Source organism: Eutrigla gurnardus (genome assembly GCF_963514095.1).
Source record: "Eutrigla gurnardus genome assembly, chromosome: 3".
In the NCBI taxonomy this organism is placed as follows: Eukaryota; Metazoa; Chordata; class Actinopteri; order Perciformes; family Triglidae; genus Eutrigla; species Eutrigla gurnardus.
In genome coordinates, this window is record NC_139917.1 from 16,982,945 (window position 1) to 17,104,840 (window position 121,896).

At 43.3% G+C, this 121,896-nt stretch overlaps 6 protein-coding genes across 9 annotated transcripts; 2 read left to right on the plus strand and 4 right to left on the minus strand.

The window, feature by feature from the left end:
• Positions 1-10,138: 10,138 nt before the first annotated feature.
• Positions 10,139-11,611, minus strand: tmem186 (transmembrane protein 186). Its single transcript, XM_084006108.1, has 2 exons — positions 11,481-11,611; positions 10,139-11,061 (listed from the first exon to the last, which is right to left on the minus strand). The coding sequence occupies exons 1-2, from the start codon at positions 11,481-11,483 to the stop codon at positions 10,405-10,407; spliced, it is 660 nt and encodes a 219-aa protein (XP_083862234.1). The 5' UTR covers positions 11,484-11,611; the 3' UTR covers positions 10,139-10,404.
• A 307-nt stretch (positions 11,612-11,918) lies between these two features.
• On the plus strand, positions 11,919-16,819 carry gde1 (glycerophosphodiester phosphodiesterase 1). Its single transcript, XM_084006104.1, has 6 exons — positions 11,919-12,483; positions 12,858-13,033; positions 13,612-13,717; positions 14,242-14,334; positions 15,035-15,246; positions 15,354-16,819. The coding sequence occupies exons 1-6, from the start codon at positions 12,214-12,216 to the stop codon at positions 15,499-15,501; spliced, it is 1,005 nt and encodes a 334-aa protein (XP_083862230.1). The 5' UTR covers positions 11,919-12,213; the 3' UTR covers positions 15,502-16,819.
• Positions 16,820-18,337: 1,518 nt separating this feature from the next.
• On the plus strand, positions 18,338-24,088 carry mcrip2 (MAPK regulated corepressor interacting protein 2). Its single transcript, XM_084006109.1, has 5 exons — positions 18,338-18,949; positions 19,092-19,161; positions 20,020-20,153; positions 22,074-22,181; positions 23,293-24,088. Exons 1-5 carry the CDS (start codon positions 18,895-18,897, stop codon positions 23,361-23,363), a joined length of 438 nt encoding a protein of 145 aa, XP_083862235.1. The 5' UTR covers positions 18,338-18,894; the 3' UTR covers positions 23,364-24,088.
• Positions 24,089-24,369: 281 nt separating this feature from the next.
• On the minus strand, positions 24,370-34,386 carry slx4 (SLX4 structure-specific endonuclease subunit homolog). Its single transcript, XM_084006110.1, has 14 exons — positions 34,214-34,386; positions 33,454-33,937; positions 32,701-32,908; positions 32,332-32,550; positions 31,814-32,052; positions 31,347-31,642; positions 30,949-31,189; positions 30,142-30,338; positions 29,774-29,920; positions 29,198-29,367; positions 26,527-28,937; positions 26,196-26,295; positions 25,686-26,012; positions 24,370-25,187 (listed from the first exon to the last, which is right to left on the minus strand). The coding sequence occupies exons 2-14, from the start codon at positions 33,896-33,898 to the stop codon at positions 24,809-24,811; spliced, it is 5,379 nt and encodes a 1,792-aa protein (XP_083862236.1). The 5' UTR covers positions 33,899-33,937; positions 34,214-34,386; the 3' UTR covers positions 24,370-24,808.
• A 1,444-nt stretch (positions 34,387-35,830) lies between these two features.
• On the minus strand, positions 35,831-83,085 carry crebbpa (CREB binding lysine acetyltransferase a). 3 transcript variants are annotated; one of them, XM_084005009.1, is made up of 31 exons: positions 82,196-83,085; positions 68,509-69,209; positions 61,422-61,601; positions 58,926-59,178; positions 56,718-56,831; positions 53,737-53,982; positions 53,323-53,422; positions 53,003-53,140; positions 52,729-52,846; positions 52,410-52,581; positions 51,985-52,047; positions 50,380-50,501; positions 49,564-49,776; positions 48,935-49,240; positions 48,430-48,609; positions 46,827-47,001; positions 46,068-46,186; positions 45,660-45,899; positions 45,322-45,410; positions 44,437-44,517; positions 43,869-43,925; positions 43,509-43,586; positions 43,336-43,403; positions 42,815-42,965; positions 41,774-41,920; positions 41,554-41,667; positions 41,227-41,392; positions 40,743-40,910; positions 40,205-40,366; positions 39,692-39,973; positions 35,831-39,407 (listed from the first exon to the last, which is right to left on the minus strand). In XM_084005009.1, exons 1-31 carry the CDS (start codon positions 82,281-82,283, stop codon positions 37,119-37,121), a joined length of 7,380 nt encoding a protein of 2,459 aa, XP_083861135.1. In that variant the 5' UTR covers positions 82,284-83,085; the 3' UTR covers positions 35,831-37,118. The 3 variants fall into 3 exon arrangements, with proteins under 3 accessions (XP_083861135.1, XP_083861134.1, XP_083861136.1); XM_084005008.1 differs by having other exon boundaries at positions 58,926-59,181; XM_084005010.1 differs by lacking the exon at positions 48,935-49,240 and having other exon boundaries at positions 58,926-59,181.
• A 305-nt stretch (positions 83,086-83,390) lies between these two features.
• LOC311010499 (adenylate cyclase 9) lies at positions 83,391-119,684 on the minus strand. 2 transcript variants are annotated; one of them, XM_084005012.1, is made up of 12 exons: positions 118,508-119,684; positions 115,579-118,099; positions 99,031-99,206; positions 98,627-98,734; positions 97,658-97,932; positions 96,962-97,064; positions 94,093-94,310; positions 92,977-93,136; positions 91,211-91,353; positions 90,769-90,798; positions 89,272-89,551; positions 83,391-89,061 (listed from the first exon to the last, which is right to left on the minus strand). In XM_084005012.1, the coding sequence occupies exons 2-12, from the start codon at positions 117,467-117,469 to the stop codon at positions 88,027-88,029; spliced, it is 4,419 nt and encodes a 1,472-aa protein (XP_083861138.1). In that variant the 5' UTR covers positions 117,470-118,099; positions 118,508-119,684; the 3' UTR covers positions 83,391-88,026. The 2 variants fall into 2 exon arrangements, with proteins under 2 accessions (XP_083861138.1, XP_083861137.1); XM_084005011.1 differs by lacking the exon at positions 118,508-119,684 and having other exon boundaries at positions 115,579-118,296.
• Between the last annotated feature and the right edge of the window lie 2,212 nt (positions 119,685-121,896).

Below are 121,896 nucleotides of genomic sequence, written 5' to 3' on the forward strand. Positions count from 1 at the left end.
TACATTTGGAGTTCTATTTTTCACCAAGTTACAAAGACAAAAGATTAACATTTATATTGGTTATATGACAGATTGGTGTGCATTTAGACATCACAGACCAGTAACAGGAAACTATGTTACCGGGTTTTGCAAGTACCTCAAGTACTTCTACAACAACGCAGTAAAACACTGCAGCGATTTAAAGCCAAATACGGTGCTTCCCGTGTGAAAACTCCAAAATGTGTTTCATCTGTATGCAGCACAGATGCAGACTAAATCCGTTGGTTGTAATTGCAATAAAAAAAAAAACACACACAGGAATAATGTTCAGGTCCTTCAGGGGCCTTACACTAATAATGCTGGCATGGTATTGCATACATTGTTAGCATTCTCACTGTATTTAATTGTCTATTCTACAGCAGAACGGACCAGTCTCACTGTAGATACATTCGGTATACTGCCACTCATAAACTAGTTGAAACAATGGGGCTGCTGATAATGGTGTGATTGAGCTATAAACCTGTCAACCATTGATGTACACCGAAACGCTGACTTCCTGTGTTGCTCATTGTGCTGTATTCAAGGTATGCACCTCGAAACCTCGAGGGACAGCGCTACAATAACTGACCAGATTACATCACTCAGCACCCAGAGGGCACACACCACCCCCTGCTTCACCCCACACTCGGACCCTCCCGCTACCTCCCTCCCTCCCTCATCCAGTGTGGCATTGTTCAGTATTGATGAGATCGACTTTGAGGAAATCCCCCGCGGCGTTTAAAGTGGAGACCGTCAGTCTGGCGAGTGTTGCCAAGGTAAACACAGTTAACCGGGCCAATCAGTCTCTGACACCTGTCTAAATGGGGGATCAGGCTTGTTCTCACCTATCAGCAATCAGGAATGTAAAACGGGACTGGGAATGGCACTGGAAACACTGGGCACATAATGTTGGGAGCAGAGCAGTCCTCCTCCCTCCATCCTGTATGAGCCTGTGAGGCTGAGACGTGTTCCTCTTTTCAGCAGGAACCCCCCACTGGGAGAGGCATCGCTTTCAAAGCATTCAAATGTGCAGCGTGGTCCACAAGGCTTTTCTCTATAGGTCGGGTGTGAGAACGGCTTCAGTGTGTGTGTTTTTTTCAGGGAGGGAAATAATACGACATGGATTCTGTCCATTTGGGGGAAATTTAGCCCTGTGTGTCAAGTGGGTGCAAATGTTGTACATATTAACCCATGAACTTTGCTGTGAGGGTGTTAACGCAATGTATGGAATACAGGTCCACTTTAGAGCCCTTAATTATCCATATAAGGACACATGGGGCATATATCCAATGCAGGGTTATGTGGGAATACTGAATCAGCCAGACACAAAAATAGAACATTTTAGTTTGTGGATTCCCTGGTGAAAGAATGCTGCGCTGTTAAAACAAAAAAATGTACAGAAATGTTGGGTTCAATTCAAACAATGTGAGTATTTGGGCTCGGCGAATCCAACTAGAAGACATTTCACCCCAGAACACAATGGATGTTGTGGTGTGGATTATCCATTGTCTATTGTCAGATACCCAGAGCCTCACCCTGTGTTACCCCACAACACATCCCCTCCACCGTTACTGGGAAAGAAAACATTGGTGAACTAGCGAATCTACGTCTTTTTGTCTTCAGGAGGATCCCACTAGTGAGATCTTTGTCTGGTCTTGGCCTGTGTCGCCAGGGCGGCGGGAATCAATGCTCTATAAAAACAATTGATGAAAAAGAAAATGAAGCGTGTCCAAGAACACGGCTTCCCAAAGTGGTGGGGCTTATAATCCGCATCACGGTCCTCCTTTTTTTTGTTTTAAAAAGAAAAGACGATCCTTTCTTTCTCACTTTTCATTGGCTCTGCAGACTAATTGGTACATTTCAGTTGAATTAGGAAATAAAAATAAAGTAACAATGACTAACTCACCAAAGAATTTGATGAGCTCCAAGCAGCACAGTTTTAGATAACTGATACCTAGCTTGTTTAGGTTTTGAGTTTCATATTTAAGTTTCATTTACGTGTTTTGTACTTCTGAACAAAAATCCAAAGTTTCTTTGATTTTGGTACGGTTTAACAAACTGGTCTCACACCCAACTCATCAAATACGGATGGATGATCAAGGTCAGTGATTTATACTATATCACAGCAATTCAGTACAATTCTTGTGTTTCCCCTCAATCCAACTGCCAAAGAAACATACCGTGTTTTGCATAGCCTAACCTGTGCAAATTAAATCTGAGTTATTGTGTGTGTGCGGGAACATCTGTAAGAAAGCTGCAATTATCCAAGCGCCCCAGAAAAAAAAGAGCTGCATGTATTTTGTGTTAGCAGGGATCAGTTGGATTTCCTGTCTTTTGTGGCTTTGAGCCAAGCGTTTTCACTTACAAAGTAAAACTTCCCATCATATGTTTTCTAATCAGACTTTAGATTTGCCCCATCTCCATGTGTTTTAGATTTCCTTGGATTTATAGTGGATGAAATATATGAAGGGGATCAGTGATTGGCTGAGGATGAAAAAAAAGTCTATATGCTACATCGCAGAGCTCCGCAGAGGATCCTCCTCATAACTAGAATTTTCTGGGTTACAAAAAAGGAAAAATTATGTTCAGAGATGAAAGAAGCACACTGCTTTGTCTTATACTTATTATACTTATTTGGCTCTATATTCCAAATCTGTTTAGCTTTGACAATGGTCGGTAAAAACGGCACAAAATTGTTGTTCCATGCTTTCACGAGTGTGTTCAAAGCAGCACAAAATAACTAAAGATGCATGCCAACAGTGAAACTCCACTGCTTTCTATGAGTCAAGCTGCAGAGCTTTGTCGGCAGCATAGTTCAGTGATGTCTAATTGAAACATACAGTAAACGCATGACTGTTCCCTTCCCTTGCCTCATTACATTGTTGCATAGGTTCTCTCCATCCTGCCCTCCCATCCACCTGCACATTCTAACGAGGTGATCACAGCGCTCAAATACCAGACTGTGATCACATCGCATGCCTGCTCCATGTGTCCACTTTCCTCTCTTTGTTACACAAACAGCCTCGCGCGCACACATGGAGGCCCGGGCAGTTTCCTGCAGGCCAACGTAGGAAAGTGTGTTTCTAATTATAAACCCGGTGCATGGTTCAGCACACTCTCCGCAGGCCACCACAGCCGACAGGATTTATGGTAGCTAGGTCCGGGCTCCCACCACTGAAACCCACCAGAGAAGCTGTTCTTTTTCCGCGGCTATAAATCACAACAGTATGGCCGGTAGTTGCCAGTCTATCACAAACCAATGCAATGTATCCTGCAGTGGGTGAGAAAACACCCGTGTCTATAAATGTGGGACTTGCCTTTATGTCTTTATTCCTGTGGGCTTTGCAAAATATAAAACTTTATCTGTTGCTTCTGGCTGCTCCTGTCCAGACCATGCCAAAGTCCTGCAGGTGCAGAGAGTCCAGCAATGTCATTCAGTAGCCTCATAATAAATGATTCATGCTGATCAGCTGTTGATTTCTGCCATGGACATGCTTAACAAGGTGGACTGTGAAGTGCATTTTCTTTTTATGACAATCATTTTTAAGCCAAAATAAGGAATCCATCACTTGTTATGAGCAGTTGCAATTGAGTGTGCATGTGCATGTGTGTGTGTGTGTGTGTGTGTGCGCTGAGTAAAAAACTAAAGGGGAGACAGTTAGCTTGGCTTATACGGCTAGAAGCAACGAGAAGCAGCTAGCGTGGCCCACTCCATTCAAGAATATAGCCTACTAGCATAGAAATTATAAAGTGTATCTAATCTGTTTAATCCCTTCAGAACAAAAAAAAAGATAATGAAAGAAAGGAAGAAAATGACAAGTTGTGCTTTATACAGTTACGAGCTGTCACTAGCCTATTGTTTTCTCCAACTTAGTGAGCTTTAGAGTTGATAGCAAGCCTAGCTGTTTCCACCTCCTTCCACACTTGATGCTAAGCTAATCACCGCCTGGCTTCAGCTCTACACCTAACAGGCAGAGTGGTATCAATCTTCTCATCTCTCAGCAGGGGAGTAAATATACATCTATATATCAAGTATGCCAAGACATGAAGTACAGGTTGATATAATTGGTCAAGGTATAAACACCAGAAATATGTCTCTGAACAAAATCACAAAATATCAAAGGCCAACACACTTTTCTACTAGTAGCCTATCTGACTTTATCCGGTTTTAATTTAGCCTTTTGCTTATGAAAACAATAGGAAATGTTTCTTAGACAGGAAGGTTTCCCTTTTGTCTAATAAAGATCCGAAATATTGTGCCAAAAGCCATCTGGAATGTGGTAAACAAAATAAGGGAAGAAACTGCCCTCTTGATAGATAATTAGTGGGATCTAGCGTGGCAGGATCAGTGCAGCGTCATGTAGACCCCAGGGAGCAGTAGCCTTAGTTTAGCTCTTACAGGGAGGGATACAAACATGATGGTATCCAGGCTGCACTGTGATAAATGCCTCTTTGGGGAGAGACAAAAAAACAAGCATACTTAAGAGTATTACACATCAGTTCTAAACAACCGCATGCACCTTCCTACACATTGTTAATGACTAATGAGTCAGAGAAAAGCAGCCAAAATCTTCATAAACACAGGAAACTGTATTGAATATAAAAGCAAAATCACTCGGGCAGCGATGGAGTCGAGGTCAATGCAATATTGTTGATCATAGGAAGCTTGTCTCGATCATTAACAATGACAAAAACAAACAGAGGTGGGTCTACAGTCAGACATTTTTGGAGCGGGACAGCTACAAGTAAGTGGGGTTTTCCTACAGTGCAGCAGGACTCTCCAGGGCCCTTCCAGACATTAAAGAAGCCCTCTGGGCTGCCAGAATCCCTTTTCAATACACGGGGGTTTGGCAGAGGAAAAAACTCCAATCCAGGAGCTTTTGTTCCTTTGTTCATAGTCTCAAGTGTTCTTTTAGGAGCCCATAGGTGAACCGAGGGTGTTCTTTCTCCAGGGTGTGACTGCAAGCACACAATGACATCCAGTTCAACCCCTATACCTGCTGGACATTTCAGGCTGAGTATAGATCAACACAACGCAGCGATGTAAACAGCCAAAAAGACCATTCAGACGTGTAAGACAGACAGACATGTAAACCACGCAGTTCCTATGCATTGTCAGTCGGTTCCAGAACAGAACGGGTGTTTATGTCTTTGCATCCGTGTCATCGTGCAGAAGAGGGACTGAAAAACAAAGAGTATCGGGATATAAGTAGAGTACCGATTATGAGGGTTATCGGTTACAGATGAGGGCTGCAGTGTTTGCTCCAGTTACATTTTGTTGCACCTTTATTCTACTTAGCAGGTAAAGGGAGCAATACAGCAGGTACTGGCTGAATACTAATCACCAGTTCAACTTATGAAATGAGCCAACATGGAGTGTAGTGACACCTGTGGGTCTAAACAACACACTACAGTGCAGAGTGTGATGGGAATAACATTTTCTGATCTGATTTTAATTTCTATTTTTGTGTTCATTGAAATGTGAGTATATACTGAACTGGAATTATCTTTCAGAGAAACCTGTATGAGAAAATAAAAAACATAGTATAGTATACAAAGTACTAAAGACATAAGTGTTTTGTATAAAGTACGTCAGTGTGTTGCTGTTTTGAAAGTCATTCAAATGCAGCATTTTGTTTGAAAAATGCAATTTCTAAAAAGGATTATTAACTTCTGTTTGCAGAGTTTTATTTTTACTTAGAAGTGAGATGTTTATCTCAAAGTGTTCTGTCTTATTTGGCTTTTATAGCGTTTTCACAAAATATAGACAAACTCTTCAACAAGTGTGTAAGCAGTTGCAAAAAACTGTAGTAATATCAGCATGTATATTAAACGTGCTCTTTGCCAGTACATTATGCCAGAAGTCTGATGTTACTTCAACAAACATTTTTACACTGTATGAAGGTAACGCTTGATTCATGTAGAATACAACTAAAAAAGTACAAATAAAAAGCTACACTGCAAGTGTGCATGGCAAAAGGCAGATCACCTTTTGATTACCTTAGTTTTATTTTATTTTATTTTGTATTGATTGTATAGTTTCCATCCAAAGACATCTGCCACCAGAATGAGGCCTTATTTCTAAAAGTTGCACATTGTCACACACTTTCTTTCTGCGCAAAAATACACAAACCTGCTCCCCAAAAACACAACACATTGATGGAGCTATAACCCACTCACAAATGTATATTTAACATGCAGCCACATACAGTGCATGAACAATTTGGGCCTGTTTGTCTGATTTCTGCCAGGATATCTGAAAACCACGATCAAGGGAACAATTTATTTTTTATGTGATAGCACTACCATGTGGCCATTTATCAAACATAAAAACTCCTAAAACATGAGGTTGAAAATCTAACTTTGTTTTTCTGTAAATTAGCCATGACTGTTTCTGCCCAAACAGGTTTTCTGACATTTTAAATGGTTAATATTGTGAGGCATCTTTCAAACAATACTGATGGTTTCTTTGTTACCACTTTCTGTAAGGGGTTGATAAGCATGCTTTTGTGGCTTTATTGATGGTCAATAAGACCTGACCAAATGTTTTATGGATCATTTATAAGCCATTAATGAGAATAATTTTTAGGTTGTCAGGTTGTACAAAATCCTCCATCATGAATTGTTTTGTATTTTTTCAGCAGAAATATGAATATTTTACTACTTAACTTCTGAAAATAGCGCTGCAGGGTATTAAGAAGAATGACATTTTTTAACAATGTATTAACATTTACAACTGAGAGACTGTGGGTTCGAGGTTTGAGGTCACCATCACCCTGGTTGTCTTGCAGGTGGACGGACATGTCACACTGCAAGTGAATCTCATTTCTCCATTACCTGTTAAAAACAGAAATGTTCCCTTAAATTTCAGCCCCTCAGCAACCCTTAAAAAGAGTTCATGGAAGCCATATTAAGTTAGCTGAGGGGCCAGCAGGGCAAAATGACCTGTCAAACAAGATTTTTTCATGAATTAAAACAATTTGAGGTGAAAAGAAGCAGAACACGTGGAAGTTGCGATGGGCTCCGTAAAGACTTTAAAGGTGATTAAATCTCATTTGAAATGTAATTGGATTGATGACATTTCAGTCAGCCAAGCAAGGTCACTTACCATTAAACCATTATGGCCCCTGATTTCGACAAGCTGTACTCCATCAGGGTGTGGTAGCAGTCACTCACCGCCTGAGAAATAATTACCAATGTGTGATTTGGATAAGGAAAGAAGAGAGAAACCTGGAGGTGATTATGCACCATGGATTATGGATCCATGAGGGGTATAATATAAATGTGATTCACAGTATATAAATAAAAAATCTAAAAGGTGGATGTATTTGAACAATAAGGTCAGATCATGTTTCCAAAATCAGAGTTGGAGTTAACATTCAGTTTTAGCAAAGTGCCCACAGACTTCAAACACTCATATCTATAAAAGGGGGAAACAAATCTGACTGGTCTGATCATCAGTCAACAGATTTCTACTCCACCTGGATAAAACAGCGTCTCGCTCGTTTGGCAAAGCTTAGATGGTTGGCCTCCTACTTAGACCGGTGACACTTGGACTACGCCATTATTTTCCTTGAAACAGTAACTTCAAGTAGCACAAAAAATGGTGAAAGGGGTTTCTTTTATCTACACTGGTGAAATAAACTGCTACTTCTAAGGAAGTGCAGAACCCACAAGCCTTCAAGAAAAAGGTCAAACAGAAGCTGATGGACATCTGCAAATGAGGATATGGTCATTTCAATACATTGAAATCTTTTCAATGAAGACAAATACACAATATAATTATTGTCATATTTAAGTGGAATGCTGTGCTGAGTTGAGGCATGCAGGATGGGTTGTGTCTCCCGCTTTGGACGTTGTACGGCTGTCTCCATCTTGTTGTGTCGAGGATGAACCAATGGAACAACAGGGAGCATGAAAAAATAAGTCCTGGACTTTGTCACGTTATCCCTGACAACGTCTTATATTCTTGTTTATTCTTACTGCTTTATTTTGAATAATATTGGAAACTCCACTCCAGAGCTGCGCTACTGCTTTCAGCCACTAGAGGGGGTAGTGGGGGAATAATAGGTACAGTTGCAATTGGAAATATCCAACGCAGTCACCTCCAAAGACATCCAAGTGATGTGATTCATACACTCAACAAAAATATAAACGCAACACTTTTGTTTTTGCTCCCATTTTTCATGAGATGGACTTAAAGATCTAAAATTCATTCCAGATACACAATATTACCATTTCTCTCAAACATTCTTCACAAATCAGTCTAAATGTGTGATAGTGAGCACTTCTGCTTTACTGAGATAATCCATCCCACCTCACAGGTGTGCCCCATCAAGATGCTGATCTGACATCATGATTAGTGCACAGGTGTGCCTTAGACTGTCCACAATAAAAGGCCACCCTGAAATGTGCATTTTTTTGCTTTATTGGGGGTCTGGGGACTCAGAACCAGTCAGTATCTGGTGTGACCACCATTTGCCTCATGCAGTGCAACACATCTTCTTCGCATAGAGTTTATCAGATTGTCAATTGTGGCCTGTGGAATGTTGGTCCACTCCTCTTCAATGGCTGTGCGAAGTTGCTGGATATTAGTGGGAACTGGTACACGCTGTCGTATACGCCGGTCAAGCACATCCCAAACATGCTCAATGGGTGACATGTCCGGTGAGTATGCTGGCCATGCAAGAACTGGGACATTTTCAGCTTCCAAGAATTGTGTACAGATCCTTGCAACATGGGGCCGTGCATTATCTTGCTGAAACATGAGGTGATGTTCATGGATGTATGGCACAACAATGGGCCTCAGGATCTCATCACGGTATCTCTGTGCATTCAAAATGCCATCAATAAAATGCACCTGTGTTCTTCGTCCATAACAGATGCCTGCCCATACCATAACCCCACCACCACCATGGGCCACTCGATCCACAACATTGACATCAGCAAAGCGCTCACCCACACGACGCCACACACGCTGTCTGCCATCTGCCCTGAACAATGTAAACCGAGATTCATCCGTGAAGAGAACACCTCTCCAACGTGCCAGACGCCATCGAATGTGAGCATTTGCCCACTCAAGTCTGTTACGGCGACAAGCTGGAGTCAGGTCAAGACCCCGATGAGGACGACGAGCATGCAGTTGAGCTTCCCTGAGACGGTTTCTGACAGTTTGTGCAGAAATTGTTTGGTTATGCAAACCAATTGTTTCAGTAGCTGTCTGAGTGGCTGGTCTCAGACGATCTTGGAGGTGAACCTGCTGGATGTGGAGGTCCTGGGCTGGTGTGGTTACACGTGGTCTGCGGTTGTGAGGCCGGTTGGATGTACTGCCATATTCTCTGCCTTTGGAGACGGCTTATGGTGGAGAAATGAACATTCAATGCACGAGCAACAGATCTGGTTGACATTCCTGCTGTCAGCATGCCAATTGCACGCTCCCTCAATGCTTGTGGCATCTGTGGCATTTTGCTGTGAGACAAAACTGCACATTTCAGAGTGGCCTTTTATTGTGGGCAGTATAAGGTACACCTGTGCACTAATCATGATGTCAGATCAGCATCTTGATGTGGCACACCTGTGAGGTGGGATGGATTATCTCAGCAAAGCAGAAGTGCTCACTATCACACATTTAGACAGATTTGTGAACAATGTTTGAGAGAAATGGTAATATTGTGTATCTGGAATTAATTTTAGATCTTTAAGTCCATCTCATGAAAAATGGGAGCAAAAACAAAAGTGTTGCGTTTATATTTTTGTTGAGTGTATGTAATTTATGACCCAAAAATATTTGTTGATGCATATCTGAGTTATTTTGAGATCATTCGTTTGACTTTACTTTGAGTTCAAATGAAAAATGTAACTCTGCTTCACAAATGTGCATGTGAATTATTGTTGCAGAGTTCATGTGCTAAATGGATTATGGACGCCTCTCAATCGTTCTCTCTCTGTTAACAAATGCACGAGTCTTCATGTCATGCAGCTCAGTCTCAGTTCACAACTGAGTCATACTCTGCTTCATTACTTACCTTTTTCGTACAAATAATTAATGTGAACTTTAGTCTGTCATGTTTTAAGATACAACATGACTATTTACCCTTGTAAAACATCAAGACAAACTCACTTTCACCAAAAATACTTTTATTTTATTTTACTTTTTTCCCCTGCTTCACATTTTAATGGTTCCCAGACCAAAGTAATCTCAGTACTCTACATATTACTGCCAACACTGGTCACTTTGCATGTTCCAATCTAAAAGCCACAGTCCTGCTGAGCCCCACAAATATGCAAATTTACATTTCAATCACAAGCTTCATTAAATAATTATTCAACTTGTTATTCACAATGGACAGCGGTCAATAACAGCTAACACATCTCAGTCACACATCGTTAAGTTCCAAACACCTTCTCAAAACCCTGTTTGTCCACCACACGTCCAAAATGAGTGGAGAAATACAACGTCTCTGGACTGCTGAACCTCTTCAGTTTCACTATTGTCTCGCTGAGGGAGTCCCCTGTATCCCCGATGGTCATAACATCCGACACAGGCAAGTAGATATCCTGGCGCCTGCCCCAGAAGGTGAGGTGTGACACTTTGAGCGTGGTGCGGGACGGGTCCAGGTACATCATCCCCACGACCCTCCTGAAGAAGTGACTGGCTGTGTACAGCATGACACCAGCGAACAGCGCTATGCCCGTCGTGTAGCCGACGAGAAAGAAGGGGACGTCTCCCTGGAGGTAGAGGACGCACACTGGGGGCAAGATGACCGCGGTGATGGCAGTTTGGAGCAGTTTGAGCCTGGACACGGCTCTAAGGAGCTTAATGTGTGGCAGGGTGTAAATCATAGTGTACTTGTCTGCTGTAATGTCTGAGTACCTGACCAGGGCTGTGATTTTAGGTATAAGGGGTCCATGGGAGCTCTGCTGGATGGGCTTGTGACCTGGTGAATGAGGCTGCACACCACAAGGTATCCGAGCTGTGAGCAGACACGATCCTCTGGTACATGACAGGATGTGGGTCGACCTGCGAAGCAGCACCGACCTTATCTGTAGAAAAATAACATGAATTTCACACTTTAGAGACAAAACAATTAGCACATTAACTGATTGTACAATGTATCTGCAAAAGTGCTGATCATTTGAATTTTTTTTAAAGCAAAAATGCAATATGTTTTCTGTTATGATGAACTCTTTGATCACTTGATAACTTTGAAAATAATTAGTTGCAATCTTACACTTAATTCTACAAAGTGAAGAAGGAGTGAAGCTGACAGAACTGTAAATAAACACGTAACAACTATTGTAAGCATACATTTTATTAAATTAATTGGAGACAGACAACTCATGAGCTGTCATACCTTCCAGGCAAAGCAGTAACTAGCTAATAACTCAGCTTTCTTTTTCAGTATTTTTGCAACAAGAAAAAAATGAACGCAATATAACAGTTTGCAGAGAAGTAAGCTCACCATGACCGACGTCCGGCTTAGTAGAAGAGGAAAAACGAAGAAACACCAATCTTCTTTTCACAAGTCTGCTTTTCAGTACGCTAACCTCCTTGCGTCCTCTCTGCTCCCTGACACCGGAAGTCGTTACCCATCATGGGGGAGGTACCTTCCAATCCTCCCCTCGAGGAGCTACCGGAGAAGCTGAGCGCGTCCTCTCTCCTAAAACGGAGGAGGCGAGGGAAGGAAACGAGGAGACACGTTAGCACGTTGAGAAGCACCCATGGAAGGCAAACGTGACGCACACTGACCCGGATGTACTCAACTGCTGTTTTTTTACGTGTCCATGGTGTGCCCCCTTGCGGTAAATTATCACTTTAGATAACTTGTTAAAATCTCACCTGAACCCTAAACCTGTAAAATGTAGCGTAAAAAGTATTTAAGTTTGCAGGAAGCGGCACGTATTCGCGTCAGAGCCGTCATATCCGCCGCTGAACCATGTTCCTGTTTCTCGTGTACCGTCACCGGTCCGTCCCTTTTCTCCCGGTTTTAGTGCTTTATTGATCTGTTTAAGTAGCCGATGTTATCACTTGCTTACTAAGCGGAGCATGACCGTATCTCGGAGCCGGACAGGACGTTTGAAGAACATAAACGTAGCAGGACGGACGTTAGCTAGCGTCACACTGACAGGTGGGGGCGCATTTGCAGTCAGGCGCTACTTTCTGTCTTTTGACACATTCAACTCAGAAAGACAACAATGCTGCAGTTAGGAGAGGAAGTCACTCTATACTCGGTCCTGTTCCTGGTAGTCCTAGTGGGGACGCGGAGCCCCCTGTGGACTACGGCTCTCACCGCCTCCCTCTACCTCTTTCTGGCCATGTTCCGGTTCCCCCAGGTACCGACCAGCCGAGCCCGGCAGGTGCTGCACCCAGACCAGGGCGCGGTGGGCTCCGGGAAGGTTTCGGTGGTCGCCCACCGGGGCGGTGGGCACGACGCACCGGAGAACACAATAATTTCCATACGGCAGGTGAGAGGAGGTCTGGAGGGGGGGTTTACTTCACATGTCCTATGATGGTTCTCACTCAGCCTCCCACTGCGTGTTACCAGGGCGACAAGGACACGTCACCACTAGAGGCTGAAATGTCATAACTTCACACATTGAAAAATAAGTATTGCCTTAGATGGAAGGGAGAAACAGTCTACTATGAATGGGGATCAGGGTTGATCTCTCCATCAGAATAGCATGTCCCTTTTTAACCAACCAGCATTGTTATTATTCAGCCTTCCAGATGCACTGCAGCTGTACGCATTATCCACACTGCTATTCATTGATCTGTAGTATCCATTACACCAGTATGTGACCGTGAGAAACACACAGTTACAGTATCTGTCCTTCTCTAGGCCAGCGAGAATGGGGCAACAGGCGTGGAGTTGGACCTGGAGTTCTCAGCAGATGGCATCCCAATACTGATGCACGATGACACTGTGGACCGGACCACCAATGGATCGGGACCCCTCAGCCAGATGAGCCTGTCTGAGTTGGGTAAACTGGACGCGGCTGCTAAACATAGACTCAAGTAAGAGCTGGCTGCATATACAGTTGACATGTCAATTGGAGATGATGTTAAAAAAAATTGTAATACATTGCTATAATCAGTACAGAAACAAGAAAGGCAAGTTGCTATTAATAAAGAGCCATGCTGTTGGTAATACATGTAAGGCAAATAGCCCACAGGTTTTTAAAACCAGCTTGATTCAGAACAAACAAAAGGAGAAAGAAATTACAGTCTCTCCAAGATATGAAGTTGAGATATAGCTGGTAAAGATCTAGGAGCTCACAACAGCAAGGTTTAAAGTAAAAAGTCAAATAGAGCAAAACAGAAAACTTAATTTTAATCACCAACTATATAAGAAGTTAAAAACAACTTACCAATGCCCCTAAGTTATATCATTGCTTGATTACAATTTAATTTGACTTGCCCTGTCTAAATAGTTTGTCAGCTAGATGCTAAGAGCCTTCATATACTGAGACCCAGGAATATTACCACATGCATTTCATCATAATCCAGGTACAGAAAAGTTAGTGTATCTCTGATCAAAGTTAAGTGCAATATTTCTCACATAAACGGTCCATCTGTTTGTTTCTGGTCACCAGAGACAAGTTTGCTGGAGAGAAGATCCCGACTCTGGAGGAAGCGGTGGAGGAATGCATTAAACTGAAGCTCATTATCTACTTTGATGTCAAAGGTCATCCAGATGAGGTGCAGACAACAAAAGAAGAACCGATGTGTAATTTGTCTGGCATGCTTGTTGATTTAATCGATTTGTACCAAGTCAACATTGCATAATTTGATGTTGATGTTGTGACAGTTGTGGACCAAAGCAAGCTTTTACTGTGCCCTGGTACACTCGATCATAACAAACTTGAGCCAGAGACAACAGTCAGTGTTGCAACTCGTAGCTGAAAGAGAAAGTAATTTGCTTAATGCTTCAGTGTTTGCACCATTTAATTTTATGTATTCAAAAGCTAAAGTAAATATTGCATCAGTGTACTTTGCTCACCTAACACATTTTTAGATGAAAAGGGAATGCAGAACTGAAGTCATCATCGTTGTTTCAGGCAGGAACATTCTTTAGACACAGTGGTACACCGACACATACGCAGCAGCTAGTTACCACCAAGTGGTTGCACAGGAGTGCACATACAATGATCTAACGACACACACACACACCTCTAAACCGTTGACTGTCAAACAACAACCATATATTTCTCTTCCCTTCCCAGGCAGCTGCAGCCCTTAAAGATTTGTATAAAAAACATCCAGTCCTCTACAACAGCAGTATCGTCTGCTCCTTCGAGCCCAAAGTCATCTACAGGGTAAGATGGCTCTTTGCAGTCAGATTTGCAGCAGTTTACTGTGAAGCTATCGTGGAACCAAAGGGGACAGTTGATGAATGAGACTGTGAACATCTTGCTAAGATTGGATAACCAGCCTGCACATGTTTCTGTGTTTCTTCTGGTTGCATCCCTCCCATGTTGCCTGCATAAACACTGTATTATAGCAGGGCTCAAGCTCCTTGACCACAAGCTAAATTCCCATGTTTATGATTGGGTATGAAGCCTGAAACACTGTGAGGAGAGGAACGAATTAGTAGTATATTTTCCATTTTTCTAGAGATATAACTTCATCTAACTTTGACTGAACAATGTCAGTATGTGTATTTTTATGACTCTTCATCTCTCTGGCAAACAAGCAATGCTAAATATACAAGCTGGGATAACCTAAGCAGTACAGAATACAGACAACAAATCACAGGATTGCTGGATGAAAGTAACAATACTGAATTTATTTTCTGCAAATGCAAAAACGTGAATCAAAACAATTTAAAATCGCAACACAAAAGGCTGACTTTAATCTCACTTTTCTCCCCCCACTGTCTCATAGTTAACCTACTGGTACTGATTAAATACACCAAAGTATTTCCTCACATTCCCGCCCTGTAATGCATCACTGTTTATTTAGTCATATTGCTAACTTTCACCATTCAATCTTTGTCTCTGTTCTGCTCCGGCCCAGATGAGGCAGAGCGACCCAGAAGTGGTCACAGCATTGACCCACCGGCCATGGAGCCTGAGTCGATTGGGGGATGGTGACCCACGTTTCTCGTCGCCATGGAAACACCATTGGATGACAGTAATGGACATAGTGTTGGACTGGGCGCACCATCATGTGCTGTGGAAGCTCTGTGGCATCTCAGCCTTTCTAATACAGAAAAACTTTGTCTCACCGTGAGTTTCCACAACATCATGTTCTCTCAACATGACGAGACGACGAATTAAGGAAGATCACTAATTGCTACAACGAGAGTGACTGTGTTTCTGTGTGTCGTCTGCAGGGACTACGTCCAGTACTGGGCCCAGAGGGGGGTGGAAGTGGTAGCATGGACAGTCAACACGAAAGTGGAGAAAGATTACTACCACGAGCTGCTGCAGGTCAACTACATCACAGACAGCCTCGTGGAAGACTGTGAACCCCATTACTGAGAAACGCATGACCCCAGTTCACACACACACTCGTTAAAACAAAAAAAAAGATCAAATCCATTTTCACTATCTACTTGTCACCCAGAATTTGGCGTCAGGTAAGAGAACATATGCCACTCTCATTCCCATGCACACTGTCATTACTGTGTGTGTGTGTGTGTGTGTGTGTGTGTGTGTGTGTGTGTGTGTGTGTGTGTGTGTGTGTGTGTGTGTGTGTGTGTGTGTGTGTGTGTGTGTGTGTGTGTGTGTGTGTGTGTGTGTGTGTGTGTGTGTGTGTGTGTGTGGCAGTCAAACTAGCCAGACTGGTTGGCATACTTAATAACAAGGGGCATGCCATCAATTTATAGACATCTTGGCAATAAATATCAATAATAGTTTTAATCTAATGTACTGTATTCACAACTCAGGACTTTGTTTTTTTCCTTGGAAATTGTGTCTGTGTTCAGAGACCTACACTATCATACATCTTGCTATTTAATCAGTAAAGCCCGTTAGTCTGATGTAAACTACATAGAAATTATATACTCACTCGACATGAACTTATTTAGAACTAATATGATTAATTATTTTATATCTTTGACAAATGCACATATGAAACTGAAATGTAGAATAAGACTGGCATACGAGTCGTGAGTTTTCTCTCTGTGGTGCTAATGTATTGTTCTTTAGGTTCTGAAAAAGGAGCGTCTAGTTGTTTTCGGTGGCCGCACGAAGGACAGTCCACAGCTAGTTTATACTGTTCATACGCCATAGAATTCAGTATTATCATTTTTTAATATGAAAAAGGATGAGTAGGAGCTGAGAGATAAAACGGGTATAAATAAAGAATAATGAGTGGCGATTACTGGGAGATGGCTGCTGACAGTGAATATAACAGACTTACCTCTAATGCATAAGGCAGCAGCAGAACATAAGACATGGCAGACAGTAAACACACTATGAAACAGAAAATAGACCATACAGACATGTAACGGCAGGGGAAGTACAGGTGTAACGAATGACCCCAACAATGTGGTGTGTAATATCAGGGCCCTTGAACCAGAAAACCTAAATGGAATGCAACCATTACACATGTTAATTAAATCTGTTTGACAGGTTAAAGTCACCATTAGAAAGGTACTCTTGGATAAATGGATATAAAAGGTAGACTACTTAGGTTTAAACGCTATGACCCAGTGATCAACCTCTATCGTGTTTCCATTTCATCTGTGTTTACTTTAATCTAAATGGATTACAATTTAAAAATCAAAAGACAAAAAGACTTGTTTCACCTTTGGACTTATAAACGGAATAAATACATCATGATGATTTGATATTATCGGATATGTTTTGTGGAAATGTGTTTAAAATGCTGGGGACACCAAATGGATCAGGCCCTATGCCGGACTGAAATCAGTCAGTAGATCAGCACTAAAATAAACGGCTGTAAGGGAACTCATATTGTCTCAAATGTCCAGAAAAACACAAATACTCTTGAAATGTACAGCCGTGTGACGGCTGATAAATATAGCAGCTTCTACCATACAAAGTGACCATAGTTTGCCTCCTGGTGTTAGTACTAAGCCTGTGTAGTGGTAGATGGTTGATTAGACTTCTGGGCTGGAGTCTCAGGTGATTGGCCCACATAGTAGAGATGGATGGGGGAGATGTAGCGTTGGATATCACTCTGGATAAGCCTGTCTGAGCCGCTTCTTGTCTCGGCTGGTCTTCAAACAGTCAGCTCACACTGCGAAGAGTTATTTTCACCTGAACACAGAAGTTCCCTAATAAGCTCTTAGATGTACTGTATGTAAAATATGTGGTTTAACGGGGGTGTGCAACAATATATATGACCTGATATGAATGCTACAATGATAGCCTGGGGGGGTTGTGTCACAACATGCAGTGCACCATGCGTGTCAGTTCATCACTCTCTTTAAGTTATTATTAAATAACTCTAAAATCTACAAAACTGCAGAAAAAAATCTGTTTTATTCCACATGTTTCCATTACCGACAGTCAACACACTTTCTGTCTGCGCGTTTAGGTTAATGGGTGAAAGGTGATCGCTTCAGCACGAGGAGCGTGCAGTGACGTCACTGAGGGGGGTTGCCCCGCTCCGTAAAGCAGTCCGACCAGAATCTAAATTGTGTGAAGGATTAGAGCGGAAATGGAGAGACTTTAACTTCAAATTAAAAGCCACAAAAAGTAGAAGGTGGTAAAGAACTTGAAAATCCTCGTGAAAAAGTAACTCATTGAAGGTAAATAATAGCTTCACCTTGTTCATTTGTTCATGAAATATGTTCATTTGATGAAGTTTCACTATACCCAAAATACTCTCTCATACACAATAAGACTATACTGTATATTTTCACTCGTGAGTTGTAACCTATCAAGCCATACAGATAGCATTGCTTTTATTTGTCCAGGTTTTGACCCCCAACAGGCTATCATGAAGATGAATGGAATTTTGTTTGTTTTATCAGTGAATTATTTTACTATTTCTTTTTTTTTTTCAGAAACCCTGTACCATATACTCCAGATAATCTCGCATCTTTATTGCACCTACTGTCTGTTGTACAAATAAAACTCATTTATTTCTTTTGCATATCACATATGCAATCAGAACATACATAGCAAGTGTAATTTGCAAGAGTTTCAAATTGATAGTAAGCAATACCATTTAATTAGCACTGACACTCACTCCTTTTCTTGCTCCCTATCCATTTTAAAGAAAATGTTAAATTAATTATTCGTTTTCTAAGTAGTGCTTGCTCGGTGATGTAGCATTTGTAATCACGCCTCTAGTCAAACTTCCATCAACGTAGGATATAATGTTTTGTTTTGAAAGTTCCAGCCGGAAGCCGTCCTCTTCAGTGCGGCTGGCTTGACGCTGGCCAAGCATCGTAGCTTTCCGTCCTGATGAAAATATCATGTGTGCGGTGTCCTTGTATGCAGCCACCGAGGGGACGCGTCGCAGTCGGTCCGGAGCATCAGCGGAGCTTAGAGGGTAGAGTGTCCGGCCTGGAGCGTCACTGTGCACGGACGTCAGGAACCACAAGGTCCCGCCTCAGACCGACTGATCCCCGGCTTGTGGAGCCGCTTTCTCCTTGGATGACCTACACGCAACCTCTCGCAGGAGCAGCGGCTGTCGGTTTACTGCTGAACACCGGCCGGTGCGAAGGTGCAACAGTATCCATACACAGCGGGCAACAAGTCAGCGCCGGTCTCTTGTAGGCTTCAGGCCGACTCTGGAGCTGACTTAGGGGGGGAGCGATCTCGTTTGTACCCGTCGTGGTGGCGTCAGGAGGATCTGACAGGACGGGAAGTTAGAAGAGTCGATGTGCGCACCTGACCATTAAGACGACAGCCCGGTCTTCAAACAGAGCCACCACCGAGTATCTCGGCGTTCACATGATGTACACAATCACCAGAGGTCCCAGTAAACTTGTTACACAACGGAGGACAGGTTAGTGAATGGATCTGCTGCTGCATGATGCAATGTCGCATCATTGCTTCGGTTCCGTGGAAGTTTTGGGGGCATATCAACGTTTAAATGTGACCCGTGCAGAGAATAAACACACCGTTAACAAGGAATGTTTCTCTCAAAGGTCCCACGCAGCAGATCGAGAGCAAATTCGGCGACTTGAAGCTCAAGCCGACGTCTTGGCTCTCATCAAAGTAAGTCGTGTTATAATGTGTGTGCGTGTGTGTGTGCGCGCGCACATCGGTGAGTTGGATAACGTCTCTGCATCCATTATCGGACACATAACTTTCCCAGCAGCTTCTCAGTCCGCATGCTCAAGTTCAAGTCCTGACTGCCTGCCTGCCGTGGAACGGTTGGTTCGTCCCCTTGGGAGTTTTTCAAGTGTTTTTTTCTTTGGCACTTTAAGCAAAAAAAGTAGAGTGCCATATAATCCCATTATAGTAGAGAGAAGGCAACTCGCACCAAAACAATCTAAATTGATACAGCGCAACACAGGTAGTAGGCAAATACGTTTTTTTTTTTATTATTTTGGGGTGAACTGTCCCTTTAAACCGTGTCAATGGAAACATGCCAACTTTCATGAAAGGAGATTGTCTTGCAGTGCTGCGTTATAATGCCTTAGTGTTTTGCCAGGTGAGGTTTGCGGTTTTTGTTTGAGAACTGCAAACCTCCATTGACGAGAATGATTTGCAACTACAAGATGTGTTTTGCTCATTGACATACTTTAATAAACCTATGTGGTCTGTGCATATTGGAGTGCTTTTTGACATAATTTGTTCACTTAAGCACAAATTAAAGTAAAAACTCAGCTATGTCTTTCTGTATGCAAATGTTTCCCTGAACTTTCGGAGATGTGGTTTAAAGCTCTAAAAATGTCCAAGGTCAAGAATGAACCTTTTATGCTTAATTCCTCGAACCGAACAATCAGCAAACACCATCATTCAAACAGAATCTTTTTTTTTTTCCATCACTGTAACATTGTGTTTTGTTGTGATGCATGCTGGTCCAACCCCCAAGCTGACATTTTTTAATTATCCGTCTGATCTCTGCAGCTCTCCGCCCCCGAAGATCGTGTTCAATCGTCCGAACGGGAAGCGCTACCACGGTACAACCACCCAGAAGACCGCCAGCCCAGCAGATGGATTCACTCCTGCACACGAAGAGAACGTCAGGTTTGTGTATGAAGGTGAGGGTCACCGATCACTGGATGAGTGGATGTGTGGGGTCACAGTTCAAGGGCCGACCTCCTTCAGGGCCAATCCTGAAGCCTGTAGCGAGCGGAGAGCTTCCTCTCAAGCTTACAAGGTCGGAGTTTGTGAGGCTCAAAACTGGGTCATTGTTGTGAGCAGATAATCTCTTGCTTTCCTCTTCATCAGGACCACTGGTTGGTGGCTCATTTAAAAAATAGCACAAATAAGGGGTTCCCTGACAATGTGTTTTCTCAATTGTTTAAGTAATTAATCCCCCAAAATGATCCAGCAGCTATTTATATAATCGATTAAATGGAGAAAAAAACAAAACATTTGATGGTTCCAGCCTTTCAAATGTGAGGATTTGCTGCTGCTCTTTGCCATATATGATAGTTAACCCAATGTTTTTGAGTGTTGGTAACATAACATAAAACAGAAGCAAAGTAACCGTTGTGGTATGGAACAGAGGAGATTGCTATTAACACTTCACAAAATCCTTAACAATTAGATAGTATAATTATCAATTAGTTTCTCACTTTCTCCTTTGCAACTGCTCCGAAGTCAGTCACAGTAACTCCAGACCACAGCACAGTTTGATACAGAGTAAACACGTTTCGTGAACTCACGGTTCACATCATCACAGCACGCCAGCTGTTCGGAACAAGACTGAACAAACAGAGACACCTTCAAAGACAGAAGTTTAAATGAAGTTCTAAGACTTAACAATGATTAAACTACTCATGCCAATGCTTTCTGCTTGTTGGAGATGAATGACTCGTAGAGCTGAGTCAGTACGAGCCGGTTATCTGTGTTACTCTTGGACCGCTGCCAGCACAGACGGCTCTGTGGAGTCCTTTTGTGACCTTTTTTTTTGTGACTATCCTGAAAGAAAAACGAGTTGTCGAGTTGTTTTGAGAACGAGAACCAGATGGGTCTCACTCCAGCTGCACATGTTCACGTGGACCAAAAAAAAAAATGCAAACAATGTCCCCTTTGAACATGTTGAGGTAGCGGTTTAGCCTCCCACATGCACACATACAGCTGGGTGATTGGCATGTGTTTTATATCTGACATTCACACAGTGCTTGAAGTGCCGGTACTCTCCTTTTGCACATGTTGGCCTGTGCATCGGCCAGTATCGGCAATCTCTTCTCACATATTCCTCTTTATTCATTATTTATTGAAAGATATTATTTGCAACAATTTCCTAAAATACAATGTATAGACTGATACAAAAACACTTCTGACCCACTACCAAGTCTGTATCTGTCGCTGCAGGATGCAGAGACGCATGCTTGGAGATGGCCGAAACGAATAACTGGCATCTTGTGAGATATAGTGGTGCGCTAAAGAGTAAAATGGAGACGTTTCTGTTCTGGTGAATACCCACTTTCAGCACTGCGTCCATCAGATATCATTGACATTACTGATGAAATTCAAATGTTAGTTTTTTATAATATAAACATCATTAAGTGGAATTTAATAATTAACTTAATGCTTCATCTACACACTCTTGTCACAGCAAAGATAATCATTCACCAGATTGTGTAATGTGCTGATAGCTTGATTTCTCAGTCCAGTAGTTATGGAGAAGTTGTTGCTGTGGGGAGGGGGAGTCTGATGAGAGGGTGTTAACAATCTTTTATTTCGTCACCTAGATTAGTCCCAAAGGGCCGACTCAATCTCAGAATTGGCGTTGCAAGAGTCACATTAAAACAGTAGAAGCTGTTTTCAATTTTTTATAAATTTGATAAGAAACGGCATTTATGAGTTGCATCACAATAAAGTCATAACATTTATTTCATAGCTTAAAAATGAGGGTAAAGTGTGCAGGTGATCTTGACTGTAAGCAGGTAGCATTTAAGTTGATCCAGCATATCTTTATTGTGTCTGTCTGTGTGTTTGCTTGCTTGCAGCATGGCAGGAGGTGGAGCAGAAGCTGGGGGACGGGGATGGTGGGGAGTCCACTGGCAGCCAGGGGCCCGTTCAGTACACTGAGAAGACTCCCAGTGCCGTGATGAAGCGTAAGGACCTGCATCTCCACTTTTAAAACAGGGATCAGTTTGATGAGCATGTCATTTCCTTTCATTTGGTCTGCTGAAAGTCTCAAAGGAATACAACAAAGTAAATCCACCCTCATTAAATCTTATCTCACCACTCGGTTCAATGGCGTCTGAACAGATAACCTTCTACCTGCTTTGTAACTCTTTGAACTTTGAGTTAATAATCCCGCCACCCGCCCCTTTTGTTTATTTCTGGAGAGGGACGGTGGGTGCTTTTACCCGTAGTCTGAGATGAACCATTGTAATGGTCTGCTTTAATTTTTAACTCATGTTTGGTCTATGAGAACCCGGCAGTTCCAGATAAACCAGCTCTGACTTCTGATTGTAGGTCGTCTCGTCTTGCCTCGCGTACACCTGTCTGCTCCGGTTTCACCTGCGACTCGCTGCCCTCCACGGTTGCGACGCATCCACGTGGGAATAAAGGGCCACTTATTATATTTGATTAGAGGATTTGAGTTGTAGACAAACAGGTTACGTACATACATAAGCACATAACATGACATACTACACTGACTAAATACATGAATATGACTCAGTACTACTTTGATTATAGTAGTGATGATAACGATTTTTCTGCCAATCAAATGATTGAATAAGAATTTGGTGAGCCTAGGGCTCTAGGAGATGTACTGAAATGTTTTTTGTATTTCTCAATTCTCTGTGACTTTTAAACAAATAACATAAATAGTGCCAGTCAATACAATTGGTAGACTAGCTGTTCTTTTCACACTTCAGAAATACATTTTGTGTGTGTGTGTGGTTTTTTTTCTTCTATAAGTCACATTATGTCCATCATACTGAACTTTTGTCGGCCGGCCTGTTTCTATCCAGTAAGAGAATATACCATATGTTGCTGTGGACATAAGGCTTTACACAAAGAGGCCAGAAAGAGGGCAGGGCTGAAGTTTAGGTGGCGGGACTATGAGTCAATATTGGCATCCAAATTTCATAAATGTAGGTGAAAATGCACCGCGGGGACTTCTCAGTAGGGGGCACCATCGAGACATTTTTTTCAGTATAGCATCAGTTGCACAGATTCTTCATCCTTTCTGTCGTCTTTGTTTCTGTGCAGACTTTGTGCCTATAGACCTGGAGGAGTGGTGGGCTCAGCGCTTCCTGGCCAACATTGCCAACCTGTCATGACTGGGTGAGGCTTTGAAGCAGGACAGGAAGCGCCGCGTTGATGCTGTGCCGTGAGAGCATCACGAGGGTGGAGAGAAGGCGAGTGAGTCTCCAGGATGTGCGGTGCTGCCCCCCCCCATCCCCCCACCAGCGCCAGGCAACAACACGACCTGACTCTGAACTCTGACAGCGCTGACTTGAGGTTGTGCTACGAAGGACCCGTCTCTCTCTCTCTACATGAACGACGTATCAAACACTTTCTCAAGTGATTTCGGCTGTGTGTGCTTTTTTTTTTTTTTTTTTTTGGATATGAATCTATTGAAGAGCAAAAAGAGTAAAATGTTTTTCAAATATTTCTTGTGTGATGGAATTTGTATTTCATTAGAAGCCATATTTTACTGGAAGTGGTTTCACATGAAACCTGACTTTGACTGGAACATTTTTCTGATGCATGATGATGTCGGTACCGGCTGGGTTGTAGATTGACTTCTCTGAAATTACTTTTGACCGTTTGTGACAACTTGTTTTAATAATTATTTGAGTTCTTAAACACATCCCAAAGAAACATTGGGCGGCTGTAGCTCAGCGATGGAGTGTGGTCGTCCTTTAACCAGAAGGTTGGTGTGATCCCTGGCTCCTATTGTCAACATGTTTAAGTGTCCTTGAGCAAGACACTGAACCCCAAGTTGCTCCCCGGGTGCTTTACAGCAGCCCACTGCTCCTGAATGCCTATATAAGTATAACATAGTTTAGAGAACAATTTAAAAGTCAGCAGTTTTCTTCCTAAAAGAAATGCGACATTGGTATCCATGTGACAAAATTAATTATTAACAAAATGAATCAATGATAGAACATGGATTATGCTTTGTATCCTTTCAGTGCAGACTTTGTGCCCATTAACCACTTTCTCAAGTGTTTTCTTTGGATGTAAATATTATCAAGAGCAAAAAAAGGTCAAATGTTTTTCAAAAGTTTTACTAATTTCTTTTACATATTTTTCTGAAATTAGTTTTCCCATGAAACCTGGCTTGATAGAAATATTTATTATTCTGATGCATGGTAATGTTGGTACCTGGCTGGGTTGCAGGATTATGTATATGATGGAACAAAAAACAGAGGGTGTGTAAAATGTATTTCACACATCGATATGAGAGCGACTTCTCTGAAATTATTTTTGAATCAATAGGAACCATTTGTGTCAACGTACCACAGTATCACATTAACAATGTTTTAAAATTGTCACTGTATTTTCATAATCCAACATTCAAAACAAAATGCTTAACTTAAACACAAAACTTGGCCCAAAGCAACATTTGTATTTCAACATATTTATATATAAACAACAAGTAAAACTTCAAGTTGAGTCTTGAACAGCCTCGTACCAGCTGTCCTACAAGAAATCTTCTCATGGCCTCTTCTGCATTTTCACATCTTTCACAGTTTCCACTTAAACCTTCCCTGCAGTCTTAAATCAAGGCTGTGACTGCTCTCTTCCTGCTCACTCCACTTTCCCCTGCTGCCTTCGCCCCCCTGCCTGTCCTCTTGCCCCGCCGCCGGCTGGGTGCAGACCGGCCCGGCTTGGCCGTGGTGAAGGTGATGCACTGGGAGTCCAGGTAGTCCGCCAGCTTGGCAGCACCCAGGCGGATCCCTGCTGCTTTGAGTCTCTCCTGGAGCTGGGACAAGACCAGAGGCTGGTACTGGAGGATCTGAGTGTACAGTCCGGAGTCAGACAGGATGAAGGAGCGCACCGCGCGCAGGCGATCCTGAAGCCGATTGGCTGACTGGGAGGCAGAGATGCCACCATCACTGTCTGAGTCGGAGGAGAGGCACAGCTCTGGGTTGGACCTGCAGAGAGAGGGAAGTGGTAAGTTGCCATACTGTACTGTACTTTATGAGACAATACACAGTCTTATGACCATAGCTTTGCCTTTCTCTACTGCAAAAACGAAACATGTTGGCCACTGGAAACAACTACTCACATGAAATTGAAACAGGAAATTATATATTCTAACAGATTTAATGAGTTTTATCATACAAATGTCAGAAAATTGTGTAAAATACCATCAAAATTTCCCAGAGCCTAGAGATCATGTTTTGTTTGGCCGACCTAAAACTCAAACATATTGAATTTACAATTACAACAGAGCAGAAAATACTCAAATTAATAAACCAAGAAAGTTTCTATAATATACTTCTGTATATTTTGTACCTCTTTGCATTTTAAAGAAGACCACATTGATAGCTGATTGACCAAAATACAGACGGAGCCCTCTGAAGATATGCAACAAGACCCCTGTTCAATGACTGAAGCGTGCAGTTATGTCTATCATGTGGAAACAATACCTTTCAGATTCTTCACTGCCAGCAGTAGAGGAGGTGTTGGAGCCCTGTGAGGCGGACATCAGTCCTGCCTCCCCCTCCACTCTGTTGGCTTTCAGAGGGGAGATGGCAGTGGGCACCCTGGGCTCTTTGAACTTCACTCTTTGGGCGCAGGAGGCCAGCCTGTTGCTAGGAACCTCTGAGCTGGTTGGCGAGTGCCGCGTCCCAGCGTCGCTGGCCGCCGAGGGTGCCTCGTCCTCAGAGTTGGAGCTGTCCAGCTGGTGGGTGTAGTGGTGGATCTCCTTCAGTTTGAGGATCATCTGCCGCTTCGGTAAAGGCCGAACGCCAAACCTGCATAGAGGAGAAAGTAAGAAAAGGACAAAAAAAATCAGCCAGAGATAGAGAGCAGACTAAGCTGACAGGGACACCGTGGGAGGTAATCGGATAAGCTCCTCAGTAAATAGCCTTGATTAGAAAAAAAAAGATATGTGGCCCCTTTTTCACCCCTTCTTTGATGAGAGTGACCCGACTGACCTGTTGAGTTTGTTCTTGAGCTCCGGTGTGTCCATGTCAGAGTAGTGGGGCAACGGGGTGATGGGCACAATGGTGCGACGCCTTTTATTATGGGATGATGCTGACGAGACATTAACAAGAAGACATTGTTTAAGACATCTGATACCCACAACTTAATAAATGAAAGATAACTGAAGGCGGCAAATTCAAATGTTCAAGGTTAGACACTTCAGACACACACACAGGAAATAATCATACAGTATAACTATGCTCTCTCACTACATTTCAAAAAAGGTGGGTTGAAAAAACGGAAATATACTGGAACTATAAGCCTACTACTTAGACTACTTACATGGTGTTTTCAGCTGAGCAGAAGGGTTCACCCTCCGAGAGAGAGGAAGAACCTCCTCCTCGTCCTCCTCGTCCCAGCTGTCCCATATTTTGGAGTCCAAGAGGCTGTTGATGAGGTCTGGTGCGGCCTGGGTGGTGGGATCAGGGGGTGAAGGGGTGAAGGACAGGCCCTCGTGAGATTGTACCCTGGTGGACGGTTGTGTGCTGTGGCCTTTAGATGGAGAGCGTGCAGCTACACGGCCATGGTTGCTCAACAAACGGACACTGTGTGGTGAAGGATGGCAGTCAGTCGAGGAGGACGTCCTGGCTGTATCTCGTTGTCCCCGGCTGCTCTCGCCTTGCTGGCTGGACGCTCCGCTGTCCTCCAGCCTCAGACTGAAGCGGCCCGGGTTTGCCTCCAAATCTACTGCGTTGAAACCCCACGAGTCATTGAAAGCTATAGGGGGCTCGTCCATGGCCATAAAGCTCTGCTGGAAACTGGATTCAGCAACGTCTGTGTCTCCGGTTTCCGCTTCTTCCTGCTCTCCTTCATCACCTGTGTCTTTACTTTCACACTCTCCCTCCTCGTTTATTATTCCCCTCCTCTTGAGCTCAGACGGCGATTTGTTGCATCTGCTGGACTCAACAGAGCGCTGAGTTTGACGAGAGGATTCACTCTGCCTCTGAGAACTCTGAAGACCCCTGTGAGAGGAAGACGAGGGTGGATTTGAAGGGTCGGACAAGGGGGAGAGATGAAAGCTCCCCAACTCTGTCTTCTCCAGGCTTTCGGGTGAAGCCCTGTCCCTTCCTTGACTTGTCCAGCTCTTATCAAGGTTCCCGTGGAGCAGGTTGGGGGTAAGAAGAGCAGGGGCCTTGTGGAGCTCCGTGTGCAAGGGAGTGCTGCTGTAAGGCTGGGGCTGGACGTGGAGGGGTGGATCCTGCTTTGGGGAAGTCGAGCTCGAGAGCTTAGGTTGGCACGGAGGAGGTGCACACAGTCCTCGATCTTTACTCACATCACTACAACTACTGGGTCTTTTAGAACAAACGTTGAGATCCAAACTGGAGCTACAGGTCTCTTTCAGTTTTAACTTGGAAACACTGCCCTCTGCTGGGCCAACGTGGGCAGAAACTCTGGCTGGACTCTTGGAGGTCTGCTTGTTAGAAGGTAAAGCAGGAGAAGAGAAAGCAGAGGATGAGGCTGAGGAGGCGTCACCTTTAGGGAACAGCTGCATCCTGCATATGCTGCTTTTAGTCTGAGTGGAGCTGGTTGTGGTGCTTCTACCAGGCTGGACCGGCGTGGATGGGATCAGCCAGGACACTTCTGGAGAACAGTCTACTGGATTCTGGTCATAGCAAGGCCCTGGATGTCTTTGGACTGGATCATCAGGACTCAACTCTAAACTAACGCCCTGTTCATTCTCACGGGTGGGTTCATCGGGCTTCAGGATCGGCTGAGGTTTGATGCGGGTGTAGCTCTGCAGTTTCTGGACAGGGGAAAGTGGCGAAGGACTTCGGGAACTAAGAACTTCCTCCATCTCCCCGCTTGAGTCAGACAAAACTATGAGCTCAGGTTCCTTCTTTCCCCGAGGTGAATCAGGAGACAGAGGGACACAAATACTACGAGGACCTCGGCTTTCTCGCTTCAAAGCCAGAAAACCTTTTTCTCCGTGTCCACCGCCACCCAAGTCATCCACTTGACCCGGAGACTGACCCGGAATAGGAAGGTTGGATGTTGTGGATGGAGGGCTAAATGAAAGGTCTACAACTACGCTTGCTGAAGACTGAAGCAAAGTTCTTCCGGACAGTTCAGACGAGGGTTTGTGAGGAGACTGGTGGGATTGAAAGGTGTGCGTGTTAGCCGGGCCGGAAGTGGAGGCTGAGGAGGAAGGATCTCCTTCCTCGTAGACCCCCCAGGAGCCTGAGAAGAGGCGACTGTAGCTGCTATCCAGGCTGGGGTCCGGCTCAAGCTGAGGGTTCAGCTGCAGTTTATTTACCCTGAAGCCTGTTGAACTTCTCTTCGGTTCTGTCAGTTTTGTGAACTGGTCTTCTCCGTCTTCTTCCTCATCGACCTTCTCCTCCTCCATGCTGTCTTTCTCCTCCTCCCTCTTTCTCTGCGTAGCGGCAAACTCGTAGATCTCCTCCAGCTCTTCCTCGTTCACTTTTTCCTCACGGATTTCTCGATCAGCTGATGCAAGGTCATCGTCTTGATGCTCTTCTTCCAATTCTCTGTCTTCGACCCTTCCTCCATGTGTAGCCATGGCCTCAACGTCTTCATCCTCTTCATCCCACATGGAGCGGAGCAGCTCAGTGAGGGCCTGGTGTGTTTGGTCGTTGACATTCTCTCCCTGGTTCACGTAGTCTTCCTCATCTCCCAGAGATGGTGCATCTTGTCGGGGGAGCTCACATAGCAATCGTAGTTCTTCTAAGTCAAACCTAAACAAACACAAAAACAGAGGAGTCGTCACAGCACCGTATTCATTCATTCTCACTGACGAACGATGGAGATTTTTAATGAAGACAAAGCACACATAATCACAGTCATGCAGTTCTGGTTTTTCTTTACAATTATCAATACAGTATGTTGGGTTTCGATACACATCTGAACTAAACCTGGAGGTCTCCAAATAAGCTTGGTGGACCAAAACCTTTGAAACATGTATAAACGTCTTGGCTTGAATAGACTGCATACGAACCTGGATGCAAGCTCCAGTAGATGCGGCCGCAGTGATGCTGGAACGGAGCAGCGGGCTGTGTAGAGATACTGCAGCAAAGCAAACACCGCATGTCCCGGGACATCATTCATCAACACCCTCTGGGCTGCAGGCACGCCTTCCTCCTGCACCCCAAAACCACTTTCATGTACCTGTGAGACGAGCAGCGGAAGGAGAAAATGTCATTTTGCTATTTATTCTAGGTTATAACACATTAAAGCCCCTTCACCCACCTACGCACACAAGCATGCGCAGGCAATGATTTTAAGTGCCATCGCCTGGGTTCAAAATAGGGAACTCTACATAAAGTCGACACAAATATAGTCATGGTCAATTCCACTGGAAAGCTTTTGCACAGCTTAGTTGGAGGATCTGAAAGTCCTGGCTGCTAAGTGTCCATTGTGATTGATTTTAGTCTTTATAAACATTTAGTTAGTGGCCTTACTTGTGTTATTTTAAAGTCAAGTTAATGTATAATAATAGATTTCTACACCATTATGCACTCCTGGTTCTTATAATGGCAGTATGCTCTTGGCAACACACGCTGATAAAGTTTACCATTTCTGCCAGCAGGGGGCAGCGAGCGTAGAGCATGAAGGAATGAGCAAAGTAGACCTCTCCACTGTCCACCTGGAGCTGCAGGTCACTGAGCTGAGGGTTGTTCACCATGTTGCTCAGGTCTGATGCCAATCTGGTTTGGGCCACCTACAGAAGAATCATCAGCGTTAAATAATGGGGAACAAAAAACATAAAAGGCATAAAATGACTGCTAATACTGCACGCATCATTTGGACCGTAATGCAGAAACACGCATCTAAAAAAAGACGAGAGATATTCTACAGAAATACAACTAATAAGATCAGATACAAAAAAATGAGAATTCAGGTTGAAAGTGGAAGAATAGGTGTGATTATGAGTAGTCTTACTGATCGGTGGCTGCCTCTCTCTTCATCGGCCCCCAGCCGATCACTCGTCCCCCCCGTTCGGCTGCGAGCGTCCTCTGAATGTGTGTGTGTTGGTTCTGGCAGGAAGCCACTCACACGGAGGTCAGCCTTCTTCTCCGACTCCTCCAGGATGAAGCCGCTCAGACGAAGACTTGAGATGATGTTACTGGCACTCTTGTCTGTGGGAACAAAGACACCGATGACCAATCAAGTCACGACTTAACTATTTGGATGTGCGAGTTATGACAGTGGAGCTATATGCTAGAATTCAAAAGCTGAAATTTAATAAATAACATATTTTAGAATGAATATATAATCAAGGTTTGACATTTTGCTTTTTTACTTGATTTGACCAACAACTACAGATTAACCAGAACATTTTACATGTTTTGTGTTAGTAGAAGACACAATGTAAATCCTACTGTGACAGTACAGATCAGAAACTACTTCTGGTAATAGAAAGTCAAGAAAATTATGTTTTCAGATATTTACACACTTAGAAATATGAAAAACATTCTTAAAAAACACTGAAGTTTCACTTTTTGGGGTATAAAAAATGAAAACAGATTTTTCGGTGGATTTTCATTTGTGTGAGGCTACAAACATCTGGGAGCAAGCCCCAAATGCATGGTTTATGGTTTTACAACCACAACAAAAACATTTAATAAGGCCAAAAAATAAGGCTAACATTCTTTAGCAAATGCCAATTTTCTCTGGATGTTCATTTAAATGTGTACAGACTTTTTTCCCCACTTTGAAATTACAGGAGTGTGTGTGTGTGTGTGTTACCTTTGTTGGGGTCTGCAGCAGTGTGACCACACTGGGTGAGGGTCGCACCATCTTCAGCCAACTCCATCAGGTCCATCAGGAGGGCCCGGCTGGTGGAGGGAGCAGTCTGAGAGGAGGAGGAGGACATCTGGGAGGAGGATGGCAGGATGGAGGCGTCGGCCCCTGTGAGAGGAGTTCCTTCCCTCACAGGTTGGACAGAAGACTGAGGCTTGTTGATGGTGCTGGAGGTAGCTGCATCAGACTGGAAGTGGAGGAGAACACTTTCAATTTAACTGTGAATTGATCACCGGCAGCTGTTATTACCCGACAGTCAGCTCAACATTCAGTCTGATTTATATTCCTCAAGAAGTTTAAAGAAACAACAGAGTGTGCCACTGTGTCTTTGGTCTCTCTCTCACCGTTGCTGATTCCCAAGGCGTGATGAACTCTCTTAGCTCTGGAGTGTAAAAATCAGACAGACGGGTGGAGGCTCCGTCTAGTAGTGTGCTCTTCTGCCAGAGGGGGGCAGCACCGTTCCAGCCAGGCAGACTGCTGGGGCATCGGGTTGGGGTTGGGGGAGAGGGGGGCCGACTGCGTAGGAGGAGGGCAGAAACTCGTTCCTGCAGCCTCGTCAGAGCCTCCTCTGCACCCTGAATGAGGAGGAGTGGAGGAGGACGAGGGACTGTGCCCTTTTTCCTTTTTCCATGCCCCTTACCTTCATCAAGAGGAGCAAAGGAGAGAGATGATGCATCTGAAAACCTGCACAGAGCTTCGCGAATTTCAAGACTAGTCTGAAAATAAAACTATTTTGATCTAAACTAAATTATTTCAAACAGTTTGTTCGTTGACATTCTCTTGATGATATAAAGATGTCAAGTCATTTTACCTTTATCTGGCCTCCACTTTAATCCTGAAGTCATGGAAGTGTGAGAGGCAGCGGTCAGGGTCTGTGCCTGGCCCTCTGACTCCTTCTTACCCTGCCGCTCCTGTTCAAGCAGGGAGGAGGACAGAGCCAGGGCCACCATGGTGTCTTCATCCAGGGCTGCAGTCTTCTTTCTGGGCTTCTTCTTCACCGGGAGGCCCGGCTTGGTTGGGTCTTTTCTTTTAGTGCCTCCAGTCTGTGTGCTGAAGAGAAAAAAAAAAGACAAAGGCTAGAAAGATGTTTTATTAGGATTTGTAAGTACTCATATACTGATAGCTATACTTATTATGGGAAAAGATTGGCAAGCAATGCAACGTCTGACTAAAAGCATGTAACTTTTAGGTCTGAGCTATCGGAGGAACTCAAACCATGTCTGGATTGCTACATTTTAAATATCTCAACAATGCTTGGAGAGCAGGTGCATCAGGAGGTGTATTACGGTACTTTGGTCTGGCTGCAATGACGTAAAGAGGCTGACTCACAGTGCCTTAGCAGTGGGGAGATTCTGGGTCTCCCCAGTCTGTCTCTGCAGAGCCTGCAGCAGCACAGCCGGAGTGACGCCCATGTCTGTGGAGCAGCGCTTCAGGTGGGCCAAGCGACTCTTCTGGGACTTGAACTTCTTGCCACAGATGGGACAGTTGGGGACACCAGGAGGCGGAGGAGGGGCGGCTAGGGTGCTCTCTTCACTCTCATCCAAACACCTGCAAAGAGAGATTATTCTCACCTTCAGTTTCCACCACTGCATTACTTGTCTTTTGCTTGCAAAGTCAACAAGTGTAAGTTAATTGTACTGTTGCAAACCACTCTGGATAAGAGCATCAGTCAAACACCTACAACGTAAATGTCCAAACCTGTTGAGATGCTGTGTTCTCCCGTCAGGTGACATATGAGACAGATCTCTGTGGCACATCTGACAAAAGAAGAGGCCTCTGTCCTCCAGTTCCACCACCTGGGCATCTGCTGCCTCCCTGTCCAACTCCTGCTGCAGCCGCAGGGCCAGAGCTTCATCGCTGTCCTGGGACTCCTGGTGGAGACCTGTTCTTAAAGACTCTGGAGTATCTGCGTACAGAGGGGGGATGGCATATGCAAGTAAAGATACATTGCACTGGATATTAGAACACCATGATAAAAAGGTACACATTTCGTGTATTGCTATATAAAAAATCCAATATTTTTCAATCAAATCAAATTCTTCCTAACGTTTCACTCGGAAAAACAGCACGATGCAGAAGCTAGATACTTCTGAAATACTGTTTCAGCTCAACTTTAAGAGCTTTAATACAACATGAACTATATATGAAGTTAACACAGGAGTTTTGCGGATCCACATAACTTGTGATAATGGCCTTGTTTCTAAATGTCTCTTAAAAGCACTGACAGATATGAAAATACTGCTACATTTGCATTATTGGGTATAGAATCTTCGGATTCAGCCGGATCTACTTTTTGACATCATGAAGAACTAAAACAAGAACAAAAGCAGCTTGTGATATCTCAATCATGGATGATGAGCAAGGAGAGAAAACCAGTATTCACTCTGTTCACTTGGCAACAATAACGCATCCTAACAACCTGTGCCAAAAAAACACATCATGTCATCTCACCTCGTCTTTGTGTCAGAGGTGGAGGAGGGACACCGTCCGTCTCATGGTTTGTTGGCTGACTCTTGTTTTTGTGCATCATCCTCGGTGGACTGGCTCTCTTGAACTGTTGCATTCTGTTGAGAACTTTGTCTTTCGCCCCCAAGCCTCTCTCGGCTGTCCGTCCTGCTGATGCTGCTGCTGACGACTGGGAATCTCCTGAATCAGGACCGGTCCCTCCACAGACCACATGCCCTTCTGCACCAGTACAAGCAGGCTGGGTCCCAGCACACGTAGACTCAGAGTCACCATCTCTTCTGTTATTTCTCCTCCTCTTGTCTACGTCGCTCGCCTGACTGGAGGGCTGATGCTCTGCTTTCCTCGTCGGTCTAGACTCACTTGGTTTCTTGCGGACTCGCTTTAGCAGCTTTGAGCAGAGATGCACAAAATCCTGATCGGAGTCATCCATAATGTCTCACATCAATAGGCCATGCCAGCATGTCCACGGCTGTAAGGATAAGCAGAGAGGTGGTTTAAATGGGGGTCCAAATTTGGGTTCAGGGTCCAACAACAGCCCAACACTACATGTTAGCAATATTACAGAGCCAGTATCGCTCGTTGACTTCACAACAAGAGCCGTGCAACCATTCAACACAAACTCACGTCGACAGACGCAAAGCTCTGTTAACAAATTAAGCCTGAAAGCTTATGTTTGTGGTGAAAATTTCAGTTGGACACAAAAAGCAGCTAGCTAACTAGCTAGCTAGCTGGTCATACATCTCACCCAGGTTCGATGGATTTGCTCTTCAGCTTTATCTTTTCGCCTCATCGCTCTTCATTCACTGAAGTCCGTCGCAACGGTGAGTCTAATTTATTTTAAAATATATGCAACGTGTATAATAATAAAAAGGCAACAAAACAGCGGGGTTTGTTTTCATTTCAAAGGCACTCACAAGTGAGCTTCCGGTCATGTATGAGAGAACGAATGAGCGCCTTCCAGGTCACGTGACAGCGACGCAATTGGTGTTGCCTTAAAGTGCCAGTCGGAAGATGCAACTTCCGACTTCTGCAGAAGGAATTACGAGAATGTCTGTTTTTGTGCTTTTTTTTGTCGGAATGAATTTGAAGAAATGGCGAATGTAAGGTTTGGCGTTACCTACATTTTTTGATTCCATTATGATAAAAAAAAAATAACATGTCGTCACAGTAGGACCGACACTGTGGATAAGGTAATGTCAGCTAAATAAATAACTTCGCACCGTGCTAACAGACTATAGTCTATTTATCTTATGGATATGATAACATTGTTCCATTTCAAGTTATGCAAAGATTGCAGATTAAACTGACACATGCAACAGTTTATAGCTGTTGCATTGTTAACAATAAACGATTACGTACCATCCATGACTGAATCTGTACTTTTCGCTGACATGTTGAAAAGTTCTGGTCACAACTTTTGTATCAAAATTATCACCGAGTTTCCCCACTCGTAATTACGACTTGAGGGGGAGTGAATGTCCGATTTCCGATACCACGTGAAGGCAGCATTATGTCATCATGGATCCGTGATCGATGTGGACCTGAGGAATCATTTACAACAGGTCCTCTGAGAAAATAATATCTGTTACTATTGGAGGAATTGAGGAATAAACTACTGCCCTAACTTCACACCATCACAATTAACTACTCAGACCATTCAACGCATTTGGTACATTTCCTATTTTTAGGGTATGACATGTCTGTGTCTAAACTGAGATTAGTCCTATCATTTAGTAGTCTGAAATCCAGAGGATTTAAGACGAATTCAAAGTTCTCACTAAAGCAATATTTTTATAGAAACATCTTGTGCTTGTATTCTACTTAAAAGACCATTGCAAAGCTCATTACTTGAATTAGAGGCTGGGAACTTAATCATGACTTGAACTCACTCATCTCTATTATAATAACATGAACAGAGATATGTAAGTGAATGTTTTCTAATGAATTACAGTTTTTCAATTCAAGAATAAATTCAAAGGTTATACAGTGGGTCTTCACTTGAGACTGTTGGCCATCCATTAATGCTTTACAATGGAAGTGGGTGACTACTGAATAGAGTTGACCTTTTTAGCACATCCTAGTTTCTGAAATGTGAACTCTTATCTGCAAATTGCCACTTCACCACACCGTAACTATAGTAGAAACACTCATTTACATGCAGGATAAAGTTATCTAAAAATCATTTCTTTCATTCTAAAAGAGATGCTATGTTAGGGAAGACAAGTGGAGACACAGGGCTTCAACCACAGTTTCAGGCTCTCACTTTTCTGACAATGATCCCTTTAGCACCATGCATTAACGATGTCTGGAAAAGGAAACTGCTGATCTGAAACAAAATCAGCACAAAAGTAGTACACAGGAGTGATGCCTCATTATTTAGCAACAGAGTACTGGAGTTCTTCTGCTGCACACAGTTTATTTAACAATATGGTATATAAGTAAGAAATGAGTCTTTGAACCAGTTTATACAGTGTTTTCATTCTCTCTTCCTTATATTTATAGTATTTTGCTTAATAACTTGATTTACAATAGGAGAAAAAGTAAATCCCCCTAATTCAAGTTTTTGTAAGAGAGGAATGAGGGTTGATAACATTTATTTTTCCTCAGGATGAATCTCAAATGTGCCCCTTTATCCCTAGATAGCACACAGCTTAGTGTAAAATTTAGAGGATGGGGCTTATCAGAGATGTGGCCTACAAACAACCGGTGATCATTCCACCTCAGCTTAGGAGGCTGGTCTCTTTCTCATACTCTCTTTACACTTTACAACATTTGTATGACAAAAAAGGATGACAAAGTATTTTTTTAATGTCAAAGCAACAATGTCCTAAACCTGCAAGACAGATTTTTCCAAATTCCAGGACACTGAGACGTAAGTTGCAGTCCTTGTCTGTCTTTGTGAAACCAGTCAGAACTGTAGTTATTTTAGTGACTGTGAGGGTCGGTGTCAGTGTCTTCATGTGTGCCTGTATACATGCCCGTGTATAAACAACTGCCGCAGTCCATTTCCTATTTCAATACAACTGAGTGCTCTTCATACACACAAAGAGAAGGGGAGCGGTCCCTGAACACATCGTCTTGGAGTAATGGTACAACACTAGATTACATTTGCCAGGAATGACAGCTTGAGAAAATAACGAAAACCCTGGCCCAATTCCCAGACAAATTATTTTTACAGTTTCAACACAACAATGTTTTAAGTTTCTTTTCAAAAGGTACAAAATAAAGAGATTGAATAATATAATGCAATTGTACTTTTTCTTAAAAAAAAAAAATGAGAAAAGGCATGAAACCATACCGAAAACAAACCAAAAATAAATTGAGTATTGAACACATTTGGTCTCAACCAAAAAATATATTCTTTGTGGTTTTAAATTTTATTTAACAACCAACTTCTAGGAAACAATTACATTCCCTCAAAGTGTTGATTTTTTTTAAAGTTTTTTTCCCATGACCAAATTTTCTTTTTTCTTTTTACAACAGTTGAAATTTTTTACATGTCAGTACAAAAAAAACTCTCAACCTTAGAAAGAGCAAACAAAGCCCTCTAGCAGGATAAAGAGTCTGTAGAGAAACTAGGAGGAAGAGGGGTGGATGGGTCCCTGGTAGAGAGACTGTGGTTTGTTTGTTTTTAGTTCCAAGCAGAAATGCTACAATCCCTCCACAAACTTCTCCAGAGTGTCCCCTGTAGCATCTCCCACCATCCCCAAGTCACTGTTCAGGCCCACTCTGTTGGGCGTGTTAAGCTGCGGTAGCATGGCGCTTTGTTCTGGAGTCCCCAAGTGTCCCTGCTCCATAGATCCTGACAGCGGGCCCCCAAGTACCGGGTGTGGGGAACCAGAGTGGGGTGGATGTGGGTGCTGCGGTGAGGGCTGGGGCTGGACCTGGGGGGAGGGACTGGAATGTGGCCGCTGCTGCTGGGGCTGCTGTTGCGAGGGTGGACAGGGGGACTGGACTGGCGCGGGGGAGCGAACCTGGTTGTTGAGGGCATTGGGTAGTGTTGGTTGACCAGGGAGGTGGGCTCCACCCTGGGGCTGGCCAGACAGCAGGTGGTTCTGAGGGCTCATGGGGCTGGGTTGGGCAGGAGAGCCCATCTGCTGCTTGAGGATGGCCTGCTGCTGGGGAATTTGTTGCTGCTGCTGTTGCTGCTGGAGCATTCGTTGATGCAGTAAGTTCTTGGTGGAGTCGATCCCCATACCCGACTGGGCCATCTGAGCCATGGGTGGGAGCTGGCCTCCTGAACCTGCCTGCATGGCTATCTGCTGCTGCTGTTGCTGCATGCGGAGCTGGGAGTACGTAGTTGCTGTACCCTGCGCCTGAGCAGGGAACTGGCCAGGATGGCCCTGAGGCATAACTCCCTGTTGTTGTTGTTGTTGTTGCTGCTGCTGTTGTTGTTGTTGTTGTTGTTGTTGTTGCTGCTGCTGCCTTAAGAGCTGCCGACGATAAAGCTCCTGGATCTGGGGGTTGGTGTTGTGTGCTGTGTTTATCAGCTGACCTTGAGCCCCTAATGCAGCCAAGCCCTGCGCAGGAGGCTGCTGAGGCTGCTGTGGGGGCATCCCCGGCCTCTGCACCGCCCCTCCTGGCATGGCCATGGTCTGCATTGTTGGCATGCCAGGTTGCTGTTGCTGACCAGGTTGCTGCGGCTGGTTGGCATGGTACTTGGCTGTTCGCTGTTTGATGAAAGCAGCCATTAGTTGAGGATTTGATTTGAGGATGTTTAGGACTTGCTGCTGCTGTTGGGGTGAGCTGGGAGACTTGAGGGTCCGGAGAAGGTCCTGCAAGGCGTTGGGTGCAATAGCACCAGGTCTCTGGGGTGTTTGTGGCCGGACACCAGGCTGCTGTGGAATCAGCATCCTCTGGCCCTGCTGGGGTTGCTGCCCGGGGGTCATCATGGTTCGCTGCAAGGTCATGGCCTGCTGTGGGGTCTGGCCTGGGACAAGGCCTGGTTGTTGAGTCTGAGCTGCCTGCATCGGCCCTGCAGCTCCAGGCCACTGACCTGGGGGCATGCCTGGTTGCATGACCTGTGGTCCCCGGGGCCCTGGCACCATCTGCATGGCTGGCTGCATTGGTCCAGTCAGGCGCTGCTGTGGCTGCTGGGGGTTCATGGGCAAGCCGTTCATGTTGACCCGGTAGTTCTGCTGGTTCTGCTGGGCCTGTGCCATCATCTCGATGTGCCGTGCCATCTTGACTGCAGCGAGGGGAGGCTGCTGCTGTAGCTGCTGAGGTGGCTGAGGCGGCTGGGGGAGTGGGGACTGCTGTTGGTGTAGAGGGGAAGCCTGGGGCCCAGGCTTGCCCTGGGACACTGGTGTTTGGGGCTGACCATTGCGAGGTGCATTGGGAAAAGAGGGCGACATGACGCCTGCTGCACCAGGGGTCTGTGGCTGGTTGCAGAGTGGCTGCTGGGGTGTTTGAGGAGTGTTGGGCTGGGCATGGGAAGTGGGGGTGCTGGGTGCAGCTGAGGCCGGCGGGGACGGTAGCGGCATAGTTCTGCCTTGCATGGTAGCCATTCTTCTCCTCATCAGCTGGGCCTGCTGGAGTCTGTGTTGCAGCTGCTGCTGGCGAAGCTTGTGCTTGATGTTCAGGCAGAACGGGACAGGACACTTGTTCTCCTGACAGTGCTTTGCATGGTAACAGCATAAAGCGATAAGTTGCTTGCATACAGGGCAGCCACCGTTGGTTTTGCGCTTGCAGCCCTTGGTGTGTTGCACTACTCGCTTCATCTTCTGGCAGGACGGCAGAGAGCAATTGGCATTGCGACACTGACAAGCGTGGACCAGGGACTGGATGCAGCGTTGAATGCTTAAGCGCCGACTCTCCTGTGGGCTCTTGGAGGCCTCGCCACTCTGGCCGTTGCTGTCGTCGTCCAGGCCAAGGCCCCATTTCACCATCTGGTGTTCATGGCCCTTCACGTTGTAGCAATTAATGCAAAGATCAAAGTCCTGCAGAAAAGAACAGATGGGAACACAAGTTATTAAAACGGGCCTGAACAAATCTGATGAATATTTTTTATCAAAAGTTTCACAAATGCACCCTTGCTGTTAAAATTATTAATATTTGATGAAGTACATAAATAGTTACTGATTTATCCTTGTTTGTCCTAGTCTGTAAATAGACGCTTATCATTTCTTTTTACACTGTATGATTCCAACAACTTCAGACAGAGGACACTATCACAGAAGTAATTCAAGTGTAAAAACACAACTCAGCAACAGCAGTAACTCACCTCGCACACAGTGCAGTGCCAGCGTGTCTCCACATGGTGCTTGCACTCATTGCAAGTGTAGACAAAACGGTCCTGTCCCTGGTTGTGCAGCTCAACCAGCATGCACATGGTACTCCACTTGCACCTCCTGAGGGAGCTGAACTCCCAGTGTTTGTCCCTGGCCAGAGTTAGGAAGGCATCTCGACCATCCATCAGGTCACAAGAGAGCATAGGGTCAGGGTCAGCAATGGGCGGCAGGGTGTTGGCCATGGGACCAGAGTGGAGGTGGATCACAAAGAACACCTTCATCAGACAGTGGAAAAAAAGAAAATGAGAGTAAGAGAAGCACAGGCAACAGTGAAACTCTTACTGAAACATATTTAAAGAATTATAGGGTAAGGGTTAAGTATCATTAAGCCAAATAGAAAGGTCACTCACTATTTTTAATATCCAAATTCTGTTTTTATCATCAAAACTGCTTAACATGTAATAACTATAGAACTTAAAGAAATATAAAACCAAAACAATTCTGACCTCTTTGTGCTTCTCCATGCTGGCGTAAAGCTTCTGGGACAGATCATTGGCTACATTCGGCATCCCAGGTTTCTTCTTATTGGCTCGGCTAAGGCTGCTCTTATTTTTATTGGTCTTCTTGTTGTTCTTCTTCTTTGCATTTTTGCTGTCACCTGGCGTACCCTGCAGGGGATATACGATGACAAATATTAAAGGAAACAGCTGATTCCATCATCACATATTAATACGATGTTGTTTATCGACAGAATGTTTCCAGCTGTCAAGGAAGAACTCATTACATTGAAGATTTTCAGGTCTTCAATATATATACTTTTTTGTTGTCACCTTAATTAAATTCGACATCAGAGATCATTACAATGTGTAGACAATGATATTTCCAGGCTTACAATTGAGTGGTATATGAAAGAATGTTCCATCTGTGGAAGCTTGGAAGTGCCAAAATGACTTTGAAATATGATAAAACAGAACTAGAAAATGGAGTTGTAAATTCCTATTTTAGCTAGTATCACATAATCAAACCATGACACAACATTCGCACCTCAGGGGTTTCAGAAGCAGCTGTGTTCTCCTCCTTCTTCCTCTCCTCCTCCTCCTGCTCCAGCTCCTTGATGCTCTCCTCCAGCACGTTGGGCCAGAAGTCGCCTTCGAAGTACGGCAGCTCATTAGCGCTGGTCACATGGTCCTCTGTCGCCTGTTTGCAGATGTCCTGAGAGGGAGACAAAAACATGGATGATTCAAGCCATTCAAAATGTATTTTATTTGTTTTCAGTAATCCAACATGCGGAGCATTTACATATTTATTGTGTGAGTTTGTTAACACAGACAAAGTAACAAATGTGTTCACATTACCAGAAATCTACCTGGAAATGTGATCAGGAAAGCAGTAACTAGAAAACACTCGTCTCCCTTTACAAATGTATTTTAGTTTTTCATGCACCTGTTAATGTGTCCCTTATTCTAAATATTATAGAATGCATATTAAGACATGTCTCAGAATTTAAAAGAAAGTTTATCCTCCTTACCTTGTAGTCATGCAGAATCCTCTCTGCAAAGGCCTTGTCCAGCATCTTCCTGTACCACTCTTGCAGCCTCTTAGGCTTGGGGATCTTCTGGTCAGGAGGGTGGCAGTGGAAGATGTAGTCGTCTCCTTCACTGGGTGGACACGCCCAGATGTGGCCCTGGGCATACCTGCGTGGATACAGACCAAAGAGACGATGTGCAAGTTAGCATATCTGCTTCCTTAGGATTGCTTCCATTGAATTCCACAACAAAGTTTAATCCAGAGACTCTGCTCTATATTGACTCTGTCAACAGGTGAGGTGGAAAGGAGGCATTAGAGCAAGGCTTACCCAAGTTTCTTGACATATTCTAGATAGCCGATGAGGATCTCGTGGTACACTGCTGTTCGTAGAAGCCGAGGTCTGAAGAAGTGAATACTGTCAAGGTATGATATGTAGACTCGTCTGCAAAGGTAGAGAGAGCAAACATGGTACATTTCCCTTATAAAAAGCACCTTTAGTGCCAGTCCATTATTGCCATTTGCTACACACAGTAACTGGCTGTACAGACCTAGTGTTGGGGAATGGGCACTCAGAGCCGTACTCCTGCACATGCATGCCAAAGAAGCACACATCCACACCATCAATCTCCTCAAAGGCAAAAAGTGCTTTGGTTCTGTAGGGAAAGGTCTCAGGCATTTCACCCGTGTCCACAAACCTATGTTAATGAGGAAAAATCAAATATTAAAACGTGTAAACAGAATAAGGTAAAACATGTCTTGATATCGGGAGGGTTTACTCTGAACACATCACTCAACTCAACTCAAGGTGGGGACTATGCAAAGTTGTAGATTATATACGATAGTTTCTGGAAACTGGGCGAGGGTGTAAAGGTATGTTGGCACAAAAAGATAGTTAATCTTTAAAATCTTGTGTACATAATGCAGTACATACATGTTTTAGAATAACTGGTTTTTAATTTTATTGGGGCTATAAAAGCATCTTAGAAGAGTCATAAGCTGTTTGAGAAGTTGCCTTGTGTGTTGCTGCATTTAGTGACCCTCAAAAGGACAATGGGACAATTTAAGTCCAGTGGCCTTGAGTCAATAAAAAGCAAACAGCCTTAAATCAGTCAACCTGAAGATAACGGGTTCTTGGAGGAGGGCCCCCTCCCTGCGAGGATGGGACGAGCATCGCAGACTTTGATCGCTTGTGATGATGAAACAGCGAACAACCTTCTGAGGCACTCGGGGAGGATGTGCACTCCATCTTGTCAAACATTCAGGTTCTACAATCAGTACAAAGGCTTTATAGAGGCCATCCAGCTTTGCATGGCAGGGACAATAAAAAATAAGTCCAGGACAAATACGAGCTGTGCCGGTGCATCTACAAATCAGAGACGGTGAGACGGGTATTTGGTTGCCTACAATATTATGGGCTCCCTCATCTTGACTGTTGTCTCTTTGGTTGTTCATGTATTTGACCAAGGCACGTTTAGTAGATAATGATCCAGTAATATAAAGTATGAACTAATTAAAATGCTAAACAAACACACCAAAGCATACATGACATACACCCAGTTTGCCCGTCTTCCTGTCCGTGATGCACTCACCTGGCTTTCATGCCCGGTTTTACTTCCACCGTTTTGTCAGAGCTCGCCACCACTCGCACAAACACCTCTCCGGCCTCTGGGTGGTTCTGTCTCTTCAAGTATTTATTCACACGGTCCTCTATGTACATTCCCAGTCGTGTCGACTGCAGCCCTACAGTGTACAATGTAAATGCGTGAACAATGGCGATTCTTTGAACCACGATAAAAGAAAAGCATGGGTTACACATTGAGTACTGTAACAACTACTGCAGTGGCCTAATCAAAATCTCTTAGCACCATATGTCATAAAGGTCAGCATTTTTCTCCAGGTCTACAAACACCAAAGAAAAATACCAGAGAGACCACAAGGCCAACATAAAAATAAAACAACAAGGCTGCCACAACAGGAAGAGAGAGAGAGGGAGAGAGACGGAGATATGCAGCCCATGTGCAGGTGGTTTATATTATCTTGTGTCTTCAGTGCTTGCGAGACAAAACTGCAATTATCCGTTGACATTTTGAACACAGAGAATTCAACTAACGTTTTGCAGAGAACTTGTTTTCCTTTCGTGTTTTTGTACTCTTCTTTAAACAGTTGTCACAGATGAATCTGCAAAGAGAGAGAGATGTAACATTTATGTTACAAATTAACACACAGTAAATAGGCAAAAAAATTATGATGCAAATCTACTTAAAGTACAAGTTGACAACTCACCCAGATGGCCAAATGACCTCGTAGTGTAGGACGCATATCTGGTGCATCTTCCGTCCACAATCTTTACATTCAACAAACCTAAAGAAAAGCAAGCAAATAGTCAGACATTTCACAGTTACAGGTCTCCTTTCAAGGAATCCCTTAATGAGACATTATGTCTGTGGTGTTCCTCTGTTCTTATTGTTGTTGCTTTTTGCTTGATTTGTTTTTTTTTTAAATCTGCATCTTATGCTTTTTCAGTATTCAGCTGTGGTTGTATTTAAATGTGCTAAACAAATAAAGTTCGACTTGACAGAAAGAACCAGGTGTGATCTGTTGTCAGTGTTGTTCTTCTCACTGAGAGGGTTCGTGTCTACTTACGGTTCAGGATCGAGTACATCGTTCTTCTTACGCTCAAACTGATCTTTCGATATCATCCTGAAGTCACAGAGAAAAGTGAACAAGGAAGAGGAGAGGTAGTGAGAAAAACAATACACATAAAAACACAGTTTTATTTTCCTATCTTCAGTCCTACACATTGTGCCATTTCTCATTGCTGGCTGACTGTCGGGGCACGATAACAAGTTGTACATTGGTGCTTCGATAATCCACAAATAAGACTCTAAAAAACACTAAGGCTCTAAGAAATTAAGTCATTTGGGTCAAGATCATGCAAGCAACATGTTAACAGCAGTGAGATGCTTCTCACAGCTGGAGACGTTTTCACTATTTTATTAGAAATGTGCTTAAGTTGTCTAAGGCAAGACCCTGAATATCAAGGACTTGTATAGCTGCTGTCTTGAAGCTGACCTGGGAGTAACAAGGACATTTCCCTTGTCTCTTCAAAATTAATTTGATGAGATGTCGTCTCCCCTCACAATATGTTTCTAAATAGGCAAAGCTGGAACTTTTTTTCAATAGTGTGCTTATCAATAACCAGGTTACTTACGTCTGTGGCTGTGCAGGATCATCTCCTAACGTCACACTCTCCCCCTGGATTTCATTGAAGCACTTCTCACAAAAATGATACCTGCAAAAATATGCATTTAACATTCAGCACATTCGACAGTAAGTACTTGGCTAGTTGTGTGTCCATTACAATTGTGCACAAAATAATGCTTGACTTTTATGTTTTGTAACAGAGAGCAGGGAATCCCTGAGCTGCCATTGAGAGTGTAAATTGACTGCGCTGCAGGAGCCCCATGTTCTCTGTCAGGCTGTGCTGTATCACTACTGCTTCTGTGCTGCTCTGCTCAACTAGTTCAAGTGTGAAAACGTGCTGCAGTTACCGCGTTCATGCAGCAGGGGGTGCAAGGGATTGTGGTGCAAGCAGTCTTCTGCTAGCTTTCAACTGAGGGGAAAAGGCACTGATGGGCAATGCTGTTTGCAGCCAAAGTGTTTTCATCCGTCGTAGAAAAGAGGGGGGGCAGCAACACTGAATTCACACGATAAATGCTGAGCAAAACAATCTACACACTGCTTTGTTGCTCTGTGCCTGACACTCTTTTGGGTTTAGAGACTTCAGTGCATTTCCCAGTATGTGCAACGCTGGCATCTGGCTGTTAATACATGTTGTCGTGAGTAAAACCTCATGCCTTGCCAGGACCTGGAGGCAGAAACATTCAAGCTGAAGGTTCAGGATTACACACTACTGCCTGGATCACAGTGGTCCTCTAGCGCTACAGAGGAACAGATCCTTGCTTCAGGGGGTGGCTAATTCAGTTCAAATGGCTGCAATTATTGTTCATCAAAATTGCATTATTATTCTATACCCAATACATAGTTGAGTTTACAGCAGACAAACACACATTTGTGCATACGCAGACACACGTACCGGTTCTGGTAACTGTAGTATGTGCCTCCAGTAGGTATGGTGCAGAGCTGCTTGCCATAGCAACAGAGGGTTTGAGGAGAGAACTCGTACTGCAGAAACAGAAGATGACAAAGGTGGTGAAAACTCAAGATTCATTCATTCAATAAATCCTTTGTTGTCAGGAGTAAATGAATCAGAGTTTAAAATCTACTCCTTTAAATTTGACTCATCTTTAATGTTGGTTTATGCGGATAAAGCACTAACAGTATTCACAGTTGCATGGTGCAAAGTAAAACACATCCATGTCACAGATCATTCCTATCCCAATTACTACATCTTTCACACCCCCTTCAGCTCACCTTCCTGCCGCAGCAGTATCCCAGGCCCTGCATGACGGGGTCAATCTCCGACTCAAACACCTCAGCCAGCTTGGAGCAGTACTTGTAGACACGGGATGTCTTGCGGTTATAGAGCCAAGCGTTGTTGAACATCATCCAGACATCATCAACATATTGCCAGGGCTCTTGGTATTGGCCTGTGTCAAGCTTACGCTTTATCGTAGACAGGTCTATTGGGTTCTTGACAATGTCAAAGTAGTCCTGAGAGAGAAGGACAAATAAAAGTCCAAAGTGTTCAAATAGTGCAGCTGAATTATGCTCATCCACCAAAACTGTTCAATGTGTAACATCATGAGCAACACCTCATCATTTCAAAGGGTTTTGTTTTAAGTTAAAACATTAGGTGGCAAGTGCATGTGTGCTACGTACAGGGATACCCAGAAGCATGGGGTCTACTGGCTGTCTGAAGGGCAACGACTCAGGGTCCTGCCTGTAGAGAGACTCCAGAGTCGGCATCAGAGCCTGGCGCAACTCCTCTGGCTTAAAGACTAAAAAACAAACAATGGAAAAGGAAAGATGTATATTAAGTAATCAAAACAGAGAAAAGTAAGGGGGAAAGCAGGGTTTACTGTACAGGGAAACTGTGGAGAAAGAAAAACAGGAGAAGGCGGACTACTGCTACACTTTTTTTTCTTTTGACCTTTACAAAGATAACAGACTCCCTGAATGCTAGAGAATACAACTATTGGCCTGTTACTAAACAACAGCAACAATAAATGCAGGTCTAGTTGTATTTTGTTATCTGTTATACGTAAACTATTTCTAATTATGAATTATTCTGACTATAGAAATATAACATTTACGTTGTATAACTATACATTTATATTATATTATTTAAAACACACATGGCACATCATTACCACAACATTACATTAGGTGGCCCTCAGGTACATTCTAAAAGCTGCAAAAAAGGTGCAAAGCTGTTCATTACTACTTGTAAAATGCATGTAAAATGCAGACAAGATCAAAGAAGGCTTATAAGAGTCTGGACATTATTCAGAGTCGGTGCCGTAATAAGTGTGTGTGTGGGTGTATTAACATTACTGGCAATGACGGAAACCCTCTCCGCTTACAGAGTGAATCAGCCAGACTACACAGATTTCATTCATCTCTTTGCATCAGACTCACTTTTCCTCCGTGACTGAGAGGGAGATGTGGAGGTTGTGCCGTTGGCTCCACCCTCTTCCTCTTCTTTGGGTTCTGTCTTCATTTCCGGCTTTTTCCCCTCCACCTCCATTGGCTCCGGCTTTTCCTCTTTCTCCTCCTTCTTCACCACCACTGTTGAAGCAGAGTCTTCCTCAGTCTATGGACAAAAAGGCAAATGACCTATTAAATCACAGTCACGTTTTTTTCTCTCGCTGGGACGTTTGAACCTTTACACTACAAGGAGTTTGATGAGCATTTGTCTATCTACTAAGGAGTTTTCCTTATGGTGACTTGAAGTGTGAGCTTGTGTGTCACTGTGAGAAGTTTACATCTGTATCCCAGGAAATTCTCATTCTCTTGATGATCTAAATCCTAAGGATGAATGAATGTAATGAAACTGTATTCAAAAGGACAGCAAGAGAGTGGAATGGTGGCCATTCTCATGCAGAATGGGCCGCCGTTCGGATTCGAACCCGGGCCGCTGCAGTGAGAACTTAGCCTTCGTAAAACTATACCAACTGAGCTATCCGGCACCCCAGAAACTGTATTAGTTTATTGATGGCTGATACCTGATCCAATTAATAAGGTCTGTATCAGGGACAAGACCAATCTGGGGAATCAGAGCATATCAACTCCAAATCACAAAATGTATTTAAACTCAACTTTATTTTTGCCCTCCGTAACAACAACTGAACAACAACAATACCGAGGACTTTAGATGTCAAATGTTGGATTTTTTAACTTAATATATATAAAGTGAATCTATTCAGGCTAAGTAATGCTTTATTTAATTTAATTTGTGCCTACAAATCTAGGGTAGTATGAATTGTTGGAGAGTGAATGCACAAATGAGCTAAAAGCAACATGAATCAATGAATGCATTGATAAATGAATGGACGTGTATTTGAACACATTGCTTCAACTATAGGGGTGTGAATCTTTGGCTTCACAGTGTTTTGATTAGATTAATGATTAGGTTTGATTCAATTCTGTAAACCACGATCGGATTCAGTAACTTTTAACCAAAATTCTATATCCATGAAATAAACATGCAATAATACAAGTGAGGGCGCGCAGGTGGCAGAGTGGTTAGAGTGCATGCCATGTACGCATGTACGCATACGCAGCCGACCCTGGTTCGAATCCCAGCCGGAGGTCCTTTGCTGCATGTAACACCCTCCTCTCTCTCCTATGTTTCCTATCTGTCCACTGCTCATAAAAAGGTGTCTATGCCTCTTAAAAAAATAATGCGAGTGAGACTATCTGTATTCTTCTGAAAGGTGAAAAAATATACAGACAACAGAATTACTTATTAAACATATGTATTCTAAGAAAAAAGTAGTCCTACATTATATTTAATGTTGAATACAAAAATGTAATTAAACACTGCTCAGTTATTTTGAACATTTTTCAATAGGCTGGCAGGGGAGAGAGTGTCTGAAAAGTCATTAATCATAATAAAGAATCGTGTTTCATAAGATTTAACACATTTATATTGATTACTGGTGAAGCCAGTTGTACTGGTAGGACTGACAATCGATTTATCGATGAATCGCATGAATCGTTACACTACTATTCAACTCACCTCCATCTTGGGCTCAAGTTTGCCGCCAGCGGCCTCAAACTGTTGTTGGTCATGGTGTGCTTCTGCTTTGACCTCCTGGACCGGCAGGTCTGCTCCGACATGCTGCGAGTGCATGTCAGCACTAGCAGCCGAGGCCGGTGTGAGCACCCGGTTTTCCAGACTGGCCCCTGGTTGAGACAGCTGAAACACAGGGGAGAGAGGGAGGGATAGAGGAAGAGACATAAAATACAAATATGATGTAATCGCAACAGCTCAATTGCTTCTTTTTTTTGCATGTGGGGCTGAAACCACGATATAGGTGAACACCTCCCGTATTGCCTTCACTGCTCCCTTAAGTTGAAATATGTAACATTCCCATTGTGATGGATGCTACAAACAGTGGTGAAGATGCAGTTATCAGACAGAAAGGTGGATATGGATGGGACGGGTTGGTACATGGCAGAGGGATGGGAGTTTGCAGGGGAGGGGGTCAGAGTGAAGGGCATGCTGAGGGTCTCAGTCTCACCGGCGTGGTAGGGGGCTGAGGCGGGGGCTGCGTCTGTGCTGCTGCAGGGAGCTCCGCCTGGGGTTGGGGCTGGGTGGGGCGGGGTGGGGTGGCACTCTGGGCTGGGGCAGGGCCAGGGAGGGTGGGGGTAGAGCTGCGGCTGGAGGGCTGGGGGTGTGGCAGGTTAGTGGCCCCCCCAGCTGTGGAGGCAGAGGAGGCAGCAGGTGGAGGCGTAGTGTGCAAGGGGGTTTGGGAGGAGGCTAGCTGAGGGCCCAGCGAGGGACCAAGTGCATTCATGGGGAGGTTAGCACTCTGTTGCTGTTGCTGCTGGAGAGAATGACACACACAAAAGGGCAGGCGGACATACGCAAACACACACAATTAGCAGACAAACATACATAATTTCCACGAGACAAAGACAACACCACACACAATTTGAGATTCAGAGATTGGGATTGGTATGACAACAATTTAAGAGCAATTAGTGCACAGTATGATTGGTGAAAGTAGTTTGAGTTTTAGTTCCCCAGAATTAGCAAACCTTTGTAGCAAAACTAAAAGTGAATTTGAAATGGAAAATAGCCAAACCAATGAGTTATCCCACTGGGTCTACTACAGCTCCACACCTCTCGTCCTGCTTTATGTCTCACCTGGGTGACGGCAGCCTGTGCAGGTGACTGGCCCATGCCGGGCCCTCCGGTGACATTCATGGTACCCGTTGCAGCGACTGCAGTTGATCCTGGAGGGAACTGGGTCTGAGCCAGAAACTGCCCCTGGCTGGCCGTCTGGCCTACCATGTTAGCAGTGCCATGTCCAGCTATCATGCCCTGGGCCTGGGGCATCCTGGAGGGAGACATGCCCATCTACAAGGCAGGAAAATATGGCGTTACTATTAGTAGAGTGACAGGAGTTTACCGGAGCCGTGGCAAAGATCAATCATATTCCTGGCATTATTATTATAATCATAAACAATACTAATAATTATAATAGTAATAATGCTATAATGGTGTACAATGAATTCCGCTGCAACGTATTGCATATATAAAATTATGAGTAATATGTATTTGCTTTAATGATTGTACCATTATTAATTATTAATAGGGCATATGAATGATTAAGGAAATATTCTTCCCTACTAGAGCCCAGCTGATGCAGCAAAGCTTATTATCCGCTGGTTTTAGCTCATCACAGACACGGTGGCTTCAAAAAGCATTCAGAGTCCTTCACTTAATACACACTTTATTGTGTGGTCCATCTTGAAATTCATCAGCTCATGACCTGACCAGTTGACTACATTTTTAATAAGCCTAAAAGTACCTTGTGTAGACAGCTTGAATTTACCAGCAATTGGATGTTAGCTCATATCACCTGTGTGTGTGTGTGTGTGTGTGTGTGTGTGTGTGTGTGTGTGTGTGTAGACTGTGATTTGTGTGTCCCCCCCCCTCTGTCCCAGCCCTCCCCCTCACCGCTGGGACGGAGCTCATGTTCATTTGCTGTGGGTGGTTCATGGGTGAGGCAGCTCGAGCTCCCATTGGTGTCTGGGATATCTGGGCGTTGGGCAGAGTCATGTGGTTGAACTGGTTGATTCCTGTAAAGAAGAGTGCATTAAAATGTTCAGAAATAGACAAACACAAGATGTAGAGAGATGTCCTACACAATCAAAGACAGTGGGGAAGGTTTATACATTTATTCTTCAAGTCTATACATAAACTTTCCGTTAAAGTTAGACCGAAACGTGTCAATGCTACACTGTTAGACCTACGTATGTAAGCATAAGTACTTACACAACCACTATGCAACAGATGGCATCTTTTAACTTTAAAAAAGTTTGTCTCTTCCTTATGCTTTATCCAGACTTCCAGACAATGTAGCATAACGTTTGTCCTTTTATCATATAAAGGCATCATTCTAATCCAATACAGTTGTTTTCTTTCCCACATGTGTGTGCCCTAGGGCTGCACCATCTTGGAACAAAACTGACATTGCAATATTTTTTTTCCGGCAGTATATATTTAACTTGACAGCATTTTTTAGCTAACTTAGCAATGTGGCTAGCATCTATTTATGCAAACGCAACCTTCACACTGTTAACATTAACTTTACCATAAGTTGCAAGCAGCTAAAAATCAGGCGTTCATTAGTATGCAGATCAACAAAGAAATTCAACATATAAAATTATCAATTTATACTCTATCAGTACTGGTAAACGTAATCATGGCATGTACATTTTTGGCGATTATTTGTGTTAGTGGCTGCATGGCGGTGTAGTGGCCATTACAGCAAGAGGGGCTGTTTGTATGTTCTCCCTGTGTTAGCGTGGGTTCTCTCCGGGTTCTCCGCCTTCCTCCCACAGTCCAAAGACATGCAGGATTGGGATAGGTTAATTAACCTAGGGTGTAACCTGCCTTTGCCCAATGTCAGCTGGGGTTGGCTCCAGCCCCACTGTGACCCTGAACAGGATAAGCTGTTGATAATGGATGGATGGGGATTTGTGTTACTAGAACATGTGCTCAGTACAGTAGAGTGCAGACCTCTGCAGGGGAGGTGATTCTTATTAAATGCTATTAAGTGAAATCTGGTTGCAGAAGTTAGCCATTTAAAAAACCAACACTTAAACTCCCTTTAAGTGCTCCTTTAAAGTCCCTTGATTTACAGTAAACCACAAGGCATTCAGGCAATGTGAAATTCCTGAAAAACATTGAAAGTGGATGAATAAAATGTGAACGTATTGCTTGCACTTATCTCTGCAGGGATATAACTCTTTACGAGCAGCAGTGTGACATGTGCACGCGTAGAGCTGACGTTAAGTTCCTCCTGCTTGGATATTAAAATGTATGAACACATCATTCTGGCTTCTTTTCTTGATCAATTTTCAGTCTTTTACCTTTTCTGATGTGTTTTTGCCATGTTATCGTATGGACTAGAGGCCTTGAAGTCATCAAAATTATGGATGGCCTTCAGATTTTCCGTCATTGATTAAAGAATTCGGACAATGACAGAAAATATTCAGTTAACGCAACCTCTCCTTACACATCTTTGTATGTGAATCTGTAATCAACATGTGCAAATACCTTGTGAAACTTGCATGCGATTCAGGATCTGATTTGGCATGTTGGGAAGTGGAACAGGTCCATCTAAAAAGAAGAAAGGAAAAAGATTGAACCAAAAAACAGCTTGAAGACAGACATGACCAGCTGTAATGAAAAGAATATGAATAATCTACTCAACATCTCCACTGCATCGTTTTCCATTTAAGGGTCAATTATACTCAACTTTATATTACCTTTTTATTTCAAGCAGTGGCCAAATAAAAATCACAGGCATTAATCTCAAACTGACCATACAGCTTTAATATTCTTAGTTACCAAAATGAAAATATGTAAAACTACATATAATATCAGTGATATCAAGGACACAAATAGCTGTCCAAGTTTTCTTTAACAAAAAAAAAACAAAATCTGAAATTCTGCTCATCTTGTGACCACTGTATACTCACTCTGTGGCCTTGGGCCAAAGGCACTGGGCTGGGGAAGGCCGGGCTGCTGGGTCGCCTGGGCAGCCAGAGGTGCCTGGTTGATGATCTGCTTCTGTAGCCTTGAGCGCCTTTTCTCCTCCAGTTCCTTTTGAATTTTATAGATTTTCTCAGCCAGGAAGTGATAGTACTCATCCTGAGGGGAGAAAAGGGGTAAATCGAAGGTGATAGTAAAGTTGAAAAAAAAATAATAATTGCTTTGCTTTAAAGGCTTTGTGTGTGGCCTAGATAAGGGGAGCAACTCAAGTCAATTCCTAGTCGAGGCACTATTCAGAAAACCTACCCGGCTATTAGCTGACTCGTACATGTCCCCTTCCACCTTTCTGGCGTAGGCCACCAGGTTCTCCATTCGTCTGTCCTTCAAAGCTGCCGGGTCAGGGGTCGGGAATATGGCTTGTACTCTGCCACAGAAGAATAGAATTTGCAGCAATGAATATCTCTATTTTCTACTACTGTACTTGAAAACTTTATTTAAAAATCAGGGTTTGAAACAACAGCCAAGAGGCTAACAATCATTCTCATATGGTTAAAGTTCTCCAGTAGGCGTATGCACTCACAGTTTGTGTACGAGGTGATTGCGCAGGTCCTGAGTGACATGCTCATGCCAGGCTTTCCTGGTGCCTGTGGCGGAGATGGGTGCAGCTGTGGGGAGGTTGCCCATTGAGCCCACAGTTGACCCGTCTGACAGCAGCTGACTGGAGGCAAAACAGGAAGATTGTTAGAAGATACAACTTTTATTTGTTTTTAAATATAGTGTCAATCTTTTTGGTACCTGCACTCATAATAGACCCTGTGCATTTAAGTTGCTACTTTTCCTAAGTTTCCTGCAAATATAAAAAAATCAACAAATGCAATGTAGTTATTGGCTGGGACTGACTTGTTAGTGTTGAGTGTGTTGGGAAGGGAGTCTGTGTGCAGGTTTGACTGTTCTGAAGTGGTCACGCCCAGTGTCGCACCTCCAAGAGACAGCTGGTTACCTGTAAAAACAGAGCGCTGTAAGCAAATAGCACTGCCTTGATTTCAAAATTGAGCTCAAAGAACACAATATGGCCACCATAACTATAACAAGAGACCCGACAGTCACCAAATAGCTTGACTTGATTAGATGGCAGCTTTTACGTTCACTTTTGATAATGCACTGTGTCAGATTGAAATTATTTTCATTCAAATTTTTGTATTTGTAAGTAATTGCTCACACAAGTCAATCAAATCATACGTGCATACATTTGTGAGAGGACCTAATATTGTAAGGATTATAAATGTGCTCATACAAAATATAAGAATATTTTACCAAGTGCATTGATGGGTCTCATCTGTGGAAGCTGTTGCTGGGCTGTGGCACCTGCTGTCTGTCCTGGGGCCCCCCGGGCCTGCCCAGTAGTCTGGCTGCTGTAGGGCAGCCCAAGTGCCTCATAGGCTCTCTGCATGGAGCTGGGGTCTATGGGGGCTGAGGTATTGATGGTGGGAGCACTGGGCTGGCCGACACCAACTGACGACATGGGGTTCTGGAGGCCCGCATTGGGGGAGCTCAGCATAGCTGGGGAGAGAGACAGAGCAGTCAGCCCAAAACACTCAAATACAATTATACTGAATATACTGACAACAGTTTGAAATGTTGACTATCTTGCCCCTATACTTGATTTTGCAACCAGATATCACATTGAATCGGGTTTTTTTTTTCTTAAAATTTGACATTTGGTCTTAATTAGAGCCACGTTGTTATTTTCCTGGTTATTTTTTGTTCTGCTGGTACAGACACCAGCTCAACAGCCGGCACACGGTTAATGACCTGCTTTAATCTTCTTTTCAACTTAATTTGTCGACTCCATCCTTCTGGTTAGAGCGAGATAAATCCTGATTCGAGTGCCAATATCACAGTCAAGTCTCAGCAGTGACTGGAAAACGCAGTAATGAAATACAGGATAATTCATTATTCATAAATGAGGCTGGGAATTGTTAGAACATTTTAATAATCGATTCCGACCTTGAATTCGAGTTGGCCAAACAAATTTTTGTCAATATTTTGCTTGAATGAAAACCTCAATAGCCTAGCTAGTAGACCAACCATTTTTCTACAAGTGACTTCAGCTCATTTCGCTGCTGTGTATACAATCTTTTTTATAATAACAACATGCCGATTTCAAAATCAAAGGATAGGCTTACATGTATTAATCATTACACTTGCATAAGAAAGTAGTACTATGAAAGCGCTAGATATTGTGAATTTATGAATGATTCTCTAAACTCAGCTGGGGGAGGTGCTGTGCTGCTGTGGTGCTGTTTGGTGCGATAACAGCTGTTTGCGGCTTCGGTCACCCTCTCCCCTTCACTTCCCTGTCATTTCCCTCCTGTCTGTGGATCGCTACAATGTGGGAAATTGAATAAGGACTGAAAGTTCTATTTACAACCAAGCGATAATTACATGCATCTTGGCCAATGATGATGTTTTTACTATTATTCTATGATATGATTCGACGAAAGGCAAGACTTGACCAAGCGGATTGGACTACTAATTCATAGTCGGGGAAACCCCTAGTTTGTGCAAAGACGAAAATCAGAGGAGGCAGAATAAAGAAATACTGTGCTCAGCTTGTGTTGGCAGGAGAGACACAAGCCTCGGCGTCATGTTCTTTAACATGCAAGCCAAACGGGGACAGACCAACCCTGGAATGCTTTAAGTGAAGAAAGATGCTGAGCAGCGTGGTGAAGTAAAGAAGAAAAAAAAACGAGGGGGAACACAAATGGGAGAAAGTGTGAAAGTAACGAATGCAAGTCATTTGGAGAAGAATTAAAAAGATGGTTAGGCATAAAAGAACAGTGAATCTGTGATGGTTACATGGAGACAGTGAAAAACATAAACAGACATAAAAAACTTTCTAATAACAGGCAGTGTGTGTCAAACTCAGCTCTGTTCTAGAGGAGAGTTGCAATAAACAGCCCAACAGCCAATAGCTCAGCAGGACACCTCTAGCTCACGCTCTACATTTCCTCCCTCTCTCCCTCCATCACACGCTTATCCCTCGTGTGTCAGATTACAAGCCCAGCAGGACCACGCTCACACTCACAGAATATGTTTAGTAAATGTGGAGAAGTATAAACCGAGAAATAATTGGCCTGAATGGTAAAATACACACTCTACACACAAAACAGAGCTGCACCGATCAAAACATTCCAGGTTTCAGCTGATCGGACATGACGGGTGACCGCCCAATCCGTCTCGTATTTCAGATTTTTTTTTGCCGGTCACATTTTCACACGTGCTATGGGACAGTTTTTAATCAGCGCACAGTGGCACAGACAGTAATGTCACAGCCACACACTCACTCACACCATGGGTGCTTTTCAATATGCTAACGTGTCTCCTCCCACGAGAGAAACGAGCAGAGGCAGTGAGGAAGAAGCAAGAAGAGAGAGGAATCGAGACAAAAGGCATTTAACAAATGAGCCATCCTTGCCTCGGAGCCGTCATTTGGAAGAGATGTCCCTATTGGAGTCAACGGAGAGTCATCCAATCCACAGACTCCGTCTTCCGTAAACGTCTCTTCCTGAGGGTCAGTGGCTCACTAACCTGCCTTTACCAGGCTGACTGACGAGAGACATTTATGAACCAAAATAGTTTTCATGTTGGCTCCATGGGGAGAAAACAACAGTGCTTGTAGGCTTAGGTATTGATTACATTTTATTATTTCCCCATCTACCGTAGCGAGTGATGGGAATCTACCGGTGGTAAAACATGAGCATGAGCTCACAGAAAGACTGCTGGACCTCCACGTTAATACAGGTGCATGTGAATGAATAGATAGATAAAATATTGTTGTTAATTTAGGAAATGATTATCTATCTTTTACAATAAATTATGATTTTTTGTCCAAGATGATTGTGAAGCACCGCTTTGCTAGCTGTGCGTGTTTAGGAGAGCGACAGGGAGAGGGGAATAGAAGGTTGACTACCTCACAATATTCAATACCAATAAGTTATTATTAGCATTATATCAAATCTTAATGTTATGAATGAAGCTCAGCCAACAGTAAGTAGGAACATTTGAAAAAAGTAATTCTTGAGCCAGTTGTGAATTATAGTTCTTTGAAAGAATATCGGAAACCAAATATACCAAAGTAATCTCATGTTAGATGAAGACAGCTTGCAAGATGTTCTGCTTAGTCAGCCCAGTCAATGGAAGTAATTCAGCCTTGCATTTGATCTCTGTGGTGATGTTGAGCATCTTGACAATGGTCAAGTGATAGCAGGCCTGAGCCTGTTAGTTGTACTTACGCTGCTGGGTGCGCTTGTCACTGGCGTTCTTCAGTGGCAGGCAGACGGGACAGTCGTGTCGTGTGCAATTTTTCCAATGGGAGATGATCTGTCTGGATGACGCACAGTGAGCCACTGTATACAAGACACAAATACAAGATTTGAATTAAGCACAAAACTAGGAGAGAAAAACTTTCTATGTAAACATGATTAAAAGTTTGGGCCTAGTGGTTCTGTGAGAACTGTAGAAGAGTCTACAGGACATTAGAAAACTGTATAGCAAGTGAGAGCCAGAGCTAACAAAAGAATCTAGAGAAAAAAAATGCGTTAGCCCAAAACTCAGAGATCTCAAGTTCAGTTCACTGCACTAGTTTCCACTCTTGGAAGGCTGCTGCATTGGCCCAGTGGAAAAGGAACTATACTGTAGTCCTGTTGAGTGACTGAACATACTGAGGCGCTTCATTTCATCTGTGGCCAGGATAATATGTGAGCAGCTAATCTGAAGAAATTACTACCAGGCTAAAATCAGACTTGCTAGCTGCCTCGCGCATTTAAAAATAACCTTTTATACAATTACTGCTTGGCTTCAAGCGCCACAGGCTATGCACAAATAAATCAAATTAAACCTTATTATCGCTGCAAGAAAGCATATACTACTGGCAAAGACTCAATCATAACAGGGCTATCATCGTTGGTGGCTTTTTGTAGATTAAGAGTGCAGTGATGAACAAAGTAAAGAGCTCAGACTGAGGTCCAAGAACTAGATATACTTCCAAGGTCCCTCAGGTGAAAACAAGCAAAAATCAGACATGAGAATCTAAAAAGCTTAGAGATGATAATTCCGTTCCGTACTTAACAATGGTACGCTTCCTCGAAGAGGTGGTTTTAGGTACGGTAAGATTATTGCACGAGCACATGCGCAGGCACGCAATGTGGGCATGACAGGGCTGCTCGATTAATCAAATTTAAATCAGTCAATTACAATTTTGGCTTCCAACAATTAGAAAACAAGATAATTGAAATAAAACGATTATTTTGTTGCATTCCATTTCGCAATGATGCTCTCGTTTTGCCATGCATTATAAATCCAGTGCACCCCTTTCCTTTAGAGCGGTGCACTCTGCCCCTCCCCCTTCATAAAAGCCCAAACTCACTCTCAGGGGGCACTCACACCACGGCCATTCGATCCGTACCATGCCTCGGCACGACTGCGTGATTGTGATCTCAATATCGACCAAAATAATCGTGATTATGATTTTTGCCATAATCGAGCAACCTGAACATGATGTAGGCTTTAATCGATAGGCCGTCCGCCTCATTATCTCTCTGTGTTCGGGTCGGGCTTGGGTTTCAGACTCGTTGAGTGAGCGACACCGGAGCAGAAGTGGACTGGTCCTTTTTAATAAAAATGCTGCTCTGTCCAAAATCGACTGCCCGCTCGCTCAGCTACGCTCGCTTGCCCTCACATGCTCCGATCCAGAGGCTGAGTGTTTACAAGAAATATGTGCCGACGTGACTTGTCAGTAAAGTTACAGTCATGTTCTCTGTGTTGTTCTTTATTTTGATGACTTTGAGATGAAGCTTCTTGGAAGCAATATTTCACCATGCGTGTGTAGCAGCGCCAGTGCAAACTGGCGGGGGACAGGGGAGGGGGGACAATCGTGATGAGGCTCGGTATGGATCAAATAGCCCTAGTGTGAGTGTGCCCTATGTTGATTCCATTTATATGTACTTTCCCCCCTAACAAAACTGACAACAGCAGCTGCAGTGCACACATTGCTGAATGTGTGTGTTGTTTAAAAATTAGCCTACGGAACAACTTATACAGTAGGCATGTATGGTAAACGGACCAGCATTTATTTAGTGCTTTTGTAGTCTTTTCACCCACACATTGAAACACAAGGACACTTCGGTATGCAGACTGGAGGAGCGGAAATTTAATCATCAACCTTCCGATCGGAGGATGACTCGCTCTACCTCTGAGCTACAGCAGGGGATTTTACACAAGCTCCACATATCTAATGGTTTATAATCCCAATGTAATGTCAAGATTGCCATGAACAATTATCAACGGCTAGAAAAAAATTAGTTTAAGTTGTGTTAACCCTTTAATAATGTGACCACACTGCGCCAATGTCTGTGTTCAGAGGTGTTGACTTCTTAACTTTCAACCCCATCAAATTATCAATTTGATTTCATTATCCAACAGTTTAAAATGCTCCAACTCACCCTGGCAGGACTTGCCAGCCTGGCAGTGTGTCATGTGGTTGAGGACGTTCTTCATGGTGCGGCAGTGAGGCAGGGCGCAGGCCCTCACCTCCCCGTTGGCTTGCTCCCGACGCTGGCACTTGTGTGCATGAAGCAGCAGGACCAGCTGCTGCTGGATCAGCTTGCGCTTCTCTGGGTCAGCTGTGGGGCCTGCCGAAGACACTGCCACACCTCCGCCACCGGCAAGTGGGAGCATTGCCGCCTGCTGCTGAGGCTGCTGAAGTGTTGACAAAGAAAACAACAAATGTTAAAAGTTGTAATGGATGAAAGTATTTTTTGCTGGCTAGGCTGCCATTATCACAGCTGTAGAGATTGGTAGTCACTTCAGCTGGGTAAGTACAAAACAAATTTATTTATGAAAAAAATTATTTATTGAAGACAAAGACAAACAATTAAATAGTATGCAGAAGAGTATATACTTTCACCAATCTTAGAAAAGTGTCACAATGCACCAGCTAACTTGATATTTTCTCCTATGTGTCACTACAATCGTGTCAATCGATATAGACACATTTGTATCTATATCAAAATCTATACACTTTGGCTTTAAATGAAAGGGAAAAAAAACCTCTGTGTTTGTGGCCTTCTGGGCAGCTCCCTGTGATATTTTAAACTTTAGTGCACTTTGAGAGGATTTTGGATAAACAATTTTGTGTTCCAGGACACAATTTAATTATAACACAATGGCTGTATAAATTTGAATTTTGACAACAAGGGGGGCCCAAGATGGGAATGTATGCAGCCCAAAGCAAACTTCCTCCTTATTTAGCCTGTCTGCTCTCTTAGATTTTCTCAAAGGAGAACACAGGTGATTGACGGAGCAGTCACGCTGTAGTAGAACAAGAAATGCAATTTCAGCTAGGCTTCCCCCCCCGCTTTTGGCGATTGTCCAACCTTGCAACAAGTTACATCTAAAAGATCAAATGAATTGCAGTCAGTTGAATTATAGTCTGCCAAAAAGCAATAATTATAAATCAATACAAACTAATCAAAGCAAGTTCTAAGAAATTCCACAAGTCCTGGTATCACTCAATGAAAATGATAACGTAGCAATCCAGCATAAACAGTGATTCGTTTTAGAATAAGATTAATACTGATACACTGGCTGCAGATGGACATTAATTGGAGTTGAGGGGATGAATAGATTTGCAAATCATCAAGATGGATCAGCATGTATAATAAATAATTAGAGCTAGGCGATATGGCCTTCTATGCCATTACAGGTTGTTTAATATCTCAATGACAATATACATTACGATAAAGTATCTTTTCTGGTAATTCAATGGAGCCAATCCCTGCTGACATTGGGTGAAGGCAGGGTAAACCCTGGACAGGTTGCCAGACTATCACAGGGATGACAAGACAAACACACACCCACACTCACATTCACGCCTACGGGCATCAATCAGTCATCAATTAACCTATCCCCATCCTGCATGTTGATTGTTGTAAGGAGAGGTTGCGTTAACTGAATATTTTACGTCATTGTCTGAATTTTTTAATCAATGATGGAAAATATGAAGACCTGCCATAATTTGGCAATAATGGCAAAAACCTAAAATATCAGAAGAGGTAAATAACTAACTATTGGTAAATGCAAGGCAATGAAATATGAAAAGAAGCCAGAAAAGACACAGGAGTGGATTTTGTACCATAGTTTGTTCATACATTTTAATATCCAAGCAGGAGGAACTTAACGTCAGCTCTACGCGTGCACATGTCACACTGCTGCTCGTAAAGGGTTAAATCCCTGCAGAGATGAGTGCAAGCAGCACGTTAATGCACATTTTATTCATCCACTTTCAATGTTTTTCAGGAACTTCACACTGCTTAAATGCCTTGTGGTTGACTGTAAATCAAGGGACTTGAGTTTAAGTGATTTTTTTATGGCCAAGTTCTGCAACCAGATTTCACTTAATAGCATTTAATGAGAATCACCTCCCCTGCAGAGGTCTGCACTCTACTGGACTGAGCACATTTTCTAGTAACACAAATCCTCATCCATCCATTATCAACAGCTTATCCTGTTCAGGGTCAGAGCTGGAGCCAATCCCAGCTGACATTGGGCAAAGGCAGGGTACACCCTAGACAGGTCACCAGTCTATCACAGGGCTGACATGTAGAGACACACAACAAATCACACCTACGGGCAATTCTAGTCAATCAATTAACCTATCCCGATCCTGCATGTCTTTGGACTGTGGGAGGAAGCCGGAGAACCCGGAGAGAACCCACGCTAACACAGAGAGAACATGCAAAATACACACGGAAGGAACCCCCGGGACTGGACCCGGGCCCCTCTTGCCGTGAGGCAACAGTGCTAACCACCACAGTATACTGTTTAAACCTCCATTACTGGTATTGTTGCATTATGTAATATATGTCTGAACATGTGTCTAAAAATATTTCTACTATTATCTATATGATAAATGCTCCATGTGTGTAAGAAACACTTACCATGTTTGGCACACTAGTGACAGCAGCCCCTTTGAGCTCACTGGGGAAGGATGGCAGGCTGTTTGCAAGCGCAGCCTTGTTCTGGAGCTGCTGCTGAGAGTTTAGCTGCTGGCTGGGCCCCGTGGCACCCTGACTGAAGGGCTGGGCCCCAAAAGGACCCCCATTGCTACCAAGGCCCATCTGTAAAGACAGACACATGATAATAAAAGTTAATATAATTATTGAGCGGCATTAGCTTCATATAATGACAGCACAATCTTCTTTATAGCCCTGAATCCAATAGGGCTTGATTAAGAGCTGTATGTTATGCATTTCTTAAAGGTCCCATATTATACTGTTTTTCATCAATTTCACACAGCTGTCAGGGGTCCAACAACACTGTATTTGATATGCATTGCCCAATCCGTGGTCCTGAATTTCAGCTGTCTAAAAGTTGCTCTAATAAGTTTTGCTGAGCTCTCCTGAGAACAGGCCATTTCTGTGCCTCCACCTTTAAATGCTAATGAGCTCTGTCTGTCATCGCCTACTTGGAGAGAGACAGAGATGATGCCTCCACTAGCAGCAGCATGCGCCAATGTTTACGTGAATGTATCACTATGGCTCGCTTATGTGGCTCAGGTGAAGTTGCTGGGTCCCTTATGGTTGGGACAGATCCTTTTACTAGGGTCAGTGTCGAGGCAAAGCCAGCTTTGTACTGACCCTCGTTACTGAAGCAGTCCGATGTGACGTGGTTAGCAGACACATACAAGCTAACACGAACCGTAGCCGGCACATTGTCATTAAAAATTAAACGTAAACCGTTGTGCACGGCGCTCTGTCAGACATGCGCCCCAGGGTTCTGTCCGACCGGAGGCAGCAGTGAAGACGCACTAGAGCGCGTGAGACAGAGGGATGATTGTCTCCAGCTTCACCCGCACCAGGATTTATTCACGGAGCACCAGCCAGATCACCCAGCGCTTCAACCGGTTAAGCCCAAGTTATGCTTCCGCGTTGACACAACGCAAGGGGGCTTACGGACCTATTACGTCCTTGCGGACCCACCACAAGGGCCTGACGTGCACCTCCCAAAATCCTAGACGCGCGTCGAGGCGACGCAGCACCAACGCAGCGGCATTGGCTGTGATTGGTCGGATAACTACATCCGCTGGAGACCGCTTTTCCGGTTTCCACTCATAAACAGCCATTTCAACTTTTAATACTTTTATTGTTTGCACCTTGTCGCTTTTGCACAAAGAAATAAAACACTGAAAAACTGCGGATGCCCTTGCGTGGCCATTGCGTGATCACTACGCGGAAGCATAACCGAGGCTTAAGTCGAGCTGCTCTCCCCCCGCTGTGTTGCGAAACGCCCCCTCTCGGATATCTCCCATCATCGTGCAGAGGAGTTTGGCCTATGCAAATTACTCCCTTTTTTTACGAAACGACGGGAGCTGAATCTGAACAGCCTGTAGGAGCGCCGTTTTACCAGTGGGTGGGCTGCAGAGACCATGCAGGAGACACTTGTTTTCCTCATCCTGGGAGTTGACAGGCTCAGGGAGGACCAGTTTATAGGTGTAGAGACCAGAGAAACCCTGTTACCATAATATGGGACCTTAAAGTCCCAGTAGTTGTTTGTCATTTACATCCGACTGCATCCTAACACAAAGCTAACATCTGTCTGAAATTATAGGGTGCAATTAGCTAAACGAACTGACTCAGTGCTGTTCCTCAACAGCACAGTTTACTATTGCTATTTTTTTTTATAATTCTGGATGTGATGACAGATTATGGTTTACTTGGGGGGTTATTTGTCACCTACATCTGTCAGAACAGTACACATATGCCAATAAAGGTTCTGCTTTTTTCAGTGCCAATTTGTCAATACAAGACCCCCCTTCAGAGGTAGGCCCCAACATGATTTTTGTCAATATATCACGATTTCACAGTTAATAACCAAGGAATGCACACTGCTTGAAAAAATTAAGGGAATAATTAAATCACACATCAGATCTTGATGAACGAATTATTGAAGTTGAACATTTTTACTGATGTACATTGTATAATTTGTTGAGAACAAACAGATGTAACAACGGTCAATGGGAACCAAAATCATCAACCCACTGAGGGCTGGATTAAAAATCACCCCAAAAATGAAAGTGAAAAGTTGAAATCACAGGCGGCTCCAACTTGCTTGAATTTCATCTAGGCAATCATAATGTGACTCAGTAGTTTGTTTGGCCCCTGCGTGCCTGTGTGAACTCCGAACAATGTCTGGGCATGCTCCTGATGAGTCATAGATGGTTTCCTGCGGGATCCCTGGCATCAGTGAGCACGGGACAGTCTGTGGCAGTAATTAGCGGCGTTGGATTGAAACAGATACATTAAGTCCCATAAGTGCTCAATTGGATTTAGGTCAGGGGAACGTGAGGGCCAGTCTAGCAGGAACTGCCTACACACTCTGGACACACTCTGAACACATGAGGCCAGGCTTGTCCTGCACCAGAAGGAACCCAGGGCCCACTGCATCAGGGTACGGTCTGACAATCACTCTGAGGATTTCATCCTGGTATTTACATTTAGGTCATTTAGCAGACGCTTTTGTCCAAAGCGACTTACAATAAGTACATTTGTCAAAAGAAAGAAACAAAAAACCACAACATATCATTGCCGATAAAGTAAGAGCTAAAAATAGAACAAGGGATAGATCCTTGTCTGAGTAAAGTAGTAGCTGTTCAGCAAACATACCTCAAGAACAACAGTGCTATGATCAAAGTGCTATAGGTAAGGTTTTTTTAGGTAGGTAAGGGGGGGGGGGGGGGGGGGGGGGGGGCTATGCAGAGTCAGGTAAAGTCTGAACAGGTGAGTCTTGAGCCTTTTTCGGAAGATGGCAAATGACTCTGCTGTCCTGACATTGGTCGGGAGTTTGTGTGGTATCCAACAGCAGTGAAGATACCATTGGCTATGACATGGAGGTCTGTGCAATCCTCCAAGGATATACCAGACCATCAATGACCCAAGACAAAAAAACGGTCATGCTGGCACCATAACGTCACACCACGGTGCAGGCCTGTGAGACCAGGTCCCACTAGTTGACGCTGGGCCCTCAGGCCATGCTCATGGAGTCTGTTTCTGGCAGTTTGGTCAGAAGCATGCACACAAGTAGCCTGCTGTAGGTCATTTTGTTGAGCTCTGGCTGTGCTACTCCCGTTCCTCCTCGCACAAAGGAGCAGATACCAGTCCTGGTGCTGGGTTCTACGGCCCTGTCCAGCTCATATAACGACCAGTCTCCTGGTGTCTCCTCCAGGCTCTTGAGACTGTTGGGCTGTGGAGACACAGCAGACTTTCTTGTGAACACAACACAAAACTAGAGAAGGAAGGAGAAGGAGAGAGCAACTGTCTGTGGTCACCACATGCAAAACAATTCCCTTTACGAGGGTTATTTTGCTTTTGCTTCTCCAGTGTCACTTTCATTTATACTAGAGCATTGTGAAACTGATTCACAATCACTTGAGCTTCCTTAATGGACAGATTGATATCCCTGGAGTTTAACTGACATTGTGTTATAGTGTGATGATTGAGTGGCCCCTTCATTTTTTTTGAGCAGTGTATTACTTGACAAGCAGCCTTAAATCATTTTAAGGGGATAAGATAAACCTTTATAGTCCCACACGATTTACAATATTACAGCAGCAGAAAAGAATGGGCAACAGCTTCAAACACTTTATTTCATGCATTCTGGTGAATTTTATGGATCAATTTAAGCTGTATTTATAGCATTATTGATATAAAAGGAAAATACTGAATTCAGGCCTCAATGTGACAATTCGAAATATGAAAATATAATTGAGTAAGCCTTTCAGACATTCTGTAATTGGAGAAAAGAGAGAGAGAAAGCCAGAGAAAGGCAGAGATTTGTGTAGCACCAGGGGGAATACAATCCTTGTTAATGCCAAGCTATACACACTGGTCTGACCAGACCACACTCTGCCATGCCATGCCATATCCCCTCAGGCTGTTGACACCGCTCCAACAGGCCAGATAAAAAAGCCCCAGCTGAGTCGACCAGACACTGGCAGTCTTTCAACACAGCTGAGCAGGCGGACACACACAGTTGCACATGCACAAACGCACACCCCCATTGCTTTGCTCAGCCCATTCAGCCCCCCGCTCTCTGACACACTCCACACATCGGCAGTCAGGACAGTTGCCAACTATCATCTCAATGCTCTGCTGCCAGGCCAGACTGTTCAGCGGAGCAGCCCCCCCCCTTCTTCTTCCTCAATGCACTCATCCTCTGTCATTCTAACTGATTAAGTGGTTTACAATACCAGTCTTTCCCAACATGAATGACAGGGCAAGCAGCCATCCAATGAGCCAGAGAAAGCAAGGGGAGTGTTCATGCATACACGGTAACAAAAGGAGGGGGGGGGCAACAGGGGCCTCTAACCAACACAAATGCCCAGAAAAAGATTTAACCTACGATTAAAGCACAATAGAGGAAGCCACACTTGGTCTAGTGGTTTTCATCTCAGGAGACCAGCTCGGCTTACAACACGCACAAACACATGCCTACAAATGCTGACAATCTTTCTTGTGGTTGAAGCATGTGTATTTGAGAATGAATCTTGAAACATCCATCCACTATCTCTCTTCTCAGTAGCATGCAGCATCTGCGCGTGTGTTGTGGTTACATACCGCTTCAGTGTCTTGGCTCTGAAACAGTCAGTAAAATAGATGACTTCCTATTGAGTTCCTCTGAAACCACATTGGTGGAAAGCTTACGTATAAGCCGCCAATGACACTATGTACTCTCTCTCACACATGATTTAGAGTCCGAAGACTCATAATAACAATGACTGAACAGTTGACAGCAGGTTCGATTTTAACTCCTTGCCAAAAGTTGGAGTAGAGATGTCAAGTGTGGAGTTTAGATTTCATTACTGAACAATCAGAATATTGAAAATGAGCAGGAGAGAAGACTGTGCAGATGAGCAAGAAGAGAAACAGCAGTGTACAGATACATTAAAAAGAGGAGCAAATTTGAGTGGGCCATCGTTGTAGCCGTTTAAATTAAAAGGAAAATCCTTGAAGTCCAGTTTTGGTCCTCAGCTCTCATTAGACAATAATGGCAGATTAAGGAACAATAGAAGTAAGGGTTAGGGTTAATTAGCTTGTGTTGTCACAAAACTGGCGAGAAGAGAAATTTCTAAGATCCTTTTCTCTTACTGACTGAAGGGTGAGGGGTGACTGACCCTCGTAAAGAGTTCGGAAGAGGTTCCCTTTGACACTTTAAGGCCCTGACACACCAATCCGACGGCTGATCGTCGTCAGAAAAGGATGTCAGGAAAAGAATGTCAGCAGTCGGCTCCCGACTCCCCGACGTCAAAAAACTGCCTCGCACACACCACCACTAACTTGAGCGTATGTTCTGTGCTTGTGCGAGACGTAATGTTTCTATAACAGCAGGCGGCGCTAATCTGTATTGTCGCCCCAAAAACAGACGTAACATCTCTAGACCAAAACACAGAACACGCATTCACATGTGTTGCCATAGTGTAGTTTTTAATCTAAATCGCAATTAAGAACACTGCAAAAATGTAATCGCAAAAGCGGCGGTTTAAGAGAGCCTTTATGCAGCGTGTGTCTGACTGATGTTCATGCTGTCCCCCCATTTGTGATAGTCGTGCTCACTCTTGCAAACCAATCAGTTGTGCCTTGCTCCTCGTGTACAAGTGCATTAATGCCAACCAACAACAAAGCGGGCAGGCACATAACTATTGGCGTATGGAAAATGGCTTAAACTGAACCACAAATGCTGGGAAATTTAATCCCTAAGAAAAGCAGCACTTTTGTGATATGGAATTATTTCGGTTTGAGACGATAGACGTAGGGCCCGATGATTTCCGCAATGTGAAAATGTGGACGGAATTGTGGAATTTGACAATGAAAATGGAATCAACAGTAAATGCGGACTTTCATGGAATTTGGGAACGAGTGCTTCTAAAGAAGGTACTGTACAAGGCTTGTCATGTTATAGTTAAAACAACACATTTATATCAGCACTTGAACAGCCGCAGGAGCAACAAGGAATTTAACCCAAGCTTAGACTACATTCACAGCTGTAACAGTCACACACTCTCTCTGTTGCCAATGTTGGGGCTAACTGCTACATTCACAGCTGTAACACATCACACACTCTTTCCTTAAGTGCGTTGGAGCTGCTGACATCTCTCAGTTAACTATGAGTCGTCAAAACTCTGGAACAAGTTAAATACTTTAACTTATTTTGTCCATGGCGACATGCTGCACCTCTATCCACGCACAACACATCTTTTATCAGGATCTGTCCTTTAACTCAGACGTTACACAAAGTACAAGGACAGACTTCTTTCATTGGTGTATTGCAAAAATGGCCCAGGCCCATCAAGTCTCAAAAAGATGCAGAAAAACTAGCCTATGCAGTTACCTTGAGGCTGAAGTATAAAAATTCCTTTTTATTCAAACACCATTCAAACTCTCCAGCTGGTCCAGAATACTGCAGCACATATTCTGACTAAAACTAAAAAAGGGGGAGCACATTTCTTCTCTATTGGCTTCTCTGCACTGGCTCACTGTAAAATCCAGAGTTGAATTTTAAATCAACATATGCACCCACAAAGCTCTTAATGGACAGGCACCATCATATCTTAAAGAGCTCATTAACCCCAACTATCCTACTGAAGCACTGCACTCTCTGAATGCAGGGTTACTTGTCTTTCCTACAGTCTCCTAGTGTGAGAATGCCCTCAAACATCGAGAATCGTCATCATCCATATATCAAGTTTGTCTGTCAGGAGTCTGCAGAACTCCAAATGTATCAAATTTGTGCAGAACTCCAAATGTATCAAATTTGTGCAGAACTCCAAATGTATCAAATTTGTGCAGAACTCCAAATGTATCAAATTTGTGCAGAACTCCAAATGTATCAAATTTGTGTCCATTGTGAAAAGTAGTTTCCACCCACCATCCACTGAATGACACAAATTGATCAGTATGCTTCAATATATGCTTGCCTCAAAAAGCACAAAGACTATAAATATTGTTGATGGGAAATGAGGGAATGACTCACCTTGTTCATGTTGCCTGCCTGCTGGGCTGCACCAACGGAGGCGTGAGCCCCCATCTGCTGCCCTCCCTGGGTGAGTGTTTCTGCCAATGCACTGCCTGCTCCTCCTGGTCCTGGAGCAGCTCCCTGCATTGTCTGCCCCTGGTACTGCATGCCTGCCACGCCTGCTCCCCGTCCTCTCCCAGCTTCAGGTACGAGACCACCATTCATCACCTGTCCGGGCTGGGACTGCCCCCCCTGAGCCAGAAGCCCAGGATGGCCTTGGCTATTGTTAATCATGGTCTGGTTGAAGCCTGTTGTGTTCAAGCCCATTGTTGCAGTATTGTTGTTGTTCTGCCCTGCAACTCCAGTTGGGGTTCCTGCTTTTTGGGACTGGGGGGATGGGTGGTTGTTGGGGGAGCCCTGGCCAAGGGGGCTCTTTCTCAGTGGTGTGCCCAGCTGAGGCCCCATACCTCCTGGCTGAGTACTAGCCGAGTTCAGCCCTGCGCCTGTGATACTGGAGGTGCTACCTGCTCGAAGGAGCTCCGAAAGCTGCTTGTGCTTGGCGGCAGCATCCGGTACAACAGGGGTGCCGCCTGGCCCACCAGCTCCAGGTGCTGACCCGATGTTTGAAGGTATCCCACCCATCAGGCTCAGATCTCCATTAGGGATCAATTCATCTGGAAGGTGATTCTCCAAATCAGCCCAAGACAGTGACCCCAGATCTAGGAGAAGGAGTTAAGAAAAATAAGATTATATGATTAGATTATAGAGAAGTTTAACCGTTTCAAGTGTGCGCCGTTGGATCAATTAAAAAAATGCTGCATTTATTAATTTCAACAACTTCTGTGAGTGAGGAACATCCACTCTCGTAAGCTGCACCACCATCTAATAATCCTGTATGAGATGCATTACATGCCAAGTGTCTATACTTTCTCCATGTCCAACTGGCAACTCAACCCATAATTCAAAACACATGACCGTTAATCAAACAAATATCCTCTTAAGCCTCATTTACAATATACTCACACGACACACTGCAGCACGTGCCTCCACAGATGGAGCCAGATACAAGCACGCACAAAGGTTTTCATGCTCAACCCATTGGGAAAGAGCAGAGTCAACGTCTGGTATCGCAACAACGCCATAGACCACGCATGAAAGTCCAAGGACCTTCCTTTTTATATTCCTTGAAATTGAATTTGTGAAATATTTGGTATTTGGCACAAAAGATTGGAATGAAGGTTGAAAGCTTGAATATCCTGTAATCAATTTGATTCAATAGACAAAACATTAACCCGAGTTTTAAGACACAGGAGATCCTGCATATTCACAGTCAAATAAATGCATTCTTAACTTTTAATTCATTTAATTTGCAGTTGATGTTCATGTCTGAAAAGAGTTCTTGTTACCAGTTAAAAAAAGGCGCACGACCAACCTTGCTGACAACTTGCAGAGCCTTTGAACTCGACATAAGTTACGTGTTTATACGTGTCATTTTTGGAGCTCGCCTTGGACACTACAGTGAGCAGTGCAACCGTTTTTCTTTTTTTCTTACCTTTATTCGTGTTAATAGTCATTGACAGAATGTGTTAAGAAATAAACAGTGTATGGGAACTATAAAGAAAATGTATAATATGTGTATTATTGTGGTGCCAAAAGGCGCAGGGAAAAATTTGGGGTGCACCTAAATGAAAAAGTAAGGAGCACCTGTTTGGAGCCCTGCTTAGCCAAGCTGTTCACAAACATTCTCAATTCTGAGATATTAATGAGCCAACATGCTAACTGGCGCTGCACTGCGGCCTTGTCCCTGCAGCACACGGCACAGAAACAAGATGCAGCGCGATAGTAAGAGCATCACTACTGGCTGACAAACATAGTATGACAAAAGAGAATCCAGCAGCACTTAGGGTTCCTGATGAATGTAATATATTTCTGTGACACCATCCAGAGGTGGGGGCATACTGCTGAAGAGCCTGGGGAGCCATGATTTGCTTGAGATAAAGTGACAAAGACAGCAGGAAGAGATGCGTGTACATTATGTACTTGACCACCTCTTTGACTAATCAATTATATTTATATGTCCTCATCCAGTTTGGGGATGTGATTTACGCTGTTTTTTCTTTTTTTTTTTTATAATTTCAGACCTTCCTGACATTCCAACAGGGTATGCAGTACATGGCATTATAGAGTGCTGCAGGGATGAGGTAATTGTTAGGCGAACTTGGAAGTTAGCATTGCACCGGATTCCTTGGAAAGAAAAACCAATAGGATTTTTGCATATCGCGAAAAAAAAAAGCTATGTGGCAAGCACGTTTATGATACTTGCATTTTTTTCCAGCAAGATAATCTTCACAAATGGATGCATGAATACAATCAGCGAAAGGAAAGAGCTAACATTAGGCTAGTGTGGTGCTTCAGTGTAATGACGTTTGGCAATTTCATTCAGTTCATTTAGCCACTTCAGAGCAACCGCCTTTTTTAAGACTAGCAAAATGCACAAGCAAGGTGTTGACTAGCGTCATAGAATTTTAATTGCATTAACCACAGACCTTACTTTAGGCACTCTATATGACAGTAGAAGCCAGAGCACCTTAAGAACCTGGGCTGAAGTGGTGGCTAACTTCCCTCAAACTTAGGCCAACATGCCTACCTCTGTCCTTTAGAATGAGTGGCAGATAGATTTGTTAATCTTTGACAAAGATATGTAAAACAGCACATTCATATTTGGAAGTGAGGCAAAATGAGTAGAGTATACTAATTACGAAGCATGAATGCTGAAAGTGGCTGGTAGTAGCATAGCTCACGGAGACAGCAATTTACTGCAGCTGCACATCTAAACGGAGTGAAAGTTGAGGAATGCACACCATCTAAAATACATTTCCAAATCAAATCAAGTGCATCAGTAATTAACATAAGATGAACAGGTCTCGTTCTTAATGGTACAAAACTCAGCCGATAAACAGGCACCCTCCCATCTGCTACTGTGGACGTCTTCATTGAGATTCAGGCAGAATCCAGCCTTTAATGAGGGCACTTGGCCTACGTATGTCCCTGAGTAAACACAGCCTTCCTGATCTGCCGTGCTAGCCTGCTGTCAGGCTGGCATTGGGCAGGCAGGTGCTCCATGTGGAGGAAGCTTGTTTAAGGCTGTAGGGACCATCCATCTTTCCCACCCAGGCTTCTTTCTAACCAGCAGCCACATGGATGCTCTCAGCGCAGCAGCATTCAGGTCTGGCCCTGCATTCATTTCTGAATGGGGATACACACACACTGCAACCTTGCCCCCAGGCCTCTTGGCTGGAGACCAAAAATGCAAAGCAATGTTTTGGTTAGGTAACATCACATAGTCAGGGGAGCCCCAACCACTGGAGGAGGGGCAGGGGAGACAGACATGGAGTACTACTCTACTCCTTTTGTTTATTACACCTTATTTTAAATGCTCTGCTTTCTCTAGCTGACTGAATGGCACACTGCTCTGTACTTTTTCCATCATATCCCCTGTAGCTCTTGTTGGAGTTGGTGGCTATGAATACCTGCATAACCAATCCCAGCAGCAGTCCCGACGGAGAATGTCTGTCGACTTGCCCTAGAGCCGAGGGTCTGCCCTGAGAGGGACAGATGCACCCGACCTTTCACTTGAGTTTTGGTATCATACTAGGATGAGCAACACAGCCCCTTAGAGCTGAGGGGGTAATCTATCCTCTGCTTTTCAACAATACTTTAAGGGCCCTTTGAATGGGTGAAAACATCTGAAGTAATAAAATCTGAAGCAGGTGCAAGGAAAATATCTAATGGAACGCTATTGAGTTATGGCTTTGTGGATTATTTTTTTGAGAATTGGGTCATTCCATGTGAAAACAGAGAATATCGGGGTACCATGTACATGTCACCTCTGAGATTTTGCTGAAAAGCTGTGAAAATATGCCTTATGTTACTAAACGAGGGAATCTGATGTTTCAGGTCAATATCTCAAACTGTTTGCCCGTGGCGGCCTTTTTGAATTTCAAGTGCCACAACCCAAACCCTTTTTGACACATTGGAATTTCGCATTTCATTGTTTGGCATTTTTGGAGGCCCATAACATCTGTTCTAATAGTGATAGAAGGCTGAAAATGTGTGTTAGTTCATTTTTCAGAATCAACCAATCAAATTAGTTATACAAGAACTTTAGGTTTAAGCACGTTACTCAAATCAGGCTTCAGTGACCCCTGCTCACATTGCTGGAACACTGGAACATGGCATCAGCTACGCCGCATGCAAACCACACCGGCTTTGTTAACATTCCAGGTAACAAGCCCCAGGTCCAGATCTCGCCACTTCCCTGGGCTGTGGACTTGACAGGCTGCTGGTTGACAGTAGCATTTGGGAACAGGAACCAGTGTTTTGACAATACTCAACAGCTTTTGACAGCTAATGTATTCAGAAAGGGGCAAAAAACAAAGAAAGGATCAGAATGCATAAGTATCAACATGATACGGATTGATCACGAAATGTCTGCCTCCATCATGTTTCTTAAAGATTGGCTCAGGAAGAGCAAAGAAAGTTTATGACCGAGTATAAGTTTAGTCAATGTAAACTGCAGCTACTGTGCATTGAAAAAGTCTTAACGCCCATTGAGATTTTGCCCTATTTGTAGTGTTCCAAAATTAAGATGAAAATATCTTGTGTGTTAAAGCATTTTTGGGGTGACTACAACATGAAATATGTCTACAGACACATTTGAAAACCTCAATAGAAGCCTTGAATGTACAAAGAAAAAGAGAGAGACATTTGTTACAGCCCTACTTTTACGTGAATATGGAAAATATTTGCTTATTTACACATCCAGCAGTTATGGAGCTACAATGGCATTAGTTTGTTGTCATGTATAGTGTAAGCATGTAAGTCCTTTTCTTTTTGATGTTTTTTGTTTCTATAACTCCTAACGGAAATATTTGGCTCTCTGTGGCTGTTATTTGGCATTGAGCGCCTAGTGTGAAGTGGGTTTTAAGCACTTTTTGATGAAAACAGCTGCCTATGAAATAGGCCTCGGGTGATTTGTTGACGTTGTAAGACACCATGCTTACAAAAATACGTCAATTTGCAATATGCTGGCGTCGCGTCACACCCGGTCAAAGCACTCATCTGTGGCTCATCTGCGGCTAAAAAAAACCTTGCTGATGATTCTCTAAAGTATGATACAGGGCTGTACAGTGTGACATATGTCGCACGTGCTACACTAAAACATGTCTGTGCTAAGAATTAATCTGCCCTGTAGCACGGGGTGCTATGGGCAGATTTAGCCATAAAAAAAAAAATCTTTCTGTGTAGAACGATGGTACTACGACCATAGACGTCGGAACTAGGGGTGCGGGGGGTGCGGCCGCACTGCCTCCCATCCGCCCCCCATCAGCCTCCCCGCGGCATCCGAGCGCTCGTTCTCAGCCTTGTGCAGGTTGAAAACCTGGCTGCGCAACACTAGGAAGCAGGGAGACTTACGCATTGCGCTAATCATAACTCTACACTATGTAAATTAATCACTGTTGTTAGCAGGTTCCATGAGCTGGACACCGACTCACGGAGCGGCTCCTGGGATCAACAGCTGAGTGGCGGCGGCGAAGAGGCAGAGGCTCCGCTTTTATGTCCGCGTCATAACGCTTTTGCTGCGTGTTTATAACAGTAGGTTTACTTCAAAAGGCGAGCGTCAGACACAGTCAGAGCGTTTATGAACAGTGTTTTACAGCTCCCTCTAAATGTCTCAAAGTAGGCTTTCAGGTAATTTCGCGGCATAACAGCGCCTTCCGGGTAAAAAAGACGTACGGCAAAATCTGGAATGAAAAATGGCACTGTTATTTCATCCCCGAATCCCATTCATAAACACAATATCTATTATCAGTTAACGAGTCGTTTTCCATTTCTTGTTTTCCGTTTTTAAAACGAATAACGGGATACAAGTCATTTTTCCGTTTTTCGTTCTTTTATTTTGAAGCGAAAAACGAGAAACGACTCGTTATCCGTTTTGCGATTGTTGACTTCAAAGCGAAAGTCGGATGGCCGCAACGTACACGGACCGTTTATCCACTTAATCATTGTGTGCGTCTCTCCCCTGACCCTCCCAACAAAAATCCCGCCCCCCCTCTCAGAAAATAGTTCCGACGTCCATGACTTTGACCCGCCCAAGGTTGGGTAAAAATGGCTGGCCACTTCCTAGAGGGCCAGGAGGCCATTTACAAAGCAGTGGCCAGTAGACAGTCTTTAGACTGGCAGTGTTTTAACGCCTGTTATGTAAAAATGAGTTAAAGTGTAATAAAGATGCTTCTTCTGCATTTTTAGGGTGTGCTACAACTCTCTGGTCCTGTGCTAAAAAACTGTAAGCCTCTGTAGCACTAGTGCTATGTGCCGAAAAAGTTAACGTACAGCCCTGTGATATTGTTAAGACAGAGACCCAACAATGTGGTGCTGTGTAAACTCTGAAAACTGGAAATGGCTTATTACAGCAGTACAACAGCTATGCACAAGCACTTCCCAAAATGCTGAGTGAAGAAAGCAGCAAGGGAAAGACAGCACATACTGTTAACTTCATGTCCCCACCAAAGAATGCTGTATTAGGACTATCAACACATGGAACCTAATTTTGTTAGTAGTAGTCAATTAAAATTGATTTTCTAAATGTTCATTACTTTCATAGTAGAGATGCATCGATATAGATACCCGTAGCCCTAAAACTACTCTGATACAACCACATCCGATGACAGCAACATGATGTTAACCTCTCATCAGTTGAGCCTAATAAGCTGCCCAGATGCAACAATAGCCTGATGCCCATACAGGTTGCATAATTCATAGCCAGCTGCAGTGTATGCGCCAAACAGGCCACCCCCAGTAAGTCTCCACCACATCAATGGGTTTAGCTGTTAAGTTGACAGCTGTGTGTCTGCCTGGCATACTGTGTTAGGGTTTCCGCCAGTGAATTGCAAGCCCAGCATAATGTAAGCGAGTGTCCGATCGAGAGAGAGCGAGTGTTTGTTTGACAGTTAGCATGTCGTCACCTGTAATGTTACAACTGTTAATATAGCAGAGCAGTGTGTAAAGTTTATTTGTTGGTGAATAAATGCTACTCCTCCTCAAAACCCCTAAGGAAACAAATATTGTTATTTTGAATATTTCTTTTAATTGTTTAATTTAAAGCATGGTTAATCGTTTCATTGTTAACATCGCGACTGCAAACTATACAAACGGAACACTTAAATCTAGGGCTGAAACGATTACTCAAGTTATTCGAGTAACTCGATTCTAGAAAAGGCTTGAGGCAAAAACTCTTCCTCGAAGCAGGGATCATTGCTCCACACGGACCGTTTTTGAGGAAGCCAGGGCTCCAGAGTGCGACCATTTAGGGCACACATGCAACCAAAAATCAGTGAAGTGCGTTGCGTCGTGTTTTTTTCCTCATAGCATACAGAGATGAATCGCCACAGTCTGAGCCAATCAGAGACCTAGGCCCGCCCCTACTCGGCCTTTGATTGGCTCAGACCCCAGTCTCTTCTTCACTCTAATGTTTGTTAAGTAAACAGGCGTAGTGACTTGAGTGTCAAAAATAAAGACAACTGTCGGTCCTTTTTCTGTACAGAAAGTTGCTGTGCCCGTAACACCTGTCTCCTGCCGTAAGATACCGGTCCTGTCTCACGGTTTCCCCTCCCGTAAGATACCGGTCCTGTCTCACGCGTCTCCGCCAAGAGGGTGTCGTGAACCGAGCGGTACGATCGGGTGTAGTTTTAAGAACTGGTCGTTTGATTCGGTCTTCGGTTTGCCGGGGGCGGGCCAATTGTTAAAAAAGCACCAGAAACACAACCGGTAGCGGGACAGGTGCGTTGTGGGCCGAGGAGCCCCCCTCCCCCCCGCAGCATCTCAGCGTCAGCCAGCCACAAACCAGAGCAGTGAGGAGTCAGAAATAATATTAACACCATCAAAGACGTGCATTTTAAGTTATTTTTAAACAATTTAGGTTATTTAGATTTCTTGTTTGTGTTGAGATTTAAATAAAAGAAAGAAACATTCATCTTTAGCTATTTTTACCCCTTTTTTCTAATATTTATTCCTGTTTATAATCATTGACCTAATGTGTTAAGAAATTAACAGTGTATATGAGAACTATATACAATGTTCATTTTTTATCCGATTACTCGCTTAATCGATTGGAATAATCGGTAGATTACTTGAATAAAAAGATTCGATAGCTAAAGCCCTACTTAAATCACACATCAGATCTTGGTAATCTTTACTAATGTTCATTGTATCCTTTGTTGTGAACAAAATTATGTAACAACAGTCAATGCAAACCAAACCCATTGAGGGTTGATGGATTCAAAATCACACCGAAAAGTGTGATCAAGTGAAAAGTGAAATCACAGGCAGATCCAACCGGCTTGAATTTCATCACAGCAACTCATAATATGAATCAGTAGTGTGTTTGGCTCCTGATGGGTTCGCGGATGGCGTCCTGGGGATCTCCTCCCAGACCTGGATCAGGGCATCAGTGAGCTCCTGAATAGTCTGTGGCTGTACATGGTGAAAATCTAACTTTATATCCTAAAAGTATTCTCTTTCTTCTCAGCCTCGCCAGGCTATACGCCTCGTGTACCTGCTTAATGACTAAGTTATAGTGCTGTATCACATTTGGTGGAATGAGTTAGGCCATTCCTTCTAGTAAAAATGTGAGGAGGTCTAGTCAAATGCAGATGCAATAGATTTCATGCTAATGCAATGCTTCAATTCAAGGCAGATTAGAATTACCTAAAAATGTACTGTTTTTCATATAACAAGGAATTTGTGGTGGCAAATGTCCAGCTTGAAAGTCAGCTTTTTTTTACGAGGCTAAATATATTACCAATTACCTCATCCTGCAAACAAAGACCCCCCCCCAAAAAACACAAGATGTTATGTGGGTGTGACACATCACTCTCCATCGCCTCTTGTCCGCTCCGCTGCTCCCCCTTCTTTTTCTTAAGTTGCCCGCAGTCAAAAGCATAAATGGTTCCATTAGCAGCTGCGTCATGAGCTTACTGAATGCCTGTTAGACTTTAAAAGGTGCCATTTCTACAGGGGAGATGATGTCATATGGAGTTGAACTAAGATCTCAGAGCGACAAGCATCCAATATTCAATGGTTAGGTTTGGCGACATCATAGATGACGTAGCATCTTAAAGACACAACACCTCGGCCTCTATGGGGAATTTCGAGAGTCACTAAGCCCCTGTTTCAACAATATTTAAGTATTAAACAGTTAAGTCTATTAAGTTACCATAAAGCTAGCGGCTAGAGCTAATAATAAAAGGAAACAGTGCAACGCCATCAGTTCTGCCCTTCTAGCAGGATAACACAATTATGTAGGTCAGAAAAGAGTTGTTTCTCTTAAAGTCCCAGATTGAAGCTGAGAAATGTCAACCAGCAACAAGAAACATTGGCAGCCTGCTCTACCAACTCTATTTCATCAGCAATGGAAATACGATGCCATGTCACCAGAAACACAAAATAAACTGTAGCTGAATACATTAGCATGGACCAGACCCTGTTTACACTGTGGATAAACTTGGTTCCAACAACTTATTCACCAACCGATTCCAAGGTTTAACCTTCCTTCACAGAATGATTTCATGTACACCAAAATCGTTGAGTTATACAACACAATAAAACAAACAATCAGAAAATCTGAACATATTTGTAATACACACACACACACACACAGTTATGTTACTGTGGGTTTTTTTTCTGCACTACGTCAGATAACTTTGGCGGGTGGCGGGGGCAACAGCTTCAGCGGGGGACCCAAACATCCCTTTCCCGGGCCACATCAGCTGACTTTGACTGGGGGATCCCGAGGCGTTCCCAGGCCAGTGTGGAGACATAATCTCTCCACCTAGTCCTGGGTCCTCCCCGTGGCCTCCTCCCAGCTGGTTGTGCCTGAAACACCTCCCCAGGGAGGCGCCCAGGGGGCATCCTTACCAGATGCCCGAACCACCTCAGCTGTCTCCTTTCAAAAGAGCAAAGGAGCAGTGGCAGATATGCGTTTCAATATTTTCAACAAAAATAAATGCTGTCTCCATTTGGAATAAGCCATCACAATGCCAAGACATCTTCATGAAAAACCTATACTCACTACCAATGGATTTCTTCTGCCAACAGAGGGGCATGGGAGGCCCAGAGTTACACGTGATCTGAATAGATAGACAGGCGGCGCATGTTTCCTCTCTGCCACTGTAAAAAGGAACCTCCCCAAAAGGCCCACGAAACAAAGGAACACACACTCTGAAAGGACACATATATATGCTTTACTACAAATCTAATTATGCAAATGCCGTCCATAAAAAGTATATCCATTACGCCCCAAAATGAGATGGAACTCAAACCAGGCCCTACGGCAAAAGGCAAAGGCCAGATGTCAGGGAAGAGGGGTGCTGCTCAAAAAGTTTCAGGCATCACAGTCATCAAAGACAAAGCAAACTCTTTATCCACAGTAACTTACAGCCATGTTGCTGTGCTGTCCCATGGGGTCCATTAGGTCCCCCATTGTTACTGGCCAAAACTATAAAGAGCAGGCAGGCCAGGTTTAATGATTGATCACTGCAGCCATGTGGTACTCCGCCATGTGTGATGTGCATTGTAATTCATCGTCGTCTTGTCAGCTGCTTTTGTTGAAAGGCTGTGCAACTTATTATTATTGCAGACCAAACAAAATCAAACTCGATTAAGAACATGTGCCATTTGAAAGGGCCGATGCTCTCAATTAAATGGTTGCCTCGGTACAAATACAACAACATCCCTACAACTTCATGTACATATTAGTGGTGGGACAATATAATATCGAAATATTGTGCTGCGCTATGTTATCGATACACTGGTGCCAAATATCGACATTTAAAAAATAAATAAAACATTCAATAAATGTTTTTTAAATTAAAAATGCAGGCGCTATTTACTGATTCCATGCATTAAGCCTGTTCCCATTCTGCATCAACAGAGTCACTACTTAATGACTGCATTTGGCCTTTTGCCAGTTTAAGACTATATTGGAATGATGGCACATGTACCCCTGTCTAGTCAGTGTGTGTTAAAGAGGGACTAACCTAAGACTATGCAGTTTGTTTCACAAGTTCTGTGAAACGGACACCACAATTCCGTGAATAAACACAGGATACGATAAATTCCTGCTTTTGCCTTTTAATTGGTATTTTTTCTCCTTCAGATACACAGATAGCGTGAAGCATATCGTAGATAATTTCTTGCAATATATCGTGTATCGCAGAATTTACAGTATTATGTTTGATTTTCTGTTTTTTGTAACTTTGTCTATGTTAAGCTGGAACACTGAGCTTTGAGGGGGTAAAACTTAAGTGGCTGCTCTCTCTGGGATTTCAATTCATTATAATTTTAAAAACATTGATTAATGAAGGTGTAACAGATTGTTGTAATATGGGTAATTTGTGCCTTAATTTTGCTAGGCTAGTGAGTTTCTACCCACCAGTCCTTTACCCTTGACTACTATAATTAAATTAGTCCCAGCAGTGTGTAGTAAACCCAGTTTAACCTACAGGAGTTGCCTGCTGGCTAATGTTAAATGTTTTGCTACCACTGAGGAAATAAATTCTGAACAACCTCTTTACCACAGAAATGGATCAGTCATCTGTCAAGCGTCCAATAAACATAAGAGTCACAGAATGAATCAGAAAATTACACGCCTGGAGATACTTGAAAAAAATATATATATATTTTCTGGTCGAAAACACACCACTTCAAGAATGTGGCACGCAAATGTGTGACTAAATCCCCTTTTACACAGCCTTTTGGTTGTGGAATTATTACTCCTTTTTCCCCACAAGGTTGTTAGTGTAAAAGGTACAGAGACGGAATGGGGTGTCAGAGTTGTTCCAGCAATGAAGATTGTCATAGATAAATGCCAGAGGCAAAACGAGTCGAGACGACCTCATTGTGAATGGGGAGAGCTGGGAAGCCGGGATGGGAGTTGACGTTTTCAAAACGTTTTGAAGACGTTTTATGTTCACGACCCGCCACTGGGGGATTTAAAAGCTCAGAACTTTGATCCGAAGATAGAAAAACAGCAGTTGCTCGTGCAAGGCTGCCATTGTAAGCATCATCATGTTGTCAATGATGAACAGCAACTTCGCTTGCACTTCAAGAGTGGTGGCAATGTGCACAGCTAGTAAAGGAAACTCAACTCTCAGTTCAACTTCCATTGTTGTTTTGGTGTGCTGGGTAATCGTAGTTGTGATGCTTATTTAATAGGTCCCGCTACTGCCAACGCCGTTGTGTTACACGCCACGCTCTCTCTGGTTTCACAATATCGGGATGCTTGTGTAAAAGGAGACAAAGTTGGGGCGTTATGCAACAAACTAAAGTTCATTATAAACGGTGTGATTGGGGCATTTTGAGAGGTCAGTTTAAAATGTTTACTACACCAGTAACCTCCTTTTGTTATTTTTTTTTCATTTAGTCTGTGTTTAATTAAAATGGTAAAATACATGTTATCGGTATTCAATACAGTATGACAACAAACCTCGAGTGTTTTTTCTTCTTCTTCAAAGTCCATTTATGAAGAAACAGGTGTTCCAATTAATTTATAATCAGGGTCATCTTATTTTTTGGTACCGGCAGCAATTCATAACTCCATATCTTTGAAGCCTTTCAGACTCATATAAAATGTTGCATTTTATGCACAAATTGAATTATATAAATAAAGTACATTATAATTAAGTTGAGCACCTTGCATAAAGTGTAAGACAATCAGCAAGAACTCCAGCAAATGAAATATCTACTTTACAATCACAGGTGGTCCAGTAACACAGAGATAGGTCTGTGGGTTCACATGCCTGCTTAGGGGTGCTGTGGCCATGGAGATGACTGCATGTTTGTCTCTGCTAATTCATGTTTTCGTACTAGGTTGCTGAGATGAGCCCCGGTATCAAAACGGGGTTGTCAGTCACCTCTTTTCTTCTTTAGCCAACAACTGAACGCAATTAATGAAATTAGATAAACGTATCTACTTTTTTAAAAAAAAGGGATTAGCTATATCAGACATAGGATTCAGACAAATAGTATGCCATGAATTAATGTGGCATGTGATCGCAGAATGATGTTGCATTTGTTGAGTATGTTAGAGAAACGGGGTGTATGATAATACTGTATCTCCATAATGCCATCAGATCTATGATGACATTTCTAACTAACATTGCAACTACCTGCACAAAGTGGTTAACTGATGTGTGGGAACGGAGTTGCAAGGCATTTACCTTTACAATCTTCAACCGGGTTCAACTGTTTTACACAAGCGTTTGCTTTGACAGTGAGGTCATTTAAGAAACTTGTGTTTGTATTCCTGCTAAATCGTATTCAGTTATATCTCATGGAGGATGTTTTGCATGAGTTATAAAACTGTATTAGACTGTATAAGCACACGGCATGTGTACCTAATAAACTGGCGTTCGAGTTTACAGGGCAGGTCCTTGCAGTTTACACGCTCACCACAGACTCAAACCACAACATTGCAGTAAAAGCACAGCAAGTAACAATTACCAACGAGCAGGTTCGCTTTAACTGTATAGTGCGGTGCATCGATGATCGATACATTTGAGACACGAGGTCAAACTGCAGCGGCTTGTAGATCTCCCAACATATGAGTGTTTACATGTGCAGACAGCGTTGAGGCCTTTAACGTTACCTGGTCCATCAGACGCTGACAGGGCAGGTGAATTCAGCTTCGGCCGCTTAGAGTTGGGAGGTCCGACGTCCAGTAGGTTTTCAGCCATAGTTGTCCTCTTGTCCGGTTGGTCGCTTACGGTGTTAATTCTGATTATTTTATGACAGGGAAGTTCTTTTGTCAACCCGAACCTTCCCGGTTAACACATTAGCAAGCTGGCAGCCTGCTAACGTTAGCTAACTGGCTAATAGCTAATTGCCCGCTACCAGCTAAATTAACTGTTAGCGTTAGCTGCTCCTTGCTGTGAGTCTTTCAAAAGAGATGCAATAGCGCCCCGCTTCGCCACCGCCATTCACCCCATGATAATCCAACACCCAACACCCACATTATTATCGTTAAATACCCCAAAATAAAATATGCCCCATGTAAAAATCGAAATTCAAAATGACAATCTAGTAAAGGCAGGTAGACCGCTGCATTCCGGAGAAAAAGTCGTAATTTTCTAGATGTCTGAAGTGCCCATTTTGCGTGACGTCAAATTTCTTCATGCAAAAATCGCGCGAAGCTCCACAAAATGCACAATTGCACAAAAATGCCGTTTTTTGCAAATTGCCTCGAAAGTCACGATCTGCTCTCCGGTTGTCCACGGTAAACAATACTGCTCCCGGACGGCGACAGGGGCTGAATCGCCGCACTCTGAAGGGGAAATCAGATATACGGAGCTTTTTTGCCCGACGACCACCGATCCAATTCCCGTTTTTTCGCACAAAATGTCTCCGAGGCGGTGTTAAGATTTCGTTTTCTGGGAAAGGACGTTGTCATATCGCGGTAAGGATGCTCGATTTTCTACGTAAAAACCAGTGTTGGACCGAAATCCTAATTCCGAGCCACGACAAGATGGCGGCTGTTGATTCCTTCGATACAAAAAAGTTTTTTTTTCTTTTCCAGATCGTCTGTGGAGGGGGAGGGGCCGCGCATCACGCCCTACGTGACGCACCGCTCCTGTTAACCGCAGGAGGCGCTGTAGCACCGCCGGAGATGCATACAAGTAGTAGGCCTAAACGAGTCAGTTCATTAATTTGTAAGTAGATAGTCATCACGATTCAAATATTGAATTTAATATTAAATACAATATATAAACAAAAAAATATAGTCACATTGCGTTTAGTTCTGTAGAATTTTACGACCAAAATTCCTGTCAATTATATCATCATCATCATTATATTAAATTCAATAAAGTTGTGTGTAGTTTACATTAAGGTAATTTACATTGGAGTGTAGTGATGGTAGTAAGGCCTTATTAATTGAATCATAGGTAAACATTTTACAGGATATGACTTTTTTTTTGTTAAATCACAATGTGATTTTCTGCATCACAAAAGTAAAGCAAATCTTTGAGCTTTCGTTTGCTGATTTCCTTTTTGATTACATTTTTCTTATCTCTTTTGTTGAACTTTTCCTACTTCCTTTGTAGTATTTAGATGTCTACTCTATGTCTTTCGCTGCTAAAAGTGAACAACTACGTATGTCAAACTCAAATCATTAACATATATAGGTTCTGGTGTTGAGACTATCTGGATGCTTTCCTTAAACTTGCCCTACCTACAATGTGACTGTAGCCCGACTGCCCACATCTCCAATTTATTCAACAATTTAAAAACAAAGCAAAACGGCAATTCAGTCTAATTATCAGGCTAATGTAAACCATATAATTGCAAATATGGTTTGAGATGAGGTCATCTCCACATTACACTTCACAGTGCACTCAGCTGTTTTCTGCTCAGAGATTTATTTCTCTCACACTGAAAAGAAAGGAATAAAATTATAACACTCACACTTACTCAAACAGACACACATTGGATCAATTTGATAATATGTGTTGCTTTTTCATTGTTTTCTGGCAAAATCTGACACATGCACATGTATAAAAAAAAATCATATGTGACATAAAATAACTGCATATATACAAACACTGAGTGCTTTGTGCAAATGTTTAGATTACGATCATGTGTTGATAAATGATACATGGGTAATGTGCAGAAAACATACAAAATACATCTTGTTCATGAACATAAACAAATACACAAATATTTCCAATCAAACAGCTGTGTCTGATTTTTGTCCCAGTGTAATTAAAAACACATACGGGTTGAATTTATAATGAAAAGATGTGGAGCTGTCACCATTAAAATGAGTGATTGGGTGAGGCTATTTGCCGTGATTATTTTAACAAGTGCTAAAAAAAAAAAAAAACACTCTCCCTTATTTTTCTGTCACAAAGCAGAATCACCCTTCTTTTCTCAATAAACTTGGCTGTTTTCTTGATTGCATTTTAAACTGGAACGCTGGCCCTCTTAGTATACTTCTTTCCCTCTGCCAAAACTTAAACAAATGTTGTCATACACACATCAATACACTGTCAGAGAAGGATGAAATCCAAGTAACTTTAAATGAGCAAAGCTCAGAGAAAGCTCAGTGTTCAACATAACTGTAGAAAGAATGATATTGAAATGAAATACAAAAATGATAGTATGGTGCAGAATCAAACTGAAAATGTACTGTGTCTGGCAAAAAAAGAAAACTGCTCATTCGTTCCCATGCACATAAGATCACACACACACACACACTTCTCCCCCCACTGTATCACAGATAACAGAGCCAGCAGTGTTCACTTGAATATTTTATTTATACGTGTGTACAGATGTGCGCTACTGGAGAGGTGGTGTGCCCATCAACATGTGGAGCCCCACATCTGAAATCTACAATGACTAATTTCTGTCACTGCTGTGCATGCTGGAGCTACAGCGACGTGGCCTGAAATCACCAAGGATTATCTAACAATGTAAGGCAGAAGGGTAAATGGGAAAATGTAGGGGGGAAAAAAACAACTTTCCTTCAAAACTGACTTCTGTTTTCAGAACCATGTAGTTTATTAGGTTCGGCAAACTTCAGCGTGTTGAGAATACGCATAACCAGAGATGTGCCTGTTAATAAAATGACAATAGTTTCAAAGCAACAAAAGAGATTTCTGCCAAAAAGCAGATCTTGTGTAGCAATTTCGGCGTTTTAATCTATTGTCACATCTTCACGAGAAACCTCTTAGGATTTTCAGGGCATTTATGCTACTAAGGTTATCATGATTATTTGATACAAATAATCAGACAGGCTGAATAACCATATTCCTAATTCAAAAGGCACAGTTTGTGTATGCTTGGAGTGCCCAATGGTAGAGGTAAACAAATATGTGTTTTCTGTTATAGATGTAGACGGCTACATAAATAGAGGATGGATCCTCCACTTTCATGTCATCTCTGTATCTTTATCTGCGGCCATAGATTCTCAAGGCAAGAAACTTTAGCCGAATCATCAATTCACAGATTTCAAAGTTCGGGGCTTTCCTTTCTCCATTTTAGTGTGAGTCATTCCTCTACGGATAAGGCAGCAAATAACAGGTAAACAGTGGCCATGTAGTTGCTTTTTGCATCACATTACAATGCTCATCTCTGTTATTGATTGGTGTAGAAATTAAATCACGTTCTCACAGACATAAAGTACAGGGGGGGAAACAAGTGCTTTAAGGAGGAAAAGACAAAAGCATGAAGTAGGTAAAGAGCAAAGAGAACTTCAAAGGTGCCAGCTATTCGATGAGAACACCACGACCACACTCTTCCAGGCAACTGGTTAATGACAGAACGATAAAACTGAAAACAGCAAAAAATAAAAAAAGATGGAATTTGTAAAAAAAAAAAAAAAAAAAAAATGCAGAAAAACCTGCACAACAAGCATAATTTCCTCAAACATACAATCATAACCTATCCTCATTGTGTAAAAAAAAAAAAAAAAACTTTCTGAAAACCAAAATACTCAAGAAAAATACAGTCATACTTTTTAGGCACCACAAACCAATCAGCTAGTTTAGGTTGCACTGCACCTATAGATCACTCAATTAAAGTGGCACAATTTAAGTATATTGATACAGTAGAGGGCCCTCTCCGTATAAAGGCTGTGACAGGATGAAGTTAAGAGTCCCACTCCTTCAACAGCAAATCACACAGCTAAAGGCAGACAATACTTAACTACTGACTACATCTACAACAGACTGACCGACGTCTGCTTTTTCTTCTGGCGGTGAAGGCAACGAATGGAACTAAATCTGAGTGTGAGGTTTTAAACACAGGACTGAAGAAACTATAGTTGATCCGTGCTTTCATACGTTAACCAATGGCAATGTGGACCACTATCGAGAACTACACATTGATTGTTCCTCACAGTTCGAAATCAAGTGATACTCCACTCAAGATCTTTTGAGCATCAAACCTGGAGAAGCCTGTTGCATTTTTCTTATGGTTCACGAATTACACAAAAGGACCAAAACCAACAATTAAGTAATCTTCCTAATAAGAATTGTCTGTGTCATCAAAGTCTGATATATCTTATTCTTTTGTGCCTTTGAGTTCCATCGTTCCAAAAACGAATGAAACACATGGATGAGCCACATCGCTCACTGGGTGACATGTTCCTTCCTTACAACGAACACAGCCTCTGTAATACGTCATCCTGCTGCTGTTAATACTCACTAGCACACTACATCAGCCACATGATGCAGTCCCCGATAAATGGCTTACTTGCTCCTTGTTGTTTGAGAAACATTTGCTGAAAACTAGTGCCGCAGAGCACCGTGCTGGCCTGGGGGGTTATGGTGCGACCACGAGCCCTCAATCCCCCGTTTCGTACATGGCCTGGGACCTGTGCCATTCCCCATCTCGCTCTCCTCTGCTCTCCTGTCATTACTCGACTGTGTGCTATAATGAAGAAAAGGCATAAAATACCCCCCAAAGATTTAAAAAACTAAATTCTACAGTACTCAGTTGTTGGTGTTGTGTTTCATACTCAAAAGACAAATCTTGGGTGGAGTATCACTTTATGTATATATATATATTTAAAGTGCCTTCCTGCTTTGTGATGACTTTTTAAAAAACACATTTTACTCCAAATCTATATTCCCTTATCTGATTTGATTTTGTGCTTTTGATTGTACTTGTTGTGAAAGACAATTAACGCTGTTTTTGCGTCCATGAAAGCTATTTCATGGTAATAACTACCAAATACAAGTGGTCGAGAAAACACTGTGCAAGACCTGTGCTTAAAATGTGCATTTAGCTGCTACACAAACTAAAATCTATGCAGTCTGCTTTGTAGCACGTCTCCTTTCACAGAGACTCAAGCACAAATGAATACTGTATTAAGCCCTCAAGTCAAAGCAGAATACATAAATTAACACTGCTTCATGTGATTCCCTCATTCTTCCCATAGTTCCCTGCTCAGCCCGTCATGCTGCACTGGCACTGATATATAATCTAAAATAATTTTCCTTTAAGTAAGGTCAAGACTTTGATCAAGTTAAAACAAATGATATGGCACAACAATAATGATTTTTTTTTTAAAGAAATACTTGCATTGAAAATAAAAGCATGGAGTAAGAAACCACAGCATGTTCCGTAGTCTTAAGATTTGAAAAACTTTGTTCAGTATTCATATTTGTTCATTCACTGTTCTAGTCCTGAAGGCACTTAATAACAAAAATGAATAAGAAAAACCAAGAACGACAACAAAACTCACTTTTCTCTGAAACCCTTTCAGCCTTCTCCCCTATACACGGCTGTGCTCAACACGAGTCTAACCCGTCCCAGCACTCAGGCAACATTACCATCAAAAACACGAGTGGCCGTTATTATAGCCACTGTAGCCACTGGTTGTGTCACCCTCTTATCATGTATGCCGAAAGGAAGGGACATCCTGGCTGCACCTGATATCAGTCCTGGAGAGTCAGACAGCGGAGGACAGAGGAGGGATCAGAGGCGAGCATAAAACTCCTCGTTGAGTTTTGTCAGCTCGTTTGCCTCCGCCTCTTCATCCTCCTCCTCTTGAAGTGCGAGAGGAGCAGGCAGCACCTGGGAGGGCCCTTGTGCAGCAGTAGGCTGTGGGCCAAGTTCAGAGTGGGGAGGGAGGTGAAGGTCTGTGGTGGGGGACTGCTCAGGCAGGTGTGGAGGGTCCCTATACCCCTCCTCCCTCACCTCTGTGGACTTATCTTGGACAGGTTCAGGCCCTGCCTTCAAAGGCCTCACAGCAATTTGTGGTTGAGGGGGGAGTGTGGACAAAGAGGGAGGAAGAGCTGCTGTTGTCTGGGCAACGGGTCCTGAAGTCTTATTGACTGCTGATGCCATCAACGAGGGTGCGACGCTGGCACCCGGCTCCGTTCGGTCTTGGTTTATACTCTCCCCACTTTTGGGGTACAGAAATGTCCTCATTTGACCTTTGCCCTTCACATTCACTGTACCTCTATAGTCAAACTCTAAGCCCATGGCACTGAGCACAGCATGGCTCCCCTCGCTCACCTGCACCCGACACTCCACCCCGGTGGAGTCCATGCGGCTGGCAATGTTAACCGTGTCTCCCCAAATGTCATAGAGCAGCTTAGTGGTGCCGATCACCCCCGCCGTCAGAGGCCCGTGGTTAAACCCAATACGGAGCTTGAAACCAAAACCCAGCATGTTCTTATTGAAGTCGTCCAGGACGCCCATCATCTCCAGGGCGAAGTTGAAAAGTGCCCTCAGGTGAGCGTGTAGAGAGTCGTCATCATTCTCAGCCAGTTGCCGGACATTCAGCCCGGACGCCGCCATGTAGGTGGCGCCGATGGTCTTAATCTTTTCCACGCTTTTGAATTCGGGTTTGCGAAGAAGCTCGTCAAAGTCTCCAATTAGCTCATTGAGAACGCGGTAGCACTCTTTGCCGCCCTCGTAGCTCTCTTCGTAGAACTCACTGAAGTTTACGATGCTGGCAAAGATCACGCCCACACTGTCGTGATTTTTGGAGTAGCTCTGGGTCACCTGAGGAAACAATGAAATGTGTTGAAATACTTTGACCACTGAATGTGCTTGTATTTATGATGATAGTGATGATACAATGGTTAAAATACACCAAATTACACTAAGAAGGTTTATTTTGGATAAATAACCAAAAAAGTACATGCATTAAGAATTATTCTGATAATCTTCACAATTTAGTCATATATTTTTCTTTTAAACAACTCCGAAAACCTTGAGTTGGTCAGCGACGTGGATGGGGATGATGTTGCCCAGTAACCACTCAGCCTGGTCTCGCATCGTCTGGATCTTGGAGCGGTGTTTGTCAGCCTCTACGTTGCCGTGGTAATGGAGACGGTAGCTGACCTCGAACTCGCGGTTGAGGAACCACACCAGGAGAAGAAGCAGGAAGAAGGCCAGGACAGCCTCTGGGACCAGAAGGTCGAGTGGTCGTGGGGGAGGTTGAGGAGTGAGTAACGCAGAACCACCATCACTGGATGTGGAGCCGTTTTGTCTGAGCGGGGAAAACAGGGAGAACAGAAGAACAGTGAGGGTGGTTCAAGCTGAACATAGGAATCGCTACCAAAGGCACAGCGGGACAGAATGATCAACAGGATTAAGAGGAGAGATGAGATGGAGGCTGGAGAATCCACCCAGAATTTAAAACAAACAACTACCAGTGCCTGATTTGTTGTGAGGTGCTGTATGCTACATATAGATGACATCATGATGACATATTTCCAGTACAACCTTAATACAAGTTCGATAACTGGATGTCAAACTTAATTTCAAAATGAGCTAGAGTGTATGTAATGTTTACATTCATCATAGCGAAGGCAGAAATACTTGTTTCACTGGCCTCAATAGATCGCTCTCATTACCCACAACCAGTTGACTACCTGGCTACACTTACATACTACTATATAGTAGTATATACTACTACTATATACTCCAGGTTCTCTGTGGTTGTCAAAATGCATTGTGGGAGATGTGGGAAATCACTAGCTGAGGTCGAACCATCCTGAAAAATCTTGAAATAGCGACAATTTATTTAATTTCAACTCACTTAAAGTAAAAGTATACACATTCACCAAAATATTGCCTTAAGCTAATTACTTTAACATTTGCATTTAGCACAAGTGTGCGTACATATAAGCATTCTGAATGTAAGAACGGTGTGAAAGGTTTTTGTCTTTAAAAACCCCACCTCAGAAACCTCATGTTGACAGGCAGATCAAATCTGATAAATACCAGAAGGTGCTTTGACTGCAACATTGGCTCTTAAAATGATTCGGTTAGAACAGCAGTGTGCTCAAGTATGACTCAAGCAGAGTTTGCCTCCTGTGAGCCTTGAAGCGGCTGCCAATCAAAATGCTAACTGATAAAAGGAAGAAGAGAAAAAAAGGCAGAGAGGGAAAAAAGCCCCTTCTCCTGCTGAGTAGTGTCGTCAGCTAACTTGTGGTGCCAATAAAAATTCAAGCGAGCACGCGCTGTATGAGTCATCCCACCGCTAGTGACATTTAGCAGCCATTACTAGTGGTGCACACAGGGGGAGACAGAGGAAGAGAGAGAGAGAGACGGAGAGGGGAATAAAGAGCAGGAAATCGTGACATTGAATAAAAACCAGAGTGAGCTGCAGTTATGTAAAATATGAAAGGGAGACATCACCCCTGTTGACCCTGTAAATGTCACTCATCCATCAAACCCCAGTGTTTCCACGGAGACACTCACCCATGAACTGGCAAGCTGTTATTACCGGAGCTGAAAGATGACAAGAGTGGTGTCAGTCAGGAGAAAGGCCAGGTCGCGCGCGCGCGCGCACACACACACACGCACACGCACACGCACACGCGCGCACACACACACACACACACACACACACACACACACACACACACACACACACACACACACACACACACACACACACACACACACACACACACACACACACACACATGCAGACACACACACACACACAAATGAATAGATATTATTAAATCCTCTTTACTGGCTGAAGAACAGGCAGATTTACCGTAAAATACAATGTATATTTATTCATTTGTAAAACAATTTCTACATCTCAAAATTTCTGTTTTCACATTATTATCTGAATTCCTAGCTTTCATAACATGCTGCCTATAAATGACATATTATAAGTGCTCACCCGTACCTGTGCAAGGGGCTATACAGCAACAGCAGCAGGGCGACTCCTGTTGCAGTGGCCAAGACAGAGCGCATCCAAAAACTTAGCTGACAGAAGTTACAATACTGGATGATGGCCAGGATGGTGGCGCAGCACAGGAACATGGTTACCTGGATGAAAGGGGCTGGTCAGTAAAATGACTTAACAAAGCACTGAAGGCTTATACTGTGAAAGCAAAACAGAGCGAACACAATAGAGTTCAGCTTGTGAGGGTACTAGTTATTTATTCTATATAATTTATTATATTTTACGAACAATGTGTTTGATTTTAAAGTCAAATGAGTTACCTTGGCTATTGATTTGGGAAAGGAGAGATGTCAAAGGACAATCAAATAGAGACTTAGAGACTTGACGTTGGATAACATGAATATTAACCAGATTTCATCATTAATCTAAATTAATGTGTTTTTTATAGTTTATGTAAGATATAAGCACTTCATTATATAGCAAATGGCACCATTTTACAACAAATGGAATTCTTCTTTGTATTTCTGAGTTGCCGGTCTAAATCAACTGCAAGGCCCGTTCTATACTCAGCACATTGTTAAAAAGGCTAAACTGGAGTGCTTATGTAGTCTTTCCTATTTATCATCCACATTACAGATCCAGCACCTAATTATCAAAGTCTAATCACAAGTTGAGCACAATGTTACTTTTTTTTTCATTTTTGACTAATATTGCAACTGTGATATGATTTGCAATATGAGAGAAAATTATCATTGTTTCATTGTTCTTAATTTGCATTGAAAAACTGATTATGGCATGATTGACATTGTGTGTGGGGATCATGACTAAACAAAGAGGTTTTATAAGTCTGTAGAATATGATGTATAGGCCAGGACATCTATGTTCAATTGAAAATTGTATTTTGACACACTTTTCACCTTTCACGAATATTGCTCCTCCTGCGATTTGAAAAACTTTTGTCGGCCATTAATTCTAAAGAATGAGATTAACTGCTCAGCCCTATTTTGATTTAGTCTTTTCTCTGCATGTTATTTCACTGGCATATAAAATGTAGATGTCAAAGGCAATATAAACTAAGTCACAACTTCAAAGGCATTAAAATCCAGAAAACTGCATGTCTAATTAACAGCCCTCCATGAGACTACAGCTTTGATCTGCAAGCCCCGAAGAGATGGAGAGAGTGGAGGGGAGAGACGGGGCAGGGTGGGAGAGAAATGAGGTGTCGAAAATCCTTGAAAAACGAGATATCAAAACACCACACATCTTGCAAACAGCCGTTGGCTTAAAGCTAGAATGAGAGGATCAAACTTATGCAGCGCAGAGTACGGCCTTGACTCAAAACAGCACAAAAAACACTGAAGTATGGCTGCTCTCAATCTTCTCACATGCAGGACTCGGAGAAGAAGAAACGTCAACATTTCTGGTGCCAAGGTCCACAGGCGAAGCCTCCTGAAGCCTATGAGCTGTTTTCCTTCTACGGTTCCTATCAGGGGCTAATGCCAGCTAAACGGGTCTGCTGGTCTCTAAGGATCTCTGGCTTCAGACCACTATGGGCAAGGTTTCAAACCGCCCAACTCCTCTCTGATTATTTTGGATTAGCAGTATCAGTGAGGGCAAACCATTGTAGCTTGAAAATAACCAGTAGTACTACTGCCACAATTAGCGCAACCCCTGTAACAGCAAAGGCAGCGTAGTTGAGTATGAGCAGTAGTTAAATCCGTTGCTGTAATAGTGACAATAATAGGAAGAAGCAGTGACACGTTTACCTGGAGGGGCAAGTGGACGCCGCAAGTGAGGTGGGACAAGACGGAGATGGCAGGGAGGGAGACTAACACAGCCCCGATCACGTGACGGGGGACCCACCCAGAGACCACCAGGAGCAGGGAGCGGGTACAGTTGCTCACTTCCTCCAGATAGAAGGCCATACTGCAGGAAAGGGGACAACATTGCAGGAGAAGACGACAAAAGGATGAGTCTCTCCAGCAACACAACTCCAGAGCAACATCAGTTCATTTTCAATGAGCCTAAATAAGAATCCACATAAACATGACCGAACAAAACGAGAGTAAAGAAAAAACATAGCATCTCTCCCCGTGTTACTCTCACTCCACCTCATCCTGCTCAGTCAGGGGAAATCAGTCCATAATTTAAACACTTAACTAGACTGTCTAAGCCCCAGCTAGAAGATTAAGATGTATTGCCCATTTTTCACAAGGCGATAAGTAGAAATTAATTCCTGTTCAAATGTTCTCCACTGAGATGCCTCCCCACCCAAAAAACACACCACAAAATACATAAAACACATCTTGAGCACTTAAAATGACTGTAAACCTCCAAGCGGACATGTTTTCTTTTGTTGGTTTGGAACTGGACCTGGCACCAGGACATCATTGTGCCAATTTCTGAGCCAAAACTGGTCTTTCTTTCTTACAAAAAATGGACGTGAGCCAGTCACATCTGACCAGGGAAGTTAATCCATTGGTGGTGTGGGAGCCAACTACCACATAAAATCATTTGTTTTGGTCTCAGTGAAGAGTTGTGGTGCAATGGGATGGTCTATCAGTGGCTTTCGATCCCGTGCCACAGAGGCCCAAGAGATAGAGGCTATTAATCCAATCGCATTAAAGCAGTCAATTTTGAAACGCTTGGAAATGATTAGGCCCTGATGGCACAGCGCTGACACCAACACAACTGCCTAAATGACATTTCTGGCGATTTTCCATCCTGCCAGGAACAAAAAACACAGTCCTTGTAATTTATTTCACATAAATGGTTGCAAAAGTTTGACACCATGGATAAAAAAATAAATAAATAAAAATTGGTTGAACCCTGGTTGATAGAAAATATACACTCCCACACAGCCACAGTCAAAGCCTCCTCACCGTATGGAGAGCACCAGGGAGGCCAGCTCCAACAGGCCAGCCAGGGGAGCCAGGGCCAGGGCAGCAGGAGCTGGCGGACCCACATTGGTTGGGCTCACCAGAGGTGGAAGGAAGCAGGCCAGTGTCAGGGCCAGGAAGACAAAACAGCTGAGAAGAACATCCAGGAACGAACTGAAGGTGGAGCTCGCAAACGTCTGCACTTGCACCTGGTTCTTCACCTGGAGGAGAAGAGGGATGTGAAATCGAGGCGATCACTGGCTGAATTTTACGAGATATGGTGCCTGCAGCACACACAGATGTTTTAACATCATTTGAGCGTCCACTCAAGAGATAACTTCATTTTAAAAAGACAAACATGATCATCTGTTTTGAATATTATCCTAATATTTAAAACATAATTCTGTTTTTTAGATATGCAGTAGTGTGTATACAACCCCTGGCAGAAATGATGGATCAGCACACTTCCAACAAATCCCAGATCTGACCCAGATGTTTTGTTTAACATTCTGTCTTGGTGAAACATAGCTCACATAAATTAAATTAATTTATTTTAATTAGTAGGATATTTTTTTACATCAAGTAGAGGAATAAAATATGGAAGAATCAACAACAAAAACCACAATTAGTACTTTGTTGCTCCTCCTCAGGCTTTTATGACAGCCTGAATTCTTCGAGGCATGGACCGCACAAATGAAAAACAACATCCATCAAGCTGGTTCCAACTTTCTTGAATGGCGGTTGACAGATCTGCTTCATAGGATGCAGCCTTGCCATGGACCATTTTTTAAATATTTCCACCGTACATTTTGTTAGTTGAGTGTTTGCTGACCATGACAATGAATTTGTATGCCTTTCCTGAACAAAAAATACCCTATTTGTTCTATGACAAGATGCATTTTGACCCTGAAAAATTCCTTCCTCATCACCAAACGTATTTTCTATCGATGGAATGAGAAAAATGTCCACAATTTCAATGTACACCCATGCATCGACTGTTGAGGTAATGGCTGCCATCTCCTCTGGTCCTTTAGCTGACATGCAACCCCATATCATGACTGTTCTTCAGGCAGTTATCTTTGGGTGTTTCATTGGAACAGCACCAGACTACAGTTCCAGCATCGTCGTCTTGGTTAATGCAGATTTGTGATTCATCGCTGAATATCACTTTCATCCACACTCTGTGATTTCTTCTCTTTCGCCCACTGCAACCTTGTTTTCTTCTGTTTTGGTGTCAGTGCTGGTTTTTGTTTGGCTTTTCTCCATCTAAATCTAATTTCCTTCAGTTGATTTCTTACAGCTCTCTCACAAAAAAATACTCCTGTTTCCATCTGTTTTTCATTTGCTTTTTTATTTTCAAGGCATATTGCTTTGAGTTTTCTATCCTGATGCTTTGACGTTTTTACGTGGTCAACCCGTATGTTTTCCTTTTACAACCTTAGCATTTTGTTTATACTTGCACCAAATTTTAGACACAGCTGAATGGAAACAATCAACATTTTTTGCCACACTCCGTAGATTTCCGTCTTGAAGGAGTTTGATTATCCTTTCCATTGTTTCAATTGACAGCTCTCTTCTTGGAGCCATGTTTCCCTTCAATTAGCCAAGTCCCACAGCTCGTTAAGGTCTGCAAAATCATTTGCATACTCAGACTTGTTTCAGAGATGTGATCCCATAATTCTCTCCTCAACGCTAAGTGATACAATAATTTCTTTTCTCTACTTAATCTGGAAACAAGCATATCATTAATTAAAATATTTTAATCTAATTTGTTTGAGGTACGTTTCATGCAGCCAGAAAGTTCAGCTATTACAACTAAATTGAACATCCTTTAAGTGTGCTGATTCCATAGTTTTTGCCAGGGGTTGTACAAGCTTGGGAGTAAACCTGTATGCGTGTCTCGTCTTTCTAAATCTAGGTAGTTATGTATAGTGTAGTTATAATATTATAATAGTAAAGAACTACCATGATGAAATGTGGCAGTACACACATATACCACATGTATATACACACATATGTACCTTAAATCGCACATCAGATATTGATGAACGATTTATTCAAGTTTATTCAAGTGTATTTGTTTTTTATATAAATAAAATATTGCATAGAAATAATAACATGTAACCAGTTACACCAAGTTGTACCTGGAAGCAGAAGCAGTGTGAAGTGTGGTGTGGCATAGTGGTTAGCACTGTTGCCTCACAGCAAGATGGGCCTGGGTTCAATAGCCTGGGTTCTCTCCAGGTAATCCGCCTTCCTTCCACAGTCCAAATACTGTTCATCAAAATAGGTTAATTGATGACTCTAAATTGCATGAATGTGAGCGTGAATGGTTTTCTGTCTTTATGTGTCCGCCCTGTGATAGACTGGCGAGGAGAGTGTATTTTACAGTGCTTCTGCATCCAGTATGAACCCACGTTTAGACTCATTATCAGGAGTTTCCATTTCACAGCTTAGCCAGAAAGCCAAGAACAAAGTCTGATCTTCAATGAGTATCACGGAATATTTGCATGAAATGAAAAGAGGTTGAATGTCGGTATTTTTTTTAGCTCTGTAGTAACAGTGATGCAACAACAGGGGGCTGCACGGCTGCAAGGTCAATGCAGGCAAGTGGAACTGGTCCTGTGTGTGAGGGGGGGGGGGGGGGCTCATTCACTCACAAACACAGAATCAGACACACACACAAACCACACTATCTACGACCCCTGGATGCATTTTAACACGGCTGTTTGTACTATTCTAAATGGTGAGTAAGGCAGTGATGAGGCTTATAATTACAGCGACGGATAGGGTAATGAAAAAAATGTGTGTGTTGTGTGTGTGTGTGTGTGTGTGTGTGTGTGTGTGTGTGTGTGTGTGTGTGTGTGTGTACCTCCTCCTTGTAGCTGCTACGATAGGCCTTTTCCAAAGGGCTCTCCAGGAAGTTGAGGCTGATCTTGTTGATGGGTGGTTTGAAAAAGTAGTCCTTCATCAGACTGAACAGCAGAGAAACGAGATCAAATATCAGGGACGAGCTTTTTCCTTTGGAGATCAACATTTCTGTTAAAATACACAACAAAATTTACCAAAATTGTCCTTTGAGTGGATGTAAAGAAAATGGCAGATGGAATATTTCAGCCTTTTCTTTCTTGTGCAGTTGTTTTTAGGGCATTTTCAACCTTGCATTTTTAGTCCAGTTGAATCATACTATGGTTCGTTTTCCCCGTGGGTACTTTTACTACTTATTTTCAGGCAGATCCAAACACAGCATTCATACTTTAGTGCAGCCTATTTTATGGCCTCTGAATGTAGAGGTATTAAGGTATCATTTGACCATAAGTGTGGAACATATGCATTATATTTTTAAGAGGACCCTGAGGCCTTTCTCTGTGGAGTTCATATGGGTTCCTGACACACTCTGAAGACATGTAAAAAAAATAGTGAATGTATCTGTCTAACGCTATGTAATATCCTTGTGATACACTGGCAACAGGTGTGGATAGAGAAACTCCTTGAAAATTATGTAGAGAGGTTTATATAATTCATATATTATCAGTTCAAAAACTCTACCTCCGACCTCTTTGCTCACCTGTCCTCCCTGATAACATCCACAAAGTGAACGTCGCTCTTTTCTCTGAAGTTCTTGGCACGCAGCTGGATCAGGGCAGAGTGCTCCATTCCCGTGCCTGCTGCCCCTGTCCCACCGGCCATGCCCAGACTGGTGCCGGTCCCCGTGCTAGTGCTTGTCTTCTTCTCTTTCTCCTGGAGCATGTCGCACAGGGAGCTCTGGCTGGCTCGCACTGGGTCCTCCAGTGGGGGGCTCAGGAGGCCGTTGGCTGCTCTGGGGCTGTGACCTGGGACGAACTGGATCGGGAGGAGAAGGGGAAGAAGAGAGGGACAAAATTCAAAAAATGAGGAGAGGAAGAAGCAGAAGAGCAAATGAAAAAGGTTGCAAAGAGGGAAAGACACAAGGCATGATTGTTGTTTTCAGGGTCCCTGTTCATGCCCGTGTGTACTCAGGGTTCCTACAGCTTAAGGCAAGTTAAACCAAACTTTATTTAATGCCAATGAAATGCTCAGGGAAAAAAAACTATATGGACACTCAGCTCCAGCCTCCCTCTGCATGTAGGATTTCACTGCCGAGAATCTCCTTGTTCAGAGATTGTAACACTGCGCCTCGTAAACATTACCAGGTCCAGTTTCATCCACACCAGGAAATCTTGAATAGCCAATTTACCGATGAATTTGTACCTCTCCATATTGTCGCCAGCTATGAGGATAGTTCATCTGCTTTGAGCATCCCAGCAAACAAAATATGAGTGTCTTTGTCTCCACTTTTCTAATCTGGGTGATGTTAATGCAAAAGACAGTCTGTAAATTATTCAGAAATAGATGTTTTATAGATTAATTATTTTTGAGATTTCCACAAAATCCTACTTCTCATGTCTTAGCATTTCGATAATGGTATAATACATTTTAAAAACAATTCAGACCTTTAACAAATTCAATGACTTTTGTGATTTTTTTTTAAGGATCCGTGTAAACCCTGGTGTTGTACCTTGGCACTGCTGGTCTTGTGCTCCTCCTGGCAGCCGTTGAGCACAGCCACATCTTCACCCTGCTCTGCCCCTGAAGACAAGGCCACACTACGGGACACACAGGAAGGCTGGAGAGACAAAAGGACAGTGGGGGAGAGAGGTTGACAAATGAAAACACATCACACAGAAGGCGTTTGAGATGTAACAACACTTAGATGTAGGAGTACTTGAGCGTGGCCACATTTGGGGGTCATGCAAAAGGTGCAAACAGAAGAAAAGTGCATGCAAATTGGAGTTATTTAGCTGTGTTTTCAGCCGTAAAGAAAGTGTGAAATAGTCATCATATCAGAAAGCACCAGAGAATGACAACTAGAGGTATCCATCTCTATATTCCATCCTCAACTTTTCATTTCGAACGACTTACCCCGATCCTGTCTGGAGGTTGGAGAGGAAGCAGGGCTTCAGCAGCCTGTGCTCCCCCAGGGATGAGGTCCGGCGTGCGGGGCTGAGAACAGGAGGAGAAGCCGACTCCCACCTGAGAACAGCCACACTGCACATCGAGCTCCGACTTCCTTCCTGAGATCAGGTAGGTTTTCAGCCCTGAGGAAAAAGCACAAGAAAAAGAACTTCACAATCATGATTTTTATAATCTTCTGTTTGTTATGTGATATCCAACACAATAAGGCTGGACCACAGCAACGTAATAAGCAATTTGTTGGGGCTACACTAAAATGAGGATTACTACATGTTACTGCATCTGCGTACTCCAATCTGATGCTGAAACGATACGTCACTCTACAGGATTATACACTTGATAACTGATTGCGTCAATTCTCAAGTGCAAATACCTAGCATGCGAGTTATAGCTTCAAAGATGCTAAAATTAGCCTGTGATTCTTTGTTTTGTGTCATCATGAAATAAACACCGTTGGATGTTGACGAGACTAAATCTGACTTGACACCTCAGTGTAACACAGCAACACTCACCACTTCTGTGACAGGCATTCATGGTTTTTTGATCTCTTGATCTAGTTGCAGACATACAATCATCAGCCACTCTTTGTTGATGCGTACACACACACACACACACACACACACACACACACACACACACGGTAATGGTAATGCAATACTGGGTGTTTCACCAACTATATTTGCACATCAGCCCAGAGCTCTGGCCATCTTCACACTAGTGAAGGGCCAACAAGGAAATATACAAACAGTGGATTAGAGTAGTGGCCCATAGCCAGCCACTATCAGCCTGTCCAAACACACAGTAACCTGGCTAGCTGCGCTCTCTGTTCAAACAGTGAGCATGGCGATGACTGGAGGAGCAACTTTAGCCCATAAAGGAACCTGGTCCAGGAGACTTTATGGACTCCCTGCCTCTTTCTTTGCTACTGTTTTCTCTAAAAAAAAAAAAAAGACCAAAGCCAGAAGCCAATTTACAACACTTCTGTGTCTTTGTAGCAACCGTTTTGCAGCCCATTCCTGCAGCAGTGAGCTATGTATGTGAGATTAGAGCATCCAGGACAAATATACTACAATAAAGCATGCCCACCTATGCCTAAGATTTTGTTAAAATTGTTATGATATGCTATTTCAGTTTAAGTTGTTGTTGCAAATTAAAATGTTTGCATCGTCTCTTAGTATTGTGTTTCTGTTATGATATAAGAAAGTTGCAAGTGAAGCTCTAACTGTGTAAAATGCAGTGTTATATGGGTGAGTGAATGATGTGAACGAGCCCAAGTGGCTGTGGAAAAAGTATTTTAACATTAAAAAAATAAATATAAGAACAAAAAAGCTATTCCTTTCCTGTCCTTTAAAATAGCTAATGCTGCCCCTATCTGACACACTTACATTATATTGACTGCATGGTGTGAAGAAATGTAAATCAAGAAAGACCCATTCAGTGAGACTCCCCACAGCCCGACTATAACTCATGTTGACCAACATGCATACATGTTGGACATCACATAGTTTCTTATTCAATAGCAAAGGGAGAGATATGAGATGATGTGTCAACATGTGTAAGTGTGACTGATGAGCATCTGACCCATATGTGAGAGCATGTGCGTCAGTCTGATGCTGAGTGGGGGTGTTCTGCAGTCGGTCTGTGTACTACAGAACATTTGCAACATTTTTGTCAATCTAACAGCCGCACAGACACAGACACACACACAGGCCATTAACCCCCATCATGTGTGTCTGTCTCTCACTGGATGCATCTCCATTGATTCTCCCTCTCTGTTCAAGTTACTCCTTTTCTTTTAGTCTCTTTTTTAAACTTTTAGTGTGAAAGAAATGCAGGTTGTTACTAGAGTAACAACCTGCAGCAGGTACTTGTGCTACTGCTTTCAATCGAAGTAAACGCAGCACTTCCAAGGGAACCCAATGGACTGTTGTGTTTTTTTTTCATGATGTGAAATAAGAACAAGAGCTTGCCTTTAAAGAGTCTGTTTCAGAGATAAGGGCTTATCTGCATGCATAAAAAGATACTGCTAAGGTCAGAGGAACCAATGGGCATGACCACAGCTTTCTGTTGTTCGTCCCTCTCTTCATAAATAAAATTAGTTATGAATGTGTAACTCACAATGGATTTATCTTGGGAGTCTGGAAACACTGTGTGTCTTGTTCCGTGGCCTGGGACAGTGTCTACTTGGCAGATGTCCTCAGCCTGTAGGCCAACAACAGCCCTAACTTAGGGTGTGAGTCCTTTGCCAAGTGGACGACAAAGGCCATTTATGAGATCTCGACCCTCTCTCCCTCTCTCCCTCCCTCACACACACACACAAGTCGTGCAAAGGTTCACTGCTGTTCTCTGTCGTTCATTAGCTCAGAGGCATGAGTTGTGTACCCCCAAATTACAATCAATACGAAGCCAGTAAATGTTATTGCATAAAATGCAAATAGGCTAAAAGTACCAGTACATTGAAACTAGTAAATGGAATTCAGACATAATTCCTTCAACACAGGGATGCACAACGACGCTAAATGACCTTTGAATCCTTGAATCCTATCCTCTATGTACTGTGCATTTCCTACTGTGACGTGTCAGAATGTCTTGGCGTGTGACAAAGACCTGTGAGGACTTTATTAAAGTTTACAAAAAAGTTAACCACCCACAGGAGCAAAGGTACAACATCTATGAAGCACAGCCCACTGACAAGACTTTATGTAAAGAGGCTTCATAGTCCGTAGTGCATGAAAAAAACTCGCTCTCCGAGATCTACACAACCATCTAGTGACAGTGATTTATTCAGGATGCGTACACCGACTCCAGACACTTCATTTGTGATTTTCCCTTCTTACTCAAGTATGCAAAGGGAGGCCGAATGCTAACAAGAGCCACAGACGCAGAGGAGATAGTGAAAGTAGAGTGTCAAACGGCGGAGAGACGGCGAGGGGGAGGAAAACACCAAGAGTACTTTGAAGGTCACTGAGTTTAGCATGCCTTGCATAACCCGCATTCCTCGTCTACGTCCATTTCAGCTCTCTACCTTTATCAACAGCGTGCTCTAAACTCTAAAACGGGCCTTGAAATGCGCAGGCGTTTAAAGGTTTGACCTAATCGACACTGAAAATCTTTAGATATCCGAACGTCAACTGCACGGTAGGTTAATGTGTGTGTGTATGCGCTTGAGCGTCTACTTCTTGGTGTGTGGGTGTGTGTATATCTGCACAGGTGTGCGTTTGTGTGTCGATCCTCTCCAGGCCAGGCAGCACTCTGGGAAATAAATTGACGGCAGCACTTTAAGCTCTCAATGCAGCTCAATGGTTTTTATTGATTTATTCAGACCAGCTGGCTGGAGCTGAGAGGGTTCAGCTGAGGACAGCTACTACTACTACTACTACTACTACTACTTTCACTACTACTACTAATACTACTAGAATAAACCTGTTCACACACCCGGACAAAGAAATGCCCATTCAGTACACATGTAGTTATACCCATGTGATGTCATGAGCGGACATTTCTCACATCGGTGGGGCTTCATCATCTTAACGTGTGTGTCAGTTATCCACACTATTTATCCAGAGTAAGTACACTTTCACGATATAAATATGCATTATATTAATACTTTTACACTCTTTAAGGACATTGCTGCCACAGAGAGTGACACTGTTAAATGACTGAAAAATGTAAGGCCTCCATTAATGCAAGGGAAGTTAAGAGCCAAATCATTCTTAAAGGGATGTTTTTTCAACTTGTTCGGTGCTGGATAAGATAACAGACCCTTGCGCTCCATGTGAGATCAAATACAATTGGATTGGAAAAATAATACAGAATAGAAATGTCTGTGCCACGCATTGCACTGAAAAAGGTGTAATGTCGTGTCATGTGTCTGTAGGTAATGCACATACGACCTCCAAGAAGATATAGCCCCTTATAGACAAGACACCCTTTCCAGGAAATGTGCAACATCTGCCCCTCTCAGACATGTCAGATGGTGATATACCCCGACAAACACACACAAACATGGCCTGCAAGTATGACTCATCCAAGTGTAACTGCCTTCGCCCCACATATCCTCACACGGACTTGCACATACACCCCACATGCACAGTCTCCTCCACAAGACCAAATATAAAGGGTGTATCTACGTGAATGAATGAATCAATACCTGAATGAGAGGAAGCATCAGTGGAGAGGAAGCCTAGCCGAGTCGTCACATTCCACATGTACACCAGAAGACCAAACACGCCGTAGACGGACACACACACATCCGAAATGTACTATCCTATGAACACACTCCAAACTCCCTAACACAGTCATGCATACAGATTCAAACACATTGCACTGGCACTGAAACATCCGGTCAATTCATCGATCCCCAGATAATTATCCTTAAACAATCACGATACTGAATTACTGTGAGCGTTAAAATACTTTCTCAAGCTGAAATGTGCAACATTTGCTGCTTCCGGCTTCTCAAAAGCAAGGATACTTTTCTCTTCATCGTATCGTTGTAAAAAAGTATATTTTGGGGTTTTGCACCGTTTTTCAGAAAAAGCAATCTACCTTAAGACACACACACACACACACACACACACACACACACACACACACACACACACACACACACACACACAGTCCCCCTGAGAGTGGGTGAATGTTTTAGACTAAAGCTGACATTTCAGGCGATCCCCACGGGACCATCCCAATCCGAACTATGTACTTCCTGACAAATAACCTTTGACCTTGTGGCGGCTTCCAAGCATATGATCAAACCATCCCTTGTGACCCAAAGGTCTCCAGTTCCCCTCTGCACCCCACACAGAAAATGGAAATGTGTGTGTGAATAGACACAGGGAAGCAAAAAGAAACATTTAACGCAATATTAAGTCAAAGTCGAAAAAAAAAAGTGAGGTAGAAAAAGACCAATCAAGACAGAGAGCAGCTTAACTCCCTCTTCTGTCGTCAAGCTTCATCTAACCTTTTCTCTCATTCTTCACTTTCATCTCGCTGCTTGGAAAAATCAGAAAATAAACAACTCAGCACTAAAAATAGACTTCAACATGTTTTCCTTTTTCACAGACATGGCCTTCCCACTGTCCAACTTCAACTCCACTATGGGTCCAAACTTCGCCTTTTCTTTTTCCTCTTTTGTCTCACCAAACCTTACATTTTGTGTAGCCCCTCACTACCAACCTTTATATCTAGCTACTCTGTCTTTAGTCTGCTGGCATGTTCTTTCATTTCTCAGTCATCTCACTTTCACCCAAACCTTCTCCTATCCGTCTTTTTTCCTAACCCCCCCTTTCCTTCCCTCCGGTTTTCTCCCTGGTCAGTGGCGGGTCTTGAGAACAGGCCTCGTGCAATAGCAGATGCCTCCATATTTGGACACGCCGATGGAACCGAGGGATGAGGCTCTCGCACGATCCTCCCTTCAAATACGCTCCCATTCCTCCCTCCCATCCTTCCATCCCTCCTCCCTTCCTTCTTTTGTGCCATCATTTTAGTCCAAGGAGTTCCTCACTCGCTCCCTCCCCTTTCTTTTTTTCTCTCCACCTCCTTTATCTTTTTTTAAAAAAAAATCATACTCCGGGGATTTAATGAAGCCTCTATTGTCAGCATTGTAGATCAGACTCCCTCGGTTTTGGGTCAAACATAAGACCTTTGTCGCATCATCCCTGGGGTACAGTAGGGGATCCAGAACCGGTTCCAACAGACTAACAGTCTGGAATGCAATGAAAAACAATACCACTTACAGATTTATGGCTGCCAAAATCTGGTGAAAGTGAATGTTTTTTGGTCTCGTACATATTTGGTTTTATTTTTGTGCTCCAATAACATGAAAATAATTGGAATGAGAAACAAGAAATTCATAAGCAGAAGTGGAATCACAAATGAATGAAAAAATGTAAATGATTGTAGTCGCCCGCTTCTCTGTTCCTGTTACATTACATCTGATTAATGGAGGCAAAATGGATAAAGAATACATACATCCTTTTTTTTTCTCTATTCACCATCTGCTTGTCAATGGCTCTTGCCTCAGAAGTGTGTGTGTGTGTGTGTGTGTGTGTGTTATGCAGTGCAATGGGTTGACAGGAACATTGACGCACTCTGACAAGTCACCACATCACTCTGACAACACACACACACAGCTGTTAAAAGGCATTTTAGTGTCTCACTTCTCTGAGTTTCTCTCGGGGAAGCTGTCACTCAGTGGCAGAGGACAGTCCTTGAACAAGAAATCAAGAAATGACCATCCTTGACCCCTCTGCAAAGCGGAAGCCAATGATGACTGACACATCGCTTTGTTTCATGAACACACACACACACTTGGCCACATTTTCATTCCAAGCACACTGGGAGGTTAACGGGGCATGGTATTACAATCCACACATGCAGCAGCGCCTGTTATACTTATCTCTTCCTATAACATATTTCAGGGGTGTGCATCGACACATTTGAAGTCTCATTTGAGTCGTACAGCAAATGCACGGTGTGATTCATTCTGCTGTATGCCATGGATTTTGTCGACCGCTCACACATGCGTGCATGAGAGCACACGCACGTGTGCACACACAAACCTCCCCCGCTGCCCTAAGCTCGACTGTGGGAAATCCTTGGGAAAGGATCATGACCAGAAAATGTGCTCCTTCTTCTTCTCCTTCTCTCTCTCCCTCCCTCCTCTGTTTTTTTCTCTAATGTCACACTCTCTCTTTCCACAGACCACCAGGGAACACCACTTTACATGCTGTTTACGGTGGGACTTAATTGATACAGGTTTTTGAAGGCCAGTACTTGCATTTTAGACAGGCGTCGACGTTTTGTGCCAAAAGCTTAAAACATCACTAATTTGCAGTAACACAAACTATAGCACATTAAGAGCTAGTGCGTGTATGTGTGTGTGTGTGTGTGTGTGTGTGTGTGTGTGTGTGTGTGTGTGTGTGAGTGTGTGTTAGAAATTATGCAGTTTGCATAATCAGGTTGACATACATATGCATTATATTAAGCACTTAAAATCCAAACATCACTAAAGTGCAAATCACGCGAGACAGCCAGGTAAAACATACATATTGTATATTGTAAGCAGTGATGTAAGTTACACACTCTAATCCTCCTTAATTGGAGATACTAACGTTCTAGCTCTTCCCCTGTAGTCGTTCTCCGCGTCCAAATTCTGAACTACACAACTTGTTGTCACTTCTTTGCAACCAAAGGGCAAATAAATGATTGAAGGAGACAGTTTAAGGCCCTGCCCTCTAGACATTCCCTACAGACTGTGAGTCCCAAGGCACACACACGTTACCTGGGAAGGTATGAATAAACAGTTAAATTGGTACACCCACCCTCCACCATGACAAGGACTGCTTATTCTTTGACAGTGTTTGTCAGACATTCTTTGTTTGTGACTTCACAGTGCTGTGTCAGCGCTAAAGAGAGGACTGATTCCATACATTTTTCTTCTGGTATAAGGGTGGATTGTTTCTTTACAATCATGTTGGCGCGGTAAGCACAGGATGCAACAACAGCACCTTTGCAAAGTAGATGGTGCAGCTAATGGAAGGGGAGGAGAATGACAGTTGAAACAGGCAGCCAATGGCAGGCTTTTACTCACAGTCTACATCCGGTGAGTCAGAGTAGTGGTCGTCCATACTGTATGGTTACTTTCCCCCACATTGGCTATTAACTCTAATTCTCTCCCCTATAAGCTCTTTCATTAAACCAGTGCAAAGGAAGCTCATGGATTTTTTAACAGGCTTGAGGCCGCACTCTGAATCCATTATTCAGAACAGCCGTTTAACACAGCTCCACTCCGGCGTACTTGAGTTGGCGCACACACGCACAAACACACACACAGGGCGGTAGAGACAACCAGCTGTTGTTGCCACACTGGCACATACAGCTGTCGGAAAAGTGGAATTTTAAGCAGTTGTCATATCACACGCAAAACACAGGATAACTAGCAGGTAAATAGGGGATGTGTGCAAACCCCAAATTAAATTAACATGAATCCATGATCCAGCCCTGACCCCCCCCCACACACACACACACACACACACACACACACACACACACACACACACACACACACACACACACACACACACACACACACACACACACACACACACACACACACACACACACACTCCCCCTGAGAGTGGGTATAGGCCTTGGTTCCCAGGAAGTGAAGTATCAGGACTATTCAGCATTTGACGATCAGCAATGTGCGTGATACGACAGAGGAAACGTTTTTCCCAAAGTAACAGCATTGCTAACATTTAAAAACCCACTTGCGGTGGCCTGGTGGTCTAAGCTGCTGCTTGCCACACAACCACATCCGGCCGACGACCTTTGTTGAATGCCCCCCCCCCTCTCCTCCCATATTTCTTGTCTACCTCTATACAATACACATTTTTAAAAAAAGGTATTGCCGCAAAAAAGGCCACACTGATAAATAATTGCTTTTTTTCTGTAAACCAGCATTATCAATACTTACATGATGTTGAAATATTTGCTGGATATTTTATACATTTTACTTCCTGGACAACTACAACTACTGCAGGGTGGCGCTACTGAAGAAAAGTCACCTTGTGTGTAACAATCAAGGAAACCAAGCGGTGGATGCACCCACCTGTAACAAGTCACATCCTAGGAATTCACTGCATGGCTTAATTTGGTTATGAGATCACATTTTAGTGTTCTTTATTACTCACAAAATAACAAATAACATGTGCAACCTTTGGTCTCTGTCAGACACACAAACAGACACACACTGGACAGCCCTGTCAAAAAGATGAAATACAATACGAGGAGGTGACTAACCTGCTGAAATGAACTCAGACTTCTTCTAAAAATAGATAAATGTATTACACAGAAAGCAAACTGCCAGGGAGACTAGTTAAAGATTAAGTGCATGTGTTTGTACAGCACTCGTGCAATCGGGCTAGGACAGGGTTGGGCACGCTTATCAACACTTAACACGCACGCACGGACACATTTGACACAACACGTTCTTGAGCAATAGCAATGACAAACTTCTCATTGAATATTTGGGATGGATGAATAATAGAATCGGCTTCAACAAGCTTTGTGTGGGAGAGAGAACGGCCGTTTGACACAAGAAACAGAAAGAGGGTGAGAGATGCCGAAGAGCAGTAGGAGAGAGAAAAAGAAGACAGTTGAAAATCCTGAGTAAAGTGAAAAAAATCTGAAGAACTAAATTAATTTGTTTCGCTTTAGCGAGAGGAACGCAAGAAGAGAAAACACTGCTGTCATGGATATAAACGAAGAGGAATTTGACGAGCTGGGTGAATTCCAAAAGCTGCTTTTTACTCAATACGTTACCACCATCAAGTCACATGAAGTCCAGATTGGACAGGATTAGTGAGATATAAAACAAGTGTTCTTAAATTGCCTGCCACTGAGACGAATGTCACACCTAGAGTAAAGACCAAAGGTGTAACGAAAGGAGCAATCTAGCTGATTACCACCATATATGATCCCACATCACAAGTCCCTGTTATCTTATCCTCTCTCCTTCACCAGTAAATTCCTGCCTGGCCTCCGTTTTCCCCCTCTGACTCCACATGTCCAGCTCTCCTGTTACTGGAGGGCATTTTTCTTTTCAATCTGTTATCATACACAACGACAGCCAGATGCAGACGGGACACACAGACACGCTTGCGAGACCACCTAGTCAAGCGATTACAGTTGACCTTTGGACCTCGAAGTGGCAGTACGGCTGAAAAACCAATGAGGTACGAGTAGCAGGGCCGAAACAACACCATGTTGGGTCACAGGCCTCAGGGCAGCTGTCTCCTCTCAACTTTATACAGAGCATTGCTTTCGCATAAACGCACATATAACACAGACACACGGGGGAGGAGATGTGTACTGGCATACAAAGCAACAGAGGACGTCCTGAACGTAGCTTGTGTCACAGTGCAGGAGGAGGACAATGAACAAGGGAGAGGGAAAGGGAGAGAAAAGGAAAAGATGGAGAGACGTGCACACATGGGGGTTTACTCTGCAAAGACAACGTTAAAAAGTCTGAAATCCTCTCTGACCTCTCTGTTCACCTCTCACTGATAAATCACTGTGTGAATACATGTGCATCTGCGTATCTAAGGCACAAAGACTTTGATCGGTCATTTTGTTTTATGTCCTGGATGTCTTATCTTTATCATAAAACATGCGCGCACACACACACACACACACACACACACACACACACACACACACACACACACACACACACACACACACACACACACACACACACACACACACACACACACACACACACACACACACTCTTCGTTTTGTTTGACTGGCCAAAGCAGCTCAGTGGCTCTCATCAAAAGTTGAAAAAGATCTAAAGGAGGAGAGAGACCATTATAATGCGGCAGAGAGAGCAAACTCACCTCTCCTTCTCTGTGATCAAATTTGAATCGGCTGAAAACTGAAACACTTTTCTCTTTCTGTTCTGCTGCTTGTTGGATCCTTTCAAAAAGGCAAAGACATCTGACAAAGTATTCAAATGTATTAAGTGTAAATTAATCTCATGGCTGTAGATTGTGCAGAATATGCATTTTTGACAGCAGACATTTTGATGACAGTAGAAAAAGCACAGGCGTTACTAATAGCATTAACAATGTCAGGAGTCCCAATGAGAACTAGGACCCTAAAACTGAGACGCAATTCAGCAATCATTCATTTTATTATTTCCACTGTCAAAATGGCTTATCTTTATACACTCTTGTGTGTCCTTTGTGTCTTGTCTTAATGCCCTTATCTCTTAATTGCCTTGCTATCGAAAGGTGCTATACAGATACATTTGCCTGGTCTGGCCTCGTCCTAACGTGAAAAAGGCCTGCTATGAACAATATAAAGTGGGGCAGTACTGGTGACAAACTATACAGCCATCGTAAACATTCCATGACATCGTTGTTCTCGGAAACCTTCGCCATCAGATAGGTTACCGTTTGTCTTGACCTATTGGCTTGAAATCCTCAGTCTCAGCAGAATTTCACTAATGTTTTTGTTTTCACCCACCAATGTTATTCCATCAAATTTGGCACTTAGATCAGCCTTGGGTCACTGAACTGCTGATAGTGTGTTGTGGTGATCTAGACGTGGCATTTCCACGTCTCCACAGGAGAAAACAAGATAAAAAGAGGATCTAAACAAAAATCTAAAATACAAAATCCATGACGAAGCATACAGACTATTTTTCACAACAACATTCTTTAACTAGCTACAGAGCAACAGAAATGTTGACGTGATATGGAAGTGAGATGTAACAGTTAAAATGCTCCCTTTACCACAAACCGGTGGCTACAGTCAGAGTGTACGATGGCAGAGCTCACGAGCGGCTGGGGTTTGCCTGCCATTTGCTGCTGCATGTTTCGGTGGCATGTTTGATTTAGCTCAAACTAACCAGCCCGAGGGCATGGACTTCCCATTGCAACACATTGGAAGAATGGCTTTGTTTGTACACATGGGTGTGTATATGCAGAAATGCACCAAAAGAAAGCGAGCACTGATTTGCACGTGCAAACACACAAATGTGCACACACACACACACACACACACACCTCCGGACTCACACCGACTGAAATTGATACGGTGGCACTGTCAGCCTACGATATACCATTAGAACAGTTCCAAGGTCTGAACCTTGAGTCTGCAGATACAACATGCTGCTATACTGCACTGTTACTAAAAATGTGGACGGACACACACACACACACACACCTGAAAACTCCACAACCTAATTTTCCCAAGCTATAACACTCAACAAGGGAAGCCTTAAAAGGCATTATGAGGCCGATACAAGCAGAGCACGAAGTCCAGCTAAACAAAGGCAAAGCAGGAAAATGGAGGGTGTAAATATCACGGTAATTTGCTGGATATAAAAAAGTGAAAATTGAGGGTGGCATTCTCAGGAGACGAACATAGACAGAGAAGAAACACTGCACAGATATGGGAGAAACTTACTAATGTTCATAATGGAAAAGACCTCTTAAAAACCCACCAACACAAAGACAAACACATACGGACACAGATTGCAGGAATAGAGAGGAAGTGAAGGCAAGAGTGTGTAATGATCACTGGGGTGGCCAAAGAGTGAATATCCATTACTGAGTGACACAAACTGATCTATTAAGAGTTTCAAAGCAACCAAATGATCCCCTCAATTACTGTGTTGCCTTGGTGACTTTTAAAGCTTCTTGATTACTTATTTCTTTCAGAGAAATATTTAGCGACCCCAAAGGGTTGCATTTGAAGCCAACATAGTTTTGACAACTCATATCAATTGATTTCTACTTTTTTATTTTACCTTTTAGGGCAATTGCATTGTAATCTTTTAATTTTATGAAACAGATTCACACTATTAAAGTGCATATAATACACAATGTATACTATACATTGCATGTGTGTACTAGAAGTATCAAGAGTTTAAGACTTTAACCTAAACTTAGAATCTTCATGTGAAATACTGTGAAGCATAAAAATATGGCTTATTTTGTATTCAAAATCCTCACTGCATACCTGCATGGTTCATGCATTTGTCTGCAGAGGTATGACTCATCCCTTAATTGTCATTAAATACATGAAGCACGTCTGAGATTTGGCAATTAATATAGTCTTGATGTTTGCTGCTGCGTGTATTTGTGATACAGCTACTGACTATCTTACCTACTCGCTGAACCGCAATCAAACAATGCTAGGTTGGCTCGGTTGTTGTTTAGAGGGGAGTGGGGTGATAAGTATTAAGGGACTAAGAGAAAGAGAATGGTTGAAAGCACGCCATCTGAGGGGAAATCGCTCGGGCTTGCTGGGGGATCTATAGCAAAGCCTCGAGTGAAGACAGACCAACAGCAATAAAGCAGTGTTACACAACAGACCACATGTTCAGGTCTGGGTGACAGGTGAGAGACTGAGGCAATGAATGTGATAACGAAACAGGGATGAGGGAAAGTAAAGGGGGGGGGATGTGGAGGGAAGGGAGAGGGAGAAAGATAAGGATCTAAAAGACAGATATAGGGGCTGGCAATAATCCAATATGATAATGTATTGTCTTCCAATAGAATCAAGATACTGTGATACACAATTGACCCGTCACAAAGTCTTTCCCCCCGACGCCACTATGTACTCCCTGCATAAATATGATCTAATTTTGGATAAACAGAAAGCAATTTCAAAGAAAAGCAGACAGAAGGGTCTTAAATATGGCTTTGAAGGATATAACCACGATGTCAAAGTGAGTCACTCTGAACTGTGATAAAGATAGAAGCTACAGCCCAACGTTACAGATCACAGGGTAAAAGTGAACCGCCACATCACAAGTGCTTGTGCTTCTTACTAACAGGCTCAGATTTGTATTATAAGTCTTATGTGTTGTTATGGAATGACCCTCCGAGATGACAATGACAAACAAATGCGTAACTGATAAAGTTGTGGCATGAAAAGAAGCTTTTCTATATCTGGGTGGTCATAGATTGAAATTCTTATACAAACATCTTTTACTGTAATTCATTCCCATTGTCACGGCTTTCAAACATGTATAAGCCTATGGATGCTTAGGAGCCTTAGCAGCCTTAATCTAACTGATCAAGACTAGGGCAGGTGGCTGTTTCTTGACTTAATCCAAAAATGTAAGTGTTCGAGCTGCAAGAAATTTGTTTTAAATTACAATATTTTTTCAGTGTCCCCCATATTTGGTCCCCTTCAGAAAGTGGTCATGTGGGTCAAGGAAAATGTCTGGCCCCAGGTCGCTTAGCTTCCTGGAAATGTGGCCCCCTGAACAACATAGACCCAGTGGAGGGACCCCCTATTACATATCATATAAAATTGTGTTGCTTATTAAAGCGGGCCAATAATAATGTGTAGTGCAGCCTATAGTGCCATGAATAACAGTACTTTGTAATGATGAATGTATAGAATGCTACGCCATTGTATTAATAATTGTTGACAGATTCATATATTAATACATAATAATTATATTCTATATTGGCATTTCACAATTTCACAACTTAACATTCACCAAATTGGTAGATATAAAAGAAATAAAGTTTGGGAACAAATCATTTCGGGGACCACCTGCAGTAACTCTGCGGACACCCTAGGGGTGGCGGATCCCCTGCTGAAGATCTCTCGCCTATGGAACAGTGCCCAAATGTTGTTGGACCCTGGTCAAAGCTGGCTAGCTGGATGCTATGCTATGATTGGCCAGTGTGTGTTCAAGGGGCGGGACTGAGCAAAGGTTCTAAATTGATAATAACAATCAATAACCCAGTATACAAAACCATGTGACTATTTCATATAGACTATGTATTGACCTACCAAAAAAAATGCTGTATCGCAATATAGAGATATGAAATTACCTATACTGCAATTTGCATTTTTGCCATATTGTCCAGCCCGACAGACGGATAGGTAGGGAAGTCATTCATGCTAATACTTCAGCATAAAAGGATACAAAATGTAGAAAGATACTAAGGGTATCAGCCAAGGGAATAGACATCATGATTTATAATACCTACATTTCGTAACTGTTTTTTAACTCAGGGAAACAAAACGTATTCTGTTTAAAACTCTCCTCTTTGTCATTGCTTTCTCATAGAGAAGCGAACACTTAAGGCCATCTCTTTATCTGAGCAGTAAACTGTGGGTTTCAGCAGGAAACTAGATGCCATCCTCCCCTTTTCACTCCCTCAACAAAAGCCGCATGTCAATATCTCAATCTGTCACTGTTTGCCAGTCTGGAAATAGAGAGTGATGGCACCATTTAGAGCCAAGTGTGAATACACACTGACACAAGGCCTGACAATAGAACACAGGCTCTATTCGCGAGAGACCCAAGATTAGACGGCCCACAAGGAATCCCCTGGTGGAGAGATTAGTTCCATTGATGCTGCTCTCAGCAGAGTATTGACACACACTGTGTGTGTGTGTGTGTGTGTGTGTGTGTGTGTGTGTGTGTGTGTGTGTGTGCGTGTGCGTGTGCGTGTGTGTGGGAGGAGCACACATGAGCAGTGGATGATGAACAAGTTTATTTCCATATATTTTACCCTCTGTCTGGTGTCGGTCTACTCTCTAGTCTCTGCACCCTCACAACACTATTCCCATCCTACAAGTGGTGGGCAATATGATAAACTCCAATTTAATCCACTGAAACCCAGTACAATATCTGTCTCAGAACAGTAAAGCCGGTCAGCCCTCATGGTATCAGCTGCAATCTTCAGCTCAAACATTCTGGCCTGCCACAACAACAGGCCACAAACACAGTCCAAGATATGAAGCAAACCTTGCAGAGCGACAGCTCAGAGGAAAAACAACAGCCCGTGAAAGTTATGCAGTTTGAACTGGATTTAACAGATTTTTTGGATGGTTCAAAACTGGATTTAATCCAAGAGAAGGCGTAATCTGTGTAGAAAAAGTGGTTTTGGTTTGACTTCTAAATGATCAAATAAAACAGCCTTAATGCGAGAGCAGTGAATGCCAAACATATACGCACCCTGTCATCCACGGGCCATAAGTATCCATTAATAGTGTGAAAGTTGTCTGCAGCAAGGATTTCAAATCCACTTGATGTATTTGCAGATTAAAAATCCTAATCCTCAACGGCACAAGCCTGTCATTTAAATACAGAGCTCCATAATAAATCGACAGAGTGCTGCAAAACCACTTTGAGCAAAAGGCAGTTAAGGTCATGATAGAGATGGTAATATATGACTTGCTCTTTTAGTTTCAAATAAATTATATGCTTTAGTGAGTCGGAAAAACAATTTGCCACTTGGCATTAACTGCTACTGAATGTTGAATGATATAAAACGCAAAATGTCTCTATTCTTGGTGCCCTTATCGCTTAATCTTGTAGCCCGATCTCCTGCACACCGTTTCAACAGGACTAACTGGTCAGATAACATATTTTAGTGCTGTCTCGCCTTGCAGTGACCTCACTGAACCCTGATGACCAAGTGCTAAGGTACACATGTTCAGACAATGTAGGCTTTCAAACTTTGCCCTTTAACCTAGTGTGACTATATATAGTCAGCTTTTTTTTCACAAGCTATGAATACCTATGAATTTAAGATAAATTCATAGGTATTTTTTCATTGAGAATGTATCTTTTAAAAGAGCACTGTCATGAAAATACTCACCCGCATGCCAATCAAAGCAGACTGGGCTTTTTGGGGAGGGAGGTTTAAAGAGACGGGCTAAACTGGAGCATTTCTGACAGAGTCAATACAGGTATGTTCAAACCTTTTGGAACATTTAAGCATTGTAAACATGTTCTAGAAGAAACCCAAAATACAAATATGACTCTGTTAATGAGCATATGTCCCCTTTAAAATAATAACCTCTAATTAGTAGAAACCGTGTTCAAGACCAGTGAGACTCTCTTTGTGATTGCCTTGAATTTCCACAACTTAATATTTAATTACTGCACGCTGATGTTCAGTCTATGTAGAGAACTCATGAGGAAGTTGGAGAACAGCCACTTACCCTTCAGTTTCTCCACCACACTCTGGCCGGCTCTCTCCGCCACCTGCCCATCTTCCCTCTGGTAATGGTCATCCAGGAATCGGGCGGTAGCTTCTGACAGGTGGACCTTGCCCGCCACGCCCAGCTGCTCCATCAAGTTGGCCAGATTGACATCATTTGACCATACGTCAAACTTGAAGCGCTTCATTCCAAGGATCCCACACAGGACGGTGCCCGTGTGGACGCCAACACGCATATTGACAGTCTCGCGTGTCTCCTGGCAGAACTGGTCAATGGCCTGGATCATGCCCAGGCCCATCTCTACACAGCAGTAGGCGTGGTCCGGCCTGGGCTCAGGGCAGCCAGCTACACAGTAGTAGCAATCTCCCAGAGTGCTGATCTTCTCACAGCAGGTTAGTTCACACAGCCGGTCGAAGCGTCCGAACAGATCGTTGAGAAGGCCCACTAAGGCCGGTGCCGACTTATTGGCGGACATTCTGGTGAAACCCACAATGTCCGCAAAGAGGATGCTGACAGGCTCCATGCGTTTCATATTGAAAGGCCGAAAGATTATCTGTCCACGGGGGATGGAGGTCTTTTTGCGTTTGTGGTTGTTGTATGGGTAATTCTTGGCACTTGTGGCACCTTGGGCTTGTGAAGCTCCACCACTTCCTCCACCACCCACCGAGATGGCCGAGGCAGAGCAGGCACCAGAGGAATAACGCTTGCCAGAGTTCTCACCACTGCCCTCATCATCCCCTTGTTTCATCAACTCATCCGCAACTCGCCGCGGCATGACAGAGTGGATCATACGCTCCTTCAAGGCCTTCTCAACCTCCAAGTCTTTGCCATGCATGATAGCCTGGCCCACTTTTAGGAAAGTGCTGCGGGAACGCACCTCTGACATGATGAACAGGTGGATGCCAATGACATGGGCACACAAATGGAGAAGAGCTTTGGCTGGGCCCAGCCAGCGGAGGGTGTCTCCTCCCCAGTCTGAACCTGAATCCACTAATCCTGTCCCCCAGGCGGTAGTGTCATAACTCTTCTGAAGCAACGGCAGCCATTCTAATGCCTCAAATAGTATAGAATACAGGAGTCCCAGCATCACTGAGGCATACAGACGGACGTGGAGGACACTGTATAACAACAACAAAACCTCCATGCACAGGGAGAAGGTGCCCACGGGGGAGATGCAAGGGGTCGGAGGTGGTGCTACTTGGTCTGGTGAGGGATATGAGCCGTTCCCACCACCAGCCCACTCCAGCTCAGTGTAGCCAGCAGTCTGTATCTGGGGAGCCAAGGTGATGGCAAAGGTGAGCGCGATCAGGAGCAAGGAGGTTTGGTTGTACAACCATGTGTAGGGCTGGGTTAAGGTGAACAAAAAGAGGAGCACTAGGAGGACCAAAAAGGTGGCTGTAGGCGCTATGAAGGTCATGGGATTGCAGCGGTCGCTATTGACCCCAAAGTACACTCCCCAGAGTACAGCAGCCACCGCCAGGTAGAACAGAACATAGCGGAAGCGCCGCTGTGTCTGAGGAAAGCACCTCTCTTGGCAGGCATCTTCCAGGATGGGCGAGTCAAACTTGGGGTCCCAGCACTGAGCAGCAGAGCGTTCGAACAGCGGCGGCGCCTTCCTGTGCACCCTGGAAGTGGACGTCCCAGCATGCCTGGAGTCTGCGGAGCTGCAACTGGAGGAGATGCTGTATTTGTGGACATTAGGATTCATTTTACTCATGGCCCCGTAGCCCCCAGCTCCTGCTCCGCTGCTGGCAGCCCGCAGTGGCTCATGTTGATGGACGTGTGGCGCGCTGTTGGTGATCCGAACGGTCACGGCGCCATCGCCGCTGGAGTCGCAGCTCACTTCCGTGCCATGCGTGAGAAGCTGCCGGTGATGTTGCAGAGTGGCCATGTTGACGAGTGTGACGAGGGAACGATGGGCGAGGGAGAGGTTTGAAATATTAATATCTTCTGGTGGCCCTCGTGCAAATTAGACGTGTGCACATGTGGCACGGAGAGAGGGGGAGTGACAGGCAGGCGGGCAGACAGAGGGGGAGAGAGAGCGAGAGCAAAAGGTGTTTGTTGGAATAATCACAGTGCATGAATGGTGAGCACGGCACAGACGTCTCTGCTACGCACACAGCAGCCTGCACGCTCACTCACACAAGACGCGCCGTTCCAGTTTCTTGAGCAGTTCATTATCCGACCCCGGGTTTGCGTCAGTACTCACATTACACGTATCCTCCTCCAAAGAGGCTCTGGGTTTGAGCCCGGCTTTCTCTCCAGTTGCGGTAAAAACACTGTCATCACTCTTTCTGCCTCCTGAATTGAACATCCTTCTCGGAAAGGACTTGGATTAGTGATGCAACGGGTTTTTATTATTTTCTGTATTCCTCCATCAAGTCGGTCCTGACTTCACACGAGAGGAAATTACCCTCCTCTGAATGTGCACAATATTTCGACACTGCTGACATTACAAAGTCCACACAGTAGTAGATTGTTCTTCATTCCGCCTGAACGCTGTTTGCATCGGGGTGCAGGGCTGCATTGTAGGAGCACACACAGATACAGACTGTCAACAGTTGGCGTCGTACGCAGCAAGTGGCTCCACAAGTTACAGCGTCTCCTCTTCTCCCCACAACACGCGCGACAAACGGTCCATTTACAAGCCCTCTCCCCTCCTAAACACGCCACATACAATATCAATAGTGCTAAAAGTCAAATGTGTGGATGGTATGAGTTTTTTTAGCTTGAACCATCAAAACTGAAGAAAAATATATATATCCACACAAAAAAGAAAAGATTCAGCCCTCACTTAAGATACTCTATTGTCATTTCACACAAAGTACTTTACTTTATGTTTTGCAAAAAATACATAATAAAGCCGGTTTAACTTGGGCAAATTCCGTTAACTCAAAAAAGGTCTGATCAGTAATTAAGGCGGCTTTACCTTCCACTACACCCCCTTGTGATGCATGGCACAGGATTTGCATTTGGCGTTCCCATACATTCCCTCTGTGTATCCAGCGGGCCCACGAAAATAGTCCAGACTGAGTTATTTGGGAGCCATGTCCAGTCCAAGATCCAAATTAAAGAGGCCTGACAGGCAGGCCTATTCCCACGGATCCAGCCCCGTCCTTTCCTGAACTCCCTCTCCGGATCTCCACCGTTTATTCCCTCTGTCTTCCAGAGAGGGGGTCGGGGAGGGTGTGTGCTATTCAAAGACTCCTAAATCCGAAAGGAGAAGCACCGAAAATACCATCCGCTGGTCCAAATGTGTAGGTTTACCTCTGCTGGGAGTGTCTGCAACTTGTTGCGTGCAAAATATACAGCTATGAGGAACAGCCTCGGTCGGAACGGGCTGGTCTATAAATAGTGATGATCAAAACTCGTGCAATAACAGCACCAACGGAGTGTAACATCTGAATGCTTTTCGTCAACTCAAATCTGTGGAATAACAGAAGCGTCCAATACAAAGCAAAACGTAGTAGACTACCTTGTTTAAAAAAAAAAAAAAATTAAAAAAAGAAATCACGTCGTAAAACGCGTGCAAAAAAACGTCAGCGATAGGCCCCCCTCTCGTTTCCAAAAGCTCCCAAACTTTTTTTCCCAGGCCGTATTTCCTGCGTTTGGAGAGGAGACCCAGTTAGGAGTCTGGTTATTTGGAGCTGAGGCTGGATTTCCTCTCCCCCCCTGAGCAAAGAAACAGAAACCTCCCCCCAGAGCAATGAAGGAACCTCCTTGGCTATTTCCTCGGTGGGATTATCCCAACAACAAAATAAAAAACGCCCCACAATCTGCACTATCTCCTTATTCAAGCCAAGTCCTCAGGTCTGGATAGCACTTAGTTTTTCGCTGGCATGCATGTGTCCAACAAACACAACACTGTGCGCTCTGGCTGCGGCGCGTCCTCTTCCGTCCGCCGCTGGTTGCCTCCCTTTTCTCCCCCCCTCCTGGTACAACTCTCTGCTGGAGTTGGGGGGGTTAAACAAGAAGCAGACCTACAGCGGGAGGGAGTTTCGTGGCCGGCTGCTTTTTCCTGGTCTTATCCGGGCGAACGTTACATCTCCGCTCCCGTCGCCGCCACCATCTTCGCTGTGTGTGAGAGGACTGGGTCGGAAATCCTCCCCCAGCTGTTGTGGCGGTGCGGGTTGGTGGGACCAGCCTGTCAAGCAAACCACGGGTTTAAAAAAAAAAAAAAAAAAAAACTGTTTCCGGTCTTGCCTTTCAAGACAGGCAATAAATTACAAAGCTAACTACGCGTTTTGGGGGGATGATAGTAAAGCATAGCTAACTTCAAATAAGGTACACATGTTGATACATAGTATAAACTCACTACCGCTACTTTTAACGCAGAACTTATCGTTTGTTTGTTTTTTTAGAGAAGGCGGGCGTCAACCTCGGGAATGTTAAAACTAGCTGAAAAGGCGCAGTTGGTTTTTTTTTCACGTTAAACGTAGCAACACGTATTTTATAAACTAACGTTAACACCGGCCCTAGACGTGAAGTGACGTCAGCTGTGTATTCAACAAAACCAGTCACTAAAAACTAAATATTAACGCCATTAATTTGAAGGCAGACTGACCTCCGGTAACGTCCCTGCCCGTCTGTCTGACTTGACAGATGATTGGTGGGTGGACGTCTGTCCGTCTCGAGGAGTTGCGTTCAGGTCACGTGGGAATAACTGTCTGATTGTACATTATTATCACCCCCTTCACCCTCAACCAGCACAACTCACTCAGTCAACCTGTTGTGCTCAGAAACACTGTTAATTGCACTGGTAACCACGGGTTACGCATACAGTGTTACAGACATTAGGATTTAGAACTTGAGATTAACACGAGATGGTATTTATTCATAGTATTTTCTATTTACACATATATACACTGATGCTTTGGATGAGTTAATCACTTAAAGTGTGGTGACTTTTGAGCAGTTTGGACCTACACATTTAATACAATTGCCACAGTGTGTTTAGCAGCAGTGAAGTACATACATCACATTATAATCCAGTAATGCAGCCTTTTGAGACACGAACGAAATAGGAGTCCTGACTTGAACTACTTAAAAAAAAAAGCTCATTGTCACCGTTCACCGTTTTTTAAATATATTGTCAAGGCCTGAAAGCAATAATCCATCATACTTGCTGTTTCACTTTTCTATGATTATGCCTCTCAGAATTGTCAAATGGTAGTAGAATAACTCAATTTGCTTTTCTGGGCCTGACCAAGCAGAGCAAAATGATGTAATTTCTCTCTTGTAATGAAGAATCAACCAAAAAAGAAAAAGAAGTGCAGCTGAGGTGACTTCTGAGTGGGTCATAATTTGGGCTCTTTTCAGAGGTGATCTTTCAAGTGTTGAGACTCGCAATCCATCTGCGGAATTTAGTTCAATCTGATATGTATCTACTTTTTATTTGAAAAGCTCATATTTCTGATATTGAGAGCATTTGTAATATGTTCTACTAAGAAAAGGGTCCAAACAAACAGATATCATAGTGTCTGGGGGAGTATTGTTTTTACATTTACAATTGAAAAAGATCATAGAATGCAGAGAATAAAGAGGTGTGGAAGCAACCTGTCATCATGCCAAAAGTTTAATCTCAGAGGCCAAGTTTTATCAAAGAAGGAAATACGATGTGGAAGAAAGGAGGATGGTTTACTGTGCAGTGGCCTGTTATGCAACCGGAGCTTCTCAGGGCAAATCCTTCAAAGGAAACACAAAGGTATTGTTATGTGTGTGTCAGGCATGGTGGCTATCAAATATCCAAGGTAATATGTGCTCCATCAGCATGAACGGGCCACACTGCACGATGAGATTGTGAACATCTTTAATAAAAAGATGCGTTATGCCTTTGAAAAAGTCCTAATGTTTAAACTTTGAATCCAATAAAGCAAGCTGCTATGCACCATTCCTGTGTGTGTGTGTGTGTGTGTGTGTGTGTGTGTGTGTGTGTGTGTGTGTGCTTATGTTCGAGAGCTTATAAGAGGCCTGTTTAAAGAGTTGATAAAGCTGCACTGATAAGTCTGTGTTGACACGGTGCCTTAAACTTGGGAACCTGCCTGTCAACTCTGCAAACACAGACAACACACAGAATATGAGCTCCGTATTTACACGTACAGCATTTACTACATGGACACAGGTGTGTCCGCGCCCTGAGTCGCGTGAGCATTTGTGTGATCCTGGTGTGGCTGGCGTGATGTTTTATTGGCCGCCGTGGGTAAATGAACTCCTGAGAGCTCAGGGCCAGCTGCAGGACAGCTGCAGATTTTCCCCCAGAGTATTTAAGAGGAGCACTAGGGGGAAAGACAAGCTGCCAACGAATATGGTGACAAATTG

Bases quoted from the DNA above. Each gene is read 5' to 3' on its own strand.
- gde1 (XM_084006104.1), top strand. From the start codon at position 12,214: ATGCTGCAGTTAGGAGAGGAAGTCACTCTATACTCGGTCCTGTTCCTG. The intron at 13,034-13,611 runs GTAAGAGCTGGC...TCTGGTCACCAG, and splicing joins GCTGCTAAACATAGACTCAA to AGACAAGTTTGCTGGAGAGA. The intron at 15,247-15,353 runs GTGAGTTTCCAC...TGTCGTCTGCAG, and splicing joins CAGAAAAACTTTGTCTCACC to GGACTACGTCCAGTACTGGG.
- mcrip2 (XM_084006109.1), top strand. From the start codon at position 18,895: ATGATGTACACAATCACCAGAGGTCCCAGTAAACTTGTTACACAACGG. The intron at 18,950-19,091 runs GTTAGTGAATGG...TTTCTCTCAAAG, and splicing joins TGTTACACAACGGAGGACAG to GTCCCACGCAGCAGATCGAG. The intron at 19,162-20,019 runs GTAAGTCGTGTT...TGATCTCTGCAG, and splicing joins ACGTCTTGGCTCTCATCAAA to CTCTCCGCCCCCGAAGATCG.
- slx4 (XM_084006110.1), bottom strand. From the start codon at position 33,898: ATGGATGACTCCGATCAGGATTTTGTGCATCTCTGCTCAAAGCTGCTA. The intron at 26,296-26,526 runs GTAAGTAGTCTA...ATGTCTCGTCAG, and splicing joins TGCTCAGCTGAAAACACCAT to CATCATCCCATAATAAAAGG. The intron at 26,013-26,195 runs GTCAGTCGGGTC...TCCTCTATGCAG, and splicing joins CTCAAGAACAAACTCAACAG to GTTTGGCGTTCGGCCTTTAC.
- crebbpa (XM_084005008.1), bottom strand. From the start codon at position 82,283: ATGGCTGAAAACCTACTGGACGTCGGACCTCCCAACTCTAAGCGGCCG. The intron at 47,002-48,429 runs GTGAGTTGAATA...TTTTGTCCATAG, and splicing joins AACTTGAGCCCAAGATGGAG to ACTGAGGAAGACTCTGCTTC. The intron at 45,900-46,067 runs GTACGTAGCACA...CTTCTCTCTCAG, and splicing joins CCATGCTTCTGGGTATCCCT to GACTACTTTGACATTGTCAA.
- LOC311010499 (XM_084005012.1), bottom strand. From the start codon at position 117,469: ATGGCCACTCTGCAACATCACCGGCAGCTTCTCACGCATGGCACGGAA. The intron at 99,207-115,578 runs GTAAGTGGCTGT...CTTTTTCCTCAG, and splicing joins TGTGGTGGAGAAACTGAAGG to GGCTGAAAACCTACCTGATC. The intron at 89,062-89,271 runs GTTTTCGGAGTT...TTGTTTCCTCAG, and splicing joins ACGTCGCTGACCAACTCAAG to GTGACCCAGAGCTACTCCAA.